This window comes from Esox lucius, chromosome 25, assembly GCF_011004845.1.
Source record: "Esox lucius isolate fEsoLuc1 chromosome 25, fEsoLuc1.pri, whole genome shotgun sequence".
NCBI lineage: Eukaryota > Metazoa > Chordata > Actinopteri > Esociformes > Esocidae > Esox > Esox lucius.
In genome coordinates this window covers 10,493,739-10,637,917 of record NC_047593.1, presented here as the reverse complement: position 1 = coordinate 10,637,917, position 144,179 = coordinate 10,493,739, and the positions used below count along the sequence as shown (strand labels likewise).

The 144,179-nt window shown below is 41.8% G+C and overlaps 6 protein-coding genes, 3 long non-coding RNA genes and 2 pseudogenes across 18 annotated transcripts; 3 read left to right on the top strand and 8 right to left on the bottom strand.

The window, feature by feature from the left end:
• Positions 1 to 26,926: 26,926 nt before the first annotated feature.
• LOC114830685 (CD209 antigen-like protein E) lies at positions 26,927 to 29,575 on the bottom strand. Its single transcript, XM_034291188.1, has 7 exons — positions 29,451 to 29,575; positions 29,189 to 29,324; positions 28,840 to 28,941; positions 27,943 to 28,104; positions 27,663 to 27,802; positions 27,479 to 27,579; positions 26,927 to 27,098 (listed from the first exon to the last, which is right to left on the bottom strand). Exons 2-7 carry the CDS (start codon positions 29,307 to 29,309, stop codon positions 26,942 to 26,944), a joined length of 783 nt encoding a protein of 260 aa, XP_034147079.1. The 5' UTR covers positions 29,310 to 29,324; positions 29,451 to 29,575; the 3' UTR covers positions 26,927 to 26,941.
• A 5,975-nt stretch (positions 29,576 to 35,550) lies between these two features.
• Positions 35,551 to 45,736, bottom strand: LOC114830634 (CD209 antigen-like). Its single transcript, XM_034291189.1, has 5 exons — positions 45,612 to 45,736; positions 44,465 to 44,620; positions 44,205 to 44,320; positions 36,182 to 36,282; positions 35,551 to 35,760 (listed from the first exon to the last, which is right to left on the bottom strand). Exons 1-5 carry the CDS (start codon positions 45,709 to 45,711, stop codon positions 35,613 to 35,615), a joined length of 621 nt encoding a protein of 206 aa, XP_034147080.1. The 5' UTR covers positions 45,712 to 45,736; the 3' UTR covers positions 35,551 to 35,612.
• Positions 45,737 to 51,220: 5,484 nt separating this feature from the next.
• LOC114830683 (NAD(P)(+)--arginine ADP-ribosyltransferase 2-like) lies at positions 51,221 to 57,973 on the top strand. Its single transcript, XM_029118434.2, has 2 exons — positions 51,221 to 51,387; positions 56,547 to 57,973. Exons 1-2 carry the CDS (start codon positions 51,316 to 51,318, stop codon positions 57,318 to 57,320), a joined length of 846 nt encoding a protein of 281 aa, XP_028974267.2. The 5' UTR covers positions 51,221 to 51,315; the 3' UTR covers positions 57,321 to 57,973.
• A 1,226-nt stretch (positions 57,974 to 59,199) lies between these two features.
• LOC105007972 lies at positions 59,200 to 60,218 on the bottom strand (annotated as a pseudogene).
• Positions 60,219 to 68,958: 8,740 nt separating this feature from the next.
• LOC109615464 lies at positions 68,959 to 69,445 on the bottom strand. The gene is made up of 3 exons (XR_002196456.3): positions 69,406 to 69,445; positions 69,142 to 69,263; positions 68,959 to 69,056 (listed from the first exon to the last, which is right to left on the bottom strand). It is a non-coding gene; the product is annotated as an uncharacterized LOC109615464 (long non-coding RNA).
• A 13,604-nt stretch (positions 69,446 to 83,049) lies between these two features.
• Positions 83,050 to 85,670, top strand: LOC105024509 (C-type lectin domain family 4 member M-like). Of its 5 annotated transcripts, none has more exons than XM_034291191.1 (5): positions 83,050 to 83,247; positions 83,425 to 83,515; positions 84,559 to 84,680; positions 84,764 to 84,864; positions 85,259 to 85,670. In XM_034291191.1, the coding sequence occupies exons 1-5, from the start codon at positions 83,215 to 83,217 to the stop codon at positions 85,404 to 85,406; spliced, it is 495 nt and encodes a 164-aa protein (XP_034147082.1). In that variant the 5' UTR covers positions 83,050 to 83,214; the 3' UTR covers positions 85,407 to 85,670. The 5 variants fall into 5 exon arrangements, 3 of the variants coding, with proteins under 3 accessions (XP_034147082.1, XP_034147081.1, XP_034147083.1); XM_034291190.1 differs by having other exon boundaries at positions 83,408 to 83,515; positions 85,259 to 85,665; XM_034291192.1 differs by lacking the exon at positions 84,764 to 84,864 and having other exon boundaries at positions 83,408 to 83,515; positions 85,259 to 85,399.
• A 7,442-nt stretch (positions 85,671 to 93,112) lies between these two features.
• Positions 93,113 to 97,111, bottom strand: LOC114834965 (chemokine-like receptor 1). Its single transcript, XM_034290903.1, is given in 5 exon segments — positions 93,113 to 93,257; positions 93,259 to 93,422; positions 95,930 to 96,383; positions 96,609 to 96,702; positions 97,094 to 97,111. Coding segments are annotated over 3 exon segments (735 nt in total). The 5' UTR covers positions 96,356 to 96,383; positions 96,609 to 96,702; positions 97,094 to 97,111.
• Positions 97,112 to 103,809: 6,698 nt separating this feature from the next.
• Positions 103,810 to 109,726, bottom strand: LOC105024510 (hepatic lectin). 5 transcript variants are annotated; one of them, XR_004575518.1, is made up of 7 exons: positions 109,628 to 109,726; positions 108,908 to 109,067; positions 108,372 to 108,479; positions 107,731 to 107,877; positions 107,479 to 107,600; positions 107,300 to 107,400; positions 103,810 to 104,050 (listed from the first exon to the last, which is right to left on the bottom strand). XR_004575518.1 is itself a non-coding variant. In XM_020043636.3 (7 exons), exons 2-7 carry the CDS (start codon positions 109,002 to 109,004, stop codon positions 103,894 to 103,896), a joined length of 756 nt encoding a protein of 251 aa, XP_019899195.2. In that variant the 5' UTR covers positions 109,005 to 109,067; positions 109,628 to 109,726; the 3' UTR covers positions 103,810 to 103,893. The 5 variants fall into 5 exon arrangements, 3 of the variants coding, with proteins under 3 accessions (XP_019899195.2, XP_019899194.2, XP_010892780.2); XM_020043636.3 differs by having other exon boundaries at positions 107,731 to 107,901; XM_020043635.3 differs by lacking the exon at positions 103,810 to 104,050 and adding an exon at positions 106,511 to 107,052 and having other exon boundaries at positions 107,731 to 107,901; positions 108,884 to 109,067.
• Positions 109,727 to 117,832: 8,106 nt separating this feature from the next.
• On the top strand, positions 117,833 to 120,660 carry LOC117594083 (annotated as a pseudogene).
• Positions 120,661 to 128,389: 7,729 nt separating this feature from the next.
• LOC114830687 lies at positions 128,390 to 129,348 on the bottom strand. The gene is made up of 3 exons (XR_004575526.1): positions 129,229 to 129,348; positions 129,045 to 129,145; positions 128,390 to 128,618 (listed from the first exon to the last, which is right to left on the bottom strand). It is a non-coding gene; the product is annotated as an uncharacterized LOC114830687 (long non-coding RNA).
• Positions 129,349 to 129,641: 293 nt separating this feature from the next.
• Positions 129,642 to 130,619, bottom strand: LOC114830689. Of its 2 annotated transcripts, none has more exons than XR_004575524.1 (3): positions 130,530 to 130,619; positions 130,152 to 130,259; positions 129,642 to 129,664 (listed from the first exon to the last, which is right to left on the bottom strand). It is a non-coding gene; the product is annotated as an uncharacterized LOC114830689 (long non-coding RNA). The 2 variants fall into 2 exon arrangements; XR_004575523.1 differs by having other exon boundaries at positions 130,506 to 130,588.
• Positions 130,620 to 144,179: the final 13,560 nt, after the last annotated feature.

Here is a 144,179-nt window from a genome sequence, read left to right as displayed (position 1 = left end):
AAACATAACATTTTTCAAATTTCTACCAACTCACTGGATTGAGTCATTACTAATGTAGTTCAGGAGCAGGCTACCCTGACCTTTAAAAACGTTGTTCAGTATCAAAATACATTAAAAAAGTGAGTGCTTGGAAGTAACATAGTTAAATCTCAACTACAGGTACTGGGAAGCAACACAGTCTGATAATGGTGGTGGTACTGTAGGAGAGGAAGACTGTGCTGAGTTTGTGCTGATAATTGGTATAGTGATCCTGTAAACAAATGGAATGACATGACATGTATCACTAAACTTAACTGGATTTGTGAAGCAGTCAGAGATTAACAATACCTAGTTATCTACAGTACAATTTGAATGCATAAAGGATGTACACAAACAATAAACAAAATAATATTTAGCAAAAGAATAAAATATCCAAATTGAGTTACAAGCGTCCCATCACTGGCACCAATATCCAAACATTGCGCAGGTTTTGCCAAAGCATCAATACAATATACGTTGTCTTAAAATAAAATGATACGCTTTTGTGAGATACTAATAAAAATATGTCAGAGAAGAAATAAGAATAATAAAAGGAAACACTGTCATATCCTCACAACTAACCACCATGGGGTTTCACTTCTTATTTATTCATGTTTTATTACTAGAGTGTACAGTGGATTTTAACACAATGGAGATGATCAAATTGGCCATATTTCTTAGCATAGAAATATTTGTATTCTTACTTTCATTATATAACATTTATGTTGAGCTCCATCAGTCTTCAAACAGAGGTCATTTATACAGACTCATAGAAATCCCTTTACCTATCGCTTGTTTTCTGAATTGTTATTCCGAAGGAAACTTTGGTGGTCATCTTGATTTAAAGGGAAAGTTCACCTACTTTTAAGAAAAACTTCTGATCTCAGTAGGTTCAGTTATCACCCAGTGTAGTTTGAAGAAACGCAAATATTTTCACCCGTCTCCCTTTACAGCATCACACATACACACATATCTCAGTACCTGTTGTCAATATAGAACTCTACATCTCTGCTCCAAATCACAGGACAAGAGAAAGCATCACACAGACATTCAGACACAGGGACTGAGTCAAAGGGCGCCCTCTGGTGGACATAGTGTTAAATACTGGTACGGCTGGAGGTTTGGAGACAGAGGTCTGTGCTGTGGAGTTCACACCCAACAGGTCCTTCATTGAGCCCACACCCACGTTGCCGGCCCGGTCCACCACCACAATCTCCACCTTCTTCAAACAGCAGGAGGCTCTGTAGGCCACCCAGGTCACATTCTCACCATTGATGCCTACCACCGAAGAAGTGTTCAGGGTGCCGTTGCCCTGGAGCAAGGTGATTCTGTCGATGCCGGTGATGTTCATGCGTCGGTCAGGTCAGCATGGAGCTGCCAGTAGGTGGCGCTGCAGTCAGATGAGCAGTTGGACCAGACTTAGCGTCCCACATTGGGGTGGAGGGAAATCTGAGACCTGGACGACAGGTGAGAGAGAAGGAAAGTTTAATTACACAACTGATGTAGCTGGTGGGAACCTGTAGCTCACAGCCAGTCTTTACCTCGCTGACAACAGAGAGACGGAGGACGGCCTAGTTTAAATGGAGTTTATTTTAACCTGGCCTGGAGCACACCCCAGGATTAATTTTGTTAGAAAGAAAGCTACCTGGAGGGCACAGAATTCCAGGATAACCCCAAGCAAAGACAGCACTGGACACTAACCACTCCTGGACAAAAAGACTAACCCAGTAAGACACAGACTGCTTTTTTTTTTTTTTACTGTTTCCCTTTTCTTTTGTTTATAGCTGGTAAACAGTTTAGCTGTTAAACAGTTTAGCTGTCCGGTCGAAGTGATTAAACGGGAGGACTGTACAGTAAAGGCTCTAGAAAGAGCTTGGCCTTTCTTTTGGTTTTATGGTTACCTGTTTTATAATTTTTTCCTAAATGTTTGTTTTTATATGCATAAGTAATGGGTAAATGCTGAATGTACAACTGCACATTAAATCCGTAAGTTAAGAAAGAGAGACGTAATTTGTGTGTGCTTCAAATTTACATGTGTTTTGAACTGGCAACAGTGCTGGACCAATCATGTCATGGGACAATAGTGCTTTTGTAACTGGACAGTGATGAGAGAATAGTGCTTTTGTAACAAATATCTTGTGAATTTTTATTGAGGAACACAATTTTTTCTCGATGGTTTCATTTAGAAAATCTCAAGTAACAATATCTCAATTCAGTCATCAAACAACGTTTGCCCACTATGGAAAATTAACAGCATTTAACTTCCTTATAAACTCAAACTGGACTCTAAACCAAAATGTAGCAAATCATGTTGTACAGAGTAGAAGCGAAGCTTCATACATCTTCTAAGGGGCGTTTTCTTTTATCTGAAACGGGTACCGAAGCTTCGATACGACCTGTCTCGCAAGAAAATCTCAAGTTGTGTACCGAAGGATCGCTTCAAGCGTCCCATCACTAGCACCTGGCTGCTGTCTCTTAAAGTTTCACTAATAAGTCCTGGGTCACTGCCTTGGAGAAAGGATCCCCCACTTTGTTCCATCTAGTTCTTCTGGTTCCATCTGGTTTGCTCCCTGTATGGGCCAGTGCATAGTTAGTTTGCTCCCTGTATGGGCCAGTGCATAGTTGGTTTGCTCCCTGTATGGGCCAGTGGAAAGATGGTTTGCTCCCTGTATTGGCCAGTGGATAGTTTGTTTGCTCCCTGAATGGGCTAGTGGATAGATGGTTTGCTCCCTGTATGAGCCAGTGGACTGTCAGTGGAGGAAGCTATGTATCATACATGAGGTTGGCCTATTTTTAACTAACGGTGGCTGTAATATTTAGAGGGGGACAGTGACTAAACCTTTCAACACAAGGGGAGGTTCAAGTGGAAATGTACAGTGTAATTAAGGGTGGTGGCCGCTCATTTCAGCCGCCTGTATCCGGGATCTTGTCCTTTCGGTCATGACCCAAAGCTCATGACCATAGGTGAGAGTAGGAATGTAGATTGACCTAGAAAAACAAATGTTAATACTTAATATTTCAGATTTGACAGACAGAGTGAGAGAGAGACAGACACAGAGAGAGAGAGACTTGTTTAATTTCTGTCTTCTCTCACACACATGTAAAATTACCACTGTCAAATTTACAAACCTAAATTAGGAATGCAACCAAGCTCAGAACCAATGTGCCTACAGGGCCATATGTGAACAGCATTAAGCTCAACACCACTGAAGGCCACAACGAAGCCAAAAGACAACTTTTTAGGGATACAGATCCATTCTATAACAACAACCTTAAGTAGTTGTATAAGCATAGACATTCTGACACTCGTCAGGATGATAAAATATCTGAGGGCTCACTTGAAGAGAAATGTGGCATGGCGGTTCTTCCTCTGGTCAAACTTGTATGGCAACAAATGATGTCTCGTCCACTTGCTTAGCTATCTCCTCCCTGTACACTTTTGTACAGTGCTAGATGTCTCTTTGAAGATGGGCTGAGTGTCATAGTGGCTCTGGAACACCTGTAGTGCATACAGGAGCACCTCTATGCACTGTCAACTTGGGCTGCGACATTTACCTTTTTCTTCAAAAACCACTCCACCCGCGGTTAGTTTTACCAGCAGTTTGAGTGGTGACAATATCCCGTGGCTGATGGGCACCAAGTCGCTTTACTTCAAGTTTCTCCTCCAAATTAAATGTTTCAATCCCGTAATCGAGTATGAAATCCACTTCATTCATTTTCTCAAGTTATCTGGCGTTTGTGAAGCTAACAAGCAAGCTAAGACAATCTACCCTTCTTGCTCTTCTTGCCAAATAATGTTGGCGCCAGACAGACAGACGAAATTACGCTGTAGTGGGCCTACCAGCTGTCAGATCCACTTGGCATAAAATTTGTGTTAACTACATTGATCACCCTAACATTCTGAGCATGCGTATTAATATTTTCACACGTACAATGTACATTGCATTGTGAGAGACAGGAAAGCCCCACATTCACGCTTAGCCCATGGCCTACTACTGAGAACTCAAATCGGCAGAATGCAGTCTGAAGCAGCAAGGCAGGGACCAATAAAAATTAAATAAAATCTTAACACAAATGATAAACAATTTAGGAAGATGCTATATTCATAAATAATAAATTATAGGAAGTAATCTTTGAGATATAAAAATAACAATTTTGTTGCAGTTCTTTCTGTTGACAACAGGTGGGGCTGTGTAATCAAAATAATGATATTTATCATCACAGCAACAGTAGACTAAAACAAAGGGGTCAATAAATTAATTCTGATATTATTCCCACATGGGAGGAATGATAGGTTAGATCTACAGAGAATCGCCCCCATAAGAAATAATTAAAATGACAAAATTAAAGAGTAATTGTACAACTATTATAATATAACCAAATTGTATCTTTCAGGCCATCTAGACTCGTTTTGCTGATGTACTGGATAGCAAAGTCACACTTATTGCAACTGCCAGTTGCCGAAATTCAAACTCTGATGGCTGAGAGATGAAGGTAGGAGAGAGCTTGTGAGGGACCTCCTGACATCAGTGTCGCACAACTGCTCCTGTAGAGGACCCTGCCTGTGATCATGATGTCAGCCAGTTGTGATGAAATGTACTTTTTTCATTTGAGACAGAGCCCAAGGACAGCTACTCAGCAGGAAGTAATGGTCTATTTGAGGTCAGTCATGAGGTTGAGACTCTGAACCAGTTCTCAAATGTCAAAAACATTTACATGAAGTACAACACTCCGACCCCAACAAGTGCACCTGTGGAAAGGCTTTTTAGTTTAGGAGGTTAGAAGGAACAGACTGAAAAAAGCTTCTGCTAATGAGATAATACTTTTTTCACTTTTGAACATTATAACCTTGTCTAATGCCAAGGCAGATATTACAAAGTTTCACACTGTGCCCCAAATAATAACAATTATTTTGCTCATAATGTCACTAAGATCAGATTTTTTCATAAGTGTGAACAGCAGAAAACAATTTTTTAATTTTTTTATATGTATTGTAGCGGACAGGTGCTGGTCATAAAATTAGAATATCATCAAAAAGTTGATTTATTTCAGTAATTCCATTCAAAAAGTGAAACTTGTATATTATATTCATTCATTACACACAGACTGATATTTTTCAAATGTTTATTTCTTTTAATTGTGATGATTATAACTGACAACTAATGAAAATCCCAAATTCAGTATCTCAGAAAATTTGAATATTACTTAAGACCAATACAAAAAAAGGATTTTTAGAGATGTTGGCCGACTGAAAAGTATGAACATAAAGTATGAGCATGTACAGCACTCAATACTTAGTTGGGGCTCCTTTTGCCTGAATTACTGCAGCAATGCAGCGTGGCATGGAGTCAATCAGTCTGGGACACTGCTCAGGTGTTACGAGAGCCCAGGTTGCTCTGATAGTGGCCTTCAGCTCTTCTGCATTGTTGGGTCTGGCGTATCGCATCTTCCTCTTCACAATCCCATAGATTTTCTATAGGGTTAAGGTCAGGCGTTTTTACTGGCCAATTAAGAACACGGATACCATGGTCATTAAACCAGGTACTGGTAGCTTTGGCACTGTGTGCAGGTGCCAATTCCTGTTGGAAAATGAAATCTGCATCTCCATAAAGTTGGTCAGCAGCAGGAAGAATGAAGTGCCCTAAAACTTCCTGGTAGACGGCTCCGTTGACCTTGGACCTCAGAAAACACAGTGGACCAACACCAGCAGATGACATGGCACCCCAAACCATCACTGACTGTGAAAACACTGGACTTCAAGTAACGTGGATTCTTCCTCCAGACTCTGGGACCTTGATTTCCAAAGGAAATGCAAAATTTACTTTCATCAGAGAACATAACTTTGGACCACTCAGCAGCAGTCCAGTCCTTTTTGTCTTTAGCCCAGGCGAGATGCTTCTGACGCTGTGTCTTGTTCAAGAGTGGCTTGACACAAGGAATGCGACAGCTGAAACCCATGTCTTGCATACGTCTGTACGTGGTGGTTCTTGAAGCACTGACTCCAGCTGCAGTCCACTCTTTGTGAATCTCAAATTTTTTGGTTTTGTTTCACAATCCTCTCCAGGGTGCTTGTACATTTTTTTTTCTACCACATCTTTTCCTTCCCTTCGCCTCTCTATTAATGTGCTTGGACACAGAGCTCTGTGAACACCCAGCCTCTTTAGCTCTGACCTTTTGTGTCTTGCCCTCCTTGTGCAAGGTGTCAATGGTCGTCTTTTGGATAGCTGTCATGACAGCAGTCTTCCCCATGATTGTGTTGCCTACAGAAATAGACTGAGAGACCATTGAAAGGCCTTTGCAGGTGTTTTGGGTTAATTAGCTGATTAGAATTTGGCACCAGGTGTCTTCAATATTGAACCTTTTCAAAATATTCAAATTTTCTGAGATACTCAATTTGGGGTTTTCATTAGTTGTCAGTTATAATCATCAAAATTAAAAGAAATAAACACTTGAAATATATCTATGTCAGTGTGGAATGAATGTATACATTATACAAGTTTCACTTTTTGAATGGAATTACTGAAATAAATCAACTTTTTGATGATATTCTAATTGTATGACCAGCACCTGTGTGTGTGTGTATATATATATATATATATATATATATATATATATATATATATATATATATATATATATATATATAATGATAAAAATTATAACAGCAACAACAGATGTTTTTTCTTTGTCATTGTTTGTGTTTTATGTTCTTCTATATGTCTTTGATCCTTCAGACATTAGACCTCTGGGAAGATTAATTTCCATATGTTCTGTAAGCAAGATAAGATGGACAGTGAGGAATAGTGTAAAGACTGTCTTAGAAGAAGGGAGATTCTCAATGTCAAACTCCTTAAATTATCTCTCCTGTCTTTTTATCTCTTTTTTAAAACTATTAGATTAGAATGTCAGAAGTCCCTCCCATCTGAATGTATCATCTGATGGGTTATGGGGACACATGAAAATAGGAGAGAAGACCATGTAGAAAATCTCAATATTTGATCTCTTCCTCCTCATTCTTACCCCTATTAGAGAAAGTACAATGTTAGAATCGTATAAACATGTTCTCCATTGTGTTTTAAGGAAAGAGATGAAGATTGTGGCTGAAGGAGGAATTAAAGAAGATTGAGGAAAAGTCCATAAGCAATTATTCATGGTTAACATTGGTTTATCCATAAAGACCATTTTGTCTTCATTTTAAATTAGCCATAAATGTAATATACAGCTGTTTCACAATGTTCATAAGAAGGATAATTAAGGAATGTATTTTGTGATTGATATTGGCCTTTACTGCTCTTTCTTTTTAAAAAAGATCTTAGAAAGAAATTTTGAATTGCCAGATAAATACATTTCAATGTATTAAAATTAAAGATAAATTATAAAAATATTTATCAAATGATAAAAGTCTTGACTTTTTTTTTGGTTTCCTATTTCATATAGTTGACGAACAGTTTCATAAAAACACATTTCAGACAACAGTCATGGCCTGTGATTAAATCCATCCTCACGATGCGAGTGAAATTCATAGACTCCATCAATTTACAATGAGAAAAAAAAAAATGTATACCCTGCTGATTTTGTATGTTTGCCCATTGACAAAGTGATGATCAGTCTATAATTTTAATGATAGGTTTATTTGAACAGTGAGAGACAGAATAACAACAAAAAGGACAACTTCACTGCATCAAAGGGGCGATGGACAGGGCCATGTACCATCAAATCTTAGGTGAGAATCTCCTTCCCACAGCCAGGGCATTTAAAATGGGTCGTGGATGCACTGTAAAAAAAATAATAATAATCATAATCATAATTCAAATAAAGGACAAACACCATACATTTACAGACATTTTGACCTTCAATAAAGGGTTTGAATGTAACAAGTTCTGCAGAGAAAAACTTTATTTTACAGATTTATTACAAACAAACACCTTGAATAAAGTGTTGACACACGTTCAAGATTGTAAAAAAAAGAAAAAAAAACTGTACAAAATAGATTAATACACTGTAAAAAATAAAACTTAAAAAAAAATGTCAAATGACTGGCAGCTATGGCTTACAAACAAATACCCTAAAATTTAAGTAAAATATCCTAATCCAAATAAAAGGTAAAAACAATACATTTCACAGACATTATCCTAAAAGGTTTTGATGAGATACTTACTTATTTTAGCAGATTTTTCCTAAATTATTACAAGCAAACACCTTCAATAAAGTGTTAACACATGCTCAAAATTGTAAAATAATTTTATGAGACAAAATGAAAATCATTTCAAACTTTAGCATTGATTTTGTTTAGATTCAATCTTTAAATATGTCAAGTAATGTTAAGTAAGTTAACTCCCTTGAAAACTCACTAGATATATCTGTTAGCTAGCACGCCTAGCTAAGATAACTAGATGAGTGAATTGGCCAGCTAGTTATTAATGGCAGAATTATTAATGGCAGAGTGACTGACTTTAGAAAAGTATGTCAGTAACTTTTCATTAGCTAGCTACATTTTTTCCAAGCTAGGCTAGCCTAGCCAGTTAGATAGTTACAAGCTAGACACAGATAGACAATCACATCAAATCGGTCAATAACATGATGACAACAGCTTTTAGAAAACTGTGTTCATGTGTATGTAATGAAGTTACACCATGAAATCTGATTCACTTACCATGACTTGTGTTGTGTAAGTCTGACCGAGTAACCCAGCAGCAACATACCCACTCGAACAGATGTATTTTCAAACTTGACCGGTGTAAGGCATGCACAGTTGTCATTAGCCTGATTCCAACTATAGGAAAAGATACTTGTTTTAAAAGAAAGAAAAGAATAGCAGCCACTGTCCAGTTTGACAATGCATGCATGATCATTCATTTCAACACTATAGTAATGTGGTACTTGAGTGGCCCATGGATTAGTGCTTGCAGTGGCATGATGGCTCAGTGGTTAGCACTGTCACCTCACAGCATGAAGGACCTGGGTTAAACTCCAACCCTGGTCCTTTCTGGGTACTGCTTGCATGTTCTCCTTGTGTTTCTTCCAGGGACTCTGATTTCCATACTATGAAGACATGCACATTTCGATGAATTAAGTGTGTTAGCTCTGTGGTGCTGCTTTTCACCCAGTGCATACTGGGATACATTCCAGTACTTTCAAAACCTTTTCTCCATGTACTGCTTTTTCTAGTTTCAAAAGTGTCACACTTGTCTCACTGTATTTTTCACTCACACACTATTCCTCAGGGCACTGATATGAACATGAGATTACTATATACATAACACATTCACATTCTAGTCAGATAACATAATTACAAATACTTCAAGCTGTATTTGAGTGCATGCCATATTAGTGCATGTGTAATGATGTGCTTTTCTCATCTCTGTTTACCATTTCTCTGTAAAGCACTTTGGATAAGCTGTGTTCTGTTCAAAGTACTACATAAAAAAAGTTGACTTAACTGCATTTAGTCAAAATATCAAATGTATCATTAATATTCTTTACTCGTTTCCCCCCACTGGCTAGACAACTATACACTGTTTGATGTAATTAAAAAACTTTTGCTAAATTTATATCTAGAATTACAGAGTTTGAACATACAGTATCTCACAAAAGTGAGTACACCCCTCACATTTTGTTGTTGTTATTCTGTCTCTCACTGTTCAAATAAACCTACCATTAAAATAATAGACTGATCATTTCTTTGTCCGTGGGCAAATGTACAAAATCAGCTGGGGTTAAAAATAAATGTACATGTTACATAGTAGCTGTAGCTTACACAATTAGGTTTAATGCATTTTTTTGCTTTTTAGTCTTTCTGCACAGTGATTCGCAGCACCATTCAATGCAATGCACAAATTATTTATAATGGCAGATTCTTAGTGTGACTGTCACTGAATAACAGGAAGTCTCCCTGAACAACTCTGACCTAGCTACTTCCATCAAAAGTAATGATGTTATCTTCATGGTTACACCTTCATTTAACCTCTATGGTGAGTTGATCACATTTCAACCACTAAATCACTCAAAAGAGAACAGTCGAGATAGAACTCCTTGTCTTTATCACACATGTGCTAATACCACACAAAGACAGCCGGAAACACAGGAACTTATATATGCGATCTAATGAGGGAATGGACACCAGGTGTGTGCAATAACAAGACAGGACAGTGCCGTGGGAGGAGGAGCGGCGTGGCTAGAAGGCCGGCGATGACGTGCGCCGAACACCACGTCGGGAGGGGTGGCGTGCGTCCTCCTCGTTACAACAGCCTTATTTTTTAAATGAAAACAGTACATAGAAATAATATACATTAAAACTAAATTTGCTTTAATTATTTTACTATTTTGACCTTTAGCAGGCTTATGACTTGTCTTATGACTTAACATTCACATACTTTCATTATCGGTATTTCAATGTTTTTTATTTTATTTGATGTTCAGATTCAGTGTCTTGTCAGTGGTGGAAAAGACCTTCTGGAGTAGCTGCAGTGTGTCTGGGACTGCTGTGTGTTCTGCTTCTGCTTAGGATCATAGGACTGTCTGTCTACTGTAAGTTTAATTCACTTACACTTAAAGTTGAACTGACAACATTTTAAGAATGTTGAAAGAATGGCACATTGCTTTTTACCAAAGTTCCTCAAATTGATGTGTCCAGATGTGGTAGAGAATTATCCAAATAGAGTCCATCCATCCATCTTCTTCCGCTTATCCGGGGCCGGGTCGCGGGGGCAGCAGTCTAAGCAGGGATGCCCAGACTTCCCTCTCCCCAGACACTTCCTCTAGCTCTTCCGGGGGGACACCGAGGCGTTCCCAGGCCAGCCGGGAGACATAGTCCATCCAGCGTGTCCTAGGTCTTCCCCGGGGTCTCCTCCCGGTGGGACGGGACCGGAACACCTTCCCAGGAAGGCGTTCCGGAGGCATCCGAAAAAGATGCCCAAGCCACCTCAGCTGACCCCTCTCGATGTGGAGGAGCAGCGGCTCTACTCTGAGCTCCTCCCGAGCTCCCAAATAGAGTCATGGCTGTAATTGCTGCTAAAGGTGCCTTTACCAAATATTGACTAAAGGGGTGAATGTAATCAATTATTTCCTGTTATATACTTGTAATTAATCAACAACAATTCATAGGGCTTATTTTTCAATTTGACATTATGGACATTTTGTTCATGAGCGGCAAAAAACTCCAATATCCATTTTGAATGCATGTTATTGCCCAATAAAATGTGGAAAAGTCCAAGCAGGTTGAACACTTTTTACAGCCACTGCTTTTTCACTTTCCCTGCAGAAACTCATAACATTTTGCTAATTTATGCCAACTCATTGGATTGAGTCATTTCTAATGCAGTTCAGGATCCGGCACCCCAGATATCTAAAAAAGTTGTTCAATTTCAACATATATAAAAAAGTGAGTGTTTGGAAGGAACATTGTTAAATCTCAACTACCCCTAAATCATAATCCCAAACTGGACATCAGGAAATTGGCAGAGGAAAAAATGTGGGTAAAATGTGTGTAGACACAAGGATAGAATCCATGGACCAGTGTGATGGTAATTCCATCGATCGACACTCTTAAAGGAGTAAGAAACAGAGACAAAATTATCTTGGCACAATTAAACAGTTTATTAATTATTATTTGCAAATAAGAGAGACGCGTCAAATGCTTACAAACATAATCATTCGAGGAGTCTCTAACTTTAACACATGAACAGTCCTTATTTATCACAGTTAAAAGGGGTGTGGTAAGTTGTTGCCCATCTATCATAGGCTTTTTCCCAAAGGGCGGCTGTCCCCCCACCTTATCCTTCTCAACTCCTGAGGAGTCATTAAAGCATCTGGACAAACTACAAATAGACACTCATGGGTTATGGTTTATACAGATTGGCAGATTTACGATTAACCCTATAATCTGCTGACACCAGTCTAGGATGCCCCCTTAGACAAATTCCAGATCCCCCCACATTCCTTTTCTAATCTGAACATGGGACTCAGTACCTTTAACTAGTAACCCATTCACACATGTATAAAGACCAAGTATACATCAGTTCAAGAATGTCCACAACACCAGCCCTTAATATTACTTTAATATTACAGATGAAGTCATTGGGCATCAATACACAGAAAGAGACAAACTACAGACCAGCTGCAATGACCTGACAAAAAACCTGTCTGAAATGTGGGGCCAACTACAAGCTAGTTACAAAACCCTGAGAGAAGAGAGAGACATGTTACATGGTAAGTGAACTGAACTGGTTTACCTTTTAATCTAATCAAGATGGCCTTTATATTGACTTGAGAAATTGAAATAGGTTAATCAAGACATCTGTATGAACACTCATTTCATTAAACATACGTACTTGGATCGGTCTGACTGACCGTAAGGCTGAGGGGACCTGGAGATGGGTGGACAACACAACTCTGACTACAGCGTAAGAGATTATTCTCTGTATGAAACTACATTTCATGTATATCATTCTTTAAGTATCTGTTTTCAGTGTGAATAAGGTTCACACTGATGTTGTTAGAGGTTGTTTTGCAAGCCAATGATTACCAGCGTTGATTCAATGACTGATAGTCAACAGTAACAGCTAGCATAAAAACTGTTAAAAGTCCAGTCATTGTGCTAAGGCTATTTCACAATTTAATCAGTGGTAGATGGCAACTTCCTTCACATTGAATGCAGTTTGGATGGTTTGCACTTGTTTGTCTGACTTTGTTGACATAGATAAACTTCTCCGCTGTCTCTTTAACCTTATAAAACATATTCTAGTGTCTGACTCTCTGGTTCTCTGTGTTGTTCCCACTATAGGTGCTGGGCAGCACAACAGCCTGATTATGCTGGTGAAGGGGAGAACTGTGCCCAGATTAATCTTTGTTTTCCTGATTCAATAAAGAAATGGAATGATAATCCATGTACTTCTCAACTTAACTGGATTTGTGAAAAACCCATTGATTAACAATACCTTGTTATCTACAGTACAATCAGAATGCATTAAAAACTGTATTAGCTTTTCCTTTAAACCCTGTTTCCTTCTAAATATATTTTCTTACTGTGTCACATACTGTACAATTGAAAGAGAAAGGGATGTGGCAATGTCCTGACCCCTGCTTGAATGCTTTGTTTAAATGCTGCTGGAGACCAGCATTATTGTTATATGATGAAAGGGTGAATACAAAGAATGTTCTATTTGATCTCTGATGTTTAAAACCAATGTGCATTGTGGAAAAACAAACATTCCTAGATAGAAGGTATTGTCCTTGTGAAATGCAATGCTGTAAGTCAATATTGGATATTCATTTTTGCTTAATGACAGATTGCTTATTGTTTTGTATCACTTTAAGAAGGTATTCTGATGTTTGACAATTTGAGAGCGCGTCTTGACACATATTCAAACACATTGTGTGTCAATGTGTGTTAGAATGATTCCATTTCAGACAGCGGCCGTTACAAGACTTAGACACAAGCTTAGACACCCCACAAAATGGACCACCTTGTGTCAGACTCAGTGGATACATTCTGATACACTTGACCCACCTGGACACACCCTGACACATTTCAGATCCTTCGACACACCCCGACACATTTCAGACACTTCGACACACCCCGACACATTTCAGATCCTTCGACACACCCCGACACAATTCAGACACTTCGACACACCCCGACACATTTCAGATCCTTCGCCCCCCCCCCCCCCCCCCCCACACACACACATTTCAGATCCTTCGACACACCCCGACACATTTCAGATCCTTGGACCTTTGACTTTAGCCTACTGTTCCACCATAGCTAAGAGTGAGCTACAGTAAAACCCAAGCTTTCAGAGTTACACACTGAGGCATGCAAATAACCTTTAAAGAAATGTTTACATTTAGAACAGTATCAATGGCTAAATTTGTTATCTGGTGCAATTATGAAATAAATTGGTACCAGTGAGACACAAATCTATAGAACAGGGCTAAAGCTGTAGTAGCTTATTAGGATGTAATGCTTTCCTTTGAGTTGGTTGTATAACGTTTTTGGAGCTATAGGGAAATGAGATGGGCAGGGTAGGGCTTATGTGGCAGTAGACGATCAACCCCTGGTGGCAGTTAGCAGCGTCTTTTCTCCAAAACATAGTCCCTTGTCTGCTCTTCTTTGTTCTGCCGTCATAAGAAGTCGTTCAAAATCATTCGAGTTCCATTTTGGGGAAGACTCAGGATCTGTTTCAACTTCTGACAACATCTCTAGTGTGGCCCCGTTCCACCTGTTCTTCTCTGGGGTCAGCTCCTATGTGGTTTGCGAGATACAGGTGAACCCCTTCAAATGTTGCTGAGTGGACAGGTAGGAAAAAAAGTGCAAAATAATGTCTATGACCGACATAAAAATATAATATCTAATAATCTGACTCCATATTGTTTGTGAACATATGCAATCATAAATAACCATAATATGCTGGACATTGTTGGAAAATGTAGATAATCTTTCGTCACAAGCCAAACATTTATAAGGTCATGTGATTCACGGCCTACATTATCCTCAATTCTCCTCATCAGTCAAGTACAGAAAACAAGGGTTCATCTAGCAACCCAGAACTCGGGGATGACCAGTCTGGTCACTTCAATCTATGTATGTGTGTGTGCCTATATCAGGTATCCTAAGCACCCATAAGGAGTAGGTCGTTTAACACAAACCATACAATGAAATGACGCAAATACACAGAATGTAACGAAACCCACGACTCAGGGATAACAAGTCTGGTCTCTTAGACCTACACCTGGGGATACAATTTTGGCAGCAATATTGATAGCTACATCTACACAAAGTGAAAATAATGACATGGGTAGCTAATCAACAAAGTCAAGCAAATAAACGTCTGGTACTTTTACCATGCATTCCTCTGGTGATGTCTCTATCTCCTTCCATCTGTAAAGGTCTACTTTCAGTTTTTTCGAATGCGGTAAGGAGGCCTGTGCATCTCATATTGCTTTCTCTCACTGATAGTTGTACACAGAGCTGAGGTTAATTTTAATGTACAGTCTTAATCGGAATTCTGCCTATTGAATAGTATTAAATGCATTGCACTGCAAAACTGTAGGAATAATTGAAATCATAGACTGTTCTGTTATAAATGTAATTTCCATATGTTATTGTTATGTTTCTGTCTCAAATCCAAAAAGTTTTAGGTGCTCACAATCTGCAAACTAGAATTAAACATGTTGTCCTGTGTGTTTAGGACAATCCAAAGCAGGTCGATAACTTACTGTTAAGTGACAGTTCCATGTTTCTGACAACCATAATGAAGAGGAAACTGTCATTTCTACACCCCATTGGGGCTTCTTATTCATTCATGTTTGTTTCCCAGAGTGCCCATTTCAAACTTAAAGGAAATGATTGAAAACTGGCGATGTAATGAATACACCCGGACGCATAGGCGCCGATTATGTTTTCCTCCGTGGGTGCTCATAGGCGCACGCCATATATATATATATATATATATATATATATATATACACACACACCTATATATACCTATATATAAATACCTATATATACCTATATATACACCTATATACATATATAAACGCACTACGCACACCTATTCATTTACTTATTAATAAAGCCGTAAAGTAGATCTTTCAAAATGTTCCACTTATCACAAATACAGGATTGGAGATGAAAAGTTTAACTGACACGTAGGCCTAACCGCGATCAGTTCGTGGGAAATTAATGTTTTGCGCTATTATCTAAATATCGATTAAAAAAAACGACACATATAGTTTCTGGGAGTTTCTCCCTAATTTCTGCTATGAGTTTTTGATAGTGGCATTTTTTGAGAAACGCTGTGATTGGTGGATAGGGAGCACCCGGAGCAGGCGACTGGTTATGTCGCTGTCACTAACATCGACATAACCAATCACAGTGTGACAGACGCTTTACATATCACCAACGGCAAGTTTAATTTTAAATGAATGTAGCCTACTGGCGGACTGGCGGTCTGGCACACGTGGGTGCTCGTGCTCGGTATTTTCGTGGGTGCTCGCTATGGGTATCGGCGCCTATGCCCGGACGGAAGATTATGGTTCAAATCGCGGAAGGGCGATGTTTATTTAATAACCTGCAAGGGATATTGAAACAAAAAGGCGGCACAGAAAAAAACAAGCAGGCTAAATTTGGCAAAGGGTGGTCAGTCAGGCTAGGTTGGGCAACCTGTGGTCCCAGAGTGCCCATTTCAAACATAAAGGAGATGATTGAATTGACAATATATTGTAGCATACAAATCTCTTTTCTCACTTTCATCATACTGTATAGCATCAATGGTGAGCTCCATCAGTCTTCTAACAGAGTTCATTATACGGCCACATAGGAATCCCTTTATTATCACTTGTTTGCGAAAGAAGAGTAAAACATTAATTTGAGCAGAGTGGGAAGATAAACAGCAGGCTGAAAAACGATACGTCAAATGGTTATCAAGATCACAGGCTTGGTAAAGTCTACTACAAATAATACCTTATAAAGAAGAAGTGGCAGTTATCGACTATCTATAGGGAGTGTAGATAAGTAACAGGTGTCTAGAATTCTGGTGATTGTGATCTGGGTTGAGTTATGATCAGTTGTAAGAGGCTGTGAGTATATTTTGTTAACAGGTAGAGGGAGTGAGGGAGCAGTTAAAGGACATGGATGGTGAGAGGACCTCATGCTCAACAGGTTAGGTTTTACAAATTGAGAGCCATTGACAAAAAAAAACGTCACTTTTCACAGAGTACTTTTTACCCATCTCCCTTTACAGCATCACACTCACACTTTTATATCTTACTATCTGTGGTCAATATGGAACTCTAGATCTCTGCTCCAAACCACAGGACAAGAGAAAGCATCACACAGACATTCAGACACAGGGACTGAGTCAAAGGGTGCCCTCTGGTGGACATAGTGTTACATTCACGTTCAGCTGTAGGTTTGCAGACAGAGGTCTGTGCTGTGGAGTTCACACCCTATAGGTCCTTCACTGAGCCCACACACACACCCACATTGCCGGCCCGGTCCACCACCACAATCTCCACCTTCTTCAAACAGCAGGAGGCTCTGTAGGACACCTGGGTCACATTCTCACCATCGATGCCCACCACCGAAGAAGTCTTCAGGGTGCCGTTGCCCTGGAGCAAGGTGACGCGGTCGATGCCGATGCTGTTCATGCTGTCGGTAAGGTCAGCATGGAGCTGCCAGTAGGTGGCGCTGCAGTCAGATGAACCGTGACGGTCAAGGTGATGTCTGTTCCTGACGGGGGGCGCAGTAAAATCCTTGGTGTTCATGGACACAGTGAACTAGTAATACCACTCTGCTGCTTTCCCCTCACAGTAACACTCACAGCAACACAGTTTCCTATTCTTATCTCAGTATGGTTACACTTGGGATCCAAGTTAATTAATGATACTTTGCTGTAAAACAGTGGCTCCCAACCTTTTTCAGTTACTGTACCCCCAAAAAGAATTTGCACTGCTTGGAGTACCCCTGAAGTACCCCTCATGTTCATTTCACTAGTAAGTCTATGGTGTCATGAGTGTTTTCCAGTACCCCCTGTGGAAAGGCCAAGTACCCCCAGGGGTCCTAGTACCCCTGGTTGGGAACCACTGCTGTAAAATGCTGGAAACTGTCTTTCTGTTTCCAAATCTGCACTACTGGCTCATTAATTAAAGATTTAGCATACAGGTTTCTCATGCAAAATACATTTTTCAAATATTCCACTATTTAATGGCTTGTACAGCTGTTCTTAGCTGTCAACTCGAACGTTCTCTCTGGCAGTACATAGCTCTGACATGCTAACTCTGAAACCAGTAAGTACATCTCTGATACTACCCCGAGTCTCTGCAGACCTGAAAAGACCTGAGTACCTTATGTTGTAAATCTTGCTTCAATTTGTTCTTTTACTCCCCACTTGAATCTGAAAATTTTAATACATATTCCCTGTCTCCTGCCGTTTTAAACTTGGGAGGACATGAGGTCTTTGCCCACACCTGAGGAGTACCAGGCTTGAAAGACCTGTTGCTGTCCCTGTCCAAAGTCCTCCTGGTTGTGTTGCAGATCAAGAAAATACCTGACGTTTTTAGCTGCCACTGTCCTGATACATTTGATTGATTGAACACATTCTAATTAACACATTTAATTAATTTCGATTTCAGGTTACTTTGCGGTTTCCTACTCTTTTACTTTGATACAATTTCAAAAACGAATGTGAAAACACAAACACCATAGCACATTGCGCATGCACGCACATGTGCATGTCTAACTTAGCAATCTAATTGGAGAAGTTAAAGTTTATTGCCCTAAACTTAAAAATGTATCTAATATCGCCCTGGCCCGTACCATAATGTGAAAAATATTACCGTAACCCTTACCCTAACTTCAACATCAATAACCAAACATCTATGCCTAACACTAACACCTAAACCCCTGATATTTATATCTAAAACTTACACCAATTGTATTGTTGGCCCTAAACCTAACCACTAAGACAGAAATAGCCTCCTTCCTTGTGGGAACAGTTTAAAACACCTAACAATGTTTTGAAGTACAAGCCACGTACAGCTTGCTTTCACTCTCACTGTCCCCCTCTCTTTGTCTTTCCACTATCCACCTCTCTTTGTCTTCCTCTATCCACCTCTCTTTGTCTATCCTCTATCCACCTCTCTTTGTCTATCCTCTATCCACCTCTCTTTGTCTATCCTCTATCCACCTCTCTTTGTTTATCCTCTATCTACCTACATACATACATCTTCTTCCACTTCATCCGGGGCCGGGTCGCAGGGGCAGCAGTCTAAGCAGAGATGCCCAGACTTCCCTCTCCCCAGACATTTCCTCCAGCTCTTCCGGGGGGACACCGAGGCGTTCCTAGGCCAGCCGGGAGACATAGTCCCTCCAGCGTGTCCTAGGTCTTCCCCGGGGTCTCCTCCTGGTGGGACGGGACCGGAACACCTTCCCAGGAAGGCGTTCCGGAGGCATCCGAAACAGATGCCCAAGCCACCTCAGCTGACCCCTCTCGATGTGAAAGAGCAGAGCTCCTCCCCGGTAACCGAGTTTATCACCCTATCTCTAAGGGATCGCCCAGCCACCCTGCGGAGAAAGCACATTTCGGCCGCCTGTATCCGGGATCTTGTCCTTTCGGTCATGACCCAAAGCTCATGACCACAGGTGAGAGTAGGAACGTAGATTGACCGGTATATCGAGATGTTCGCCTTGCGGCTCAGCTCTTTCTTCACCACGACAGACCGATACATCGACCGCATTACTGCAGAAGCTGCACCGATCCTTCTGTCAATCTCCCGTTCCATCCTTCCCTCACTCGTGAACAAGACCCCTAGATTAAATTACGAACAGAACCGGCGACAAAGGGCAGCCCTGCCGGAGTCCAATATGCACTGGGAACAAGTCTGACTTACTTCCAGCATTGCGGACCAAGCTCCTGCTTCGGTCGTACAGGGACCTGACAGCCCTTAGCAAAGGACCCAGGACCCCACAAGATGCCGCGAGGGACACAGTCGAATGCCTTCTCCAAATCCATAAAACACATGTGGACTGGTTGGGCAAACTCCCATGAACCCCTCCAGCACCCCGTAGAGGGTATAGAGCTGGTCCAGTGTTCCACGGCCCGGACGAAAACCACACTGTTCCTCCTGAATCTGAGGTTCTACTATCGGCCGTATTCTCCTCTCCAGTACCCTGGCATAGACTTTCCCGGGGAGGCTGAGAAGTGTGATCCCCCTGTAGTTGGAACACACCCTCCGGTCCCCATTCTTAAAAAGAGGGACCACCACCCCGGTCTGCCATCCCAGAGGCACTGTCCCCGACCGCCACGAGATGTTGCACAGGCGTGTCAACCAAGACAGCCCCACAACATCCAGAGACTTGAGGTAGCCTTGTCACTGACGAGTTTCTTGACTACCTCTGTGACTTCAGCCCGGGAGATGGACGAGTCCACCTCTGAGCCCTCATCCTCTGCTTCCTCAATGGAAGACGTGACAGCGGGATTGAGGAGATCCTCAAAGTACTCCTTCCACCGCCCAACGACATCCCCAGTTGAGGTCAACAGCTGCCCACATCTACTGTAAACACCGTTGGTAGGGCACTGTTTCCCTCTCCTGAGGCGCCGGACGGTTTGCCAGAATCTCTTCGAGGCCAGCCGAGTTTTTGCCTCCACAACCACCCGGGCTGCAGTCCCCTTGGCCTGCCGGTCCCCTTCAGCTGCCTCAGGAGTCCCACAAGCCAACCAGGCCTGATAGGACTCCTTCTTCTGCTTGACGGCATCCCTTACTTCCGGTGTCCACCACCGGGTTCGGGGATTGCCGCCTCGACAGGCACCGGAGACCTTAAGGCCACAGCTCCGATCGGCCGCTTCGACAATGGCGGTGGAGAACATGGTCCACTCGGACTCAATATCTCCAGCCTCCCTCGGGATCCAGTCGAAGCTCTGCCGGAGGTGGGAGTTAAAGATCTCTCTGACAGGAGACTCGGTCAGACATTCCCAGCAGACCCTTACAGTATGCTTGGGTCTGCCGAGTCTGTCCAGCTTCCTCCCCCGCCATCGGATCCAACTCACAACCAGGTGGTGATCAGTTGACAGCTCCACCCCTCTCTTCACCCGAGTGTCCAAGACATACGGCCGCAGGTCAGATGAAATGACAACAAAGTCGATCATCGACCTACGGCCTAGGGTGTCCTGGCTCCAGGGTGGGGACCGGGCTGCACCATACCGGGCGACGTCACGGTGCTCGAAATGTAACTCATCATTAAAGGGTTTTGAACCGCTCTTAGTCTGACCCGTCGCCTAGGACCTGTTTGCCTCGGGAGACCCTACCAGGGGCATATAGCCCCAGACAACATGGCTCCTAGGGTCACTTGGGTACTCAAACCCCTCCACCACGTTAAGGTGGCAGTTCATGGAAGGGCTCTATCTACCTCTCTTTGTTTATCCTCTATCCACCTCTCTTTGTCTTTCTTCTATCCACCTCTTTGTCTATCCTCTATCTACCTCTCTTTGTTTATCCTCTATCCACCTCTCTTTGTTTATCCTCAATCCACCTCTCTTTGTTTATACTCTATCCACCTCTCTTTGTTTATCCTCTATCCACCTCTTTTTTGTCTATCCTCTATCTACCTCTCTTTGTCTATCTTCTATCCACCTCTCTCTGGATTTTACTAACAAGGACAGAGACCCCTTCTTTGCTTCTGTGAATTGTTTTTTGACACTTGCGTGATGCTGACCTTACGTGATGCTGTGGTTGAACAAGGCTAACACCAGCAAGGCCACTGCTGATGATGGAAAAATGTATCACAGAAAGGCTCACAAACCTCATGTTCATCTTACCATGAGCGAAAATGGATAATTGATATTTCACACCTAGCATTTCCTTGCCAAAATTATTTTAGATTAGAAGACTAATAGTCAGGCTTCTCTCTTCTTCCCATTCAAAATCTTATCTAAATCTATCTATAATCAATCCATAACCCTTACATAACCTAACCCTAACAGTTAACCTTAACCTAAATTACCTTGTCGTAAGACCAAACCCCAACCTGCCCATAATTCCTAGCTCAAAGCCTAAGCTTAAACATAAAACTATGCCCAACTGTAACTTTATCCAGTAGAAATCAAGTTTTCCCTTGTGGTAAAAAGATACAAATGTTTGGGGTTCAAGACCGGGTGTCTCTGTAAAGCACTTTGTGTCAACTGCTGTTGTAAAAAGGGCTTTATAAATAAATTTGATTGAGGAAATTTGATTGAGAAAATAAATGGGACAATGCCAGGAATATAGGCACTGCCAAAACTGCACCTAAATAACACCCATAACAGGGAAAGCAATAACACACAAGAACCAGGGCAGAAGAGAACAGATATACACTTAGTAATGATGGGAAATGAGGATCAGGTGTGTGTAGATGGCGACAGGACAGTTCTTGGTGCTGTGCTTAGTGCTGTGTCTAGGCACTCTGCAATGTGTCGTACCTACAAACAGCTCTTAGCCCTAGTATTTGGGCAAAATACCACACCCCCTCCTGCCTTATTGATTAAGTACAATCTGATCAGAAAACAACAAATCAGTCTGGTGGCCCTATATCATGTAAATCATGGCGGCACCTGGGCCTGTGGTGGGTTGGGGGCTGCGGTGGGTGGGGGGGCCGTGCTTGGCCTCTTTAACAAATTTTACATGGCACTTTATTTTATCTTATGTTGTTTCAGTGTGGTTATCGTAGCCAGACATCAGCTGTGTGGTTAATCATTTTTCGTCCGGTGGGAGTGCATGGTGCGTGTAAGGACAGCTTGCACACCGGCCCGGCATCACCAAGCTACTCCAGTGTGGGGTTTGGTGAAGACTAATGTATGTTTAAGGATCATTTTTTAGCCAGTCTCCTAGAACATGTACAGCAACTTTCAGAAAGTAGTCAGACTTCTTCACATAGATAGATTTTTTTGCAACAACGTTTTTAGAAAGTAGTTATTTAAAATGTATGCCAATTTATTGCAAATTCAAAACTCATGCGAGTAAGTTTTCCTGTTCTATCGTTTTCATTGTTTTGTCACAGTTATTGCCTTTGTGTGGTTTGGTGAAGACTAATGTATGTTCAGTCTCCTGGCACACGTACAGTGCCTAGTGCCTATAGTCAGACCACTTGAAATGTTGTTGTGTAATAGACAGATTTTCTGCCATACTGTTTTTGAAACAAGTTATTATGAATGTATGCCAATTGTATTGTATGTATATTTGTATTCAGACCCTTTGTCATGACAATCACAAATTGAGCTCAGATGCATCCTGTGTTCTTTATTCACACTTGATATGTTGCCGGAAATACTTTAAGAGAATGAGGAAAAATATAATCTGGTTTGATGAGAAACTGTAAGAGGAACTAACCTCACTCAGGAACTGACGGAGACAGTTTTGTCAAATGTGCAGGGAATCTCAAATGAAACTGCACTGCTCAAATCTGAAATATTAAGTATTAATAGATTTGTTGGATTTTGTTTATTATTTATGCTCGTCAAGCTCTTAGAGTCAATATAAAAAGCACCACCCTTAATAACACTGTACATTTCCACTTTAACCTCCCTTTGTGTTCAAAGGTTTAATATTACAGCCACTGTTAGTTAACAATAGGCCAACCTCATGTATGATACATAGCTTCCTCCACTGACAGTCCACTGGCCCATACAGGGAGCAAACCAACTATCCACTGGCCCATACAGGGACCAATCCAACTATCCATTGGCCCATATAGGACACTAACCAACTAGCCACTGGCTCATACAGGACACTTTGCAATGAATGCAGCCTCCAGCATGTGTTGTAGTTCTCCTTCTGACCAGACATGCACAACTTAGAAAATGGAAAAACTTAAAGTTTCAAGGTTTATTTGTCAAATGCACCGAACAACACAGTGTCATCCTGCACAATGACATTCTTGTGACCTGGCACCCGACAGCTACGTAGTGAGAGTTAAGAATAATATAAGACCAAAAATATATCTAGACAACAGAAATAGTAAAAGCAAAAATATACATACCACTGTACACTTGAAGCAGTTTAAAGAAAACAGTACTATAAACTAGCAGCAATCTGGGTAGTATTATTGAACAATTAGTAATGACAAGTATGGCAGTAATACACATTACATTGTATACTAGCAGCAATTGGTAGTTATTGAATATTATAGATACGGTAGCGGTTTGTTAGCCAGGCCGGGCCTTAGGGTACAAGAACGAGATGGAACAAAAGCGGGTATCCTTTCTCCAAGGCAGTGACCCAGGACTTATTAGTGAAACTTTAAGAGACAGCAGCCAGGTGCAAGTGATGGGATGCTTGAAGCGATCCTTCGGTACGCACCTTGAGATTTCCTTGCGAGTCAGGTCGTAACGAAGCTTCGGTACCCGTTTCAGATCAAAGAAAATGCCCCTTAGAGGATGTATGAAGCTTCGCTTCTACTCTGTACAACATGATTTGCTCAATTTTGGTTTAGAGTCCGGTTTGAGTTTATAAGGAAGTTAAATGCTGTTCATTTCCGAGAGTGGGCAAATGTTGTTTAAACACTGAATTCAGATATTTTTACATGAGATTTTTGGAATAGAACCATCTAGAAAAAATTGTGTTCCTTAATAAAAATTCACAAGATATTTCCCTGTTACAAAAGCACTATTCTCTCATCACTGTACAGTTACAAAACAGTGTTCCAGCACTGTTGCCAGTTCAAAACACATGTTAATTTGAAGCACACACAAATTATGTCTCTCTTTATTTACTTACAGATTTAATGTGCACTTGTACATTCAGCATTTACCCATTACTTATGCCTATAAAAACTAAAATGTAGTAAAAAATAATAATACAGGTAACAAAAAACCCAAAAGAAAAGCCTAGCTCTTTCTTGAGCCTTACTGTACAGTCTTTCCGGTCCCTCACTTCGACCGGACAGCTAAATTGTTACTAGTTATAAACAAAGGAAAAGGGAAACAGTCATTAAAAAACAGTCCGTGTTTTACTGGGTTAGTCTTTTTGTCAAGGAGTGGTTACTGTCCAGAGCTTTCTTTGCTTGGGGTTGCCCTGGAATTCTCTGACCTCCTGGTAGCTTTCTTTCTAACAAAATTAATCCTGGGGTGTGCTCCAGGCCAGGTTAAAATAAACTCCATTTAAACTAGGCAGTCCTCCGTCTCTCTGTTGTCAGCGAGGTAAAGACTCTGTTCTGAATGACTTGGTGGCTGTGAGCTACAGGTTCCCACCAGCTACATCAGTTGTCTAACTAAACTCTCCTTGTCTTCACCTGTCGTCCATGTCACAGATTTCCCCTACTCCCCGATGTAGGCTGGTCAGAGTCTCATCCAACTGCTCATCTGACTGCAGCGCCACCTACTGGCAGCTCCATGCTGACCTGACCGACGGCGTGAACAGCACCGGCATCGACCGCATCACCTTGCTACAGGCCAACGGTTCCCTGAATACTTCTTCGGTGGTGGGCATCGATGGTGAGAATGTGACCCGGGTGGCCTACAGAGCCTCCTGCTGTTTGAAGAAGGTGGAGATTGTGGTGGTGGACCGGGCCGGCAACATGGGTGTGTGTTTGGGCTCAGTGAAGGACCTGTTGGGTGTGAACTCCACAGCACAGACCTCTGTCTCCAAACCTCCAGCCGTACCTGAATATAACACTATGTCCACCAGAGGGCCCCCTTTGACTCAGTCCCTGTGTCTGAATGTCTGTTTGATGCTTTCTCTTGTCCTGTGGTTTGGAGCAGAGTTCCATACTGACCACAGATACTGAGATATAATGTGTGTGTGATGCTGTAAAGGGAGAGGGGTGAATATCTGTATGTTTTGTCAAAGTGCTCTGGGTGAAAAGTGACCTTTTTTATTTCAATTGCTCTCAATTTGTGAAACCTAACCTATTGAGTGTGAGGTCCTTTCACCATCCATTTCCTTTGACTGCTCCTTCACTCCCTCTACCTGTAAACATGACACACTCACATCCCCTCAAAACTGAACCTAACTGTCACCCCAGATCGCAATCACCAGAAATCTAGACACCTGTTACTCACCTGCACTCCCAATATATAGTCAATCTCTGCAGCTTTCTCTTTGTGAGGTATTGTTTGTAGTTGACTTACCAAACTTTTTTATCTTCCTGCACAGCTTGACTCCCATCTGTACCTTCACTAGAGACCTTCGTTCTGACCAGCACGACTGTCCTGAGGATTTCCCTTTTCCTGCCATTTCCAGGACCTTCGCCTTGCCTGATTGACCACCTGTTACTGAAACCAGCCTGACTGACCACCCATTACTGAATCTAGCCTGATTGACCTCCCATTACTGAACCTAGCCTGACTGACCACTGGTTACTTAACCTAGCCTCCTTGTGGTTTTCTGTGCTGCCTTTTCCTTTGTCTCTTGCAGCTTAAATAAACATTGACTTTCCGTGATTGGAACCATAATCATCTGTCCAGTAGTATTCATTCCATTGAAATTGTAATTTTGTTTTAAAAAGTAGGTTAATTTTCCCTTTAAACCAACATGACCACCAGAGTATTCTTTAGAATTACTGTTTTACACTTCTGTCACAAACAAGTCATAAAAAGAAACCAGGCAAGCCTAGTTCTGCCGGCCCACAATAGAAAGAGTCGTCATCTCAAGATTTGAACACGGGTCACCAACATGAAAGGCTATGTTTTCAACCATTACACCACAGAGCTGTACAGTTACCAATTGAAAAGGACCCTAAGCACAAGGCCAAGTTGACCCTCCAGTGGTTACAGTAGAAAAGGTGAAGGTTCTGGAGTGGCCATTACAGTCTCCTGACCTTCATTTTATCGAACCACTCTAGGGAGACCTCAAAAGTGTGGTTCATGCAAGACTTTGCATGACCTGGAGGCATTTTGCCAAGACGAATGGGCAGCTATACCACCTGCAAGAATTCGGGCCTCATAGACAACTATTACAAAAGACGCTGTCATTGATGCTAAAGGGGTATTTACACAGTATTAAGAACTATGGGTATGCAGACTTTTGAACAGTGGTCAGTTCATTTTTCTCTTTGTTGCCATGTTTTCTTTTATGAATGTGCCATTCTGTTATGACCTACAGTTGAATATGAATCCCATAAGAAATAAAAGACATGTGTTTCGCCTGCTTACTCATGTTTTCTTAACAAATGGTACATATTACCAATTCTCCAAGGGTTTGCAAGCTTTTGAAAACAACTGTATGATGAAAGGGTGAATCCAAAGATTTGCATGCTAAAATATTATTGTCAGTTTTTGTCCATTATGTTTAAAACCAATGTGCACTGTGGGAAACAAACATGAATAAATAAGAGTCCTTGTGAATCAAAAGGCTGTTAGTCATAATGGATTTAAATTTGTGCTAAAAGTCATAATGTTTATTGTTTGTGTACAGCCTTAATGCATTCTGATTGTACTGTAGATAAAAAGTATTGTTATTCAATTACTTTTTCACAAATCCAATTCAGTTTAGTGGTACATGTCATGTCATTCCATTTCTTTACAGGTTCAGTATACCGATTAACAAATTCAGCACAGTCCTCCTCTCCTACAGTACCACCACCATTATCAGGCTGTGGTGCTCCCCAGTACCTGTAGTGGGAACAACACAGAGAACCAGAGAGTCAGACACTAGAATATGATTTATAAGGTTAAAGAGACAGCGGAGAAGTTTATCTATGTCAACAAAGTCAGACAAACAAGTGCAAACCATCCAAATTGCATTCAATGTGAAGTAAGTTGCCATCTTCCACTGATTAAATTGTGAAACAGCCTTAGCACAATGACTGGACTTTTAACAGTTTTTATGCTAGCTGTTACTGTTGACTATCAGTCATTGAATCAACGCTGGTAATCATTGGCTTGCAAAACAACCTCTAACAACATCAGTGTGAACCTTATTCACACTGAAAACAGATACTTAAAGAATGATATACATGAAATGTAGTTTCATACAGAGTATAATCTCTTACGCTGTAGTCAGAGGTGTGCCATCCACCCATCTCCAGGTCCCCTCAGTCTCTATGTCAGACAGACCGATCCAAGTACGTATGTTTAATGAAATGAGGAATTTCTATCAGAGAAAGATTAAGATGTTGACAATAGCATCAAAATAACCATATAAATCCCTAAATCCCTTATGGATCTCCATCTCACCTGTTCCTCTGGGTTGTTTATGATGACTAGCTGTGTCCCTTTCTTCAGACAGTCCTGGTTGGCATATTCCCAGTTATTTAGCTCCGTGGAGACGTAATAGATGCTGTTACCAAACACTTTCCATTCATTTGGAGATTTCACTGATTAAAAGAAACGCAGTGGATAAAATTACACGTATAATGTGTTTGTGCAGTTGTCTTGATGAACCCGTTTCAGTTTCTCAGGTCAATATGAAAGTCAGTTTTATGAGGATTAAGAAAAAACTGTTCACTTCACTTACCAAGTACCGTCTGAAAGAGGTCTCTCTCTCTTTGTAGTTTGTCTCTCTCTTCAGACACGTTTTTGTAAAAAGTCTGTAGCCGGTCTCTATCTTTTGTCAGGTTATTGTAGCTAGTCTGTAGTTTGTCTCTTTCTGTAAAGCATTGATGGCCAATGACCCCATCTGTAATATTCAAGTTATATTAAGAGCTGGTCCATTGATTCTATCCTTGTGTCTACAAACATATTTTACCCAACTTTTTTCCTCTGCCAATTCCTTTATGTCCAATTTGGGATTATTATTCAGGGGTAGTTGAGATTTTACTGTTTCGTCCAAGCACTTGCTTTTTGATGTATTTTGATATTGAACAATGTTTATTAAAGAAATGGGCAGTCTGATCTTGAACCACCCTAATGACTCAATCCAATGATTTTGCAAAAATAAGCAAAATGTTAAGAGTTCTTGCACCGAAAATACAGTGGCTCTCAAAAGTATTCACCACATTGATCTTTTCCGCATTTTATTGTCTTAAAACATGAATTCAAAATGGATTTCATTAGGAGTTTTTGCCACTGATCAACACAATATAGTACATAATGTCAAAGTGAAAAATAAACACAAACTCACATTTATCTCAATTAATTACTAATACAAAACAGAAAATAATTTATTGCAAATCACCCCTTTGGTCAATATTTGGTAGAGGCACCTTTGGTAGGAATTACAGCTGTAAGTCTATTTGAATATTTCTCTACCAGCTTTGTACATCTGGACACAGCATGTTTGCCCATTCGTGGGTCAAGGTCCATCAAGTTAAATGGAACCTTTGGTAAAAAGCAATGCTCCATTCCTTCAACAAGATTTAATGTTCTTTAACTTATGTCAGTTTAAATTTAGGTGTAAGTGAATTAAACTTACAGTTGACAGACAGTCCTATTATCCCAGCCAGAAGCAGAACACACAGCAGTCCCAGACCCACTGCAGCTACTCCAGAAGGTCTTTTCCACCACTGACAATGCACTAAAGCAGAAACGTCAAATAAACTTTGAAATACAGTTATTAAAAGAATGAAATTATGCAGTCAGGTGCAAAACAGATAAGTCATTAGCCTGCTAAATGTCCAAATAGTAAAGAAATTGTAAAGTAAGTATATTTTTGGCATGTTTTAATTCTATTTTCCATTTTTAATTTCAAAATAAGGGTGAGTATGCTATATGTTTCTACCTGCATGTGTTCGTTTGTGTGTATTAAGTGCATGCAATATTACCATAATGTTGAATGACGACTCCACCTGGTTTGGGCTTGTAGCCTTCTACATTGGCATATGTTGGGCAGTCAATATTTGTGCCAATTACATTCTCTTCAAATTCGTAGATTCCTTCTGACATCTTAGAACACGTTTTCTTTAATGTGAAAGATGTGAAAAGAGAATTATGAATTATGAAAGAGAATTAAAGGCCAATATCAATCAAAAAATGTAAGTCTTAATTATCCATTGTATGGATAACATACAAGTATGTTTCACTTACCACAAATGTAATAATTAGGCAAAAGTCTTTATGGTTAAACCAATGTTCAACAGGAATAATTGCTTTTGGACTTTTCCTCAATTAAAGTAATCTTTCTTTGAATCTTCCTTCAGCCACTGTCTTCAGCTCTTTCCTTAAAACAAAATAGAGAACATGTTCCTAGGATTGTAAACACTGACCTTTTCAAATAGGGTTGAGAAGGAGAGACCAAATGTGAAATTGAGGAAAGACTACAGAATACAGAAATTCCCTTTCAAAACCTTTGTAAGACATAATTCTCAACTGTGGAGTACTCCATCTGTGGCTGTTCTCAAATACATAGACAAACAGTCAAACACAAATTTCAGCAAACACATGATAGAAAACGAGTAGCAAATTTATGATGAAAAGTACTCTGTGTGAAAAGTGACCTTTTTGTTGTCAGTGGCTCTCAATTTGTGAAACCTAACCTGTTTAGCACGAGGTCCTCTCACCATCCATGTCCTTTGACTGCTCCTTCACTCCCTCTACCTGTAAACACAACAGACTCACAGCCTCTTACGACTCATCATAACTCAACCCAGATCAAAATCACCAGAATTCTAGACACCTGTTCCTCATCTAAACTCCCTATAGATAGTCGATATCTGCCACTTCCTCTTTATGAGGTATTATTCGTTGTAGACTTTACCAAGCCTGTGATCTTGATAACCATTTGACTCGCTATTTCTGTACTGTTTCTATTTTTAGTTCCTTACTGTTGTTTGTCTTCCCCGTTCTGCTCAACTCCCATCTGTACCTTCACTACAGACCAGCCTGATTGTCCTGAGGATTTCCCTTTTCCTTCCAATTCCAGGAACTTTGCATTGCCTGATTGACCACCCATTACCGAACCTAGCCTGATTTACCACCCGGTACTGAACCTAGCCTGACTGACCACCCGTTACTGAACCTACCCTGATTGACCACCCATTACTGAACCTAGACTGATAGACCACCATTAATGAACCTAACCTAATTGACCACCCGTTAAATTAACCTATCCTGATTGACCACGTATTACTGAACTTAACCTGATTGACCACCCATTAACGAACCTAGCCTGACTGACCACCCGTTACTGAACCTACCCTGACTGACCACCCGTTACTGAACCTAGCCTGATTGACCACCCGTTACTGAACCTACCCTGATTGACCACACATTACTGAACCTAGCCTGATTTACCACCCATTACTGAACCTAGACTGATTGACCACCCGTTAATGAACCTAACCTGATTGACCACCCATTACCGAACCTAGCCTGACTAACCACCCGTTACTGAACCTAGCCTGATTGACCACCCGTTACTGAACCTAACCTAATTGACCACCCGTTAAATGAACCTAGCCTGATTGACCACACGTTACTGAACCTACCCTGATTTGCCACCCGTTACTGAACCTAGCTTGATTTACCACCCGTTACTGAACCTAACCTGATTGACAACCCGTTTCTGAACCCAGCCTGATTGACCATCCCTTACTGAACATAGCCTGCTTGTGGTGTTCTGTGCTGCCTTTGCTTCTGTCCCCTTGCAGGTTAAATAAAATTTGCCCTTTCACGATTGGATTTATAATAATCTGTCCGGTCGTATTCATTACATTGAGGTTGTAATTTCTTCTTAAAATGTAGGTTGATTTTCCCTATAACGAAGATGACCACCTGTTTCCTTTGGAATTACTGTTTTGATCTTCTGTCACAAACAAGTGATAATAAAGGGATTCCTTTGTGGCTGTATAATGACCTCTGTTACAAGACTGATTGAGCTCAGCATTGATACTATGCAGTGTGAACAAAGTGAGAATACACATATTTGTATGTTAAGAATTATTGTCAATTTAATCATCTCCTTTATGTTTAAAACCAATGGGCACTCTGGGAAACAAACATTAATAAATAAGTTCCATGTGGGCTAGAAGTCACAGGCTCCTCTTCAATATGTTTGTCAGAAACATTTAACTGTTGTACATGTTCAATTATTTTGTGCAGATTGTGTCAAGCCTGATTTGTCTGTTCAATTCATCCTACAATTTTGCAATGCATTTAATATTATTGTGTTTTCCATTTTTGTCTTGCCCTCTATGTATTATATGTACTATTGTATATATTATGCATTGTTGCCTTTTATGTATAATTCCTTTAATCATGCATACAGACCCAGCAGCACGCAGGACAGGAGAATGCTTTACCCCCCAAAAATTGTTTGGGTCCCAATACCATGTATACCATGAATGTAGGCTAGCAAATGCGATTGAAGATGTGCTTTAAGAGATGTGATCACTAAGTTACAAAGAATGTGTTACTATTGTAGTTGCTAAAGCTTTTGAATTTGATTAACAGCTGAGAATATTGCTATTATACAGTATAGCCACAGCAAGCCATGCATGCAAAGATTACTTGCTTTCCATTCATTGTACTTTAGCCACTATTCTATGTTGATCAGTAGGACAAACGTGCCCACCCATGGAAATCAAAAGCTGTCCATGTTCTAGCGTCTTCACGTAAACCTGTTTTGAGGCAGATGTTAATCCATCTGCCTTGACTGTAAATCACTTTGGGTCAACTCCTGTTGTCTTTAAATGTGCTATAAAATAAAACCGAGTTGACTTTCCACCAAGTGGGATATTGGTTACATTTCTCTCACACATACAGTAAACACACACAGCTCACGCACGCGGAGGGGGCGGGTCTTCTGCTTACAGAACTGTCAAGTTGTTTATATGGGAGAACTGCACTGCTGATGTTACCATATGTCTCCGTAACCAGGGCTACGATGACGGAGTGACAGACAACTCGCCTGTTATTCTGATTTAATACTTCTCCACTATGTCTCATGAAACTTTGTTGGTTTTATTACTTCTCATGTCAATCAAAGCTTGACAAGCCCCACCCTAAGTTTTAAAGTCCAGGAGGGGCCATGATCTACTGGCCGAATGGCACCGGTCCGTGTCAATGGAAACAGAACATAGTCTGGACTTTGGAGTGTTTGGCACCAGTGGAAACCAGTCAAGGGAGTGACTTGGTCAAGATGACAGAGGTGGTCCAGGTTGAGGCCTTGGGGTCAGAGTTTAACGGAACCCTGCAGTCATTGGGCTCACACAGGGGAGACTTCCTAGTTTATTTTGTCAGAATCCTACAGGGGGAGTTTGTTGTGTGTCTGAGGGGGGAGACCAATAGTAACACTGGCATGGCATGGATTAGCCACTTCCAGAGACATGCCTCCACTCAGATAAAGACATCCAGCATCTCTGTATCAGTTGGTTGCATTGTCAACCTTTTAGATTGTTTTAGTATAGATAGTTTAATAGATTTTGAGGCTTGACAGAATATTCAGCATGTTAACATGAGGAAAACATGCTCTGGGTTATTCCACCACTCTGCACACATATAAAGCTTAGTCTTCGACTATACATGTTGTTTTTTTCATCATGCCTTAATCTTATCAAACTACCCCCTCTCCCCCAGGCCCAAGCTGACAGTATTCTAACTGTTCAGTTGTTTAACTAAACTTTCCTTGTCTCTCACCTGTAGTCCAGGTGACAGATTTCACCCCTCCCCGATGTGGGCTGGTCAGAGTCATTGGCTCCATGCCGAACTGACCGACAGCGTGAACAGCATCGGCATCGTCCGCGTCTCCTTGCTCCAGGACAACGGCTCCCTGAACACTTCTTCGGTGGTGGGCGCCGAAGGCGAGAATGTGACCGGGTGTCCTGCAGAACCTCCTTCTTTTCTAAGAAGGTGGAGATTTTGTGGTGGACCTGGCCGGCAATGTGGGTGTATGTGTGGGCTTAGTGAAGGACCTGTTGTGTGTATTCCATCAACACTGCTTAAGAAATCTGCGCTTAATTGAAAAAGCCTAGTTTGAATGAACGCCAACCTCCACTTAAGGCTTAAGCCGTTCCATAATGCTGACTAATGCTGGAAGGGAAAAAAATGAAAGAAGGAGGACCCCTTTTTGGAGGGCCCCCTTTTGAGTCAGTCCCTGTGTCTGAATGTTTGTGTGATGCTTTTTCTTGTCCTGTGGTTTGGAGCAGAGATCTACAGTTCCATATTGACCACAGATACTGGGATATTATGTGTGTGTGTGTGATGCTGTAAAGGGAGATTGGAGAAAATCTGTCGTTTGTCAAAGCACTCTATGTGAAAAGTGAGCTTTTTTCTTTCAGTGGCTCTCAATTTGTGAAACCTAACCTGTTGAGCATGAGGTCCTCTCATCATTCATGTCCTTTGACTGCTCCTTCACTCCCTCTACCTGTAAACACAGGACTCACAGCCTCTTACATCTGAACATATCTCAACCCAGATCACAATCACCAGAATTCTAGACACCTGTTCCTCATCTACACTCCCTATAGATAGTCGATATCTGCCACTTCCTCTTTGTAAAGTATTACTTGTAGTTTCCTTAACAAGCCTGTGACCTTTGAAAACCATTTGACATATCGTTTTTCAGCCTGTTGCTTATCTTCCCGCTCTGCTCAAATTAATGTTTTACTCTTCTGTAGCAAACAAGTGATAATAAAGGGATACCTATGTGGCCGCATAATGAACTCTGTTAGAAGACTGATGGAGCTCAGCATTGATGCTATACAGTATGATGAAAGTGAGAATAGAGATTTGTATGCTAAGATATACTGTCAATACAATCATCTCCTTTATGTTTGAAATGGGCACTCTGGGAAACAAACATGAATGAATAAGAAGCCCCAATGGGGTCTTAAAATGACATGGAACTGTCAATTAAGTTTCTGACCGCAAGGAACACAAATGGGCAAGGACCATGTCCTTGTAGTGGATGCAACCTTCGACTATAAGCCAGTAGAGTGAATGTAGGAGTGGGGTGACATGAGAGAATATGGGAAGGTTGAACACCAGGCAGACAGTTTTATTCTGGTTATGTTGAAGGGGTTTGGTGGCACATTCTGGAAGCCACACCAATAGGGAGTTGCTTTCCCTTTTTACTTTAAGTTATGCATGTCTGGTCAGATGGAGAACTGCAACACATACAGGAAGTTGTATGCGTTGCAAAACAGTGGATATTTGCTTTGCACCCTGTCTGGGCCAGTGGATAGTTGGCTAACATCCTGTATGGGCAGAGTTGGGGAGCTACTTCACATTTTCAGCCTGATAAATACAGGAATGTGTGTGACTTGTCCTGTTCTATCGTTTTCATTGTTTGGCAACAGTTATTGCCTTCTTCACTTTAAATGTACTCGTGTAATAGATATATTTTTTGCCACAATGTTTTTAGAAAGAAGTTATTAGAAATCTATGCCAATTCATTGCAAATGAAAAATTCACAAATTTTGTTCAGATGCATCCTGTGTTTTTAAATCCCACTTGATATGTTGCTGGAAGTTCTTTAAAAGAATGAGGAAAAAGATGATCTGGTTTGATGAGAAACTGTAAGAAGAACTAACCTAATCTAATAAATCTATTAATAGTTAATATTTTATGTTTGAACAGCGCAGTTCCATTTGAGAGTCTATGCGCATTTGACAAAACTGTCTGTGGTAGTTTCTGCACTGTCTGTTGCAGACCCATGCAGTTCCTCAGTGAGGTTACAACAGAAAAGGGTGAAGGTTCTGGAGTTGCCATCACAGTCTCCTGACCTTAATATCATCAAGCCACTCTGGGGAGATCTCGAACGTGTGGTTCATGCAAGACAACCAAGACTTTGCATGACCTTGAGGCATTTTGTCAAAACGAATGGGCAGCGATACCACCAAAAAGAATTCAGGGCCTCATAGACAACTATTACCAAAGACTGCACGCTGTCATTGATGCTATAGGGGGCAATACACAGTATTAAGAACTAAGGGTATGCAGACCTTTGAACAGGGGTCAGTTATTTTTTTTCTTTGTTGCCATGTTTTCTTTTATGATTGAGCCATTCTGTTATGACCTACAGTTGAATATGAATCCCATAAGAAATAAAAGTAATGTGTTTTACCTGCTCACTCATGGTTTCTTTACAAATGGTACATATATTATCAATTGTCAAAGGGTATGCAAGCTTTTGAGCACAAATGTAGGATTAAAGGATAATGGATACACATTTTTGCTAAATGTCATGTTGTTTATTGTTTGTGTACAGCCTTAATGCATTCTGATTGTACTGTAGATAAGAAGGTATTGTTAATCAATGGTTTGTTCACAAATCCAGTTAAGTTGAGAGGTACATGAATTGTCATTCCATTTGTTTACAGGATCAGTAATGCAATGATAAATCTCGGCACAGTCTTTCCCTCCACCAGCATTATTAGGCTCTTTTTCTCCCCAGTACCTAAAGTGGGAACAACACAGAGAACCAGGGAGTCAGACACTGGTAGAAAACAAAATCCTAAATACTGGCAGACAATGCAGATGTTTTATGAGGTTAAAGAGACAGCAGAGAAGTTTATCTATGTCAACTAAGTCAGACAAACCAGTGTAAACCATCTTCATATAACTGTAGTCAATGTAAAGGAAGTGGCCAACTAGCACTGATGAAATGGTGAAATAGCTTTAGCACTACGACTAGACGTTTAACAGTTTCTATGCTAGACGTTTAACAGTTTCTATGCTAGTTGTTACTGTTGACAATCAGTCATTGAATCAATGCTAGTAACAATTGGAAAGCAAAACAACCATTAATATCTTTCACACGTAAATCAGATACTTAAAGAATCATATAATGTAGTTTTATACAGAGTATAATCTCTTACGCTGTAGTCAGAGGTGTGCCATCCACCCATCTCCAGGTCCCCTCAGTCTCTATGTCAGACAGACCGATCCAAGTACGTATGTTTAATGAAATTAGGAATTTCTATCAGACAAAGATTAAGTTGTTGTCAATAGAATGAAAACAACCATTTGTATCCATAAATCTCTTATGAACCTCCTTCTCACCTGTTCCTCTTGGTTGTTTATGATGACTAGCATTGCCCCTCTATTCACACAGTCCTGCTTTGCATATTCCCAGTTCCTTTGTTCCATGGAGACGTAATAGTTGTTGTTGCCAAACACTTTCACTTTTTAAAAGAAAATAAGTTGTTCAAATTACACATATAATGTGTTTATGCAGCTGATGAACCATTTCAGTTATTCAAGTCTGTATGAAAGATATTTAGCGGATTAAGATTAAATGGAAAACCAGTTCAGTTCACTTACCAAGTAAAAAGCTTTCTCTCTCACTCAGTAGTTTGTCTCTCTCGCTCTGTAGTTTGTCTCTCTCTTCAGTCAGGGTTTTGTATCTAGTCTGTAGCCGGTCTCTCTCGTCAGTCTGGTTGTTATAGCTAGTCTGTATTTCATCTCCTTCTGTGAAGCATTTATGTCCAATGACTCCATCTGTAATATTCAAGTTATATTAAGGGCTGGTCCATGGATTCCTGATGACCAATGGTATTATGATGTGGGGGGTAGTTGAGATTTACTACCAGGCACTCATTTTTCTATGTATATTGATTTTGAACAATGTTTTTTAAAGGTTTGGGCAGCTCGATCTTGAACAGCCATAGTAATGACTCAAACCAATCAGCTGAAATTAGTAAAACGTAATGAGTTTTTGCATGGAAACAGTTATACATTTTACAACCATGAGTCTATTTGGATATGTCTCTACCAGCTTTTTACATCTGGATGTAGTAATTTTGCTCGATCATGTCAAATGAGGACCCTTAGTGAACAGCAATATTCCATTCTTTCAACAAGATTACATGTTCTTAAAATGTTATCAGTTCAACTTTAAGTGTAATTTTATGAAACTTACAGTAGACAGACAGTCCTATGATCCCAGCCAGTAGCAGAACACACAGCAGTCCCAGACACACTGCAGCAACTCCAGATGGTCTTTTCCACCACTGATAAGACACTGAATCAGAAACTTCAAATCCACTTAAACATTTTGAAATACAGTTATTAAAAGTATGAAAAAGTGCACTCCATTGCTGAAAAGATTATATTAGTCGTAAAGTCATTATCCTGCTAAATGTCAAATATTTTGCAATATTTTTTACTTCTATGTACTGTTTTTATGAAAAAAATAAGGCTGTGCGCATTTCTGACAATATGTCTGTGTCTGTACCTGCATGTGTGTGTGTGTGTGTTTGTGTGTAATTTGTGCATTCAATATTACCTGAATGATGACTGACAGCCCTAAATGGTTTGGGCTTGTGGTCTCCTACATTGGCATATACTGGGCAATCAATGTTTGTGCCAATTACATTCCTGTCAAGTTTGTAGATTCCCACTGACATCTTAGAACACATATGATGAAGAAACCCAGTTCTATCTCCACTGTTCTCCTTTGAGTGACTTCCAGATTGAAATCTGACAAACTCAAAATAGAGGTTAAATGATGGTGTCAAAATGAAGGCAACATTATCGCTTATGTTGGAAGTAGCTCGGTCTGTGTTGGTGAAGAAGACTTCCTGTTTTTCAGTGGCGGTCACAATATGAATCTGCCATTATTTTACAGTTCTGCATTGCATTGAAAGGTGCTGCATACTATTGTGCAGAAAGACTGTCTTCACAAAAGTTTTTATTAAACCCAGACCGTGTAAGCTAAAGCTGCTATATAGCATATTGATGGAGTCTATGATTTTCATTCGCTTTGTGAAAATGGATTTAATCACAAGCTATGACTGTCCTCCGAAATGTGTTACTCTTTTCCTCAATAACAGTAATCTTTCTTTGAATCTTCCTTCAGCCACTGTCTTCAGCTCTGTCCTTAAAACACAATAGAGAAAATGTTCCTAGGATTGTAACCATGGACCTTTTCAAATAGAGTTGAGAAGGAGAGACCAAATGAGATATTGAGGAAAGACTACAGAATACAGAAGTTCCCTTTCCAAACCTTTGAAAGACATATTTCTCAACTGTGAAAGTCTCCATCTATGGCTGTTTTCAAAATAATAGACAAACAGTCAAACACAAGTTTCAGCAAACACATGATAAAAAAACGAGTAGCAAATTTAATTGTACACTTTTCCTTTTGAATGTGAAAATAGATTGTGTTTTGATGGTCATGTTGGCATAGATTGGATAAACTGCTGGTGTCTTTAATATGGGTGCAAGGACAGGCCATCTGTAAGATCTAATTAAAATATAAACTCACAGTCCACCTCATTAGTACACCTTGCTAGTTGCGGGTTGCATCCCCTTTTGCCTTCAGAACTTCTTTAATTCTTCATGGCATGGATTCATCAAGGTGCTGGAAACATTCCTCTGAGATTTTGGTCAATACTGACATTACAGCATCACACAGTTTTTGCAGATTTGTAGGCTGCAAATTGATGATCAAAATCTCTGACATTCCAAAGCTGATCTATTGGATTGAGATCTTGTGACTGTGGAGGCCGTTTGAGTACATTGAACTCATTGTCTTGTTCACGAAACCAGTTTGAGATGATGTGATCTTTGTGACATGGCGTGTTATCCTGCTGAAAGTAGCCATTAAAGAGGGGCAGACTGTGGTCACAAAGGGATGGACAGGGTCACCAACAATACTCATGTAGGCTGTGGCCTACCCTTTAGTTGAGAAGGATAAGGTGGGGGGACAGCCCGCCCTTTGGGTAAATGTTACACAAGACAGATGGGCAACAACTTACCACACCCCTTTCGGTATGTGATATATACAGTTGAATGAGCTGTATTGAGTTAGAGACTCCTCAGACGATTATGTTTGTAAGCGGTTGAAGCGTCTCTCTTATGTGCAAATAAATAATTAATAAACTGTTAATTTTGCCGAGAGTATTTCGTCTCTGTACTTCCTTCTTAAAGAGTTCTGATCGATGAAATTACCACCATCAAAATTAAGATCATCTTGACCATGTCTACATGTCTAAATGCATTGAGTTGCTGCCACATGATTGGCTGATAAGATATTTGCATTATCAAACAGTTGAAAAGGTGTACCTAATGAAGTGGCCGGTGAGTAACCATGTTTTGAGATGATACAGTACCAGTTTAAATTACAATGATCACAAACAGTGAATTAAATAACTGTACTTCATTATTGTAAGTACTGATCGTGTATGATAACGAATATTAAGGTTGTGAGGCAATTGTAATGTATATAGTATGTCCTACATTTTCCAAAAGGAGGCGTAATAACTGCAGATGTTTGCTGTAATATAATTATGTATTTCTGTCATATCAATAAAGAAACTTCCAATCAAACAGCTGTGAAAAAAACCTCTTCATGCAGCTGATTGTCACAAACTAATCCTTTAAACATGTCTGTAGGTGTGTTTGCATTTGTATGCAGATACACAGATACACAAATCTACAGCAGGTGTTGGAAACAAATGACTGGTGGGCCAAACCCCCCACAAAAGTGACCACAGTTGACCCAAGAATAAACACACTTGATCTTGCAGACTGGGTAAATTAAAAACATGACTTGTCTGTTTGGTTGCCTATCAAAACTGTTAATCATTATTTAAACTGCAATTATAGAACCTTCAGGAAGTGGGATTTCATCACAAATTTTTATGGTATAAAGCATGTAGGTTAAACCTTTTGGATAGTCCAAATAATTTGTATGTAGTCATCAATTGGGTCATCTTTACTTCCTGTGGAGACATTCTGGAGAAAACATTAGCGTTAACTTTCTCCCGACCTGGTTTGTTCTTCAATTCAAAACTGTAGTTGGCAAATTGACCGAGTTCCTGGCTGTGGGGAGATGGACTATGGGGTTGTTGTCTGTGTAAATTGTGAACAGACAGCCCCATAAATAGTCTTTAAACTTCTTTCACTTCCCATTTCAGGGCCAATAAAGTGCTATAGTCACCATAATTGTGTTCTGTGGGGGACAAACTTCTGCTGGCATGGATCATATCCCATTCTGGTCTTGAGTGAGCAAAGCTCCGAGACCAACATTGCTGGCAAAGGGGCACTTGTTAAAGGATTAAAATGATGCCATTTATACATGTATAGGACCAAGTATACATCAGTTCAAGAGCTACCCCTAAGCTACCCCTAACAGTCACCCTAAGCTACCCCTTCTTCTTTCTAACCAGGACAATAGGCGCTGTCCAAGGACAAATTCTTTCTTTTGCAACCTGTCTTCAGCATATTACTTAACAGACCACGGACTTCCTGATACATGCTAGGAGGAATGGGCCGATAATGGGCGTGTTTGAACAATATTTCACAAAAGTATTTCACAGAGTACACCCCTCACATATTTGCAAAAATGTGGTGTTATCACTCTCTCACTCCCTCATACTGGTCACTGGAAGTTCAACATTGCACCTCATGGCAAAGAACTCTCTGAGGATATGAAATGTTTTTTTTGCTCTACATAAATATGGCCTAGGCTATAAGAAGATTGCCAAGACCCTGAAACTGAGCTGCAGCACGGTGGCCAAGACCTTACAGCGCTTTACCAGGACAGGTTCCACTCAGAACAAGCATCGCCATGGTCGACCAAAGAAGTTGAGTGCACATGCTCAGCATCATATCCAGAGGTTGTCTTTGGGAAATACACATATGAGTACTGCCAGCATTGCTGTAGAGGTTGAAGGGGTGGGGGGGTCAGCCTGTCATTGCTTAGACAATACACTGCACACTGCATCAATTGGTCCGCATGGCTGTCGTCCCAGAAGGAAGCCTCTTCTAAAGATGACGCACAAGAAAGCCCGCAAACAGTTTGTTGAAGACAAACAGACTAAGGACCATGTCCTGTGGTCTGATGAGACCAAGATAAACTGGTTCAGATGGGGTCAAGCATGTGTGGCGGCAACCAGGTGAGGAGTACAAATACAAGTGTCTCTTGCCTACAGTCAAGCATGGTGGTGGGAGTGTCATGGTCTGGGGCTGCATGAGTGCTGCTGGTACTGGGGAGCTTCAGTTCATTGAGGGAACCATGAATGCCAATATGTACTGTGACATACTGAAGCAGAGCATGATCCCCTCCCTTTGGAGACTGGGCCACAGGGCAGTATTCCAACATGATAACGACCCCAAACACACCTCCAAGATGACCACTGCCTTGCTAAAGAAGCTGAGGGTAAAGGTTATGGACTGGCCAAGCATGTCTCCAGACCTAAACCCTATTGGGCATCTGTGGGGCATCTTCAAATTGAAGGTGGAGGTGCGCATGGTCTTTAATATCCACCAGCTCTGTGATGTTGTCATGGAGGAGTGGAAGAGGAATACAGTGGAAACCTGTGAAACTCTGGTGAACTCCATGCAGGTTAAGACAGTGCTGGAAAATAATGGTGGCCACACAAAATATTGACACTTATATGGTGTACTCACTATTGTTGCCAGCAGTTTAGACGTTAATGGCAGTGTGTTGAGTTATTTTGAGGGGACAGCAAAATTTACACTGTTATACAAGCTCACTACTTTACATTGTAGCAAAGTGTCATTTCTTCAGTGTCACATGAAAAGATATAATCAAATATTTGCAAAAATGTGAGGGGTGTATTCACTTTTGTGAGATACTGTACCTGTTGGTATGGTGTGCTGTATGACTCCAGTCCGGCCAAAGACTTGCAAATGAACCTCCCATTTCGTCAGTAGGCCCTTAAATTCCTCCTGCTGGCTCACAGATAGTCCTTATTCTTCTAAGGCCAAGGTTTCTAAATGTAGGAAATTCTCAGACAGTTCTTCACTTTCATAAGGCAAAGCAGTGGACAAAGCAGCAATTGGTTGATATGGGGTAATGCCACTAGCTGAGCGTTTAAGTTTGTTATTCTGACAGGAATCCTCCCTTTTCAGACCGTCTCAAGACTTCTAGCTGTAATAATGGCACTCAAATTTTAAGATTAGAGTGTGCTGTAGCCCAAACCACTCTGTCACTATTTTGGAATGCCCACCGGGTGGCGATACACTGGCATCAACGTTCTGGTTACCATAGATGCAAGTGATGCTCTGACCTTTCAACAGTCCTCAAAGACCCTGGCTAGATGACATCTGTGGGAATGGACAGAGGCTCATATTGAACCTGTAAATCGGAAAAGAGATCATCCCAACTGTAGCAAATCATATTAATTCCCAAAGTGGGTAAACTATTTATATTTGTGGGGTAATCTTCGGCAATCACTATTCCCTTGTCTTGCAATATCAGCTCCCCTACCTGAATTTGTTAGCAGAATTTGTAAGCCATTTGCTACTCTTTGTGTCAACCAGCTTACACCATTCTTGGCTACCACCACCTGTTCAGGGAAAAAATTAGTTTCTGACATAGGTGTTACTTGTGACCCAGTGTCCATCAAAATTGTCACCTTCTATCCATCAATCAGGCTATCAACCCTTGGGTATGTACCAACCAAAATAAGTTGCTCTGCATGATTTAAACCTAGAGTAGATTGTCCAGTCACCAGGCCCGTGGTCACTGGGTCTATTAGTTTATAGCCACGTTGCTCTCTCTATGATTGCATTCCTGACCAATGGATCCACTGACTCCACACTTAGAGAAACAGGTCTGCCCAGTGGATCCCGTCGGTAAGCTAGTTGGTCCTTGTTGTCTGATGAATCAGGGGCTTGTTTATGAGTCCAACGAGATCCTTGCAGCTCTGGGTTTTGTTAGTCAATCGCAGTCCTAACTCCATGAGAGAGCATAATGAATGGAGTCCTCAGTTTGGTTTTATTCAATATCTCTAAACTTATTGTATTACTTTGATCTGGATTTAAGTGTTTTCCATTTTAGTCAATGTATCGTATGTACTATTGTATTATATTAGGTATCGTTCTTTTTATGAATTATTAATTTATTCATGTATACAGACATGTATTGCCCCCCAGCGAGAATGCTTTGCCCCCCAATAAATGTTTGGGTCAGATGCTTCTCAATACTGTACTTCATTAATTACTGTTGGGAATGTAAACTAGCTCTCTTGCCTTCATCTGCAAATGTGATCCTAGATGTGCTATAAGTGATGGCATTACTGAGCTACAAAGAATGTGTAACTACTGTAATTGCTTAAGCTTTTGAATTTGATTGACAGCTGAGTATTTTGCTAGTATACAGTATAGCCACAGCAAGCCATGCATGTAAAGATTATGTGCTATCCGTCCGTCGTGCTTTAGCTACTATTCTAAGTTGATTCTATTGTGCAGATTGTGTGCACCTAAAACTTGTTGGATGTGAGACAAACAGAAACACAATAATAACTTTTGGAAATTACATTTATATTAGAACAGTCAACCAGTTAAGCCTGATTTGTCTGTTTAATTCATCCTACAATTTTATAATGCATTTAAAAGGCAAAAATCTGATCAATACTGCACATTAAAATCAACCCTAGCTCTGTATAAATCAATCAGTGAGAGAGGGTGAGAGAGAAAATTGAACCGAGAGAAAACATAATTTCAGAATGAAGATGTTTTATAAGGTTATAGAGACAGCAGAGATGTTTATCTCCGTCAACAAAGTCAGACAAACAAGTGCAAACCATCTTCATATAACTGTAGTCAATGTACAGGAAGTGGCCAACGAGCACTGATGAAATGGTGAAATAGCCTTAGCACTACGACTAGACATTTAACAGTTTCTATGCTAGTTGTTACTGTTGACTATCAGTAACTGAATCAGCAACAATTGGAAAGCAAAACAAACCTTTTATTTCTTTTAAACTTTAATCAGATACTTAAATAATTATTTCTATAAAATCTAGTTATATACAGAGTATAATCTCTTACGCAGTAGTCAGAGGTGTGCCATCCACCCAGTTGTTGTCAATAGAATGAAAACAAATTTTTTTTTTATCCATAAATCTCTTATGAACCTCCTCTCACCTGTTCCTCTTGGTTGTTTATGATGACTAGCTGTGCCCCTCTCTTCAGACAGTACTGCTTTGCATATTCCCAGTTATTTTGTTCCATGAAGACGTAATAGTTGCTGTTGCCAAACACTTTCAATTTTAAAAGAAAATAAGTTGTTCAAATTACACATAGAATGTGTTTATGCAGTTGATGAACCAATTCAGTTATTCAAGTCTGCATGAAGGACATTTAGAGGATTAAGAATAAATGGAAAACCAGTTCGGTTCACTTACCAGGTAAAAAGCTGTCTTTCTCACTCTGTAGCTGGTCTCTCTCTTCAGTCAGGGTTTTGTATTTAATCTGTAGCTGGTCTCTCTCTTCAGTCAGGTTGTTGTAGCTAGTCTGTAGTTTGTCTTTTTCTGTGAAGTATTGATGCCCAATGACTCCATCTGTAATATTCAAGTCCATGGGGCTGGTCCATGGATTCTCTCTTCTTGTCTATACATATTTTACCTGTATTTTTACCTCTGTCAATTTCCTGATGTCCAATTTGGGATTATGATGTGGGGTGTAGTTGAGACTTAATTATGTTACTTCCAGCATTTCCTTTTATTATGTATTTTGATATTGAACAACACTTTTTAAATAATTGGGCATCCGGATCTTGAACTGCCATAATAAGGACTCAATCCAATGAGTTGGCAGAACTCAGAACAGTAGTCTACGTAATCAATGTCAATTTTTTTTCCCAATCCCACTGTACGACCTTGTGCCACCGCTACAACAGTCCCTGCAGAGACGGGGGGGTCATACATTGCCACAGGCCACCTCTGAAATTGATCCAATTAGCCAGTGTGCTTCTTTACCACCCTCCTTAACCAGGAAGTCAATGTGAGCCAACATGTCAGAGGAAACACTTGCACACATTGCCTTATGCATGGCCAGGTTAGAGGCACCCCACGTCCCCCTGAAACTTTGCTGAAACTTGGCGGGACAAGGACATCCCTAATGCCAATTACATCCCCCCGGACAACGCCAGCTGTTCACAATGTTCCAGCTGTTCACAATGTTCCAGCTGTTCACAATGCTGTTCACAGTGTTCCATTCTTTCAAGAAGAGAACATGCTCTTTAAATGTGGTCAGTTCAACCTTAAGTGTAAAAGAATTAAACCTACAGTGGAAAGCCAGTCCTATGATCCTAGCCAGAAGCAGAACACACAGCAGTCCAAGACACACTGCTGCAACTCCAGGTCTTTTCCACCATTGATTATACACCGAAGCTGTATGTAAAATAAAAAATATTTGAAATACAGTTCTTAAATGTATGAAAATGTGAACTCCTTTGCTAATAAGATAAGATTAGTCGTAAGTCATAAGCCTGCTAAATGTCAAAACCTTTTCTGAATTCAATATTACCTGAATAGTGAATGACAACCCTACCTGGTTTTGGCTTGTCGTCATCTTCATTGGCATATGTTGGGAAATCGGTCTTTGTGTTTGTTCCAATTACATTGCCCTCAAATTCGATTCCCTCTGACATCGTAGCACAGAAAACATGTTCTATGTCCACCGTTCTATTTTGAGTGACTTGCTGGTTAAAATGTGCCCAAAAGTCACCATAGAGATTAAAGACAACATCATCACTTTTGTGTGTAACTCGGTCTGTGGTGATGAGATAGACTTCCTGTTTTTCCGTTGGCATTAACATTAAGAATCTCCCATTATAAAGCCTGCAGACTAAGATTTACAACAAACGTTCAGTGTTTCAAGGTTTATTTGTCAAATGCACCGAACAACAACAGTGTCATCCTGCACAATGAAATTCTTCTGACATGGCACCCGACAGCTACATAGCGAGAATTAAGAAGAAAAATATATAAGCATAACTATAGCCAATCAAAAAATAGAGCAATTATATACGTATCACAGTACACTAGCAGTGGTTTAGAAGAGTACTGTAAACTAGTAGCAATATTGATCAATAGTAATGAATATTATAGATATGGCAAGTATGGCAATAATATACATAACAATGTAAACTAGCAGCAATTATAGAAAGAGTAGGAAGGGGATCAATCAATCAATCAACTGCATTTATAAAGACCTTTTAACATCAGCAGTTGAAGTTATTTTACAAAAGACCCAGCCTGAAACCACAAGGAGCAAGTAACAACAGTGTTGAAGAATAGTGGCTAGGAAAAACTCCCTAAGAGTTGTTTTATAGATCTCTAACTCATATGAATAGTGAACTTTTAGAAAATATTTTGTATCCTTTTATAGAAGGATATATAATCCTTTTATAGAAGGCTATATTCTTGTATATTCTCAGAAATATACAATTTCCTAAGGGGTGTCCTCTGGACAAGGAAGGTCAGTGACCATAATAGCAATGTTTTAAATATATATATATATATATATATATCATGTGGTTAAGAAGCTATTGAAGACAGTTCATGTGAATTAGGTACACACCACACTTGTTTGTAGATCTCTTGCTCATTTGGATAGTGAGGTATTAAAAACATATTTCACTGAATCACAAACTCTGGTAGAATTGTGGAAATTGAAAATGGAAAGGATAGAAAAAGGTGCAGTGGTCTCTTAATTTCTTCCAGAGCTGTATGTAGGAAGTGATTTGTTTGTTTAATAACACAAACGGTGTCTCTACATATGCTTTTCTATTTATAGGTTGAAACAAAAGAAAATATTTTTTACGTCATATTCAATCAGCTGTATTTGCACTTTTATGACGGTTCCTAAACTGCCTAACCAACATTCAACAGTATTGCAAGATTATGGGCTCTGCTAAAGGCACAAGGCAATAACCACACAAATCCACACCAAGGCAAAATGTATAAAATTGCAGAACATTGGTTTTTCTTGTTCGCCTTTTTCATGTCATTTCTCACACTCAACTTCTCAAGCACTTCACACTCGGACACAGACACAGGAAACTACTGACCCACGACCATCCCTCGCTTCTATTAAAATTGTTATTTGTTACTATTTCCAAGCCATTATTTGTATCAACTTAAAATGTACTCTGCTACTAAGTGGAAAGATGGGTTAAACATTATCATGTAGATCACAGGATCACCTAGATATGATGGTTGAAGCATCAGGTTATCTTTGTCTAAATCTTTGTAATACAAATATCTTTGTAACCCACTCTTATTAGTAATTGTGGAACACACATTTTCTGCAAGGGTGATGGAACTTATGCCACAGGTTAATAACAGATAAAATGGTTAGTATGTTGTCTTTTCACATGACTTCAATGACACCTGAAGTTCCAGAAGATGTATAAGAGATACTAATCACTAATCAGCATAATAATTCAGTAAATATAGAATGATCTCATCAAGGGGTAATCTTACTGCAGGGTTATTCATTGAAAACAGTTGCCTAGCGACTCCTTGTGGTGGCTTGGGTGCATGTGAGATAAATTGAGGTAAATCACTGGACAATGTGTTCCCTCTAGCATGCAAAGATTCAGGTTGAGCGAACAGCGTAGTACGATGAATGGCATTAAAGATACAGTACTTCCGAGGACAGATACTGTACCTCGACATTGACTGTCCTGAAATAGGAGAAAAACACCTTAGTGTCTCAGTAAGGTGTTGGTCCACCACTAGTCACCAGAACAGCTTCAATGCACCTTGGTATAGATTCTACTAGTCTCTGGAACTCTACTAGAGGAATTGAACACCATTCTTCTATAAGATATTCCCTCATTTAGTCTTTTGATGATGGTGGTGGAGAGCGCTGTCTAACACGTTGGTCCAAAATCTCCCATATGGTTTCAATTGTGTTGAAATCTGGTGACTGTGAAGGTCATAGTATATGACTCACATCATTTTCATAAACATCAAACTATTCAGTGATATATATAGAAATATATTATTAACTGGAAATTATTATTAACTAGTTTCATTAGTTTTACTATTCATAGGTAAAGTGAGGGAACATATTATTTGATCCCCTGCTGATTTTGTGCATTTGCCCACTGACAAAGATATGATCAGTCTATAATGTTAATGGTAGGTTAATTTGAACAGTAAACTCATGTCAATAATGTTATAAATTGATTTGCATTTTAATAAGTGAAACACATTACTCCATTACTAGCCTCTTTACAGTGGCTGCCTGTTAGGGTTAGAGCTGATTTTATGGTTTTATTGTTAAACTATAAATCAATACATGGGTTTGCTCCTACTTACCTCCCTGAAATGATCCAGCCATACATACCTACACGTAACCTTGGATCGTAAGATGCAGGCCTTTTAATTGTACCTAGAATTTCTAAACAAACATCCTGAGGCAGGGCCTTCTCTCATAGAGCTCCACTACTGTGGAATGATTTGCCAATTAAGGTTAGAAATGCAAACTCAGTGCAAACTTTCAAGTGTTTACTAAAGACACATCTCTACAGCATTGTCTATGATTATGTGTAGTCTGGCCCAGGGGTGTGAAGGTGACCAGAAAGGCTTGATACTGTTCACCCTTGTTGTCTTGCCAGGGGGGCTCTCATCGCCACTGGGATGCCCTCCCTCCAATGCCATTTGGGGGTGGAGTCACTGGCTGGTTGTTGTCTCACTGTTGTGCACTTGTGTAATTGGGCTGAACTCTGCTTGCCAATGTGGATGGATTGATTTCCTGCATGTTGGGCCTTGTCCGGGGCCTCACCCGGGTAGGACCACACTGTCACTGGACCCCCCTGTCTCAGCCCCAAGGTCTTACGCTGCTATATTTTTGTGCTGGGGGAGTAGGGGCACTTCTCCTTCTCCACTATAAATCCTTGTAGATCTAAGGAATAGATTTTCTAAATTCTCCCTGTCTCCTGCCCTGTTTTAAATTTAAGAGGACATGAGGTCTTGGCCCACACTTCTGGAGTGCCATGCTTGGAAGATTCGTTGCTGTCCCTGTCCAAAGTCCTCCTGGTTGTGTTGCTGAACAAGACGATACCTGACGATATCAGCTGCCACTCTGCTGACCCCCCCTGTCCTTGTGTTGTCCTTGTCCATCTTGTTATGCTTCAGCCCTGGATTAGATTTAAATAATCTCTGAACTTAGCCCGCATGCATTTATTTATTATTACAATCTGTAATCTTAATATGTTCACCCAGCACAGCCAGAAGTGGACTGGCCACCCCTCTGAGCCTGGGTCCTCTTTAGGTTTCTTCCTTAAATTCGGCCTTCTTAGGGAGCTTTTTCTAGCCACTGAAATTCAACACTACTGTTGTTTGTTCCTTGGGGTTTAAGGCCAGGTGTTTTGTAAAAGCACTTTGTGACAACTACTGATGTATAAAGGGCTTTATAAATGAATTGGGTTGATTGAAATTTGATTGGTTACGGTTAGATTTGTCTCATTATGGTTTAGGTAACGGGGATATTAGGTTTAGTTTTATGTTTAGTTTTAAGCATGTGTGTGTGTGTACAATGTTTGTGTTTTCTTGGCTACATGACTTTTCTCAGGAGGACAGGTGTTTTTGAAATTGTATATGAAGTTGGAACCACAAAATATCCTGACATATATTAATCAGCTTCTGTAGTTAATCGCAATTAATGAAACATGTTAATTAGAATGTGTTTAGATTCAAGTGGGGAGTAAAAGAACAAATTGATGAAAGATTTACAACATGAAGTGCTCAAGTCTTTTCAAGCCTGCAGAGGTTCCAAAACGGGTGGTTTCCGGGTGGTATCAGAGTTAGCATTGTATTTGGGTCTTTGAGGTCAGAGCTATGTACTGCCAAAGAGGAGCGAACGGTCTAGTTCACAGCTACCATAGGCTAAAATACCAGCCATCAACAGTGCAATATTAGCATAATATTATTTTTGCAGTAATTTAGCGTGAGACCTTTAAGCTATATCTTTATTTAATGAGCCAATATTGGTATTCCTGCAGATTTGCAAACAGAAATAGTTTGTGTTGTTTTCCAGTGAAGTATCATAAATGTACTTTGGTTTTAACAGTAGTGAGATAAGCACAGGAAACTCTATAGCTGTGAGTGTTATCTGTATGAGGGGAAAATAGCAGAGTGGTATTACGATGGATAGTTTAGTCTCCATGTTCACCAAGCATTTCACTGCTCAATACAACACGAGAGTATGGTTGTGTTCCAGGTCAACCCAACAGTCATTTGTCTTCAGAACTGTGTGGTGCAGTGTAACAATACTGTAATGTATAACCAAATACTACTATTAGATTTTGTATTGTCCCTTATCAGGGTACTTACAGGTAAAGGTCTAACTATCAGAACTTCATGAGGGGCCAATCCTGTACAAGCATTAGGCATACAGTAGCTTGGATTGATAAGAGCACTAATGGCAAGGCGCACACACATGTTAATACCTAAATCACACACCCAAACAGGAACTAAAAAGTTTATTATCAAATAAAAATAAACAGGATATAAGAAAGTTAATTATTAAACTAAAGTACACACAACGCGCACATTTTTTTAACTATGACAATCACAATTGAGAATCACCTTTACCCCCTTGTTATGGATACAGTTATCCTGTGTGTGTATTTGTTTTTCCTCTCTTTTGGTCCTCTATTAGACCTATATTAAACTGTGAGAAGACAATGAACATTCAAAACCCACTCAGAAAATCACTCTGAAGCCACAGGTTCAAATAAATATTACTAATATTATTAATTGTAATAATTTTGGTGAACTGAAAATGGGTGAATGGTCATAAAATAAAAGGTCCAACAAGGGGCATTCTTATCGTGCTCAAACAACCTTATCTGTACTCAGTATTAGATCAATAATACAGATGACCTCAGACCGGTTTCCATCACTTCAAAATAACTAGGTAGGAACAAAAAATGTAATTAATAAACTAAAATATACGCAGACACAAACAAAAGTTTATACATAAATATAATTTCTATTTTGAACCACAAATGGGTGAATGGTCATAAAAATCTTACATAAATGGCATTTTTATCATGATCAAACAACATTATGCAAAGGTCCAAGGCCTTTTCTCTCCAAGAGAGAAGGGAATGTGAAAATGAAACATAAATTTAACAACACCATTATAATAAGGCTCCTCTACATTTCAATGCTGATCCTGTATTCTGTAAGACAACAACTCTTCTTTGCAAGCCATTGCCCTTGGCTAAATTGACATCATGGCAAAAGATAAGAGCCTAACCTTTGTTGTATTATATTTAATTCATGTTTGGACGCTGGGTGTGGACTCGGTAAGAGGACATTTTGTTATGGAAAAAAATGTACTTCACGCTAGAGAGACTTATATATTCCATAATCGTTGCATAGACTATTGCTTAATAATTTCCATAGCGTTTGAATTTACACTTGCATGTTCGAGACGTACTACGCAGGATTGTGGCCGTCTATCGTGCCGAGGTAAGGTTGGTTTTGTATTCAGAGATTCAACAAACTTTCAAGAGACATTTGTGGTAAACAAATGTAAAAGTAAAAAATTACTTGCATTCTTCAGTGATCTCTATGACCATTATAAATATTGTGGTCAGTGGATGAAGGGATATGCAATTAGTATGCAATAAATGCATTATTATGAATTAACTTTTTCAGAGGTCTTCATAGAAACCTAATTCCTAGTGCAAATTATTTCTCATATCAACAGACAACTTTTACAAACTTTGATTCAATCCATAAATATCCCTAAAATGTTTTTTTCATATCCTGAAATTACAAAAACAATTGTCACAGATGAATATGAAACTTTTCAAAAAGTATCACAGGAACTTAATTCCAAATTCATAATATTCTGAACTAGGTTGGACAACTTAAATTCTTTAAGATCCTGTAAAGTTTCTAAAACGCAATTATATCACAATACAATTCACATATAAATTTAAATGGCGTAGTGGTTAGAGAAGCAACTCTGCAAACATTAGGTTCCGTGTTCAAGTCTCATCACACTCAAAACAGATTATGCATTGGGATTTGTTCTGGATAGACAAAGACTTTGCTGATTACAACCTTCAGTAGCTGTGTTATAGTAAGCCTACAATAAAACTGTTTACGGTTATATTGTGACTTTCTGGTGGATTTTCAAAGTATGCATTCGTGTATGCTTTTTAGGGTAGTATAGGCTTCATCAAAACCCCTTTTGCAGTAAAAGAGTATGGGTTTCCACAATTCTGCCTTCTAAACTCTGCCTTCTTGCCCTTAAAAATAAATTGCAATTGACAAATAAAATTGAAAGCCACATGCTTTAATAACATAAGTTAAGCATATGGGTTAAGTGAATGAACCCACATATACCTTTGTAGCGGTCCTTCACATGGTGCCATGAGGTACTGTGCTTGCTCAATCCTAAAAATAAACATAAAAGTTGGTGAATCAGTAAATATAGTGAAACCAAGTAAATATTGCAGGAATTATCAGATCCACATGTAATTCACATACCTCCAGGGCTGCAATCCACAGGGTGGTGTGGGGAAGATGTGCGTCCTTGGGGTGGTAGGGGCCCACGCTGGAACAAATATCTAGGAAATATCTAGGAAAAATTAAGGTTTTGTAAGCATTTACCCTGTACACTCCAAGTATCAAGTTGCTATTACGTTTTCCAATTTAAATGCATGCTTGATGAGTTTATAGGGGACAGTTTCCCAGGTGTCTTCAGGTGGCGAACAAGTTCTGGCAAATTTGTCTTGGCTGAAGGACTTTCTGCTGGTGATGCTGGGTGGTGGCCAGTAGCAAAGTCCCCCTTTGAGCCACAGGCGTGGAACTATTGCCACACAGTCATCCTCCTTCAAGACCAAAAGTACAGAAAACGTCATGATCTGAAAGCAATGCTTAGAAAAAAGGCCATTTGCAAGTGTTACACCAGCATAAGACACAAAGGCTAGCTGAGTAGCACTGGATACACAGATACACCCAAGAAACCTCAGTAATGGAATTGTAAAAAGTATACGTTTAGCTAATCTAACTAACAACAGACAATGTTACTGCCAAGAGTTAGCTATCACATGTGGATAACATTACACAAAGAAACATGTTACGTGCCAGTTGATATAAGTTACGAGGAATAAGCACACCATATTCTAACTTGTTAATACACTAAGAAACACAATTTAGCTAAGTTAGCAAATGTTAGCTAACACTACCGTACCTGATCAACTGTTGATATGTGAAGAAAAGATCCGAACTTGTGGACACACAAAGATACAAGGGTTATGTATTGCATCTCAGGCCAATGCGTTTTATTTTTTTTCACTGAATTCATCAAGCTATCTTTTAGTAACTTATTTTAGTGCTTTTGGTTTAGTGCTTCCAGTCAGCTACCAGTGACTTTGACTAAAAAATTCTAATTTTTTGAGACCACAGTATACAGTCATTGTTTAATACAAAACAGTCATGATGTTCTTACTCAGTAGCCTAACAAGACTTAGCATTAGTTATTTGTAATAACGCAGAACAGAACTCACCTGTAGCTATCTATGTGACTCAGCATTCAATCATTTTCAGTCAGATGTCGAAATACATTTTGATCTTCGTTTCGGGAGTAAAACAATGTCTCATGAATGTCATAAAACACATGTTGTATTGTCAAATTCAGAGCATATATGTTATACCTTACTCCCTTTGAAAAAAAGTTGTTAATTTTACTGAATGAGACTTAAAGAACCAAGTCACTAAAATTATCAGATTTTCCCATCACTACCTTGAAACATAGGTTTACTAGCTAGCTAACATTCTTGTTGTGATTACTTGAGAGGGTGTGAACATACTGGCTCTGAAAATGCTATCTAATGCAAAATAGGAAGGGATGTCTGTTTTACATTCAAGCAATTTTCTAATCCTTTACACAAGCAATAGTGCTCAAGTCAAAGTCTATTTCACTTATAAGCTACCAATGTTGACAGTACAAGAATAAAAGTACAAGAATAAAAGGGGGACAATAGCATCTCTGCTGGAAGAAAATTGCAAGACTACACAAATAGGCACAGCAGGTCATATTTGCACGCCCTCACTTCGGTGGCTAGCCGCCACAGTAAGTGGTCGGGCCACTGGTGGAAAGCCACCGGAGATGCAAATGACCTGATGCAAACTGAAAGCAGGAGAAAAGCGGTAAAAGCTGGGGGCCCTACTGGATGTAGGATATTATAGCCTCCAGTGGCCTGCAAGCAGCAAAATGCCGGCGTGCCACCATCACTGGGAATGCATGGAAAATAGATACAAAATATTAAGCATATTCCTGCATCCACTGACCACAATTTTCACTCATGAAAGATATGTCATAGCAATCAGTGAAGAAAACAAGTAATTTTTAATGTTTAAATATGTTTACATCAAATGTCTGTTGAATTTCAGTTAAATATCTGAATATAAAACCATCTTTACACAATGTAGGTATGCGATATGGCTGTGATTTGATACAGTTCTGATAGAATTCACACTTGGAATTCACACTTGCAAAACTTCAGGATCTGTCTATATCTTTAAGTTCATACAATTATTTTTATCTTAATGTTACATCTCGAAACATTTTGCTTAATGTAAACAAACCCCTTAAGTTTTTAACGCCAAACTGTGCAAAGTATAATGACAAAATGTATATATGTTGTGCTTTTGACTGTACAATGCTGGAAATGCAGGAACAATTTTCACTTTTAAACCTTTCACGTTATGTTGAATTTTTGCAGGACTTTTCCGGGCTATGCAACAGGAATGTGTCACGTCCTGGCTATGCCCCTAGTCATCTCTGCGCTGGGCTCGGGGCATAGCCAGGACAGGACAGGAGGTGGCTCATCTAGCCACCTCCAATCCTTTTTGGTTTCCCCAATTGGAGGCAGGTGTTGGTCATTGCCTCCAATTGGGGACCCTATTTAAGTTCTTTGATTTTGCCATGCTGGTGTGGTTCATTTTGGTTTTGCTTGAGTTTCAGTTAGCCCCTCATCACTGGTTGCGGCGGTTTGTTTTGTTTGAGCCTTTTTGTTTTCATTAAACATGGATTATCCCCATTATCTTGACTCTGCGCCTGTGTCCTTCCACACTCCAGCACGTGACAGAATGACAATTGACATCTAAATAATGTTACATTTTTTTGTTAAACAAGTTATTGTCGTGAAATTTTTGCTAATGAATTGTATGCGTCAATGATCAGTATGTAGGAAGATTGACCATATCACAATAGCTTGCATAATTAGCTACTGTAGGCCAGCATCTCAGCCATGTACAAACAAAGTGATTGGAGATAAACATTGCAGCACAGACAAAGATACGTACTTTACCAATGCTATCAAACTATTGTTTATAAGTTAGTAGCTGCTTGTTAACATTATGCTCAATGGCCACACAACTTCATTTGGACGTCTTATTCTGGGCAAGTTGTCAGAATGTGTTCAGACTTCGGTCGAAATTGTGTTTTATGCCTATTGGGTTGAGTTTTCACAAAACTGTTGTTGCCATGATGCCAAGGCTGTAAAAAGCATGGGATAGATGTTGACCAAAACACTGATTTCCGATAACACTTTTCTAGATTTAGGGGCAGCATCTTTATCATTTTAAGTTGTAATATATGCAGTTGTATTATGTACATCTTTATTAGCCAAATTCTTAAGATATATTACGTTACCTTAGGGTACAGACAGATGTCTAGGGGCCCAGTTGCAGTCAGAACACAGTTAGCGTTAACCCTAATCTAACCTTTTACTAATGTTTACCCTAATCTTAAACCCAGTACTGTAATGCCTAACCCTAAACATTACCTAACCTTTTTTTGCTTTCTGACCTTAAACCTAACCTAATATTGAATTTGGAACATATCCACGCACAAATCACTGCTTGACGCTTTCCTTTTCAAACTTTTAAAAAGTTTTTCCAGAGCTGTAGTGTATAGACAATTAACATCTAAATATAGATTTTTTTATCATTTCAAAACAGATTTATGATTCACATCTGAATAAAGTCATGAAACATTAATTAATTATGCACATTTTTGCAAATTGCTATGTAAACTCTGAATTTGATTGATCCTGCAACAGTTGGTCAATTGTTTACAGGCTATTCCTATTTATAAAGTAAGCAGATTACATTACTAAGTTTGAGTAATCAAAAAGTTCCGGTACTGATTACAAATGTGGACAGGTAACTTTTAACTGTAAAGGGTTACATTTAAAAAGTAACTTACCCAACCCTGCTGGTAAGTGACACTGTCTATGCAATACCTGACTATGTAATTATATAATAATCCATGACATGTGTGCCTTCTGGGCATAAGTGACCAACACGTGAATATAGAATCAAAGGACTTATCTAAAAGTAATAGCTGAATAACTTAACATCTTACTTTCTACAGCAAGTAACTAAGTAAAGAAATTTAAAAGTAATATTCCCCAACACTGATTGTAACTATCTGTTTTTACAGTTCACTCTCCCACTGGACATGGCCCCTGATTCCGTTGATGACAAATATGACAAAGAGAGTAGCTGCAGAGATCTTATGTATGAGAAGGTGAACACAGTCTATCTACCAGATGAGAAAAAGGCTAATCCTGAGTTCAACTCGTCTTGGATGAAAGCAGAGGACGAATGGGAAAAGTCAGGTGGTCATCCTGATCTAACAAAAGAACAGTTTATTGCCATCTATATGTACACAAATCAGAGTCCTTCCATCTACTCAGACTTCAACAGAAACGTTAGTAAAGGGAAATCTGTGTATGGGACAGCTTCATTCCCGTACCACTCCCTGCACTTCTATTTGACTGATGCCATTCGTGCATTGAAGAAGGGGTGTGAGAAAACCTTCCGCCGAACCAAAGTGGATTTCAATCACCAAAGTGAATTTCGTTTTGGCAGATTCGCCTCCAGCTCTCATAAAGATAACTTACTCAGTTATGGGAATGTATCCTGCTTTAGTATCAAAACATGCTATGGTGCATATCTGGAGCCCTACACTGCCACGAAAGGAGAGGAAGAGGTTTTAATCCCCCCCTATGAGGTATTCAAGGTCACCAATGTCCAGCAAAATCCACCAAAGAACGAGACATTAGGTGACTGTAAAGTAGTCTACACAGTAGAGAGCATCGGAGTTCAGAGCAACTTGAACTGCAAATTGTTTAACAAAGCTGAATCAAACAGATCATCAAACAAAGGCTATATCATGCTTTGTATTATGTTGATAATATCTGTACATTTCTGACAGTTTTACTACCTAAGTATAATAATACAATAAAATATATAGAAAGGACAGAATATAGCATATTCCTAGTAATTGGAATGTTTGGCCAGTAAAGATATAAGAAATGTAATTCCTCAACTGACATTTACATTTACATTTGCTGTTAACCACATGTCACAATGTTTGCTTAATTCAGACTTTTTTGTTGTTGTTTTAATGAACATGTTGATGTAGAAGTGAACATCCCTGACTCATAGCAATACTGTATCCAAGGATATGTTTTGTGTTCGCACAGGAACTGTCCTTCCCAGATTGTATCACCTCTGTAAAGCTGTGATGTGTGGTCAGACAACCGGTTTGAATTGAAACAGTTATCAGATGGTTATAAAAGCAAGACAAGTGTAATTTTTTGTTCACTTTAGTCCTGTGCTTGGATGTGGTGACTATACTCTCCTTCTTGGTCTTTCTCTCCCACTCTCTTTGTCTTTCCCATTTTCTCTCTCTCTACAGTTGACTTTGTGTTTAAGGCCTTTTAGGCCAGGCATATGTTCTCTGCCTCCCTCTTTTATTCATTTTTGGATAAATGCTTTGTTCTTTAAGTATTGTCCTGTAAATACCATATACCCTTGTTTAATGTTTTCATCTACAATGTTAAGTAAACCCATTTTAATTATAAGACCCTTCTCGTAGTCCTTCTTGCCATGACTCATGTTGTTTTCTTGCAGTACTCCTGTTTCAGTTGTTAAGTCAATAATGATGTAACGTTGACCAAGGAAACTGTGACGGCTGTTCCGCCTGGCGCTGCGTGCCCTCTGCCTCTCCGGCACTCCACCTCACCAGTGTACCAACCACTGGCTGGAGCAGATGGCAGCAGCGCACCCAAAACCTGATTTGACTTAGTAATTATGATGTTTATTTTAGTTCCTGATTTTCACCTACACCTCACAGGTTATTGTGTCTAGCCTTCGTGTCAATGTCATTTTGTTACTTTGTCTTTGCCTCTCCATTACAAACTCGCTACCCTCACACCTCACAGAAGCAGGGCATAGGCGCAGGGAGAACGGAGGACAATGAATTAATAAAACAGAATAGACAGGAATAAAACAGAATACTGGGTAAAAAGAACTTGGACAGGTACAAAATAAAACACAGAACAATGTTACGTTGGGGTAAACCAAAACATAGATTGACAAGAGAAATTTGGGATACAGAAACTTAAATGGGGTCCGTGATGAGGATTAACAGGTGCAGGGAATAATGAATTAATACAGGTGTCCATGATGAAGTGAGGGAGAGGTGGCGTTGGATTCCCTGGTACAGCTGGCTGCCGTGCCAGAACGTGATGAATGAAATATTGTCTTGTGAATACGTTTTGAAGGACAAGATACTAGTCAAAAAAGGCACAATATAGTTTATATGAATAGTTAATAGTAAAGTCACTAGACATCTAAATAAAGGCATTAGCTGGCATCAGATATAACATTTGAAAACTCCAGTGTCCCCCTTCCAGAGTGCAAAGAACAATGGCACAAGGATCTCCCTACATACATTAAGGCAGAGACTCGCTTCTGCAGAGTACGACCACATCTCTTACAGGAAACAACCTGTTCCAACAGCCTCCCTGCCTTTTTAGCAGGCCCCCCCACCAATAAAAATCAACTTGTCCCTAAAAGAGATGTCTAATTTAATTCCCAATTGCTTACAGGTCTATATACATAATTGAGCAATTACGAAGTCCAATGTGGGTGAGGTTATTTGAAATAATATGAAATTGTGATGAACGTTAACCAGAGGCAACGTACACAATCAAAATAAAATGAATGTTTAATAGCTTTTCTAGAAAGTTAAGCATTGCTGAACAAAACTTGGTTACACTGAGTCCTTGTCTTCCCAGTCCATTTCAGAGAAACGTGGACGTTCTGCAGCTGCTGGTGGTGCCTCCCTCCTCTCTGATCACATTCTCTATCTTAGACAGCATGGAGCTCTTGAATTTCTGCTGGAAGTCATTGCCCATGAAAACGTAGAGTGCCGGGTTAATCAAACTGTTGGCTGTGGCTACAGTGGTCCCCATAATAAGACCAGCTCTTATGACATCCTGGTTGTAGTTTTGGTGGTTCAGCTCAAGCAGTATGAAGACATGGTAGGGCAGCCAGGAGATGATGAATGCGGCTATCAGGGCAGTCATTACCCTGAGGGGCTTGGAGGACTTCCTCATCATTTGGCTGGTCCTTAATTGCACAATGATAGTGGAGTAACAGAAGAAGATTATGAGGAAGGGCATCTCGAAGCCACCAATGAACCTACTCACTGCGATCGTCTTGTGACTGAGTTGACCTGAGTAGTTATTGTAACACAAGCTCCTCCCTAAATGAGTTTTGACGTCTCTAAACACTGCAGAGGGGAGGCTCAGGGCAACAGAGGAAACCCAGGCTAAGAACACCACAACAAATGACTTGCCATTGGTGTGGTTGTTCTGAGCCCACACTGCAAACACCACCAACACACACCGGTCCACACTGATGACGGCCAGGATGAAGATGCTGCTGAACATGTTGATGAACAACACAAATGAGTTGAACTTACACAAGAACAGTCCAAATGTCAATTTTTTGTTACCGTGTTGAACGGTAGAAAGAGACACAGTATGAAGTCCGACATGGCCAGGCTGAGGTACCAGGTAGTGCTGACCGTCCTCTTCATCTTGAGACCAGCGATCCAGATGACCAGGCCATTCCCAAGTACTCCAAACAGGAAGATGAGTAAATTGACCACCAGGTAGAAGACACAGGAAACCTCAGGGAAGCATGTTGTGTGGGTCTGGAAAGCAGCTACCTCTCCATTACCAGTGACATTGTCATATGTGTAATTGTTATAATCCCCATATTCATCATAACCATAAATAGTTATAGAATCCTCCATTGTGTTTCAGGTATTTGACTTGTTATCCCTGTGAAAATAAGAAGTATCAGTAGTTAGGCTGTGTTGTGTGGTTGGGGGGTTGCAGTCTGACCAGAACCCCACCATCATTGGCTTTGTATTTGGGAGCCATTACAACATTGTATCATTTGGTGTGCTTGTGAAACCAACGGTTTCTGTAGATTTTGTTCATACTCACTTGAATAAATGGGCTGAAAAAACAACAAGTTACTTTACCATGAGTAACAATAGCCCCTACATTATTACAATAATGATTTTAAACAAAAACACTTTTTGACTTTAAATCCTCTTTACATTGATAACCCTGATACTAATCAATTTATGTATCTCTAACACATGGGGGTTAAATGGTTAAAGTTTCTTTCGCCAACATCAATTAAAAATATATAGGTCAAAGCCAATCAGCCCCTAACTTGTACATACTTCTTATGATTACTCAGGCTTGTAAAGAAAATATTTTTCTTTTTAGTAGTCAGCACTGAAAGAACATCTGATGGTTGTGACTAACAAGGGACACTAGAGGTCACCACACATTCATTTGTGATACAACAAGTCCACTACTTTGCTACAAACTGACCATCCACATCCTTGTGTGGTTTGTATGGGCCAGTGGATAGTTGCTTTGTGCCCTGTATGGGCCAGTGGATAGTTGGTCAGCTCCCTCTATGGGCCTGTGGATAGTTGGTTTGCTCCCTGTATGGGCCAGTGGATAGTTGCTTCGTGCCTTTTATGGGCCAGTGGATAGTTGGTTAACGTCCTGTATGGGCCAGTGGATAGTTGGTTTGCTCCCTGTATTGGCTAGTGGATATTTGGTTTGCTGCCTGTATGGGCCAGTGGATAGTTGGGTAACGTCCTGTATGGGCCAGTGGATAGTTGGTTTACTCCCTCTATGGGCCAATGGATGGTTGGTTTGCTCCCTGTATGGGCCAGTGCATAGTTGGTTTGCTGGGCTAGTGAACTGTCAGTGGAGGAAGCTATGTGTCATTTATTAAGTTGGTCTATTTTATAACTTTAACTGTGGCTGTAATATTTATAGGGGGAGGGTGATGAACTTTGTATTGACTCTTAGACTTTGACAAGCATTAATAACAAACATCAATCTAACAAATCTATTAATAGTTAATATGTTATGTTTGAGCAGCGCAGTTCCATTTGAGATTGTATGCGCATTTGACAAAAATGTCTGTGTCGGTTCCTGTACTGTCTGTTGCAGACCCATGCAGTTCCTCAGTGAGGTTGGTTCTTCTAACAGTTTCTCATTAAACCAGATCATAGATTTAGTATACACTCACCTAAAGGATTATTAGGAACACCTGTTAAAGTTCTCATTAATGCAATTATCTAATCAACCAATCACATGGCAGTTGCTTCAATGCATTTAGGGGTGTGGTCCTGGTCAAGACAATCTTCCGAACTCCAAACTGAATGTCAGAATGGAAAAGGTGATTTAAGCAATATTGAGCGTGGCATGGTTGTTGGTGCCAGGCGGGCTGGTCTGAGTATTTCACAATCTGCTCAGTTACTGGGATTTTCACGCACAACCATTTCTAGGGTTTACAAAGAATGGTGTGAAAAGGGAAAAACATCCAGTATGCAGCAGTCAGTCTGATGTTAGAGGTCAGAGGGGAATGGGCCGGCTGATTCAAGCTGATAGAAGAGCAACTTTGACTGAAATAACCGCTCATTACAACCGAGGTATGCAGCAAAGCATTTGTGAAGCCACAACATGCACAACCTTGAGGCGGATGGGCTACAACAGCAGAAGACCCCACCGGGTACCACTCATCTCCACTACAAAAAGGAAAAAGAGGCTACAATTTGCACGAGCTCACCCAAATTGGACAGTTGAAGACTGGAAAAAATTTGCCTGGTCTGATGAGTCTCGATTTCTGTTGAGACATTCAGATGGTAGAGTCAGAATTTGGCGTAAACAGAATGAGAACATGGATCCATCATGCCTTGTTACCACTGTGCAGGCTTGTGGTGGTGTAATGGTGTGGGGGATGTTTTCTTGGCACACTTTAGGCCCTTTAGTGCCAATTGGGCATCGTTTAAATGCCACGGCCTACCTGAGCATTGTTTCTGACCATGTCCATCCCTTTATGACCACCATGTACCCATCCTCTGATGGCTACTTCCAGCAGGATAATGCACCATGTCACAAAGCTCGAATCATTTCAAATTGATTTCTTGAACATGACAATGAGTTCACTGTACTGAAATGGCCCCCACAGTCACCAGATCTCAACCCAATAGAGCATCTTTGGGATGTGGTGGAACGGGAGCTTCGTGCCCTGGATGTGCATCCCACAAATCTCTATCAACTGCAAGATGCTATCCTATCAATATGGGCCAACATTTCTGAAGAATGCTTTCAGCACCTTGTTGAATCAATGTGAAGGCGAAAGGGGGTCAAACACAGTATTAGTATGGTTTTCCTAATAATCCTTTAGGTGACTGTATTTCCAATGTTCTCAAACAAAATTATATTACTCACCACTGTTTGTGCTATATCATCATATGAGGTTTTAAGGTTCAACTTACCAGACTCATAGACAATGTGTTTTTGCATTATGTTCTTCTCCAGGTCTACCGTTTTGCAAACTATTGGCAAATATTTATGAGTAACTGGGCATTGGAACATGTGACCGGAGCTGGTGGAAACCACAAAGAAATCAGTGTCAAAGATAGCTTGATTCAGTAGGTTGTATGATTGTAACCCACTCCCCTTTGTACACTCACTCACTCACTGACTCATTCACTCAATCACTCACTGACTGACTCACTCACTCACTGACTCACTCACTCACTCACTCACTGACTCACTCACTCACTGACTCACTCACTCACTGACTCACTCACTGACTCACTCACTCACTCACTCACTCACTCACTCACTGACTCACTCACTCACTCACTCACTCACTCAGTAAGAGACATTTGGTCTTCTTGGCCAGCTTCATCTTACAGTCTGGCAAAAAATGTTGCTTGATTAGTCCCACACAGGGTAAAAACTAATTAAAAGCATTGTACTTACACTAATAAAGACTTAAGTCTTCCAAACTGGTAATAAACCGTGTCGCTTTTTACTGTACACTACACAAAGACATTCATATTCAAAATTCAGAAGTCCCCACAAAGATAGAACATCCTATTAATTCAGTCCCCATACATTCTTTTAGCCTGCTACCACAAGGGAAAATGTGATATGCGGCAGTATTATAGTCGTTTTATGTTTAAGTTTAGAGCTAGGCATTATGGGTAGGTTGGGGTTTGGCCTAACGACTAGGTTATTGAGGTTATGGTTAGCTTTTAGGGTTTGGTTAGGTAAGGGTTATGGATTGGGATTATAGAAATAGATAATATTTTGAATGGGAAGAAGACAAGGACCTGGATATTAGCTTTCTAAGCTAAAATATTTTTTATTGTCACTCCTATAATTTGCCCAAGACAAGGAAAGGCAAGGAGTAGAATGATAATCATCCATTTTCCCTTATGGTACGATGAACATGAGGTTTGCAAGCCTTTCTGTGTTACATTTTTCCAGCTTCAGCAGTGGCCTTGCTGGTGTTAATAGCCTTGTTCAATCACAGCTCAGCATCATGTGTCAACAAACAATTCACAGAAGCCAAGAAGGGTTTCCTGCCCTGTTAGTACATCTATTTTAGCCTTTTCTGAGCGAGAGAAAAGGGTTTATGAAAATGAACATCTGAATGTAGATTCCAAGTAATGATAGACTAATGAAAATCCAAAGAGAGGTAGATAGAGGTTAAACAAAGAGAGGTGGATAGAGGATAGACAAAGAGGGAGATAGAGGAAAGAAGAATAGAGGTGGATAGAGGATAAACAAAGAAGGGGATAGAGGAAAGACAAAGAGAGGTGGATAGAGGATAGACAAAGAGAGGTGGATATAGGATAGACAAAGAGAGGTGGATAGAGGATAGACAAAGAGAGGTGGATAGAGGATAGACAAAGAGAGGGGGATAGTGGGAATGATATATGACAGTATAGAAAGCAAGTTGCATGTGGCTTACACTTCTAAACAGATTGTTAAATTAAGTCAATAACGTGCATTTTTTTTGCTAAATGTCCTTGCCCAGATTGGCCAACAGGAGTGTCACTCATCACCAGCTCATTCATACAGTAAGTGGGGCCAACTCCTGCCCTCCCTGATTGGCATCCCCTCAGGCCCAAACATTCCTGTACTCCAATTGGAATGGATGACCCCTCTTACAACAAGCCCCCACTTCAAACACAGCTAACCACCCCAGAGGAACAGCAACCTCAGACTAAGGATGGTAGGAGACAACAGGAGGTAAAAGAGGGGAATTCTTTTATGCAGCATTATTGGTATTGTTGTGTGTCACACATATATTGACATGCAAGAAGTGTAAACAAACAGTTACCAGAAGAACTTTTGTGTTTCCTGTCTGTGTCTAAGGGACCAGAAGTTCCCATGAAGACAGTAAAACCTAATAACCCATACTGGGTTTTAAACTGTTCCCACAAGGAAATAGGTTATTTCCTGTGTTAGTGGATAGGTTTTGTGTTAACAATAAACTTGGTAAAAGTTTTAGATTTAGGCATTACGGGTTAGGTTTAGTTGTTAGGCATAGATGTTTGGTTGTTGATGTTAAGGTTAACATGAATGAAGTTAGTGTTAAGGGTTACGGTTAGATTTTTCACATTAAGGTACGGGCCAAGGTGTTATAAGATTTAGTTAAAGGTTTAGTGTCAATTTTTAGGGCTGTCAAAACGGGTGGTTTCAGGGTAGTATCAGAGTTAACTTACTTGGGTCTTTGAGATCAGACCTATGTACTGCCAAAGAGGAGAAAACGATCAAGTTCACAGCTACCAAAGACTGAACACCAAGCCAATAAACAGTGCAATATATGAATAATATATTTGTTGCAGTCATTTTGCATGAGAGACCTTTATGAAAAATCTTTATTTAAAGAGCCAGTAGTGCAGATTTGCAAACAGAAATACAGCTTCCATTGTTTTACAGCGAAGTATCATAAATTGTGGCCCAAGATTACCATTTTTAGATAAGAATAGGAAACTCTATGGCTGTGAGTGTTATCTGTACGAGGGGAAAACAGCTGAGTGGTATTACGATGGATAGTTTACTGTGTCCATGATCACCAAGCATTTCACTGCTCAATATAAAATAGAGAATGATTGTGTTCCAGGTCAACCCAACAGTCATTGGCCTTCCGAGCTGAGTGGTACAGTGTAACAATAATGTACAGAATAACCCTGAAATCACTTGCTTATACATGGTTTCATACAAAATACTATGGTATGATGTTTTTCTAATACAGCATGATCTTGTGTTGTCAGTCATGGTTCTGGTGCTTTATGATGTTCTTCTGTTAAACAGGATTCTGGTTCAATACAATGTTGTGTTGTCTGACTACATTCTGTATTCTGGTACCGTATGATGTGTTGTACTGTATGATGTTTTACTGTTCAATGTGTTGGTTTTCTTTGAGACTGTGGTCCCAGCTCCCTTCAGGTCATTGACCAGGTCCTGTCATGTAGTTCTGGGCTGATCCTTCATCTTCCTCATGATCATTGATGCCCCACGAGGTGAGATCTTGCACGGAGCCCTAGACCAAGGGAGATTGACCGTCATCTTGAACTTCATCCATTTTCTAATAAATGCGCCAACAGTTGTTGCCTTCTCACCAAGCTGCTTGCCTATTGCCCTGTAGCCCATCCCAGCCTTGTGCAGGTCTACAATTATATCCCTGATGTCCTTACACAGCTCTATGGTCTTGGCCATTGTGGAGAGGTTGAAGTCTGTTTGATTGAGTGTGTGGACAGGTGTATTTTATACAGGTAACGAGTTCAAACAGGTGCAGTTAATACAGGTAATGAGTGGAGAACAGGCTGGCTTCTTAAAGAAAAACTAACAGGTCTGTGAGAGACAGGAATTCTTACTGGTTGGTAGGTGATCAAATACTTATGTCATGCAATAAAATGCACATTTATTATTTAAAATATTTTTTAAATTTAGATTCAGTCTCTCACAGTTGAAGTGTACCTATGATAAAAATTACAGACCTCTACATGCTTTGTAAGTGGGAAAACCTGCAAAATCGGCAGTGTATCAAATACTTGTTCTCCCCACTGTATATAAGTTAATGTAGAGAACATGATGTAATATAAAAATCCTATTTTGATGTTATTGGTTTTTATTTGCTTGTGCTCATTTGCTTTGGAGATTGATTGTGTAATTCATCCAACCACACTAGATGTGTTTACACTGCACCTTAGCCTAGGGCTAAGAGCATCCTAAGCCCTGGGCTAAGGGCCTCCTAAGGCCAGGGCTAAGCGTGTGTTCACACTTGCATATATTGAAGTGGAAAAGCGCCACCCTTAGCCTAGGGCTAGCTGGCCATGCTCTGCAGCAGTGTTAGCACCGACTTCTCAGGGCTAGCCCCAGAAAAATTTGTACAAAATAACCAGTGTGAAACAGGGTCAAGAACAAACCATAGAAAGTTTATTGTTGTCACGGTACAATGAGCAACAGCGCCACCGTTCCGTGCACTCTCACTTCCCATCACGTATGAACACATCCCGGACTTGTTTTGTGTCCCATGTCTTTAATCATCGTTCACACCAGGTCCCTGTTTGCTCATTAGTATGTGTTTAAATGTTTCCACTCTGCTCCCCACATCGTGGGTCATTGTTGCTGTTTTTTTAATGTGTTGTGTGTGTTGCCGTCTACAAGTAATTGTCAAGACATCTGCTGACCTTTCGTTTTGCTGCTTAAGTCAGCCCATTCTTTTGGTATTTGGTGGTGCTCGATATTTTGTTTAATTAATGAGATCAACACAGATTACCTTCTACCTGCGCCTGGTTCGTTACTCCCGCAACACCGTTTGACAATTGTCCAATCACAAAAGCTGCCCTTTCACTTAATTTACATACACTTGTGACACGCACTGTTACCAACATCTTCGTCTATTTTGGTCCTTTCACTCTGCAAAGTTTTGTTGTTTCATTATACCTGCTCTATCTTAGCAAAGTAATTATTGCAGCTTGCTTTGGATGTAAATCCATCAAATATGTTGAAATAATTAAAGTTGACTAACGTTTTTCTCTTTCCTTGCATAGTTATGACAAAGTTGTTCAAGCAAATACTGAGCTTATCATAGAATGTAAAATGGTATTGTATTGTATTTGTCCGTTAGCCCAGGGCTTAGGAACACAAGTGTGAATCCTTAGGCCAGGGTTGACAAACTATTGTGTGAACACAGACTAGGCTAACCTGGGGTTAGTCTTAGCCTGGAACATTGCAGTGTGTAAAGGCCTTATTTTCCATCGCCCCCCACTGTAATGTACATGGGATACTTTTTGCCTAAAGAATCTTCAGTACGGCTGTGAATGTGTTGTAACAAATACTCAGGAGAATTTGTAAAATTATGTGCAACATCTAGCAAAACAATATAGTTTTCCCTCTTTAACCCCCAATGCCACACACTATACTGCACATGGAATTCATATTGTCTCATTAGTTAGCAGCTAGTGGCTAGTTACTCCATGTAAAATTATTCTGATGACTTGAATATTATAACTGACTGTTTAGCTATTTTAAATGTGCATTTTACATTTGGTGTTATGAATTCCAGCCTCACTAGATAATCTATGCTCAGTAGCTAATTAATCCACTGTTTTCATTTGTACAATGACTTGCTGCTATAAGCAAATATTTAGTGGAATATTTAGTTGCCATGGTTATTTCATTAAAAAAAGACCTAGGACCTAGTTGCCTGGTTCCTTTTCTGGTTTCAAGGTCTTTTTGTTTTGTTTGGATTTCCTCTTCTTCAATTGGACATCCTCACTACTAGCAGCAATGGGCCTTTTTAAATAGCAAAACATTTCTCTAGTGATGCAGTGAGATGCCTCCTGTGCCCCGCTTGGCCCCCAGAAACGTTGCTTGCAGCTATATTTGCTAAATGTCATTGTTTACTGTTTGTGTACAGCCTTAATGCTATCTGATTGTACTGTAGATAACAAGGTATTGTTATTCAATGACATTTTCACAAATCCATTCACGTTTGCTGGTACATGAAATGTCATTCCATTTCTTTACAGGATCTTCAGTACATATTTTTATCTCAGCACAGTCCTCCTTTCCATATGTACCACCATTACTAGGCTCTGATTCTCCCCAGTACCTATAGTGGGAGGAACACAGACAACCAGAGAGTCAGACACTGGTAGAAACTACCGGATATCTCGAGACTTATGTTCCCTGGGAACTATTGCAAAAACCGCGATTACATTCTATGCCAACGTATCTAGTGCCATTACGTCGGTCAAGAACGTTATTGAGATATTGGGTACCTACGGTAGAAATCAAAATCCTAAATCCAGAATGCAGATGGTTTTGAAGATTAAAGTGACAGCGAAGAAGTATATCTACCTCACAGAAGTCAGACAAAGTAGTGGAGAACCACCTTCATATATCTGCGTTCAGTGTGAAGGAGGTTGACAACTGGCACTGATGAAATTGTGAAACAGCCTTAGCACAATGACTAGACATTTAACAGTTTTTTGGCAAGCTGTTACTGTTGACTGTCAGTCATTGAACCAATCCTAGTAATCATTGGCTTGCAAACTGATCTCTAATTTTGTTCACCCTGAAAAAAGATACTTAAAAATGATATACATAAAATGTAGTTTTATACAGAGTTTAATCTCTTACGCTGTGGTGAGAGGTGTGCCATCCACCCATCTCCAGGTCCCCTCAATCTCTCGGTCAGTCAGACCGATCCAAGTACGTATGTTTAATGCAATTAGGAATTTCTATCAGAGAAAGATTAAGATGTTGACAATAGCATCAAAATAAGTCATAATAAATCCATACATCTCTTATGAACCTCTCTCTCACCTGTTCCTCTTCACTGTTTATGATGACGAGCTTTGCCCCTTTCTTCAGACAGTCTCGGTTGGCATATTCCCAGTTATTTTTTTCAGAGGAGATATAATAGTTGCTTTTGGCAAACTCTTTCACTGTTTAAAAGAAACGCAGTAGATCAAATTACATGTAATAAGTGTTTACACATTTGTCATGACCATTTCAGTTTCTAAATTAATATGAAGACCATTTTCATGAGGATTAAGATTGAAAAGTAAACCAGTTCAATTGACTTACCAAATAACTTCTGACAGATGTCTCTCTCTCTATGTAGCTGGTCTCTCTCTTTTGCCAGGTTGTTGTAGCTAGTCTGTAGCTGGTCTCTCTCTTCAGTCAGGGTTTTGTATCTAATCTGTAGCTGGTCTCTCTCTTCCGTCAGGGTTTTGTATCTAATCTGTAGCTGGTCTCTCTCTTCAGTCAGGGTTTTGTATTTAATCTGTAGCTGGTCTCTCTCTTCAGTCAGGTTGTTGTAGTTAGTCTGTAGTTTGTCTTTTTCTGTGAAGTATTGATGCCCAATGACTCCATCTGTAATATTCAAGTCATATTAAGGGCTGGTCCATGGATTCTCTCTTCTTGTCTATACATATTTTACCTGTATTTTTACCTCTGCCAATTTCCTGATGTCCAATTTGGGATTATGATGTGTGGGGTAGTTGAGACTTAACTATGTTACTTCCAGCCTTCCCTTTTTTTTTATGTATTTTGATATTGAACAACACTTTTTAAATCTATGGGCATCCGGATCTTGAACTGCCATAATAAGGACTCAATCCAATGAGTTGGCAGAACTCAGAAGTCTACATAATCGATGTCAATTTTACCCCCTTTTTCTCCCAATCCCACTGTACGACCTTGTGCCACCGCTACAACAGTCCCTGCAGAGACAGGGGGGGTCATACATTGCCACAGGCCACCTCTGAAATTGATCCAATAAGCCAGTGTGCTTCTTTACCACCCCCCTTAACCAGGAAGTCAATGTGAGCCAACATGTCAGAGGAGGTGCTTCTTTACCACCCCTGTGATGGAAATTCCAATGTATCGACACTCGGAGTAAGGGACACAGAGACAAAGTTCACTTGGCACTTTATTAACTATTATGCACATATAAGAGATGCGTCAACCGCTTACACACACATTATCGTCTGAGGAGTCTCTAACTCAAAACATGTCCTTCAACAGTATTTATTACATAGAAAAAGGGGTGTGGTAAGATGCTGCCATCTGTCTCATGTCAATCAAACATCTTTGTTCTATCACACAAGTCAAATGCTATCTTCCCCCACCTTATCCTTCCTGCCATAATGTTTACTGTTGTGTTTACCTAAGCTTCACACAAAGGACAGCTCTCCTTCCCGCCATAAGTAACTTCTTCAATTCTAAGAGTTCCAACCGAACCCGAACAGGCAATAGATGTCCTGATGAGTTATACAGATGAGGAGATAAAGAGTAACCATTTCATCAGCTGATATCAGTCAATGATACCCCCTTGGTAAATACCAGATCCCCCACATTCCTCTACCTATCTAAACAATGGGACTCAAGTCCTTTAATCAGTAAGAATGCATCAGGCTTCAGAAACTTCCCCAACACCCCCCTTAACCAGGAAGTCAATGTGAGCCAACATGTCAGAGGAGACACTTGCACACATTGCCTTATGCATGGCCAGGTCAGAGGCACCCCACGCCCCCCAGAAACTTTGCTGAAATGTGGCGGGACAAGGACATCCCTGATGCCAATTACCTCCCTCCGGACAACGCCAGCTGTTCACAATGCTGTTCACAGTGTTCCAGCTGTTCACAATGCTGTTCACAGTGTTCCATTGTTGCAAGAAGAATGTCAAAACCTTTTCTGAATTCAATATTACCTGAATAGTGAATGACAACCCTACCTGGTTTTGGCTTGTCGTCATCTTCATTGGCATATGTTGGGAAGTCGGTCTTTGTGTTTGTTCCAATTACATTGCCTTCAAATTCGATTCCCTCTGACATCGTAGCACACATGTGATACAGATAACATGTTCTATGTCCACCGTTCTATTTTGAGTGACTTGCTGGTTAAAATGTGCCATAAAGTCACCATAGAGATTAAAGACAACATCATCACTTTTGTTATGTGTAACTTGGTCTGTGGTGATGAGATAGACTTCCTGTTTTTCCGTGGCAGTAACATTAAGAATCTCCCATTATAAAGTATGCAGACTAAGATTTACAACAAACGTTCAGTGTTTCAAGGTTTATTTACATGCCGTACCAGTTTTCCAAAATGAACTTCAAATTTTGATTCGTCTGACCCCAGAATACTTTTCCACTTTGCCACAGTCCATTTTAAATGATCCTTGGCCCAGAGAAAAGCCTGCACTTCTGGATCCTGTTTATAGCTTCTTTTGTGAACTATAGAGTTTTAGCCGGCAACGGCGAATGGCATGGTGGATTGTGTTCACCGACAATGTTTTCTGGAAGTATTCCTGAGCCCATGTTGTGATTTCCATTACAGTATGTGATGCAGTGCCGTCTGAGGACCCGAAGATCACAGGCATCCAGTATGGTTTTCTATCCTTGACCCTTACGCACAGAGATTGTTCCAGATTCTCTGAATCTTTGGATGATATTATGCACTGTAGATGATGATGACTTCAAACTCTTTGCAATTTTTCTCTGAGAAACTCCTTTCTGATATTGCTCCACTATTTTTCGCCGCAGCATTGGGGGAATTGGTGATCCTCTGCCCATCTTGACTTCTGAAAGACACTGCCACTCTGAGAGGCTCTTTTTATACCCAATCATGTTGGAAAGGGCAATAACCACACAAAATTCACCCCAAGGCAAAATGTATAGAATTGCAGAATCATGTTTTTTCTTGTTCGCCTTTTTCACGTCTTTTCTCATGCTCAACTTCTCAAACACTTCACACTCGGACACAGACACAGGAAACTACTGACACACGACTGTCCCTTGCTTCTATTTATATTGTTATTTGATACTATTTCCAAGCCATTATTTGTATCAACTTAAAATGTACTCTGCTACTAAGTGGAAAGATGGGTTAAACATTATCATGTAGATCACAGGATCACGTAGATATGATGGTTGAAGCATCAGGTTATCTTTGTCTAAATCTGTGTAATACAAATATCTTTGTAGGCCACTCTTATTATAAATTGTGGAACACACATTTTCTGCAAGGGTGATGGAATTTATGCCACAGGTTAATAACAGATAAAATGGTTAGTATGTTGTCTTTTCATGTGACTTCAACGACACCTGAAGTTCCAGAAAATGTACAAGACATACTAATCACTAATCAGCATAATAATTCAGTAAATATAGAATTATTTCATCAAGGGGGATTCTTACTGCAGGGTTATTCATTGAAAATAGTTGCCTAGCGACTCCTTTTGGTGACTTGGGTGCATGTGAGATAAATTGAGGTAAAACACTGGACAATGTGTTCCCTCTAGCATGCAATGATTCAGGTCTATATTCCCTGGTTGAGCGAGCAGCGTAGCACGATGAATGGCATTAAAGAAACAGTACCTCAGAGGACAGATACTGTACCTCGACATTGACTGTCGTGAAATAGGAGAAAAACTACTTAGTGTCTCAGTAAGGTGTTGGTCCACCACTAGCCACCAGAACAGCTTCAATGTGCCTTGGTATAGATTCTACTAGTCTCTGGAACTCTACTAGAGGAATTGAACACCATTCTTCTATAAGATATTCCCTCATTTAGTCTTTTGATAATGGTGGTGGAGAGCGCTGTCTAACATGTTGGTCCAAAATCTCCCATATGGTTTCAATTGTGAAGGCCATAGTATATGACTCACATCATTTTCATAAACATCAAACTATTCAGTTATATGTATAAAAATATATTATTAACTGGAAATAATTATTAACTAGTTTCACTATTTATAGGTACAGTGAAGGTGTAAAGACTCGTCATGGTGTAGTGTTGGAGGGAACCAGGCGCAGGCAGATATCACGTTCGTTGGTTTTATTAAAACAACAAACCAAACACGAACGGAAAACAATGCTAATGACTGAATGAAATAAAAGTGCGCAACATGCGTCTTAACAATAAACATTCAAACAGTACATTAAACAACACTCACCGATTAACCTACAAACAGCAACAATGACAGCGACAGCAACAATGATCCACAATGTGGGGAGCAGAGGGGAAACATATATACACATACAAACGAGCTAGATTGGGACCTGGTGTGGAAGATGGGAAACATGTGACAGTCCGGGATGTGTTCGTGAGATATGGGAACTTGTGATAATATGGCACGGTGGCGCTGCTGCTCACCGCACCATGACAGTACCCCCCCCCAAAGGCCCGGCCACCGGACGGGCCAAGACGAACCCCAGCCCAAGGGAGGGGGGGCGGGGCAGCACAGTACCCCCATCGGCACAAACCCGCCGAGGGGGTGGAACAGCCGCGACTAACCAGGGAGGCGGAGCCGTCGGGACAGGCCGGGGAGGCAGAACCGGCTGAAGAACAGGAGCCGGCGGAGGGTCAGGGGCCGGGAGAGCCGACGGAGGGTCGGTAGCCGGCGGAGGGTCGGTAGCCGGCGGAGGGTCAGAGGCCGGGAGAGCCGACGATGGGTCGGTAGCCGGCGGAGGGTCAGAGGCCGGGAGAGCCGACGGAGGGTCGGTAGCCGGAAGAGCCGACGGAGGGTCGGTAGCCGGAAGAGCCGACGGAGGGTCGGTAGCCGGAAGAGCCGACGGTGGGTCGGTAGCCGGAAGAGCCGACGGTGGGTCGGTAGCCGGAAGAGCCGACGGTGGGTCGGTAGCCGGAAGAGCCGACGGTGGGTCGGTAGCCGGAAGAGCCGAAGGAGGGGCCGGGGCTGCCGGGACAGGAAGGGGCGCCGGGGCGGCCGGGACAGGAAGGGGCGCCGGCAGCCAAACCCCGGCAAGCTCAGGCGGTGCAGGCCACTCCTCCTCGGCCTCAGGCGGTGCAGGCCACTCCTCCTCGGCCTCAGGCGGTGCAGGCCACTCCTCCTCGGCCTCAGGCGGTGCAGGCCACTTCTCCTCGGCCTCAGGCGGTGCAGGCCACTCCTCCTCGGCCTCAGGCGGTGCATGCCACTCCTCCTCGGCCTCAGGCGGTGCATGCCACTCCTCCTCGGCCTCAGGCGGTGCATGCCACTGCCACTGGCAGGAAGGAGGCGCTGGCTGCTGCTCCAATGCAGCAGGGGGCGCTGACTGCCGCTGCTGGCAGGTAGGAGGCGCTGGCTGCTGCTCCAATGCAGCAGGGGGCGCTGACTGCCGCTGCTGGCAGGTAGGAGGCGCTGGCTGCTGCTCCGATGCAGCAGGGGGCAATCGGCGCCGTGGCGCAGGGACAGGGGCGGCGGAAGGCCGCGGAGCAGGAAGCGGTGTGCGCCTAATTGCCAGCCTACAGCCTGGCCAGCCTGCACGGGGTCGAGGAGGCACCGGACATAGAGGGGGCGCCGTCGGGACTTCCCTCGGGCACCCTCTCAGCCCCCCCCTAAAATTTTCCTGGGGGGACCTCGGACCGGGCGTTGGGCACCTCGCCCTCTTCTTCCTCCGGCCTCGCCTACGTCCTGTCCTACCTGCCTCCTGCATGTCCTGCAGGAGACCCTTCACCAGCTCCCCTTGTTCTTTGGTGAGGGGCTTGACCACTCCACACTGGTCCATGCCCCACAGCGGCACCCCGAACCCGTCTTGGGGCAACCCCCAGCACTGCTCCCCAAGGGGATCCTCCTCCACTCTCTCATAGACCGCTTCGTCGTCATCCGAGGAGAGGGAGTCAGACCCCCAATCGCCCCTCCAGGTATATACCCTCTCTGGAGGGACTGCCTGCTGGTTCCAGGTTTGGTGGATCATTCTGTAACGACTCGTCATGGTGTAGTGTTGGAGGGAACCAGGCGCAGGCAGATATCACGTTCGTTGGTTTTATTAAAACAACAAACAAACCAAACACGAACGGAAAACAATACTAATGACTGAATGAAATAAAAGTGCGCAACATGCGTCTTAACAATAAACATTCAAACAGTACATTAAACAACACTCACCGATTAACCTAGCGACAGCGACAGCAACAATGATCCACAATGTGGGGAGCAGAGGGGAAACATATATACACATACAAACGAGCTAGATTGGGACCTGGTGTGGAAGATGGGAAACGTGACAGTCCGGGATGTGTTTGTGAGAATATCGGAACTTGTGGAAATATGGCACGGTGGCGCTGCTGCTCACCGCACCATGACAGAAGGAAAAGATTATTTGTTCCCCTGCTGATTTTGTGCGTTTGCCCACTGACAAAGAAATGATCAGTCTATAATGTTAATGGCTGGTTTATTTGAACAGTGAGAGACAGAATAAAAAGAAAAAAAATCCAGAAAACTCATGTCTATAATGGTATAAATTGATTTGCATTTTAATAAGTGAAACACATTACTCCATTACTAGCCTCTTTACAATGGTTGCCTGTTAGGGTTAGAGCTGATTTTATGGTTTTATTGTTAAACTATAAATCTGTACATGGGTTTGCTCCTACTTACCTCCCTGAAATGATCCAGCCATACATACCTACACATAACCTTGGATCGCAAGATGGAGGCCTTTTAATTGTACCTAGAATTTCTAAACAAACATCCTGAGGCAGGGCCTTCTCTCATAGAGCTCCACTACTGTGGAATGATTTGCCAATTAAGGTTAGAAATGCAAACTCAGTGCAAACTTTCAAGTGTCTAATAAAGACACATCTCTACAGCACGGTCTGTGATTAAGTCTAGTCTGACCCAGGGGTGTGAAGGTGACCAGAAAGGCTTGATACTGTTCACCCTTGTTGTCTTGCCAGGGGGGCTCTCATCGCCACTGGGATGCCCTCCCTCCAATACTATTTCGGGGGTGGAGTAACTGGCTGGTTGTTGTCTCTCTGTTGTGCACTTGTGTAATTGGGCTGAACTCTGCTTGCCAATGTGGGTGGATTGATTTCCTGCCTGTTGGGCCTTGTCCGGGGCCTCCCCCGGGTAGGACCACAGTGTCACTGGACCCCACTCTCTCAGCCCCAAGGTCTTACATTGCTATATTATTGTATTGGGGGAGTAGGGTCAGTTCTCCTTCTCCACTATAAATCCTTGTAGATCTAAGGAATATATTTTCTAAATATTCCCTGTCTCCTGCCCTGTTTTAAATTTAGGAAGACATAAGGTCTTGGCCCACACCTCCGGAGTGCCATGCTTGGATGATTCGTTGCTGTCCCTGTCCAAAGTCTTCCTGGTTGTGTTGCAGAACAAGACGATACGTGACGATTTCAGCTGCCACTCTGCTGACCCCCCCCTGTCCTTGTGTTTTCCCTGTCCTTGTCCATCTTGTCATGCTTCCGCCCTGGATTAGATTTAAATAAACTCTGAACTTAGCCCGCGTGCATTTTATTAGTATTACAATTTGTAATCTTAATATGTTCACCCGGCAAAGCCAGAATAGGAATGTTCACCCCTCTGAGCCTGGGTCCTCTCTAGGTTTCTTCCTAAATTTCATCCTTCTTAGGGAGCTTTTCCTAGCCACTGAAATTCAACACTACTTTTGTTTTGCTCCTTGGGGTTAAAGGCTGGGTGTTTTGTAAAAGCAATGTGTGACAACTACTGATGTATAAAGGGCTTGATAAATTAATTGGATTGATTGAAATTGTATTGGTTACAGTTAGATTTGTCATATTATGGTTTAGGTAACAGTGATATTACGTTTAGTTGTATGTTATTTTAGGGCAATCAGCTTTAATTTCTCAAATTAGATTGCTAGGTTAGACGTTCAAGTGGGGAGTAAAAGAACAAATTGATAAAAGATTTACAACATGAAGTGCTCAGGTCTTTTCAAGTCTGCAAAGGTTCCAAAACTGGTGGTTTCCGCGTAGTATCAGAGTAAGCATCTTATTTGGGTCTTTGAGGTCAGAGGGGATATTAGGTTTAGTTTTATGTTTAGTTTAATGCGTGCATGTGTGTGGGTGTACACGCACAGTGCTATGATGTTTGTGTTTTCATGGCTACATGACTTTTCTCAGCAGGACAGGTGTTTTTGAAATTGTTTTGAAAGTGTTCATTAAATCCAAACTGGGTGATCTACAGCAGCTACATACCATATGAACTGAGGGAGCCTTTGACTTTCACTCGCTTCCCGAGGGTGGATGAATTGGACTCCATGACTGTCCTCAGAAATGTGACTTTAAAAAACCTTTAGGGTTTATAAATTGGTCTTTACACTATTCCTCACCGTCCATCTTATCTTGCTTAGAGAAGTCGCAATGAGTATGGAAATTAAATCTTCTAGTGTCTAGAGGCCTAGTGTCTGAATGATCAGATTGAGCTATACATGAAAATGAAGTAAGCTAAAACAATTGCAAAGAGAAAACTGACGTTCATAAACATCTGCTGTTTTTAGCATTTCTATCTTTTTATATATATATATTCTAATAATTATATATATATATATATATATATATATATATATAAATATATATATATAATTATTAGAATAAATCCCTTTGATCACAAGAATAACTTAGTACTCTTGATTAAATAAAATTTGTTTTGAATTAAAGAAGTGAGCTGAACTGTACTGATATGAGGCTCACAATTGAATGGGAACATATTAATGACCACTGATGTATGCAGACATAATTTGACACCACACACATTCACTATCTGGACATCAGTGACTGGTTTATCTATCTGTCTCACACACACACACTCCCTTAAAACCAAGGATTTTTCCACAGGTTTTACAGATACAGAAGTTTACCATTTGTGTCTCTTCTCAAACACATACACAGACAAACAAAAACAGGTTCCAAAAAAACATATGACAACAAGTTGATAGCTTATCATAATGAGAATATATATATTTTTTTATATTTGAAAATGAAGATAGATATAACTGCATTTCATGGTCATGCTGCCAATTAATAATTGAATAAACAGCAGGGGTAGGGGTCTTTAATATGAGTGGATGGACAAATAATCTAAAAGATCAAATTAAAACATAACCATGTTTTAATATGATACAGTACTAAAATGCAATAATCACATACAGTGAATTCAGTTAAAGTGTAATTATTAATTTTGGGTTCTTATGGAGTATGTAAATACATTAAGGATGTGAGGCAGTGATAAATATCTCCACAAATTGAAGGGTAAAGTGTTTATCCAACATTTTCAAAGTTGTTTTTCTATGAGCCTGTTTGGTTGCCTGTCAAACCTGTCAATCATTAGTAAAATGGCAATTATAAGGCTGATTGATTATGGGCATGAAATACTGAACACGGCGCATAAATGCTTACTACCTCTGAACAAAGGACCATAGACAGGAAGTGATGCCTGTTACTGATGGGCCCCACACATCCTATCCACACATCCTGTCCATAACACAATGTGACTGTCATAGACTCTGTGAATGGGCTCATGGACCGTAGGGTGGAAGATACCATACAAGGGTATTTTGTAGGATAAACCTTTGTTATTGGAGGACAATGGACTGTGTAATGGTTGGCTATGACCAATGACCACCTCATATGTGTCCTGGCATAAAAGACTGTGTTGCCTTTATAATTATTAGAGAACATGCAAGAAATACAGTATGAAAGATCAATATCTTGGACTCATGCAAATAAAGAAAGTTCTCCCTTGACTTCCAGTTAAATACATTTTGTTCATGAATCAAAACTGGACAGAATCCAAAAGAGCCTTCAGGAACTGGGTTTTCTACATATATTTAAATTGTATAAAGCTTATAGGTAAAAAAGTTTGTATTGTCCACAATCATTTGTATGTGCTTATTGATTTTGTCATGTTTTCAAACAAATATAATTATTAAAATTGAATTAACAATGCATTCATCAATTATTTTAGGTTACAATAGTAGTGCATATGGTGTAATGGTGCATGACAGCTGAGTGTGCAAAGCTCACCACATATTCCCAAAGTATTGAAACGTATTTTTTGAAGGTATGTTACAGTTGTGCACAAAATTGTACATACCCTTGGAGAATTGATAATATATGTACCATTTGTAAAGAAAACATGAGTGAGCAGACAAAACACGTCTTTTACTTCTTATGGGATTCATATTCAACTGTAGGCCATAACAGAATGGTACAATAATAAAAGAAAACATGGCAACAAAGATAAAAATGAACTGACCCCTGTTCAAAAGTCTGTATACCCTTAGTTTTTAATACTGTGTATTGCCCCCTTTATCATCAATGACAGCGTGTAGTCTTTTGTAATAGTTGTAAAATGCCTCCAGTTCATGCAAAGACTTTGGTCTCCTTACATGAACCGCATGTTTGAGATCTCCCCAGAGTGGCTCGATGAAATTAAGGTCAGGAGACTGTGATGGCCACTCCAGAACATTCAGCTTTTTCTGCTGTAACCACTAGAGTGTCAACTTGGCCTTGTGCTTAGGGTCATTGTCTTGATGGAAAGTCCAAGAGTGTCCCATGCACAGCTTTAGTGCATAAAAATGCTGATTGTCTGCCAGTATGTTCTAAAACATCCTGCATTCATCTTGTCATACATTTTCACAAGATTCCTTGTACTGTAGAGCTCACACACCAATAACACATCAGTGAGCCACCACCATGCTTCAGAGTGGGGATGGTATTTTGTTCACTATAGGCCTTGGTGACCCCTCTCCAAACATAGTGCTTATAATTGTGACCATAAAGCTCTATTTTTGTCTCGTGTGCCTGAGGCTGTGAGGCATGTCAAGGTGTTGTCGGGGTTATTTTAGTCAGGCTATTTTGTTGGATGCAGTAAAGGCTTCTTTCTGGCAACTCAACCATGCAGCTCATTTTTGTTCAAGTATCGTCGTATTGTGCTCCTTGAAACAACCACACTGTCTGTTTCTCCTGAGGTTACCAGTGGGTTTTTCTTTGTGTCCCGAAAATTCTTCTGGCAGTTTTGGCTCAAATCTTTCTTGGTCTACCAAACCTTGGTTTTGTATCAAGAGGTCCCTGAATTTTCCCTTTATAATAAGTAATTGAACTGTACTGACTGGCGTTTGTAAGGCTGTGGATATCTTTTTACATCCTTTGCCATCTTTATGAAGTTCCATTACTTTTTAACACAGGTCTTTTGACAGTTCTTTTCTGCTCCCCATGGCTCAGAATATTGTCTGTTCATCGCATTCACGTGAGAGCTGACAAGCTCATTGACTATTTATACACAGACACTAATTGCAATTTAAAAAGAAATTCCCCTTTAATGGCCATTTTCACCTGTTTGTGTCACCTTGTGAGTCTGTAACAAGGCCATTTGGGTCATTTCTATTATCATTATTATTTAACCCTAAGTAGTCGGTGGTGATTTCGGCCGGATTTCACTACTTGGACATTTTGGGTCCTAGATTCATTTCTGTAACAGATACAACCTATTATGATGTATCCTGGTAATAACAACCCCTCTGGCTACAATAAAAACACATAAAAACAGACTTCTGGATCACTATTTATAAAACTCATCTGTTTGAAAGGCCATGGACCTCAGTCGGAAAAGGGTGGCTTGCCCACTTCAGGTTGGTGGAGAGTGCCTGCCTCAAGTGGAGGAGTTTAAGTATCTAGGGGTCTTGTTCACGAGTGAGGGAAGGATGGAACGGGAGATTGACAGACGGATCGGTGCAGCTTCTGCAGTAATGCAGTCGATGTATCGGTCTGTCGTGGTGAAGAAAGAGCTGAGCCGCAAGGCGAAGCTCTCGATTTACCAGTCAATCTACGTTCCTACTCTCACCTATGGTCATGAGCTTTGGGTCATGACCGAAAGGACAAGATCCCGGATACAGGCGGCCGAAATGAGCTTTCTCCGCAGGGTGGCTGGGCGATCCCTTAGAGATAGGGTGAGAAGCTCGGTCACCCAGGAGGAGCTCAGAGTAGAGCCGCTGCTCCTCCACATCGAGAGGGGTCAGCTGAGGTGGCTTGGGCATCTTTTTCGGATGCCTCCGGAACGCCTTCCTGGGAAGGTGTTCCGGTCCCGTCCCACCGGGAGGAGACCCCGGGGAAGACCTAGGACACGCTGGAGGGACTATGTCTCCCGGCTGGCCTGGGAACGCCTCGGTGTCCCCCCGGAAGAGCTAGAGGAAGTGTCTGGGGAGAGGGAAGTCTGGGCATCCCTGCTTAGACTGCTGCCCCCGCGACCCGGCCCCGGATAAGCGGAAGAAGATGGTATGGTATGGTACTACTGCTCAGATTGCTGCTAGTTGACAGTACTCTGTACGTATATAATTGCTTTATTTTTTGATTGGCTATAGTTATGCTTATATATTTTTCTTCTTTTTTCTCTCTACGTAGCTGTCGGGTGCCATGTCAGAAGAATTTCATTGTGCAGGATGACACTGTTGTTGTTCAGTGCATTTGACAAATAAACCTTGAAACACTGAACATTTGTTGTAAATCTTAGTCTGCAGGCTTTATAATGGGACATTCTTAACCTTTTCACGCGTGAGTTTCAAATATGCCTTAACGGCCCCCCAGCGTGAGTTCTTTTTGCGCGTGAGTTCAACTCACTCAGAGTTCCAGAATTTGATTGTGACGTCACAATACATTTAATCTGCAGCTTCCCAAAAACACCACGCTGCTTACTAGTTATGCATCTAGTTTTTTTATTTCAATGACATTAACAAACCTCTACCGGTAGTAACTGTTAAAAATTTATATTGAATCATTATGAACCAATCTTAAAAATGCAGTCCTTTTTCTAAAGATCGCAGCGAGAAAGATACTGAAACGCTTCACTTGTTTTATCAATAAAACATACGCAATCTATCAAGCAATAGGTGTGTACATTTATTTACGTAATTATTCAGAAGCTCTCAAAAATATGAATTCCGATTCTTGCATTTTTGGACAAATGCGATCAGTGAAAAATGTGATTTTTGAACATTACGTTTTTCTCAACAAAAGTTGTGCTGTAATACTCTTTTTGTTTGCGCCATCGGTTCGCTACTAGATCTGCCAATTGAGTTATTGTGCATGAACCCTACCAAAACAAACTGACTGGATTAACCCCACGTTAGCTACATGCATTGAGTGGTGTTCAGACGGTTGACATGAACAGTCACTTTGCCAGGTAAGGAAAACTACATACTGTACATTGCATTGCAAGCTTCTCTTTTTGACTCGAATTCAAAGAGCTGCAAAAGCTGGTTTATGTGTAACTGTAGCTAGCTAGAAAACCTCACCTAACCGCTAACTAACAAAGTGTGACCTGTAATGCAGTGCAGCTAAAAAGAAGATCATAGTTTTCCCAGGATGGCAAATCTGTCCGAAAGACTGGCAACTGTAAATGACCATCAGGTCTTAGAGTTACTCACCTTTGGTTGATAAAAAGCATAGCAGCACCCTCAACGGTAATGTAACTTCTAGAAAGTTTTTACACAATGATTTTGACCGGTTGTCAGCTCTTTCAGGAAATGGTTAGATGCTCTATAGTATTTGCTAATATCATTTGTTTTTGCGTATTATGTTAATGGTAGAAAATATAAAGGCTAGTGTTGGCTGCCTGTTGGTACATAAGTAATCATTTTTTATGCTTGCTACCTGGTTAATATCATAGTGTGGTCTAGAAACAAGTACAATCAGGAAATAAAGTTATAAAAGCTGTTTGAGCTAAATTAGATAACAGCGTGGTCTGGCCAGCCATTGTTACGTCACTCGTACCTAGGCGTTCTAATGGTGCGTTCTACACAATACGTTCTAATCACACCGGTGTGATAGTACGCTTCAGGGACCACTCTAGATTGATCACACCGGTGTGATCGTATGCGTCAAAGGGTTAATGTTACTGCCACGGAAAAACAGGAAGTCTATCTCATCACCACAGACCAAGTTACACATAACAAAAGTGATGATGTTGTCTTTAATCTCTATGGTGACTTCATGGCACATTTTAACCAGCAAGTCACTCAAAATAGAACGGTGGACATAGAACATGTTTTCTGTATCACACGTGAGCTACGATGTCAGAGGGAATCGAATTTGAAGGCAATGTAATTGGAACAAACACAAAGACCGATTTCCCAACATATGCCAATGAAGATGACGACAAGCCAAAACCAGGTAGGGTTGTCATTCACTATTCAGGTAATATTGAATTCAGAAAAGGTTTTGACATTTAGCAGGCTTATGACTTACCACTTATCTCATCTTATTAGCAAAGGAGTGCACATTTTCATACTTTTAAGAACTGTATTTCAAAGATTTTATATTTTACGTACAGCTTCGGTGTGTTATCAGTGGTGGAAAAGACCTTCTGGAGTTGCTGCAGTGTGTCTGGGACTGCTGTGTGTTCTGCTTCTGGCTAGGATCATAGGACTGTCTGTCCACTGTAAGTTTAATTCACTTACACTTTTTCACTTACACTTTATTTACACAATATTTAAAGAGCATGTTCTCTTCTTGAAAGAATGGAACATTGTGAACAACTGGAACATTGTGAAAAGCATTGTGAACAGCTGGAACATTTATCAAGGGCAGGTATTGCGTATTGCCTACGCCCGTTGCTACGCAAGAATGATAAATGAGGGCCATTGACTTCCTGGTTAAGGGGGGTGTTAAAGAAGCACAGTGGCTTATTGGATCAATTTAAGAGGTGGCCTGTGGCAATGTATGACCCCCCCTGTCTCTGCAGGGACTGTTGTAGCGGTGGCACAAGGTCGTACAGTGGGGGTAAAATTGACTTTGATTACACAGACTTCTGTTCTGAGTCCTTATCATGGCAGGTCAAGATCCAGATGCCCATATATTTAAAAAAAATTGTTCAATATCAAAATACATAAAAAAAGGGAATGCTGGAAGTAACATAATTAAGTCTCAAATACACCTCACATCATAATCCCAAATTGGATCCCAAATCAAGAAATTGGCAGAGGTAAAAATAGAGGTAAAATATGTATAGACAAAAAGAGAGAATCCATGGACCAGCCCTTAATATAACTTGAATATTACAGACGGAGTCATTGGGCATCAATACTTCACAGAAAGAGACAAACTACAGACTAGCTACAACAACCTGACTGAAGAGAGAGACCAGCTACAGATTAAATACAAAACCCTGACTGAAGAGAGAGACCAGCTACAGATTAGATACAAAACCCTGACTGAAGAGAGAGACCAGCTACAGACTAGATACAAAACCCTGACTGAAGAGAGAGACCAGCTACAGACTAGATACAAAACCCTGACTGAAGAGAGAGACAAACTACAGAGTGAGAGAGAGAGCTTTTTACTTGGTAAGTGACCAGAACTGGTTTTCCATTTATTCTTAATCCTCTAAATGTCCTTCATGCAGACTTGAATAACTGAAATGGTTCATCAACTGTATAAACACATTATAAGTGTCATTTGAACAACTTATTTTCTTTTAAACAGTGAAAGTGTTTGGCAACAGCAACTATTACGTCTTCATGGAACAAAGGAACTGGGAATATGCAAAGCAGGACTGTCTGAAGCGAGGGGCACAGCTAGTCATCATAAACAACCAAGAGGAACAGGTGAGAAGGAGGTTCATAAGAGATTTATGGATTAAAATTGTTGTTTTCATTCTATTGACAACATCTTAATCTCTGTCTGATAGAAATTCCTCGTTTCATTAAACATACGTTTTTGGATCGGTCTGTCTGACATAGAGAATAAGGGGACCTGGAGATGGGTGGATGGCACACCTCTGACTACAGCGTAAGAGATTATACTCTGTGTAAAACTAGATTTTATAGACATGATTCTTTAAGTATCTGATTTAAGTTTAAAACAAATAAAAGGTTGTTTTGCTTTCCAATTGTTGCTAGCATTGATTCAATGAGTGGTAGTCAACAGTAACGTCTAGCATAGAAACAGTTAAACGTCTAGTCTTAGTGCTAACTCTATTTTGCCATTTCATCAGTGCTAGTTGGCCACTTCCTTTACATTTACTACAGTTATATGAAGATGGTTTACACTGGTTTGTCTGACTTTGTTGTGGTAGATAAACTTCTCCGGTGTCTTAACCTTATAAAATATCTGCATTCTGAAATTTAGGATTTTGTTTTCTAGCAGTGTCTGACTCTGGTTCTCTGTGTTGTTCCCACTTTAGGTACTGGGGAGAAAAAGAGCCTAATAATGAGGGTGGAGGGGAGGACTGTGCCGAGATTCGTCATGTTTTTACTGATCCTGTAAAGAAATGGAATGACAATTCATGTACCTCTCAACTTAACTGGATTTGTGAAAAACCCATTGATTAACAATACCTTCTTATCTACAGTACAATCAGAATACATTAAGACTGTACACAAACAATAAACAATATGACATTTAGCAAATATGTATATCCATTCTGACTTTTACAGGCTTATGTTTCATAAGGACTACACCTCTTATTTATTCATGTTTGTTTCCCACCGTGCACATTGGTTTTAAACACAATGGACAAAAAATGACAATAATATCTTAGCATGCAAATCTTTTGATTCACCCTTTTATCATACAGTTGTTTTCATTAGCTTGCATACCCTTGGAGAATTGGTAATATGTACAATTTGTAAAGAAAACATAAGGGAGCAGGTAAAATACATGTCTTTTATTTCTCATGGGATTCATATTCAACTGTAGGTCATAACAGAATGGCACAATCATAAAAGAAAACATGGCAACGAAGAAAAAAATGAACTGACCCCTGTTCAAAAGTCTGCAAGTCTTCTTACTGGTGGTATAGCTGCCCATTCTTTTTGGCAAAATGCCTCCAGGTCATGCAAAGTCTTAATTGTCTTGCATGAACCACTCCCCAGTGTGGCTTGATGATATTAAGGTCAGGAGACTGTGATGGCAACTCCAGAACCTTCCACCTTTTCTGCTGTAACCTCATTGAGGCTCTGCATGGGTCTGCAACAGAGTGCAGGAACCGAAACAGACAGTTTTGTCAAATGCGCATGAACTGCGCTGTTCAAACATAAAATATTAACTATTAATAGATTTATTAGATTAGGTTAGTTCTTCTTACAGTTTCTCATCAAACCAGGTAATCTTTTTCCTCATTCTCTTAAAGTACTTCCAGCGACACATCAAGTGTGATTTAAGAACCCAGGATGCATCTGAACTCAATTTGTGAATTTTTCATTTGCAATGAATTGGCATAGATTTCTAATAACTTTTTTCTAAAACCATTGTGGCAAAAAAGCCATCTATTACACAATAAAATGTAAAGTCAAGAGGTCTGGCTACTTTCCTGAAAGGCGCTGTACGTGTGCCAGGAGCCCATACAGGACGTTAACCAACTATCCACTGGCCCATACAGGACACTAACCAACTATCCACTGGCCCATACAGGACACTAACCAACTATCCACTGGCCCATACAGGACACTAACCAACTATCCACTGGCCCATACAGGACACTAACCAACTATACACTGGCCCATGCAGGACGTTAACCAACTATTCACTGGCCCATACAGGACACTAACCAACTATTCACTGGCCCATACAGGACACTAACCAACTATCCACTGGCCCATACAGAACACTAACCAACTATTCACTGGCCCATACAGGACACTAACCAACTATGCACTGGCCCATACAGGACACTACCAACTACCCACTTTAAGTAGAAAGGGAAATAAATCTTGACATTAAAGTAGAAAGGAAAAGCCACTCCCACAAGGATGTGGATGATTAAGTAATGTTGGAGAAAGAAAACTTTAACCATTTAGCACCCATGGGTTAGTGATACAGAAAGAGTTTAGTATTAGTGTTATCAATGTGAATGTGAGTCAATAAAAAAAGGTTTTGGTCGTATGAATGAGGAAACTACAGAAGCGAGTCACTGCCTCCATGTTCTGCGCCATGGTTCTTTGCACTCTGGAACGGGGACACTGGTTTTTTCAACTGTTATATCTGATGCCAGCTAATGCCTTTATTTAGATGTCTAGTGACTTTACTATTTAACTATTCATATAAACTATATTGTGCTTGGTTTGACTAGTATCGTGTCCTTCAAAACGTATTCACAAGACAATATTTCATTCATCACGTTCTGGCACGGCAGCCAGCTGTACCAGGGAATCCAACGCCACCTCTCCCTCACTTCATCATGGACACCTGTATTAATTCCTTATTGCCTGCACCTGTTAATCCTCATCACGGACCCCATTTAAGTTTCTGTATCCCAAATTTCTCTTAGGAACCTGATGACATTGACACAAAGGCTCATGTTCTGGTCTTCACCCCCAAAAACGAACCGCACCACACTTTCACAAAACGATAGACACAATAACCCGTGAGGTGTAGGTGAAAATCAGGAACTATAATAAACATCATAATGACTAACTCAAATCAGGTGGGAGGGTGTTTTGGGTGCGCTGCTGCCATCTGCTCCAGCCGGTGGTTGGTACACTGGCGAGGTGGAGTGCCGGAGAGGCAGAGGGCACGCAGCGCCACGCGGAGCAGAAGAAGGACTATGAGAAGGGTCTTATAATTCAAATGTGTTTATTTAACATTCTTGTCTGACCACACATCACAGCTTTACAGAGGTGATACAATCGGGGAAAGCCAGTTCCTGTGCCAACATAAAATAAATCCATGGATACAGTAAAGAAATGAGTCAGGAGGATTCACTTCTACATCAACATGTTCATTAAAACAACACCTAAAAAAGTCTGAACCAAGCAAACATTGTAGGTGACATGTGGTTAACAGGATCTTTACAAATGTAAATGTCAGTTGAGGAATTAAAATTCCTGGTCTTTACTGGCCAAACATTCTAATACCTTGGAATATGCTATCTGCTCTCCTTCCTATATATTTCATTGTACAGATATTATCAACATAATATACAGCATGATATAGCCTTTGTTTGATGATCTGTTTGATTCAGCTTTGTTAAGCAATTTGCAGTTCAAGTTGATAATCGTCTGATTCCAATGGTATATTATTTGTAGCCACTTTCGTGAAGCGTTCCGTGTATAATTTGGGTTGTCCGTATATAATTTGGGTTGTCTGTGTATTGTTTGGGTTGCTATGGGAACTTTTCACCAGGCAACGACATTGACCATGCATCTTAGAAAGGCTAATGTGTAGACAAGAATAGAGATTACAAGGGTGTACATCACTATATATGATGTTTTGAACCATAATACAACGTTATTATTTCCATATTTTCAACCCAATTAGAGTGTAAATTGATAGTAAAGGCATGAAAGTATGAGGAAATACCATTGACACAAAACCTCATAATGCTTTAAAAAATAAATCTTGATGCTGAATGGCAGAAATGTTTTCAGAAATTTTTTTTTGCCTTTAAAACATCCATCCATCATCTTCCGCTTATCCGGGGCCGGGTCGCGGGGGCAGCAGTCTAAGCAGGGATGCCCAGACTTCCCTCTCCCCAGACACTTCCTCTAGCTCTTCCGGGGGGACACTGAGGCGTTCCCAGGCCAGCCGGGAGACATAGTCCCTCCAGCGTGTCCTAGGTCTTCCCCGGGGTCTCCTCCCGGTGGGACGGGACCGAAACACGTTCCCAGGAAGGCGTTCCAGAGGCATCCGAAACAGATGCCCAAGCCACCTCAGCTGACCCCTCTCGATGTGGAGGAGCAGCGGCTCTACTCTGAGCTCCTCCCGGGTGACCGAGCTTCTCACCCTATCTCTAAGGGATCGCCCGGCCACCCTGCGGAGAAAGCTCATTTCGGCCGCCTGTATCCGGGATCTTGTCCTTTCGGTCATGACCCAAAGCTCATGACCATAGGTGAGAGTAGGAACGTAGATTGACTGGTAAATCGAGAGCTTCGCCTTGCGGCTCAGCTCTTTCTTCACCACGACAGACCGATACATCGACTGCATTACTGCAGAAGCTGCACCGATCCGTCTGTCAATCTCCCGTTCCATCCTTCCCTCACTCGTGAACAAGACCCCTAGATACTTAAACTCCTCCACTTGAGGCAGGCACTCTCCACCAACCTGAAGTGGGCAAGCCACCCTTTTCCGACTGAGGTCCATGGCCTTTCAAACAGATGAGTTTTATAAATAGTGATCCAGAAGTCTGTTTTTATGTGTTTTTATTGTAGCCAGAGGGGTTGTTATTACCAGGATACATCATAATAGGTTGTATCTGTTACAGAAATGAATCTAGGACCCAAAATGTCCAAGTAGTGAATTCTGGCCGAAATCCCCATAGGCTACCAAGGTTAATGTGTTTCTGTTTGTCTCACATCCAGCAAGTATTAGGTGCACACAGTACTCTGCACAATACTTGTTTAAACATGCTGTCCTGTGTGTTTAGAAATATCCAATGTAGGTAGATCACCTAAACAGTTATGTGACAGTTCCATGTTTCTGACAGCCATAATAAAGAGTTACCTGTCACTTCTAGCCCCCATGGGGCTTCTTATTTATTCATGTTTGTTTTCCAGAGTGTCCATTGGTTTTAAACATAAAGGAGATGATTGAATTGACAGAATATTTTAGCATAAAAGTCATTGTATTCTCACTTTCTTCATACTGCATAGGATCAATGCGGAGCTCCATCAGTCTTCAGAGCTCATTACATGGCCACAAAGGAATCCCTTTATTATCACTTGTTTGTGACAGAAGAGTAAAACAGTAATTCCAAAGGAACCTGGTGGTCATCTTGGTTTAAAGGGAAAATAAACCAACTAATTGAGAAGAAATTACTCAATATAATGAATATAGGACAAAGTTTATTTAACCTCAAAGGGATACAGGCAAAACCAGCACAGAAAAAAAAAATAGTTTAGGTTCAGTAATGGGTGGTCAATCAGGCAAGGTGAAGGTCCTCAGGCAAAGGTCCTCCAGGTCATACAAAGTCAATCAATCAATCATATTTCTTTAAGCCCTTTTTACAACAGCAGTTGTCACAAAGTGCTTTTACAGAAACACCCGGCCTTAAACCCCAAGGAGCAAACAACACAAGTCTTTGGTCGTCTTGCATGAACCGCACGTTTGAGACCTACCCAGAGTGGCTTGATGAAATTAAGGTTAGGAAACTCTAATGGCCACCTTATCTGATGTAACCACTGGTGGGTCAACTTGGCCTTGTGCTTAGGGTAATGTTTGTGCTGGAAAGTCCAAGAGCGTCCCATGCACAGCTTTGGTGCAGAAGAATGCAAATTCTCTGCCAGTATTTTCTGATATTATCCTGCATTCATCTTGTCATCAATTTTCCCCAAGATTCCCTGGGCCTTTAGAGCTCACACACCCCTAAAACATCAGTGAGCCACCACCATGCCTCAAAGTGGGGATGGTATTCTGATCACTATAGGCCTTGTTGACCCTCTCAAAACATAGCCCTTATGGTTGTGACCACAAAGCTCTATTTTGGTCTCGTCGCTCCAAACTACAATGTGCCAGAAGCTGTGAGGCGTGTCAAGGTGTTGTCAAGCATATTGTAACCGGGCATTTTTGTGGCATTGGCGTAGTAAAGGCTTCTTTCTTTCGACCTTGCAGCAAAATTTTGTTCAAGTATCATCGTATTGTGTTCCTTGAAACAACCACACCGTCTTTTTCCAGAGCAGCCTGCATTTCTCCTGAGGTAACCTGTGGGTTTTTCTTTGTATCTGTGGGTTTATCTTTGTATATTGATTGAACAGTACTGACTGGAATTTACAAGGCTTTCAATATCTTTTTATATCCTTTTCCATCTTTATAAAGTCCCATTACCATGGTACTCAGGTCTTATGACAGTTTTTTTCTGCTCCCCATGGCTCAGTATCAAGCCTGCTCACTGTATCCACATAAGAGCTAATAAACAATTGACAATTTATACACAGATAATAATTGCAATTAAAAAAACACAGGTGTGGGAAATTAACCTTTAATTGCCAATTGCACCTCTGTGTCACCTTGTGTGTCTGTAACAAGGCCCAACGTAGAGAGCATTTAGTAATTGTTATTATTTATGGAAAACATTCTTAATAATAAATAAATATAATAACATTTCAGGAACAAGAATTTTCAGGTGAAAGTAAGTATGGAGGAAAGAGAATAATTGAGAAGAATAATTGAGAAAATAATAATAAAAGTTATGTTGATATTTGGCAAGAATAATACAAAATTCACCCCAAGGCAAAATGTATGGATTTGTAGAATCAGCATATTCTTCTTTTTTTTCACTTCTGCACTTCATACTGAGACCCAGATACAGGAAACTTCTAACCTCGAACCAAACTCTCCCAGACAGTAACACAGCAGACAGACTTTGCTTCTTCTGCAAATATTGTTACTTATGAATTGGGGAACAAACTTATTTTCTGCAAGGTTGAGGTAAGTCATGCCACAGGTTTATTACAGATAAGATGGTTTAGTATGTTGCCTCTTCCTCTTGTCTCTTGCCTCTTGTATGGAGGAATGGGTCAAAATCCCTGCTGCAGTGTGTGCAAACCTGGTCAAGAACTACAGGAAACGTATGATCTCTGTAATTGCAAACAAAGGTTTCTGTACCAAATATTAAGTTCTGGTTTTCTGATGTATCAAATACTCATGTCATTCAATAAAATGCAAATGAATTACTTAAAAATCATACAATGTGATTTTCCATCACTCACAGTTGAAGAGTACCTATGATAAAAATTACAGACTTCTACATGCTTTGAAAGTGGGAAAACCTGCAAAATCGGCAGCGTATCAAATACTTCTCCCCACTGTAGATGTATATATTTAAAATGAATACAAAGCAATCATTTGGAGAATTCTTCAATCGGCTCCGCATGAAGCTGGGTTCAAATTAAATTACAATGATGAATATGATTTTTCCTACCAATCTACAGAATGTACAGAATTTACTTATATAGTTAAAGAAAAATAGATGTGTACATCTTCATAACCCAGTTCAACTATGTAGAATTATTTGCCAGCCAATAGAGCAGAGAATAATTTTGGATGTACATTTTACTTTAGTACACTAAAATATTTTACTTGTATTTCACTAAATGTAGAAAAACAGAATTTGTGGTTTGATTTAAGCCTCCTTAGATTCTCTATTCATCTGGCAGTTCAAATGGCTTTTAAACATTTTTAAAAACAGGTCAATTTTACCCTAATATAACTTAGGGGTTGAGGGAGCCTTAGTGTACTGGTGGTTTTGTGGTCATGTTAATTTCTTCTCATTTTCACAGCACCTCCTCTTGCAGAAAAAAACATATTTCTAATGCTGATCTGTGTTTATATGTGTCAACACCCCCAAAACCGCTGAAGGAATAGAAATGTTTTGAAGATGTAATCTGCCTGTTGGGTGGAAATTAATATCTAAATTGTTGGTGCCCTGAAATAGGGAGACTACACTGCTGCTTGAAAGTTAATGAAACCTGCCGGGGTGCTCATTATTTTTGTATAAACTATAACTCATAAAATCATTATCTACACTTCAATTTGTAATAAAGACATTACAAATAATGACACAAACAAACACATAGCATATATTTATATTGTGTATGTTTGACAAGTTTTTTTTTTTTAAACGAAACTCAGATTTCAGGTGTGCAAACCACTTAATTCAATAGGTTGTGGCTCCTCTATTAGCAACAATAACTTTGAGTGAGCCTCTCCTTTAGCCACTAATCACTCTCTGGCATCTTTCTAAGGGTATTTTTGCCCACTCCTAAACAGAACACAGCCAGCAGAGTGAGGTTTTTCTGGTTTCTGGCATGCACTGTCTTCTTCCAATCCTACCACAGCATCTCGATTGGATAAAAGTCAAGGTTTTCATTTGTTCAATCCAAAACATAAATCTTCTTTCTTGAATTCTTTGGGTCGTAGTTGTTGGAAGTATAATTTCCTGCCAAGCATAAATTCCTTGACAGATGGCTTCACTTGAATAAATGGGCTGGTATACCTCAGAATTCATGGTTCCCTTAATGATGTGCATTGTTGTGTAGAATGTTATCCTGAGGCAATATAGACAATCAAAAGAAAATATGTTTAAAATTGCATTTCTACAAAGTTAAGCATTGCTGAAAATTAGGGCAGTCATCACCCTGAGGGGCTTGGAGGACTTCCTCATCATTTGGCTGGTCCTCAGTCGCTCGTTGCTAGCGGAGTAACAGAAGAAGATGACGAGGAAGGCCGTTGCGAAGCCACCAATGAACTAGCCAGTGTTGACCTGAGTAGTTATTTTAACACAAACTCCTCCCTAAATGAGTTTTGACGTCTCTAAACACTGCAGAGGGGAGGCTCAGGGCAGCAGAGGAAACCCAGGCTACAGACACCTTGCCCTTGGTGCGGTTATTCTGAGCCCACACCGCAAACGCCCACTGAATATTAAGTTACGCCCACTGATGTTTGCCATTGGTCAGTTTAAATGGGGGTTCCTGAATATTAAGTTACACCCACTGACGTTCGCCATTGGTCAGTTTGGGGACATCCTGGTTTGACACATGGTTTGACGCTACGTGGAGTGTACTAATGGGGGAAGAAGAGTTACTACTTTATCTCAGAGTCCATGTGATTTCAATCAATATCTTTTGTCAAGATATAACACTAGGTCCAATACCATTTACTTGTATTTTGTTTCAGGATTAAAAATGTTTGATAACATACAACTGAAATATATTAATTTGAAGACTAAAGTGTCTCAAAAAAAAAGTTTTAAATGTTTTGGTGACAGTCAATAATGAGACACTGGTGGTTTAGAAATCTGCTGAGTGCAGTTATAAAACAGACATATGCATACATACACATGCACAGTCATACTCACTATGCCTGCCATGGTCAGTTTTTCTTTGAGTAGCCATTGCATGGTTATATATGATATGCCTCATATCAGGCCTCCATTTTGCACAAGTTTATACAGGATTACCATTTATGCATTTTCCATAGATTCAACATATTACATAAATGTGAACATGCTGTGTAAGGTACATTGTGAGTTGGACCTGGGACCAACAACTTCAGTGTCAGTTAAACTGTTCTGAAGGTCCTTTGCCGAGACCTGTGGGTTCTGCTGTGTAGATCTGACCAGTTTTCATACAAATCATTGTAATGGTTTCTCCCTCCTTTGACTTGCACTGTTCAATTTAACAACATTGTTCTAGAAAGTTGAAAGTGGTAACTGGAAGTGTTGAATTTTCTATAGCCTGTTGCAGAAAGGAGGCAAGTTTCAATTTGCATCATGTAGAGGTCAGGTCAAAATCTATTTACAGAAATATAATTTTTTACGGGGGTGCCTGGAACAAGCACATGTTTAATTCTAGAGTAATGACATGGTTATGGACTTAGCATTGTTGGGAGGAATATAAGTGTTACATGTCTTGGAATTGATTATCTGAGGTCTATTTTAACCCTTATTCTAAAAGTTGATTCAATAGCATAAATTACAAGTAGAACAGGTCCAAAAGAGCACAACAGACGTTACTGAAAGTCAATTAATGTAGCCCAAAATCTTAAAGTTAATGGCATAACCTAAAAATACAAAATTAAATGATATGCCAGTTAGACAATTAAACATTTAATCACCCAATCAAATATTCAAAACATTACATTCCAACACAATGACAAAACTGAAGTGTTGCTTTATGTACTGTGTATTCAGCTTTGCCCAGATTCTGTAGGCTTTGGTTTCATCCTATCATGTTGTATGGCCAGGTGAACACTTCCAAAACACTGTCCAGTTTACTCTTGCTAAACAACTGATGTTTCTTGTCTCTTTGTATCATCAAACTATATTGTGTTTTCTGGATCTTGTAATTTTATTTGTGTGGAAACCAGCATTAGCTGATGGTTTAAAGACAGCTAATAGGTATCCTCATCAACAAAAATAATTAACAGAAAAGCTCAAAATGATTACTAAGTCCTCATTTGTCTATTTCATCCATGAATGTTTCAGTGTCTTCAAAATTATTAAACAAAAACATGAATGGGGAGAGAGCTTCTTGTTCTTCCTCTAGAGTTGAGGCCTCTGAGCATCTGCACAGCACCCTGTATTTCCTCATCATTCAGGGGTGAGGACTTGTACCCGGTCTCAGAAGAGGCCAATGTTGGCATTTACCCAGGCAACAGCATCCCCCAGGTCAACAACGCATCTTGGCAACTGAAATGAAAGATTACAACAATCACATAGAGAGGTGTACAAAGTACAACGTAAAAGTACTCAACTGGGTTCAGCTGTGTTCACCACCTTCACCACTTTAGGGAAGTATCTAATTAAGATCTAAGTAACCAGGTAAATGGAGTAAAAAAAAACCCAATGATCAATAAAATAAAAAGGAAGCATGTAAATGATCAATTAAGGTCATTGTTAAGTTATTAACTCTGTTTAGGTAATTTAGCTCATCCTCAGCAACTTCCCAAAACTGGTGAACACTGCCAAATACTTAAAATTTTTACACCAATGCATAAGGCCATGACAAATTATTATTTAGTTTACATTTCTAAATAATGACAACATAGTGTATATGAAGCAAATAAATGGTTAACAAGTAGCCTACCTCGTCGCGTAGCTATATCTCTAAACGTAGCTATAAGGGTTGTCGTGTTTTCTGTGTTCTGTCACTGGCAAGCTATTCAAATCTCATAATCAAATAATTTAGTAGACAGGCGATCTTAGAGAACACGTTAACTATTCCTAAATATATAGCTAGAGGTTCACATGAAAGCACTTACCGAAATCTTCGTTATTGACCTTGTAATTCTTCCTTCATAAACGCATGCACTAAATCAAAAACACCACACCAATGGAAACCGTCATTGTGCGTAACCCCCATATTAAGTTATGCCCCCAACTTGCGATCTGCAGATATACCCTCATCCAAACACCACCGACACACCGGTCCACACTGATGATGGCCAGGATGAAGATGCTGCTGAACATGTTGATAAACGTCACAAAGTAGTTGAACTTACACAAGAACAGCCCAAAGGTCCAGTCTTTTGTAACCATGTAGATGATGTTAAACGGTAAAAAGAGACACAATATGAAGTTTGACACGGCCAGCTTGAGGCACCAAGTGGTACTGACCGTCCCCTTCATCTTGAGACCAGCGATCCAGATGACCAGGCCATTCCCAAGTACTCCAAGCAGGAAGATGAGCACTTTGACCACCAGGTAGAAGACACAGGAAACCTCAGTGAAGCATGTTGTGTGGGTCTTGAAAGCAGCAACCTCTCCATTACCAGTGACATTGTCATATGTGTAGTTGTTATAATCCCCATATTCATCATAACCGTAAATAGTTATAGAATCCTCCATTGTGTTTCAGGTATTTGACTTTTAATCCCTGTGAAGATAAGAAGTTTCAGTAGTTAGGCTGTGTTGTGTGGCTGGGGGGTTGCAGTCTGACATCATTGCCAATGCATTTGGGAGCCATTACAACATTAACTAATTTGGTGTGCTTGCTGAAACCAAAGCAGATCTGTAGATTTTGTTCATACTCACTTGAATAAATGGGCAAAAAAAATAATTATTACTCAACCATGTGTAACCATAGCACGTACATAATTACCATATTGCCAGTGGATATTTCATTTGCTCCCTCTATGGGCCAGTGGATAGTCGGTTTGCTCCCTGCATGGGCCAGTGGATAGTTGGTTTGCTCCCTGTATGGGCCAGTGGATAGTTGGTTTGGTTAGTGAGAGTTTGTCCACCTTATTTTGATTCAAGCAGTGATAATTTGACATAGCTGTTTTTTTCATAGGGGTCGTTATGCAACCAGCCCTGTGTGAATCAGAGCATTCAAAACACATCCACAAAAACTGCAAGATTAAATCTGTAATGATTTCTCCCAGAAAATGATTAGAAAAACAGTTTGGACTGTATACCAATGACAATAACGTAGCCTTGTAAATTAAGCTTGGACAGACTAAAAAACATGGACCTCAAGAGGGTCATATTTGCTTTACACAGTGCTACAGCAGTCTGTAAAATAAAAACATTGTAATGATGTACAGTATTTTTTGATTAGTCCCACACGGGGTAAAAGCAAATTACCTTGTGTGTCTGCAGGTTTTTGGGTTTTGCTTTAAATTGGTTCCCAGTTCAGACCTAAACAACCAGGTGGGGGTAGAAACGAACCAATTAGTGACCTAATTAGTCAATTAAGTACAAAGTGAGAGCGAAAACCTGCAGACACTCGGCCCTCCGTGGAACCGGTTTGAGACCTCTGCTCTAACTTAATACATGAACAGTCATCAGTACTTATAGTGGGAAAAGGGGTGAGGTATGATGTACCACACCCCCGATGTACCACTCCACCACATGGGTAACCTTCTCAACTCTTGGACTCACAGCGTCTGGACAAACAACAGATAGACACTGATGGGTTATACAGATTTACAAGTAACCCTATCATCTGCTGATTCCAGTCAATGATGCCCCCTAGGCAAATAACAGATCCCCCTCTCCTTTTCTCATCCTAACATGGGGACTAAGTACCTTTAAATAGTAACCTATTTATACATGTATAGGACCATGGCATCAGTCACTCTAAGCTACCCCTTCGTCTTTCTAACCAGGACAATAGGCGCTGTCCAAGGACAAATTCTTTCTTTTGCAACCCGTCTTCAGCATATTACTTAACAGACCACGGACTTCCTGATACATGCTAGGAGGAATGGGCCGATAACGGGCGTGTTTGTACAGTATTTCACAAAAGTGAGTACACCCCTTTATCGCTCTCTACCATTCCATACCATCTTCTTCCGCTTATCCGGGGCCGGGTCGCGGGGGCAGCAGTCTAAGCAGGGATGCCCAGACTTCCCTCTCCCCAGACACTTCCTCCATCTCTTCCGGGGGGACACCGAGGCGTTCCCAGGCCAGCCGGGAGACATAGTCCCTCCAGCGTGTCCTAGGTCTTCCCCGGGGTCTCCTCCCGGTGGGATGGGACCGGAACACCTTCCCAGGAAGGCGTTCCGGAGGCATCCGAAAAAGATGCCCAAGCCACCTCAGCTGACCCCTCTCAATGTGGAGGAGCAGCGGCTCTACTCTGAGCTCCTCCCGGGTGACCGAGCATCTCACCCTATCTCTAAGGGATCGCCCGGCCACCCTGCGGAGAAAGCTCATTTCGGCCGCCTGTATCCGGGATCTTGTCCTTTCGGTCATGACCCAAAGCTCATGACCATAGGTGAGAGTAGGAACGTAGATTGACTGGTAAATCGAGAGCTTCGCCTTGCGGCTCAGCTCTTTCTTCACCACGACAGACCGATACATCGACTGCATTACTGCAGAAGCTGCACCGATCCGTCTGTCAATCTCCCGTTCCATCCTTCCCTCACTCGTGAACAAGACCCCTAGATACTTAAACTCCTCCACTTGAGGCAGGCACTCTCCACCAACCTGAAGTGGGCAAGCCACCCTTTTTTGTCGCCTGAGGACCATGGCCTCGGATTTGGAGGTACTGATTTTCATCCCCACCACTTCACACTCGGCTGCAAACCGTCCCAGCGCATGCTGAAGGTCCTGGTTAGAAGGGGCCAACACGACAACATCATCTGCAAAGAGCAGAGACGAAATTGTGTGGTCCCCAAACCTGACACCCTCCGGCCCCTGGCTTCGCCTAGAAATTCTGTCCATAAAAATTACGAACAGAACCGGTGACAAAGGGCAGCCCTGCCGGAGTCCAACATGCACTGGGAACAAGTCTGACTTACTGCCGGCAATGCGGACCAAGCTCCTGCTTCGGTTGTACAGGGACCTGACAGCCCTTAGCAAAGGACCCAGGACCCCATATTCCCCAAGCACCCTCCACAAGATGCCGCGAGGGACACAGTCGAAGGCCTTCTCCAAATCCACAAAACACATGTGGATTGGTTGGGCAAACTCCCATGAACCCTCCAACACCCTGTAGAGGGTATAGAGCTGGTCCAGTGTTCCACGGCCCGGACGAAAACCACACTGTTCCTCCTGAATCCGAGGTTCTACTATCAGCCGTATTCTCCTCTCCAGAACCCTGGCATAGACTTTCCCGGGGAGGCTGAGAAGTGTGATCCCCCTATAGTTGGAACACACCCTCCGGTCCCCCTTCTTAAAAAGAGGGACCACCACCCCGGTCTGCCATCCCAGAGGCACTGTCCCCGACCGCCACGCGATGTTGCATGGCGGTCGGGGTTTATCGCTCTCTCACTCCCTCATACTGGTCACTGGAAGTTCAACATTGCACCTCATGGCAAAGAACTCTCTGAGGATATGAAAACAATTTTTTTTGCTCTACATAAAGATGGCCTAGGCTATAAGAAGATTGCCAAGACCCTGGATCTGAGCTGCAGCACGGTGGCCAAGACCATACAGCGGTTAAAAAGGACAGGTTCCACTCAGATCAGGCTTCGCCATGGTCGACCAAAGAAAAAAAGTGCACATGCTCATTGTCATATCCAGAGGTTGTCTTTGGGAAATATACATATGAGTACTGCCAGCATTGCTGCAGAGGTTGAAGGGGTGGGGCGGTGAGCCTTTCATTGCTCAGACCATACGCCGCGCACTGCATCAATTGGTCCACATGGCTGTCGTCCTAGAAGGAATCCTCTTCTAAAGATGAAGCACAAGAAAGCCAGCAAACAGTTTGGTGAAGACAAACAGACTTGGATTACTAGATGGTGTCAAGCATGTGTGGCGGCAACCAGGTGAGGAGTACAAAGACAAGTGTGTCTTGCCTACAGTCAAGCATGGTGGTGGGAGTGTCATGGTCTGGGGCTGCATGAGTGCTGCTGGCACTGGGGAGCTTCAGTTCATTGAGGGAACCATGAATGACAACATGTATTGTGACATATTCAAGCAAAGCATGATCCCCTCCCTTCGGATAACGACCCCAAACACATCTCCAAGACAACCACTGCCTTGCTGAGAGTGAAGGTGATGGACTGGCCAAGCATGTCTCCAGACCTAAACCCTATTGAGCATCTGTGGGGCATCCTCAGATGGAAGGTGGAGGAGCGCATGGTCTCTAACATCCACCAGCTCCGTGATGTCACCATGGAGGAGTGGAAGAGGAATCCAGTGTAAACCTTTGAAGCTCTGGTGAACTCCATGCGGGTTAAGGCAGTGCTGGAAAATACTGGTGGCCACACAAAATATTGACACTTTTATGGTGTACTCACTATTGTTGCCAGCGGTTTAGACGTTAATGGCAGTGTGTTGAATTATTTTGAGCAGACAGCAAATTTACACTGTTATACAAGCTATACACGCATTACTTTACATTGTAGCAAAGTGTCATTTCTTCAGTGTTGTCACGTGAAAAGATATAATCAAATATTTGCCAAAATGTGAGGGGTGTACTCACTTTTGTGAGATACTGTACCTGTTGGAATGGTGTGCTGTACGACTCCAGTCCGGCTGAAGACTTTCTTGTGCACTGCAAATGAACCTCCCATTTAGTCGGTAGGCCCTTAAATTCCTCCTGCTGGCTCACAGATAGTCATTATTCTTCTAAGACCAAGGTTTCTAAATGTAGGAAATTCTCAGACAGTTCTTCACTTTCATAAGAAAAAGCAGTGGACAAAGCAGCAATTGGTTGATATGGGCTAATGCCACTGGGAGAGGGTTTAAGTTTGTTATTCTGACAGGGATCCTCCCTTTTCAGACCGTCTCAAGACTTCTAGCTGTAGTAATGGCACTAAAATTTTAAGATTAGAGGGTGCTCTAGCCCAAACCACCCTGTCACTATTTTGGAAAACCCACCGGGTGGCGATACACTGGCATCAACGTTCTGGTTACCATAGATGCAAGTGATGCTCTGACCTTTCAACAGTCCTCAAAGACCCTGGCTAGATGACATCTGTGGGAATGGACAGAGGCTCAAACTGAACCTGTAAATCGGAAAAGAGATCATCCCAACTGTAGCAAATCATATTAATTCCCTAAGTGGGTAAACTGTTTATATTTGTGGGGTAATCTTCTGCAATCACTATTCCCTTGTCTTGCAATATCAGCTCCCCTACCTGAATTTGTTAGCAGAATTTGTAAGCCATTTGCTACTCTTAGTGTCAACCAGCTTACACCATTCATGGCTACCACCACCTTTTCAGGGAAAAAATAATTAGAAAAAGTTTCTGACATAGGAGTTACTTGTGACACAGTGTCCATCAAAATTGTCACCTTCTATCCATCAATCAGGATAAACCTAGAGTAGATTGTCCAGTCACCAGGCCAGTGGTCGCTGGGACTAATAGTTTATAGCCACGTTGCTCTCTCTATGATTGCATTCCTGACCAATGGATCCACTGACTCTTCACTTAGAGAAACAGGTCTGCCCAGTGGATCCCGTCAGTAAGCTAGTTGGTCCTTGTTGTCTGATGAATCAGGGGCTTGTTTATGAGTCTAACGAGATCCTTGCAGCTCTGGGTTTTGTTAGTCAATCGCAGTCCTAACTCCATGAGAGAGCATAATGAATGGAGTCCTCAGTTTGGTTTTATTCAATATCTCTAAACTTCTTATTGTATTACTTTGATCTGGATTTAAGTGTTTTCCATTTTAGTCAATGTATCGTATGTACTATTGTATTATATTAGGCATCGTCCCTTTTATGAATTATTCATGTAAACAAACATGGCGGCACTGGGGGATTGCCCCCCAGCGAGAATGCTTTGCCCCCCAATAAATGTTTGGGTCAGATGCTTCTCAATACTGTACTTCATTAATTACTGTGGGAATGTAAACTAGCTCACTTGCCTTCATCTGCAAATGTGATCCTAGATGTGCTTTAAGTGATGTCATTACTGAGCTACAAAGAATGTGTAACTACTGTAGTTGCTTAAGCTTTCAAATTTGATTGCGAGCTGAGTATTTTGCTAGTAAACAGTATAGCCACAGCAAGCAATTCATGCAAAGATTATTTGCTTACCGTCCTTCGTGCTTTAGCTACTATTCTAAGTTGATAAGTAGAACAAACGTGGCCGTCCATGGAAGTCAAAAGCCTAGTCCAACACGTTTGTTCTAGCACAAGCACGTAAACCTGTTTTGAGGCAGATGTTAATCTGCCTCGACTGTAAAGCACTTTGGATCAACTCCTCTTGTTTTTAAATGTGCTATAAAATAAAACCGAGTTGACTTTCCACCAAGTAGGATATTGATTACATTTCTCTCACACATACAGGTAACACACAGCTTGCGCACACGGAGGGGGTGGGTCTTCTGCTTACAGAACTGTCAAGTTGTTTATCTGGGAGAACTGCATTGCTGATGTCACCATGAGTCTGAGTCTCCGTAACCAGGACAACGATGACTTTGAGTGACAGACAACTCGCCTGCCATTCTGATGTAATTCTTCTCCGCTTTTTGGTTTTATTACTTCTCATGTCAGTCAAAGCTTGTGGAAACATAGAGCAGTCTGTGCACGAAAATATGGGACTAATGATACACATCGCTTTTCAAATAGCACAAGATGCAGCATTTTCATATCACTTAACATGTCATCCCGCAAGCCCCGCCTTAAGTCCTAAAGTCCAGGAGGAGCCATGATCTACTGGCCGAATGGCACCGGTCCATGTCAATGGAAACAGAACATAGTCTGGACTTTGGAGTAAAACACCAGTGTTTGGCACCAGTGGAAACCAGTCAAGGGAGTGACTTGGTTGAGATTGTCAAGGTGGTCCAGGTTGAGGCCTTGGGGTCAGAGTTTAACGGAACCCTGCAGTCATTGGGCTCACACAGGGGAGACTTCCTAGTTCCTTTTGTCAGAATCCTACAGGGGGAGTTTGTTGTGTGTCTGACAGGGGAGACCAATAGTGACACCGGCATGGCATCGATTAGCCTCTTCCAGGGACAGGCCTCCACTCAGATAAAGACATCCAGTCACCCTCACGGCGCCCGGCCAATCACCCCGTCAGGAACAGACGTCACCTTGACCGTTATGGTCGAGTGCGATGGAGCCGCCGACTTAATCTAGGCACTCCTCCGTCTCTCTGTCATCAGCAAGGTAAAGACTCTGTTCTGAATGAATTGGTGGCTGTGAGCTACAGGTTTCTTTTTCACCTGTTTTTCACTCCTTCCTGATGTGGGTCGCTCAGAGTCTTGTCCAACTGCTCATCTGACTGTAGCGCCACCTTCTGGCAGCTCCATGCCGACCTGACCGACGGCGTCAACAGCACGGGCATCGACCATGTCACCTTGCTCAAGGGCAACGGTTCCCTGAACACTTCTTCGGTGGTGGGCATCGATGGTGAGAATGTGACCCGGGTGTCCTGCAGAGCCTCTTGCTGTTTGAAGAAGGTGGAGATTGTGGTGGTGGACTGGGCCGGCAACGTGGGTGTGGGCTCAGTGAAGGACCTATTGAGTTCCATATTGACAACAGATACTGAGATATAATGTGTGTGTGTGTGATGCTGTAAAGCGAGATGGGTGAAAATATGTGTTTTTTCAAATTACACTGTGTGGTAAGCGCCCTTTTTTCTCTCCATTGCTCCATTTCTCTCCATAAACATGAATAAATAAGAAAGGCAACCCCATGATGACTAGTTCTGAGGAAATGACAAGTTCCTCTTCATTATTGCTGTCAGAAACATGGAATTGTCACTTAATGTGACAAAGGGAGAAACTTATTTATTTGTATTGGTATTCAATAATTCTTATTTCTTCTCTGACACACAAATGTGTATCGGTTTATTTAAAAAAAAATAATACTTGTGTCATTTTTTTCCTGCCAATAAAGCAACTGAATTGAAGTTGAATTGAAAAGGAGAGAGAGAAAAGGAAAGACTGGAGTTTTTAGCATATTCATTTTTGATAAATGTCATACTGTTTATTATTTGTGTACAGCCTTTATACATTCTGATTGTACTGTATTTAACAAGGTATTGTTAATCAATGATTGTTTCACAAATCCAGTTAAGTTTACTGGTACATGAAAGGTTATTCCATTTCTTTACAGGATCACTATACCAACTAGCAAACTCAGCACAGTCCTCCTCTCCTACAGTACCACCACCATTATCAGGCTGTGTTGCTCCCCAGTACCTGTAGTGGGAACAACACAGAGAACCAGAGGCAGACACTGGTAGAAAAGAAAACCTACTGTAAATCCAATAGGCAGATGTTTTTGAATGTTAAAAGAGACAGCATGGAAGTTTATCTACCTCACAAAAGTAGGAAACCATCTTTATCTGCGTTCAATGTGAAGGAACTTGCCAACAAGCATTGATGAAATTTCCAAAAAGCCTTAGCACAGACAGTGAGCAGTTTTTATACTAGCTGTTACTGTTGACTATCAGTTATTGAATCATTGCTACTAAGCACTGGCTTGCAAAACGACCTGTAATTTATTTTACGCTTAAATAATTATTTATACAATGAATACAGAGTATAATCTCTTATGCTGTAGTCAGAGGTGTGACATCCACCCATCTCCAGGTCTCCTCAGTCTCTATGTCAGACAGACCGATCCAAGAACGTATGTTTAATGACATGATGAATTTCTATCAGAGGAAGATTAGCACAGAATCAGAAAATTCATGGTCTCTCAAAAGTATTAACCCCCCTCAGACTATTCCACATTTTATTATGCCAAAACATGAATTCAAAATGGATTTCTTTAGGAGTTTTGCCACTGACAAAAACGCCAAAAGTCTGTAATGTCAAATTGTTCTCAATTAATTACAAATATAACACATGAAATAAGTGAATATATTCACCACTTTAGTCAATTTTTGGTAAAAGCACATTTGGCAGCAAGTACAGAAATGTGTCTATTTGGATAATTCTCTACCAGCTTTTTACTTCTGGATGCAGCAATTCTGCTCGATCAAGTCAACATTTAGTGAACAGCAATGTTCAATTCTTCCAATAAGATAACATGTTCTTAAAATGTTGTCAGTTCAACTTTAGGTGTAAGTGAACTAAACTCACAGTGGACAGACAGTCCTATAATCCTAGCCAATAAGAGAACACACAGCAGTCCCAGACTCACTGCAACCACTCCAGAAGGTCTTTTCAACCACGGACAAGACACCGAAGCTGAACGTCAAATAAATAAAGTCTTTAAAATACAGTCAATAAAAGAATGAACATTTGCACTTCTTTGCTAATGAGATATGATTAGTTGTAGGATAACTGATAAGCCTGCTAAGTGTCAGAATTGAAAAAATTATTAAATATGTATTACTTCTATGTTGTATTTTTATTGTAAGGGTGTGTGCATTTCTGCCTATATGCCATGTTTGAACCTGTGGTTTTGGGTGTGTGCATGTGTGTTTGTGTGTACTATGTGAATTCAATATACTGTAAACTGAATGTTTAATGACAGCCCTACCTGGTTTGGGCTTGTCGTCTTCTTCATTGGGATATGTTGGGAAATCAATATTTGTGCCAATTACATTCCCTTCAGGTTCGATTCCATCTGACATCTTAGAGCACGTGTGATACAGAAAACGTGTTCTGGCTTCACTATTCTCTTTTGAATGACTTGCTGGTTGAAATGTGACATAAACTCACCATAGACGTTAAATGATGGTGTGACCATAAAGACAACATTGCTTTAGTTGCACGTTGCTTAGTCTGTGTTGATAAGGGACACTTCCTGTTTTACAGTGATAGTCACATTAAGAATCTGCCATTATTGAGCATGTGTGCATTGCAACTGAAATGTGCTGCAAATCTCTGTGCAGAAAGATGGTCTATACAAAAGCATTAATTAAACCCAAACTACAATGAACAAAATTATAAACGCAACACTTTTGTTTTTGCCCCCATTGATCATGAGCTGAACTCAAAGATCTAAGACTTTCTCTATGCACACAAAAGGCCTGTTTCTCTCAAATATTGTTCACAAATCTGTCTAAATCTGAGTTAGTGAGCACTTCTCCTTTGACGGGATAATTCATCGCCCTCACAGGTGTGGCGTATCAAGATGCTGATCAGACCGCATGACTAATGCACAGGTGTGCCTTAGGCTGGCCTCAATAAAAGGCCACTCTAAAATGTGCAGTTTCATTGTATTTGGGGGGCCCGGGGGATGTGCATCCTGTGTTCTTAAATCACACTTGATATGTCGCTGGAAGTACCTTAAGAGAATGAGGAAAAAGATGATCTGGTTTGATGAGAAACTGTAAGAAGAACTAACCTAATCTAAATAAATCTATTAATAGATAATATTTTATGTTTGAACAGCGCAGTTCCATTTGAGAGTCTTTGCGCATTTTACAGAACTGTCTGTGTAGGTTCCTGCACTATCTGTTGCAGACCCATGCAGTTCCTCAGTGAGGTTACAGCAGAAAAAGGTGAAGGTTCTGGAGCTGCCATCACAGTCTCCTGACCTTAATATCATCAAGCCACTCTGGGGAGATCTCAAACGTGTGGTTCATGCAAGACGACCAAGACTTTACATGACCTGGAGGCATTTTGTCAAGACGAACGGGCAGCTATGCCACCAGTAAGAATTCAGGGCCTCATAGACAACTATTACCAAAGACTGCACGCTGTCATTGATGCTATAGGGGGCAATAGACAGTATTAAGAACTAAGGGTATGCAGACTTTTGAACAGTGGCCAGTTGAATTTTCTCTTTGTAGGCCATGTTTTCTTTTATGATTGTGCCATTCTGTTATGACCTACAGTTGAATATGTATCCCATAAGAAATAAAAGTGTTTTACCTGCTCACTCATGTTTTCTTTACAAATGGTAGATATTACCAATTCTCCAAGGGTATGCAAGGATTTCAAAACAACTGTATGATGAAAGGGTGAATCCAAAGATTTGCATGTTAAGATATTATTGTCAGTTTTGGTATGTTTAAAATCAATGGGCACAGTGGGAAACATTGTTTGTGTAACAGACTTAATGCATTGTGATTGTATTGTAGATAACAAGGTATTGTTAATCAATGGGTTTTTCACAAATCCAGTTAAGTTGAAAGGTACATGAAATGTCATTCCATTTCTTTACAGGATCAGTATTGCACTGATAAATCTCGGCACAGTCCTCCCCTTCACCAGCATTATTAGGCTCTTTTCCTCCCCAGTACCTAAAGTGGGAACAACACAACCAGAGAATCAGACACTGGTAGAAAACAAAATCCAAAATTTCGGAATGCAGATGTTTTATGAGGTTAACAGTTTCTATGCTAGTTGTTACTGTTGACAATCAGTAACTGAATCAATGCTAGTAACAATTGGAATGCAAAACAACCATTAATATCTTTCACACGTAAATCAGATACTTAAAGAATGATATCCATATAATGTGGTTTTATACAGAGTATAATCTCTTACTCTGTAGTCAGAGGTGTGCCATCCACCCATCTCCAGGTCCCCTCAGTCTCTATGTCAGACAGACCGATCCAAGTACGTATTTTTAATGAAATTAGGAATTCCTATCAGACAAAGATTAAGATGTTGTCAATAAAATGAACTATTTGTATCCATAAATCTCTTATGAACCTCCATCTCACCTGTTCCTCTTGGTTGTTTATGATGACTAGCTGTGCCCCTCGCTTCAGACAGTCCAGTTTTGCATATTCCCAGTTCTTTTGTTCCATGGAGACGTAATAGTTGCTGTTGCCAAACACTTTCACTTTTAAAAAGAAAATAAGCTGTTCAAATTACACGTATAATGTGTTTATGCAGTTGATGAACCATTTCAGTTATTTAAGTCTGCATGAAGAGGATTAAGAATAAATGGAAAACCAGTTCTGGTCACTTACCAAGTAAAAAGCTCTCTCTCTCACTCTGTAGTTTGTCTCTCTCGCTCTGGAGATTGTCTCTCTCTTCAGTCAGGGTTTTGTATCTAGTCTGTAGCTGGTCTCTCTCTTCAGTCACGTTGTTATAGCTAGTCTGTAGTTTGTCTCGTTCTGTGAAGTATTTACAGACTCTGTCTGTAAAATTCAAGTTATTTTAAGAGCTGGTCCATGGATTCTATCCTTTTGTCTACACAAATTTTGTCCACATTTTTCCTCTGCCAAATTCCTTATGACCAATTTGGGATTATGATGTGGGGTAGTTGAGATGTACTACCAGGAACTCGCTTTTCTATGTATATTGATTTTGAACAAAGTTTTTTAAAGGTTTGGGCAGCTCGATCTTGAACAGCCATAGTAATGACTCAAACAATGAGTTGAAATTAGTAAAATGTTAAGAGTTTTTGCATGGAAACAGTTATACATTTTACAACCATGAGTCTATTTGGATAAGTCTCTACCAGCTTTTTAGAACTAGAAGCAGTAATTTTGCTCGATCATGTCAAATGTGGACCCTTAGTGAACAGCAATATTCCATTATTTCAACAAGACAACATGTTCTTAAAATGTTATCAGTTCAACTTTAAGTGTAATTTAATGAAACGTACAGTAGACAAACAGTCCTATGATCCCAGCCAGTAGCAGAAGACACAGCAGTCCCAGACACACTGCAGCAACTCCAGAAGGTCTTTTCCACCACTGACGAGACACTGATGCTAAACGTAAAATATAATAAGAAAACATTTTGAAATACAGTTATTAAAAGTATGAAAATGTGCACTCCATGCTGAAAAGATAAGATTAGTCGTAAAGTCATTATCCTGCAAAATGTCAAAATGTTAAAGTTATTAAAGTAAAATATTTTGAAATATTTTTTAACTTCTATGTACTGTTTTTATTTCAATCAATCACATTTATTTATAAAGCCCTTTTTACAACAGCAGTTGTCACAAAGTGCTTTACAGAGACACCCAGCCTTTAACCCCAAGCAAACAACAGTTGTGTTGAATTTCAACAAAATAAGGGTGTGTGCATTTCTGCCAATATGTCCGTGTCTGTACCTGCGTGTGTTTGTGGGTGTTTGTGTTCATTTGTGTGTAATTGGTGCATTCAATATTACCTGAATGTTGACTGACAACCCTACCTGGTTTGGGCTTGTTGTCTCCTACATTGGCATAAACTGGGCAATCAATGTTTTTACCAATTATATTCCTGTCAAGTTCGTAGAATTCCGCTGACATCTTAGAACACTTGTGATGAAGAAACACAGTTCTATCGCCACTGTTCTCCTTTGGAGTGACTTCCTGATTGAAATGTGACAAGCTCAAAATAGAGGTAAAATGATTGTATCACCATAAAGCAACATCATCGCTTATGCTGTAAGTAGCTCGTTCTGTGTTGGTGAGGAAGACTTCCTGTTTTTCAGTGTCGGTCACACTATGAATCTGCCATTATTTTACAGTTGTGCATTGCATTGAAAGCTGCTGCATACTATTGTGCAGAAAGACTGTCTTGACAAAAGTGTTTATTAACCCCAAATCGTGTAAGCTACAGCTGCTATACAGCATATGAACTGATGGAGTCTATGACTTTCATTCGCTTTGTGATAATGGATTTAACCACAAGCCATGACTGTCCTCTGAAATGTCTTCCTCTACTGTATGAAATGAAAAAACCTATAGGAAATACACTTTTGATAACTGTTTGGTTTGTTTTAATACATTGAAATATTCCCATCTTGCAAGTCAAAACTGCTTTCAAAAAACATCATAAAGGAAAGAGAATTAAAGGCCAATATCAATCACAAAAAAAAATCTTAATTATCCCTTGTATGAACATTAGTATAGAAGTATATTTCACTTACCACAAATGTAATAACAGTAATCGTTCTTTGAATCTTCCTTCAGCCACTGTCTTCAGCTCTTTCCTTAAAACCCAATAGAGAACATGTTCCTAGGATTGTAACCACTGACCTTTTCAAATAGGGTTGAGAAGGAGAGACCAAATGTGAAATTGAGGAAAGACTACAGATTACAGAAGTTCCCTTTCACAATCTTTGAAAGACATATTTCTCAACTGCAAAGTTGTCCATCTGTGGCTGTTATCAAACACATAGACAAACAGTCAAACACAAGTTTCAGCAAACACATGATAAAAACGAGTAGCAAATTTAATTTTACACTTTTCCTTTTGAATGTGAAAATAGATTGTGTTTTGGTGGTCATGTTGGCATTGATTGGATAAACTGCTGAGGTCTTTAATATGGGTGCAAGAACAGGCCATCTGTAAGATCAAATTAAAATATACAGTCACAGACCACCTCATTAGTACACCTTGCTAGTATCGGGTTGGATCCCCTTTTGCCTCCAGAACTGCTTTAATTCTTCATTGCAAGGATTCCTCAAGGTGCTGGAAACATTCCTCAGAGATTTTGGTCCATAAAGACATTATAGCTTTAGGCAATATTTGCAGATATGTTGGCTGCACATCAATGATCAGAATCTCTGACATCCCAAAGGTGATCTATTGGATTGAGATCTTTTGACTGTGGGGGCCATTTCAGTACAGTGAACTCACTGTCATGTTCAAGAAACCAGTTTGAGATTGTGTGATTTTTGTGACATGGCGTGTTATCCTGCTGAAAGTAGCCATTAAAGATGGACAGACTGTGGTCACAAAGGGATGGACATGGTCACCAACAATACTCAGGTAGGCCTTTAACAGGCTCCAGTGTGTCTGTCTGTATCATGAGTCAGTACTGAGTTGTTCCAGTGGAATTATATCCTGAATGTTCTGAATGATGCAAGGCTGGTTCCACAATTACTCCTATAAGAAATATTATAATGAGAAGTAAACTAAGACACAATAAAAAACACTTTAATTACATTAACACTTTGTGTGATGGATGTTTGTATGATTGAATGCTTAACCATTGTTAGTAGGTTTTGTGGGTTATATTACCTTGTACATGTTTATATATGATATATCGGAAAATGTCTAGATATGAATGTCATGACGGTGTTATGACAATATTATAACATGTTAAGTCAGTTGTTGTTACATGTTATTACATGTTTATGACAGCATCATAGTCATCATAACCATACTCATGTGTTACCGTAGTTTGCCAATCATCTACTGTGCATCTTTATTAAACAACATTATTTGTATTATTTAATTCGCATATTTAATCAAACAGCAAAGGTGTATTACTATAGGGGAAATCTCTCTGAATAGTGTTTATGTTCTAGTCACCTGTGTTTGTATCTGGGGTGGTTTAAACAAATTAGCCCTGCTCAGCCTGTGACTGTTTTTACTCTGTTCAGCAATCTTCAACCTATGAATCTGTAGTGTCGTATTTCACCCTCTTACTCTCTTTCACTTTCACACTGAACATTAAAATTGATCTTAATTTTTTATTTGACAAAAGTATAGCCTTGTATTTATATGGTCCCCTTTTATAGAGGCAATGTTTATCACATTCTTGCCTGTGTGCATTTCATATAGCTGTTGTGGTAGACAGGATTCCTGAGAGCTGGGAGGGGTTTACCAGGATGTATTCAGGGATATAACCGAGCATTGTGGAGCCATTTATAGGACCCTTAGCGCAGGCTGAAATAAACACAACAGAAATATCATTGACTTTCCTTTCTCTCTCTCTGTAATTAGTCATTGTGCTGTCCTAAGTGTATTTCTGTGTTTATAGATTATTCACCCATGAAGGCAGATACCTCCCTAACAAAACATAAAGTGTGTTAAATGTATAGAACTATGACTAACCACCATTCACACATTCATAATCTCTTTTGTCATCCCTCTTTCCTACACCCTCTTTTCTGTCAACTCGCCGTGATTAGGTTTTTCCGTTTTTCCGTTCTATGGGTTGATTGTTGAAAGACATTTCTAGGCAATTTTTTTTGTAATGAGCTGTTATTTTGAAAAAAAAAAAGATGCCTCTGGAAGTAGCCTGCATTTTAGCGCTCAGCACTTGTACTGTATCTTTGTTCACATCTGGGTTTCTCAAGGCTAACTCTTTCTCTCCAGACTCAAAACATATTTTGTCATATATTGTCCTTTTGGACTAAGTAGGATATATACTTGAAGATAATTATTATGAGGAAATCTTTTTTTGGGTCTGGCTGCCTGTTGTCTAGTTTGAATGGACAGTAGACTATTCTATAGTTAACAATATATGGTGTGAGCTACTGTGGTTGCTTGTCGGCCCTGAAATATTTTGGAACTGAAGGGCAACTCGAGAAAGAGGGATTGGCGATGATATTTTCTGTATGCTTCCTTGCCCTGGGTAATAAGATATCAATGAAGAGCCGGTGGCAGCCAATGTCTCTGCCATACAATGCATTGCAGTTAACCTCTGCGTTGGTGAAACACAGCTCTAGATCAGATCGAATGGAGGAGGATGGACTCCAAGATTGATGTGTGTAGCCAGGTCTTGATTGGATTCCTCTGTTGCCAAAAACGGTACATGCACTGGTGTGCCTTTTTGGTGATTGCTGAAATGTTGATGAAAATTATGGTTCCTAGGAATATGCGTGATTCAGGAAACTGACAACTGAGTCATCAGTCTTAAAAGCTGTGCATCTGGTGCACCTAGTCACCCCAGTGAAATTCCCAAGTCCTCAAATCACACCTTCTTTTCATCTTAACTACAGAAGCTGATTAACACATTTCAGGTTAGAAGTAAATGCAGGGTATAATGTGTCACTTTGATGATTTATGGGCGGGGCTTCCAGATTGATTTGACAGGTGGGCGGGACATCCGGTTTGCTGGGTGGGACTTTCGATGTGACGTTTGTTAGGGCTGGACTTCTGGAATGATGTATGGATTTCCAGTGACTTTGTAATTCATGATTTCACTGTTGTGTCCATGTTTGATTATTTACAACAACTGATAAGCACCCTGGACGAGTGTTATAACAGGTGCGATATGTTTAATGTTTAACAGTGGGGTCTTATGGTTCCGGAATGTTAAATTCCCAGGCAATAATATCAGCGGCAAGATGTTTGGTGTTTAACAAAAGGGTCCCAGTGTTCAGCAATTCTATAACCCCCTGGCATTTTATTTTCCGATAAGTGCTACAACAGATGTCCTACAACCTTTCATGTTTGAGCTGATTGGCATCGTCTGTGTATTTAAACAATGCAGACCCCGGTGATGGTCATTCAGTCCTGCCTGAGTAAACTTACCTACACAATATAACAGCTTAACCTTAGCTTGGCGAGTTGGCAAGAAATTACAAATGGAAAGCAGAGACGCAATCAACATGCCAGCTCTGAAGAAACAGATGCAGTATTGAACCCGAATCCATCAACTACACCAGGATATGTTGGCACGGGATAGGAAGTTGGACGACGGTCGGATTGGTGGATACATTTTCAACCTAGGGATACCGGAGGTTGCATTTTATGAATAAGCCAAAGGCCAAGAGTTTAAGGCTGGTGTGACTGATCAAATGGTTTTTAATGCTGGTTTATGGAACACCTTTCAAAAAGTGATTTATTTGGGGCCAAAACAGGGCACCCAAAATACGGTAGATGTACTATTTAAAGTTGTTGAGGTAATGAGGAAGTATGATTCTGTCAGATTGGAACAATTTCCAGGAAATGTCAGCAGGTTACATTGTGACTGCGGCCATGGACTGTTCCAATAACATTGGGTTTGATTCTGGAAAACGTTGTTGGGGCTATTCTCCACAAAGCATGCATTGGATGTGAAGTGGACCACCCGAGCCAGACGAGACATTCTTGTCTCGATCCGTCTGATAATTTTTTTGAGACTCATTATGGTGACATTGTGGAGAGAGTTTTAATATTGCGATTGAAACATGTGTTGGTCAAGGCTTTGAACGCATTGGGGTTTCATGCACCACTGACCGATGTTCACATTGCCATCTGAGAACTTTTTGCATGAGCTCAAGTTGGAGCCTAACATCACACAGAGACTGAGTGAGAACAGGGATGAATACATGGATACATCTTATGAGGAAGTCTTATGCGATGCAGTAGCGTCTTGGTGGGACGAAAGCAAAGAGTCTGCTGTCTAAGAATGTAACTTCAGTTGTCATGTTAACATGTATCTAAAAAAAATCCTGTGTGGGTTTAGCGATTAAGCAGTTGATGCACAAAGCTATCAAGAGCGGTATTGATGTTTGTAGACCTTTTAATAACTGAGATCATGTCGGTATATAATATTTTAATATTCTGAAGAAGCATATGGAAACGGTCAGGAACGCATCTGAGGATTGACCGCAACTGTTGTCAAACGGTGCTGAATCTATGGCCCTAAACAACTTCATGTACAAACTTCTAACACTTTCAAATGTTGACAACAAAGACTTTAAAATTGGACACCTGTTATGTTTGGTTACGTATGTAACAGATGTTTGTGTGGTAAAATTGTTGAGTAATGATGCTGTGGATGTAGAATGTATTTCTAAATTGCTTACAGATTTTCTAATCAGCAGTAATCTGAATGATTGTGTAACCTTTCTGAATTTCTTGGTTGACGTGTAATTTCGAAAACTCAAATAAAACAATGATAAACATCTATTACTTCTCATTATTGCCCAAATGCCGTACGATGTCTGTTAATGAACAGTTAATGAAAAGTATTTACTAAGACCCAGCAAACCCAGGTGCTTATGTAGGTTTGAAAAGAGCGTACTTGGAGAAAACCGGGGAGATCCTCAAAAATGGCGAGGCAAATGACTGGCTACTCGCCCAGGATAAATAAATAGCTATAAATAAAGTAAGAGTTATTGTTCATGATATAAATTCACAGTTTTATCTGGATTTGGTTGACATGAGTGCTTATAGTGTGGAAAACAATAACATAAAATGCATGTTAACATGCATAGATGTTGTAGATGTATTGATTGTATAAGTTAGTGAACTGTTATAAGCTGTTGTAACCAATGAAACAAAATATTAATTGTTTGTAATATGAGCTGAAACTACAGGTGCAAGTAGGAGAATAGGAAACCCTGTTCAAGCGGTTGCCGGGGAGAGAAAGATTTAGTATGTCTGTCTTTTGAGAAACAGGACACAGGTTAGAGACACACACACATAGACTGACAGACAACACAGAAACCACAAGGGGGGCAAGGGGATACTTGTAGTTAACCTATAAGGAATAAAACTGGAACTGGACCAATAGCACACTTGCTTTGTGAACTTAACAACTTTATCTTTTGGGGGTAGTGGAAGTATAAAATGATGTTTTGACTGTTGATCCTTAGACATTGTGCAGCGACACTTGTCTCCAAAAGCTTTTGTAATAAACGGAATATGCGGTACGGTAATTGACCTGACTCCTGGTGTTTTATTCTCCTTTCCAACAAACCAACTCGGGGAAGTGTTAGACTTCAACAATGTATTAAGCAAATATGCATGGATTCGTGTGATGAGACAAAAAAGCACCATTGAGGTAAAGCGAGCATTTGAAGACATATTAAAAGAAGGAAGAACACCACAAAAAGTACAAATGTAGTTTTTTTATTCACATTTTGAAATACAATTTTGCTACAGGAAATGATGTCAAAGCGAGTATCGTTCAGAGATTTCATCGCACAGCTGCCAACACTCATCGCTATGTTGAGGTTATTCAAGACTTAGTTCATGGTTACAACCATAGCTACCATCGGTCTATTAAGATGAAGCCTGCTGACGTTTGTTAAGAAAATGTTAGACTACTTCTCAAGAACCTGTATGGCACAACAATAATGAGAAATGGTAATCAAAGTTCCGGGTTGGGGATACTGTGAGACTCTCAAAGTTGAGAGGAGCGTTTACAAAAGGCTATGAAAAAGGCTACACAGATTAATATTTGACAATAACAGAATGCATTCTGTGGGTACCTCCTGTATATTGATTAAAAGATTACAATGGTGATGTGATAGTTGGGACCGTTTATGAACAGGAATTACTGAAAATAATTGTGGCTAAGGATAAAACTTTTAAAGTAGAAGCAGTTTTGGATGAGAAAGTAAAGAAAGGTAAGAAAAACAATCTTTTGAAATGGCTTGGTTGGCCTGAGAAATTCAACAGCTGGATACCATCTGAACAAGTCCGTGACCTAGAAACTGGATAAAACGTCATTTGCATTGACTGCGATCAGCATGGGTGAAGGTGGTTTCTTCATAATGCTGCCCAGTAACTCGTCGAGACATGTCTATCCAAACAATTCGAGTTTAAGCTATGCCACAAAATTTGCCAAAGGTATGGATTTGAAAGGTGATTGGGAAGTATATTTGATAGAATTCCAATACCCGCATACGTGGAAGACTTTTACATGGCGTGAAAACACATTTGAACTATATGACTCCAATAATGACAAAAGTTGGAAATATGAACTCAACACTGGTTATTACATTGGCATAGGAAAACTAGTGGCAGAGATCAACAGTTATATAAAACCACATGGTGTATGGGCAGGGTATGATGAATAAAAAAACAGAATGTTTCTAAAAGCTCAGCCCCATTTCAGTTTGAAGTTTAGTGCAAAACAGGAACAGATATTAGGCTTAAAACCAGGCCCATGGTACGGAACATTCCCCACGGATATTCTGTCAGGATTCAACACCCTATACATCTACACAGATATAATTGATTATCAACGCGTTGGTGACAGTCATGCCCCGCTGTGAAGAACTGTACATATTGCAGGGAAAAAGAACAAAGTTGTCACAGTGACGTAAGACAAGCCACACTACGTACCTCTTAGTAAGAGTCAGTTTGCCGAGATCTTTATTGAAGTAATATCTGATCAGAATCAGCTGGTTTCATTCGTAGAAAGGTGAATGCAAAATTATACTTCAGACCTGTCAAACAATCATTTGGACTATAAGATGCAGCCTCAGAAACTCCACGATGATCCTCATACAGTATCTCACAAAAGTGAGTACACCCCTCACATTTTTGTAAACATTTGAGTATATCTTTTCATGTGGCACTGAAGAAATTACACTTTGCTACAATGTAAATTAGTGAGTGTACAGCTTGTATAACAGTGTAAATTTGCTGTCCCTTCAAAATAACACAACACACAGCCAATTTCATATACCTCCCTTTGCCCTGGGGCAATTTTACTGCCCTTCCCTCACTTTTTTAAAGGGAAAATTAGAAATATGCAAGACCATCATGTTCTACCATGTGATATACATTATTCTAAGCAACTTCATTTTACATGCAACTGTCACCTTCCTCTCTCCCTCCCTCTTCACCTCCTGTTGTCTCCTACCATCCCAAGTCTTAGTCTGCTGGTTCTCTGGGGTGTGTCGCTATGTTTGAAGAGGGGTCTTGTTTGAAGAGGGGTCATCCATTCTCCTGTGCAATTCTGCTGTAACCTCTGTATATAGTACAGTAAATTGCAGTACTGTATATTACCTGCTTGGAAGACAGCTATCTTTATAACTGTAAGTATTAGACTTTACATTTTCTTTTACTCTGTTTGGGACTAATCAAGCAAAATTGTACAGTATTATGATGCTTTTTTTTTTACAGGCCCTGTAGAGCTGTGTAAAGCAAGTCTGTTCCTTTAACTTGAGGTCTTTGTATTTTAGTTTATCCAAGTTTAATTTATGAGGCCACGTTATTGGTATTGGTATACAGTCCAAACTGTTTTTCATAACATATTCCAGGTGAAAACATTACAGATTTTATCTTGCTGTTTTTATGGATGTGTTTTGAATGCTCTGACTCACACAGGGCCTGTTGTGTAAAGACCCCTATGAAAAATACCACTCTGACAAATTATCAACACTTAAATCAAAACAAGGTGGAGAAACTCTCACTACATTCAATGATGGTTAAAACGCATCACCAGGGAAAGTCACCTACTCACAACAATGTTTTTGCCGGTCTTCTGGCACACATTCAGCACCTTTCGGCAAGTAGCCAGACCTCTTCACTATACATATTATTGTGGAATAGAATGAATTTTTGCCACAACGTTAGAAATGTATGCCATTTTATTGCAAATGAAAAACTCCCATGTATATTGGTATTCTGACCCTTTGCCATGAGCACAAATTGTTCTTTAATCACACTTGATATGTCGCCGGAAGTACTTGAAGAGAATGAGGAAAAAGATTACCTGGGTTGTTGTGAAACTGTAAGAGGAACTAACCTCACTGAGGAACTGCATGGGTCTGTAACAGACAGTGCAGGGACCGACACAGACAGCTTTGTCAAATGTGCATAGACTCTCAAATGGAACTGCGCTGCTTAAATCAGAAATATTATGTATTAATGCATTTGTTGGATTCCTGTTATTTATGCTCGTCAACTCTAAGAGTCAGTATAAATAGCTTCACCCTTAATATTGCCAAATACATTTCCATGTGATCCTCCATTTGTTTTCAAAGTCTGCATCACCTGGTCATGGTGCTTGCTCATATGTATCTCTTGCTTTAAGAAACTTTATCTTCATTTTCATATCTGCACTTGTTGTTATGGAAGCAAGTGACAAATAACATTCGATCTGATGGGTAGAAACTTTCCACCACAGACACGTCAACATTTAGAGTACATTATTTTTGTCGGATGTCCTGTACGTGTTTTCTCATGCTTGAAGCACATGTGCTTTTGCATGGTTGGATGGAAGCAGCGAGGAGTCTCTAGAGAACCTGCTCCACACGGCCAAAGTGCATCAGGCCTATTGATACCAGGACAAAGAATGATGACTACAGTTATATCTGTGCAGTTGAATGAGCCTACTATAATTGTGGAAAACAGGTGCAGTTGATCCAGCTATGTTAAATTAGAATGGTTCGCATTGTGCAGTAGTTTCATACAATGCTAGCTAACAACAACAGCCAGCTGTCTGCTTACTTTATTTTGGAGTTGGTTAGGTAATCTACTGTAGCCACTTGAATTCATTATTTAGCATATTATCAAATTTAGCTTGAACAATGTAGATTTGACTTTGTAAATGAAACAACATTTGATAAAACTGCCATTTTTTTAATTAGTTGGCTATGGTCATGCTATGTGCCACTCTTTGCAACGTACTCCTTTCATTGGGAAATTGAAATTCCATCGTACCATCCCAACAGTTAAACCACGCACAAGATCGAATTATTGAACGCACGCGTTACACTAAATGCACCGCAATGCAATGTGGATGGACAGTTTGCAGCAAAGTAGTGGACTTGTTGTATCACAAATGAATGTGTGGTGACCTCTAGTGTCCCCTGTTAGTCACAACCGTCAGATGTTCTCCTGTCAGTGCTGACTACTAAAAAGAAAGATTTTTAGCTTAACAAGCCCGAGTAATCATACAAAATATGTTAAAGTTGGGGGCTAATTGGTTTTGACCTATTCATTATTTTTATTGATATTTTAAAGAATAACACTTTAGCACCCATGTGTTAAAGAGACAGAAAAGGATTAGTATTAAGGTTATCAATGTGAAGAGGATTTAAATTCAATAAAATAAAATAAAATTTTTTACAAATATTATGGTAATAATGTAGGTGCTATACACATGGTTGAGTAACTCGTTTTTTTTTTAGCCCATTTATTCAAGTGAGTATGAACAAAATCTACAGATGTGCTTTGGTTTCAGCAAGCACACCAAATTAGTTATTAATGTTGTAATGGCTCCCAAATGCAAAGCTAATGATGGTGGGGTTCTGGTCCCCCCAGCCACACAGCACAGCCTAACTACTGAAACTTCTTATCTTCACAGGGATTACATGAAACACAATTTTTGGTTATGATGAATATGGGGAGTATGACAATTACACATATGACAATGTCACTGGTAATGAAGAGGATGTTGCTTTCAATACCCACACGACATGCTTCACTGAGGTTTCCTGTGTCTTCTACCTGGTGGTTAATGTGCTTATCTTCCTGCTTGGAGTACTTGGGAATGGCCTGGTCATCTGGATCGCTGGTCTCAAGATGAAGGGGACGGTCCGAACCACCTCATATTGTGTCTCTCTCTACCGTTCAACATCGTTTACACGGTTACAAATGACTGGACCTTTGGGCTGTTCTTGTGTAAGCTCAACTTACTTCATTTGTGATGTTTATCAACATGTTCAGCAGCATCTTCATCCTGGCCGTCATCAGTGTGGACCGGTGTGTTGGTGGTGTTTGCAGTGTGGGCTCAGAACAACCGCACCAATGACAAGGCATCTTTTGTGGTGTTCTTAGCCTGGATTTCCTCTGTTGCCCTGAGCCTCCCCTCTGCAGTGTTTAGAGACATCAAGACCCATTTAGGGAGGAGTTAAAATAACTACTGAGGTCAACTCAGTCACAAGACGACTGCAGTAAGTCGGTTCATCGGTGGCTTCGCAATGGTCTTCCTCATCATCTTCTTTTGTTACTCCACTTGCATTGCGCGACTAAGGACCAGCCAAATGATGAGGAAGTCCTCCAAGCCCCTCAGGGTGATGACTGCCCTGAGTTTCAGCAATGATTAACTTAGAAATGCAATTTGAAACATATTTTCTTTTGATTGTCTAAATTGCCTAAGGTTCACATTCTACACAACAATGGACGTCATTAAGGGAACCATAAATTCTGAGATATATTTAAGTGATGCCATCTGTCAAGGAATTTATGCTTGGCAGGAAATGATTCTTCCAACAACTACGACCCAAAGAATTCAAGAAAGAAGTTTTATGTTTTGGATTGAACAAATGAAAACCTTGACTTTTATCCAATCGAGATGCTGTGGTAGGATTGGAAGAAGACAGTGCATGCCAGAAACCAGAAAAACCTCACTCTGCTGGCTGTGTTCTGTTTAGGAGTGGGCAAAAATACCCTTAGAAAGATGCCAGAGACTGATTAGTGGCTAAAGGAGACGTTCACTCAAAGTTATTGTTGCTAATGGAGGAGCCACAACCTATTGAATGAAGGGGTTCACATGTTTTTGCACACCTGAAATTTTTTGTTAAAAAAAAAACACTTGTCAAACATACAGAATATAAATATATCCTATGTGTTTGTTTGTGTAATCATTTGTAATGTCTTTATTACAAATAAAAATGTAGTCAGTAGACCATTTTTATACAAAAATAATGAGCACCCTGGGAGGTTTCATTAACTTTCAAGCAGCAATGTAGTCTCCCTATTTCAGGGCACCAAAAGTTTAGCTATTAATTTCCACCCAACAGGCAGATTACATCTTCAAAACATTTATATTCCTTCAGTGGTTTTGGGGGTGTTGGTATTGACACACATAAACACAGATCAGCATTAGAAATATGTTTTTTTCTGCAAGAGGAGGTGCTGTGAAAATGAGAAATTAACATTACCACAAAACCACCAGTACACTAAGGCTCCTTCAACCCCTAAGTTATATTAGGGTAAAATTGACCTGTTTTAAAAAAAAATGTAAAGCCATTTGAACTGCCAGATGAATAGAGAATCTAAGGAGGCTTAAATCAAACCACAAAATCTGTTTTTCTACATTTAGTGAAATACGAGTAAAATATTTTAGTGTACTAAAATAAAATGTACATCCAAAATTATTCTCTGCTCTATTGGCTGGCAAATAATTCTACATAGTTGAACTGGGGTATGAAGATGTATACATCTATTTTTCGTTAACTATATATGTACATTCTGTACGTTCTGTAGATTGGTAGGAAAAATCATATTCATCATTGTAATTTAATTTGAACCCAGCTTCATGCGGAGCCGATTGAAGAATTCTCCAAATTATTGCTTTGTATTCATTTTAAATATATACATCTACAGTGGGGAGAACAAGTATTTGATACGCTGCCGATTTTGCAGGTTTTCCCACTTTCTAAGCATGTAGAAGTCTGTAATTTTTATCATAGGTACTCTTCAACTGTGATGGAAAATCACATTGTATGATTTTTAAGTAATGAATTTGCATTTTATTGAATGACATGAGTATTTGATACATCAGAAAAGCAGAACTTAATATTTGGTACAGAAACCATACCATACCATCTTCTTCCGCTTATCCGGGGCCGGGTCGCGGGGGCAGCAGTCTAAGCAGGGATGCCCAGACTTCCCTCTCCCCAGACACTTCCTCCATCTCTTCCGGGGGGACACCGAGGCGTTCCCAGGCCAGCCGGGAGACATAGTCCCTCCAGCGTGTCCTAGGTCTTCCCCGGGGTCTCCTCCCGGTGGGACGGGACCGGAACACCTTCCCAGGAAGGCGTTCCAGAGGCATCCGAAACAGATGCCCAAGCCACCTCAGCTGACCCCTCTCGATGTGGAGGAGCAGCGGCTCTACTCTGAGCTCCTCCCGGGTGACCGAGCTTCTCACCCTATCTTTAAGGAAACGCCCAGCCACTCTGCGCCTGTGTCCTCTTCATCCCACGACCGTGACACCTTCCCTAAGGGATCGCCCAGCCACCCTGCGGAGAAAGCTCATTTCGGCCGCCTGTATCCGGGATCTTGTCCTTTCGGTCATGACCCAAAGCTCATGACCATAGGTGAGAGTAGGAACGTAGATTGACCGGTAAATCGAGAGCTTCGCCTTGCAGCTCAGCTCTTTCTTTACCACGACAGATCGATACATCGACCGCATTACTGCAGAAGCTGCACCGATCCGTCTGTCAATCTCCCGTTCCATCCTTCCCTCACTCGTGAACAGGACCCCTAGATACTTCAACTCCTCCACTTGAGGCAGGCACTCTCCACCAACCTGAAGTGGGCAAGCCACCCTTTTCCGACTGAGGACCATGGCCTCGGATATGGAGGTACTGATTTTCATCCCCACCGCTTCACACTTGGCTGCAAACCGTCCAAGTGCATGCTGAAGGTCCTGGCTTGAAGGGGCCAACACGACAACATCATCCGCAAAGAGCAGAGACGAAATTGTGTGGTCCCCAAACCTGACACCTTCCGGCCCCTGGCTGCGCCTAGAAATTCTGTCCATAAAAATTACGAACAGAACCGGCAACAAAGGGCAGCCCTGCCAGAGTCCAACATGCACAGGGAACAAGTCTGACTTACTGCCGGCAATGCGGACCAAGCTCCTGCTTCGGTCGTACAAGGACCTGACAGCCCTTAGCAAGGGACCCAGGACCCCATATTCCCGAAGCACCCTCCACAGGATGCCACGAGGGACACAGTCGAATGCCTTCTCCAAATCCACAAAACACATGTGGATTGGTTGGGCAAACTCCCATGAACCCTCCATCACCCTGTAGAGGGTATATGGCTGGTCCAGTGTTCCACGGCTTGGACGAAAACCACACTGTTCCTCCTGAATCCGAGGTTCTACTATCGGCCGTATTCTCCTCTCCAGAACCCTGGCATAGACTTTCCCGGGGAGGCTGAGAAGTGTGATCCCCCTATAGTTGGAACACACCCTCCGGTCCCCCTTCTTAAAAAGAGGGACCACCACCCCGGTCTGCCATCCCAGAGGCATTGTCCCCGACTGCCACGCGATGTTGCACAGGCGTGTCAACCAAGACAGCCCCACAACATCCATAGACTTGAGGTACTCAGGGCGGATCTCATCCACCCCCGGTGCCTTGCCACCGAGGAGTTTCTTAACCACCTCTGTGACTTCAGCCCGGGTGATGGACGAGTCCACCTCTGAGCCCTCATCCTCTGCTTCCTCAATGGAAGACGTGACGACGGGATTGAGGAGATCCTCGAAGTACTCCTTCCACCGCCCGACGACATCCCCAGTTGAGGTCAACAGCTGCCCACCTCTACTGTAAACACCGTTGGTAGGGCACTGTTTCCCTCTCCTGAGGCGCCGGATGGTTTCCCAGAATCTCTTCGAGGCCAGCCAATTGTCCTTCTCCATGGCCTCAACAAACTCCTCCCAGGCCCGAGTTTTTGCCTCCACAACCACCCGGGCTGCAGTCCGCTTGGCATGTCGGTATCCGTCAGCTGCCTCAGGAGTCCCACAAGCCAACCAGGCCTGATAGGACTCCTTCTTCAGCTTGACGGCATCCCTTACTTCCGGTGTCCACCACCGGGTTCGGGGATTTCCGCCTCGACAGGCACCGGAGACCTTACGGCCACAGCTCCGAGCGGCCGCTTCGACAATGGCGGTGGAGAACATGGTCCACTCGGACTCAATATCTCCAGCCTCCCTCGGGATCCAGTCGAAGCTCTGCCGGAGGTGGGAGTTAAAGATCTCTAAGACAGGAGACTCTGCCAGACGTTCCCAGCAGACCCTTACAGTACGCTTGGGCCTGCCGAGTCTGTCCAGCTTCCTCCCCCGCCATCGGATCCAACTCACAACCAGGTGGTGATCAGTTGACAGCTCCGCCCCTCTCTTCACCCGAGTGTCCAAGACATACGGCCGCAGGTCAGATGAAACGACAACAAAGTCGATCATCGACCTGCGGCCTAGGGTGTCCTGGTGCCACGTGTACTGATGGACACCCTTATGCTTTAACATGGTGTTCGTTATGGACAAACTGTGACTAGCACAGAAGTCCAATAATTGAACACCGCTCGGGTTCAGATCAGGGGGGCCGTTCCTCCCAATCACGCCCCTCCAGGTGTCACTGTCGTTGCCCACGTGGGCGTTGAAGTCCCCCAGTAGAACGATAGAGTCCCCAGTCGGAGCACTTTCCAGCACCCCTCCCAGAGACTCCAAGAAGGTCGGGTACTCTGCACTGCCGTTCGGCCCGTAGGCACAAACAACAGTGAGAGACCTATCCCCGACCCGTAGGCGCAGGGAAACGACCCTCTCGTTCACCGGGGTAAACTCCAACACATGGCGGCAGAGCTGGGGAGCTATAAGCAAACCCACACCAGCCCGCCGCCTCTCACCATGGGCAACTCCAGAGTGGTGAAGAGTCCATCCTCTCTCAAGGAGTGTGGTTCCAGAGCCCAAGCCGTGCGTAGAGGTGATCCCGACTACCTCAAGTCGGAAACTCTCAACCTCACGCACGATCTCAGGCTCCTTCCCCGCCAGCGAGGTAACGTTCCACGTCCCTAGAGCAAGTTTCCGTGTCCAGGGATCGGGTTGTCTAGGCCCCCGCCTTCGATTGCCGCCCGATCCTCTCTGCACCAGCCCCTTATGGTCCCTCCTGTGGGTGGTGAGCCCACGGGAGGGCGGCCCCATGTCGCTCGTTCGGGCTGGGCCCGGCCGGGCCCCATGGGGAAAGGCCCGGCCACCAGGCGCTCGCGAACGAGCCCCAACCCCGGGCCTGGCTCCAGGGTGGGGCCCTGGCTGCGCCATGCCGGGCGACGTCACAGGACACAAATTCTTTTTCATCCAACCATTTCAGTTATTCAAGTCTGTATGAAGGACATTTAGAGGATTAAGAATAAATTGAAAACCATTTCAGTTCACTTACCAAGTAAACAGCTCTCTCTCTCGCTCTGTAGTTTGTCTCTCTCACTCTGTAGTTTGTCTCTCTCGCTCTGTAGTTTGTCTCTCTCTCTCTGTAGTTTGTCTTTCTCTTTTGTCAGGTTGTTGTAATTAGACTGTAGCTGGTCTCTCTCTTCAGTCAGGTTATTCTTGCTGGTCTGTAGTTTGTGTCTTTCTGTGAAGTATTGATGCCCAATGACTCCATCTGTAAAATTCAAGTTATATTAAGGGCTGGTCCATGGATTCTATCCTTTTGTCTACACATATTTTGTCCACATTTTTTCTTCCAATTTCCTAATGTCCAGTTCGGGATTGTGATGTGTGGGGGTAGTTATGATTTAACTACGTAACTTTCAGGCAGTTGCTATTCAATGTATTTTGATATTGAACCATGTTTTTTAAAGGTTTGGGCAGCCCGAACTGCAATAGTAATGACTCAATCCAATGAGTTGGAATAAATTAGCAAAATGTTAGGAGATTTTGCATGGAAACAGTTATAGGTTTTTTACAATTACAACCATGAGTTTATTTGCATATGTCTCGACCAGCTTTGTACATCTGGACACACAATTCTGCTCAATCAAGTCAAATGAGAACCTTTGGGGAACAGCAATGTTCTATTCTTTCAACAAGATTACATGTTCTTTAAATGTTGACAGTTCAACTTTAAGTGTAATTGAATTAAACTTACAGTAGATAGACAGTCCTATGATCCCAGCCAGTAGCAGAACACGCAGCAGTCCCAGACACACTGCTGCTACTCCAGAAGGTCTTTTCCACCACTGACAAGACACTGAATCTGACCGTTAGATATAATAAGAATACATTGAATATGAAAATGTGCACTAAGATTAGTCGTAAAGTCTTTATCCTGCTAAATTTAAAAACTGTAAAAGTATTAAAGTAAAATATTGTAAATTTTTAATCCCATGTTTTGTGTGTGCCTTTCTGCCAATATGTCTGTGTCTGTACCTGCATGTGTGTGTGTTTGTGTGTAATTTGTGCTTTCAATGAATGTTGACTGACAGCCCTACCTGGTTTGGGCTTGTTGTCTCCTACATTGGCATATACTGGGCAATCAATGTTTGTGCCAATTACATTCCTGTCAAGTTTGTAGATTCCCCTGACATCTTAGATGTGATGAAGAAAACCAGTTCTATCTCCACTGTCCTCCTTTGAGTGATTTGATGGTAGAAATGTGACAAACTCAAAATAGAGGTTAAATGATTGTGTCACCATATAGGCAACATCATCGCTTATGTTGTAAGTAGCTCGGTCTGTGTTGGTGAGGAAGACTTCCTGTTTTAGTTTTGGTCATACTAAGAATCGGCCATTATTGCACAATTGTGCATTGCATTGAAAGGTGCTACAAAAGCGCTGTGCAGAAAGATAGTCTTCAAAAAAGTGTTCATTGAATCCAAACTGGGTGATCTACAGCTGCTACATACCATTTGAACTGATGGAGCCTTTGACTTTCACTCGCTTCATGAGGATGGATGAATTCGATTCCATGAATGTCCTCAGAAATGTGACTTTATAAAACCTTTAGGGTTTATAAATTGGTCTTTACCTCACTGTCCATCTTATCTTGCGTACAGAAGTCGCAAGGAAATTATATCTTCTAGTGTCTAGAGGCTCAGTGTCTGAATGATCAGATTGAGCTATACATGAAAATGAAGTAAGCTAAAACAATTACAAAGAGAAAACTGCCATTCATAAACATCTGCAGTTTTTAGCATTTTTATCTTTATATATATATATATATATATATATATATATATATATATATATATATATATATATATATACAGGTGCTGGTCTTATAATTAGAATATCATCAAAAAGTTTATTTATTTCATTAATTCCATTCAAAACTTTAAACTTGTAAAATGTATACATTCATTCCACACAGACTGATATATTTAAAGTGTTTTTTTCTTTTAATTTTGATGATTATAACTGACAACTAATGAAAACCCCAAATTCAGTATCTCAGAAAAATTGAATATTGTGAAAAGGCTCAATATTGAAGACTAAGGGTAACTACTCCAGTAGAATTCCAGAGACTAGTAGAATCTATGCCAAGGTTCATTGAAGCTGTTCTGGCGGTTAGTGGTGGCCCAACACCTTACTGAGACACTTTCAGTTGCTTTTTCCTTTTTTGCTTTAAGTATTTGACTCTCTCTCATCTCTCTCATCTTCATCCGCTTATCCGGTATCGCGTCGCGAGGGCAGGGGACCCCAAACTTCACTTTCCAGAGCCACATTTGCCAGCTCTGACTGGGGGATCCCGAGGCGTTCCCAGGCCAGTGTCGAAATATAATCTCTCTACCTCAATTATTCCTATTAATTGAATTTGATCTTTCCTCCATACTTACCCTTACCTGAAAATGTGTGAGCTCTAAAGGCCCAGGGAATCTTGGGGAAAATGGATGGCAAGATTAATGCAGTATGTTATCAGAAAATACTGGCAGAGAATTTGCATTCTTCTGCACTAAAGCTGTGCAAGGGACGCTCTTGGACTTTCCAGCACAAAAATTATCCTAAGCACAAGGCCAAGTTGACCCACCAGTGGTAACACCAGAAAAGGTGAAGGTTCTGGAGTGACCATTACAGTCTCCTGACCTTAATTTCATCGACTCACTCTGGGTAGATCTCAAATTTGCGGTTCATGCAAGACGACCAAAGTCTTGTGTTGTTTGTTCCTTGGGGTTTAAAGCCGGGTGTTTCTGTAAAAGCACTTTGTGACAACTGCTGTTGTAAAAAGGGCTTTATAAATACATTTAAATGATTGATTGATTGACTTTGCATGACCTGGAGGCATTTTGCCAAGATGAATGGGCAGCTATACCACCTGCAAGAATTCAGGGCCTCATAGACAACTATTATAAAAGACTGTACACTGTCATTGATGCTATAGGGGGCAATACACAGTATTAAGAACTAAGGGTATGCAGACTTTTGAACAGGGGTCAGTACATTTTTTTCTTTGTTGCCATGTTTTCTTTTATGATTGTGCCATTCTGTTAAGACCTACAGTTGAATATGAATCCATTAAGAAGTAAAAGTCATGTGTTTTACCTGCTCACTCATGTTTTCTTTATAAATGGTACATATATTATCAATGGTCAAAGGGTATGCAAGCTTTTGAACACAAATGTAGGATAAAAGGGTGAATCCAAAGATTTGCATGCTAAGATATTATTGTCAGTTTTTGTCCATTATGTTTAAAACCAATGTGCACGGTGGGAAACAAACATGAATAAATAAGAGGTGTAGTCCTTGGGAAAAATAAGCCTGTAAAAGTCATAATGGATATACATTTTTGCTAAATGTCATATTGTTTATTGTTTGTGTACAGCCTTAATGCATTCTGATTGTACTGTAGATTAAAAGTATTGTTTATAATTGACTTTTTTCACAAATCCAATTAAGTCGCGTGGTACATGGACTATCATTCCATTTCTTTACAGGATCTCTATACCAATTAACAAACTCAGCACAGTCCTCCTCTCCTACAGTACCACCACCATTATCAGGCTGTGTTGCTCCCCAGTACCTAAAGTTGGAACAACACAGAGAACCAGAGAGTCAGACACTGGTAGAAAACAAAATCCTAAATACTGTCAGACAATGAAGATGTTTTAGGAGGTTAAAGAGACAGCGGAGAAGTTTAACTATGTCAACAAGTCAGACAAACCAACATAAACCACCTTCATATAACAGTAGTCATTGTAAAGGAAGTGGCAAACTAGCACTGATGAAATGGTGAAATAGCCTTAGCACTAAGACTAGACGTTTAACAGTTTCTATGCTAGACGTTTAACAGTTTCTATGCTAGCTGTTACTGTTGACTATAAGTCATTGAATCAATGCTAGTAACAATTGGAAAGCAAAACAACCATTAATATCTTTCACATGTAAATCAGATACTTAAAGAATGATATCCATATAATGTGGTTTTATACAGAGTATAATCTCTTACTCTGTAGTCAGAGGTGTGCCATCCACCCATCTCCAGGTCCCCTCAGCCTCTATGTCAGACAGACCGATCCAAGTACGTATGTTTAATGAAATGAGGAATTTCTATCAGACAGAGATTAAGATGTTGTCAATAGAATGAAAACAACAATTTGTATCCATAAATCTCTTATGAACCTCCCTCTCACCTGTTCCTCTTGGTTGTTTATGATGACTAGCTGTGCCCCTCTCTTCAGACAGTCCTGCTTTGCATATTCCCAGGTCTTTGTTTCCATGGAGATGTAATAGATGCTGTTGCCAAACACTTTCAATGCTTAAAAAAAAAGGTGGATCAAATTACACATAGAATGTGTTTATGCAAATAATGAACCATTTCAGTTATTCAAGTCTGTATGAAGGACATTTAGAGGATTAAGAATAGATTGAAAACCAGTTCCGTTCACTTGCCAAGTAAACAGCTCCTTCTCTCGCTCTGTAGTTTGTCTCTCTCACTCTGTAGTTTGTCTCTCTCACTCTGTAGTTTGTCTCTCTCACTCTGTAGTTTGTCTCTCTCTTTTGTCAGGTTGTTGTTGCTGGTTTGTAGTTTGTGTCTTTCTGTGAAGTATTGATGCCCAATGACTCCATCTGTAATATTCAAGTTATATTAAGGGCTGGTCCATGGATTCTATCCTTTTGTCTACACATATTTTGTCAAAATTTTTCCTTCTAATTTCCTAATGTCCAGTTTGGGATTGTGATGTGTGGGGGTAGGTATGATTTAACTACGTAACTTTCAGGCAGTTGCTATTCAATGTATTTTGTTATTGAACCATATTTTTTAAAGGTTTGGGCAGCCCGAACTGCAATAGTAATGACGCAATCCAATGAGTTGGAATAAATTAGCAAAATGTTAGGAGATTTTGCATGGAAACAGTTATAGGTTTTTTACAATTACAACCATGAGTCTATTTGTATATGTCTCGACCAGCTTTGTACATCTGGACACAGCAGTTCTGTTCAATCAAGTCAAATGAGAACCTTTGGGGAACAGCAATGTTCTATTCTTTCAACAAGATTACATGTTCTTTAAATGTTGACAGTTCAACTTTAAGTGTAATCGAATTATACTTACAGTAGATAGACAGTCCTATGATCCCAGCCAGTAGCAGAACACTCAGCAGTCCCAGACACACTGCAGCTACTCCAGAAGGTCTTTTCCACCACTGACAAGACACTGAATCTGACCGTTAGATATAATAAGAATACATTGAAATACCGTATTAAAAAGTATGAAAATGTGCACTAAGATTAGTCATAAAGTCTTTATCCTGCTAAATTTCAAAACTGTAAACTTATTAAAGTAAATTATTGTAAATATTTTTTTAATCCCATGTTCTGTGTGTGCCTTTCTGCCAATATGTCTGTGTCTGTACCTGCATGTGTGTGTGTTTGTGTGTTTGTTTGTAATTTGTGCATTCAATATTACCTGAATGTTGACTGACAGCCCTACCTGGTTTGGGCTTGTTGTCTCCTACATTGGCATATACTGGGCAATCAATGTTTGTGCCAATTACATTCCTGTCAAGTTTGTAGATTCCCGCTGACATCTTAGATGTGATGAAGAAAACCAGTTCTATCTCCACTGTCCTCCTTTGAGTGATTTGATGGTAGAAATGTGACAAACTCAAATTAGAGGTTAAATGATTGTGTCACCATATAGGCAACATCATCGCTTATGTTGTAAGTAGCTCGGTCTGTGTTGGTGAGGAAGACTTCCTGTTTTAGTTTTGGTCACACTAAGAATCGGCCATTATTGCACAATTGTGCATTGCATTGAAAGGTGCTGCAAAAGCGCTGTGCAGAAAGATAGTCTTCACAAACGTGTTCATTGAATCCAAACTGGGTGATCTACAGCTGCTACATACCATTTGAACTGATGGAGCCTTTGACTTTCACTCACTTCATGAGGATGGATGAATTGGACTCCATGACTGTCCTCAGAAATGTGACTTTATAAAACCTTTAGGGTGAAGTAAGCTAAAACAATTACAAAGAGAAAACTGTCATTCATAAACATCTGCTGTTTTTAGCATTTTTATCTTTATATATATATATATATGTATATATATATATATATATATATATATATATATATATATATATATATATATACAGGTGCTGGTCATATAATTAGAATATCATCAAAAAGTTAAACTTGTATAATGTATACAATCATTCCAAACTGACTGATATATTTCAAGGGTTTATTTCTTTTAATTGTGATGATTAAAACTGACAACTAATGAAAACCCCAAATTCATCATCATCATCATCTTCTTCCGGGGTCTCCTCCCGGTGGCAGAGGACCAGAACACCTTCCCAGGATCGCCCAGCCACCTTCTGTCACGTCCCGGCTGTGCCCCTAGCCATCTCTGCGCTGGGCTCGGGGCATAGCCGGGACAGGACAGGAGGTGGCATTTAGCCACCTCTACTCCTTTTTTTGGTTTCCCCAATTGGAGGCAGGTGTTAGTTATTGCCTCCAATTGGGGACCCTATTTAAGTTTAGTTTGTTAGGCCCCAAGGCGTGGTTCATTTTGGTTTTGTTTATCCTGTGTAAGGAATACCCACGTCACTGGTTGCTGCTTTTTGTTTTGTTGGAGTCCTGCATTCTTTATTTTGTATTAAATGGATTACCTTACCTACCTCTACTCTGCGCCTGTGTCCTCTTCATACCACGACCGTGACAGAATGAACCACCACCAAGAGACACAGCAGAAATGGACGGTAGGGGAACTCCTCGGTTGGCCGGACAGCGACACCGAGGAGGAGGAGAACCCCTACTGTCCTCTGCGGCACACCAGGCCTCCACAGCATCCACCCCGGAGGAGACGTCGACGGAGGCGACGTAAGCAAACCTCCGTGTGTCCGCCCCAAGAATTTCTTGGAGGGGTGCTGTGGGGGCAGGCGGAATGGAAGGACGCGGCCGTGCCACCCGTGCTCACGTGTGGGGTAGTCCAGGTGCCCCAGCCCTGCCCGGTGCCAGCACCTAGGCGTCGGGCAACAACGCCGGGGGGGCCTATGAGGGCTTTCCCTGGTGTAGGGAGATGTGAGGACTGGTGGGGCTATCGGGACCCGCCGTACCGGTTCTCGCAGCCAGCGCCCCCCGCTGCCCGGGAGCCGCAGCCAGCGCCGCCAGCGCCGCCAGCGCCCCACGCTGCCCGGGAGCCGCAGCCAGCGCCCCCCGCTGCCCGGGAGCCGCAGCCAGCGCCCCCCGCTGCCCGGGAGCCGCAGCCAGCGCCCCCCGCTGCCCGGGAGCCGCAGCCAGCGCTCCTCGCTGCCTGGGAGCCGCAGCCAGCGCCGCCAGCGCCCCCCGCTGCCCGGGAGCCGCAGCCAGCGTCGCCAGCGCCCCCCGCTGCCTGGGAGCCGCAGCCAGCGCCCCCTGCTGCCTGGGAGCCGCAGCCAGCGCCCCCTGCTGCCTGGGAGCCGCAGCCAGCGCCCCCTGCTGCCTGGGAGCCGCAGCCAGCGCCCCCTGCTGCCTGGGAGCCGCAGCCAGTGCCCCCTGCTGCCTGGGAGCCACAGCCAGCGCCGCTAGCACCCCCTGCTGCTTGGGAACCGCAGCCAGCGCCCCCCGCTGCCTGGGAGCCGCCGCCAGCGCTGCAGCCAGCGCCGCCAGCGCCCCCCGCTGCCTGGGAGCCACAGCCAGCGCCCCCTGCTGCCTGGGAGCCGCAGCCAGCGCCCCCTGCTGCCTGGGAGCCGCAGCCAGTGCCCCCTGCTGCCTGGGAGCCACAGCCAGCGTCGCCAGCGCCCCCCGCTGCCTGGGAGCCGCAGCCAGCGCCCCCTGCTGCCTGGGAGCCGCAGCCAGCGCCCCCTGCTGCCTGGGAGCCGCAGCCAGCGCCCCCTGCTGCCTGGGAGCCGCAGCCAGCGCCCCCTGCTGCCTGGGAGCCGCAGCCAGTGCCCCCTGCTGCCTGGGAGCCACAGCCAGCGCCGCTAGCACCCCCTGCTGCTTGGGAACCGCAGCCAGCGCCCCCCGCTGCCTGGGAGCCGCCGCCAGCGCTGCAGCCAGCGCCGCCAGCGCCCCCCGCTGCCTGGGAGCCACAGCCAGCGCCCCCCGCTGCCTGGGAGCCGCAGCCAGCGCCGCCAGCACCCCCTGCTGCCTGGGAGCCGCAGCCAGCGCCACCAGCACCCCCTGCTGCTTGGGAGCCGCAGCCAGCGCCCCCCGCTGCCTGGGAGCCGCAGCCAGCGCCCCCTGCTGCCCGGGAGCCGCAACCAGCGCCCCCCGCTGCCCAGTGGCCGCAGCCGCCAGCGCCCCCCGCTGCCCAGTGGCCGCAGCCGCCAGCGCCCCCCGCTGCCCAGTGGCCACAGCCGCCAGCTCCTCCCGCTGCCCAGTGGCCGCAGCCGCCAGCTCCTCCCGCTGCCCAGTGGCCTCAGCCGCCAGCTCCTCCCGCTGCCCAGTGGCCTCAGCCGCCAGCTCCTCCCGCTGCCCAGTGGCCTCAGCCGCCAGCTCCTCCCGCTGCCCAGTGGCCTCAGCCGCCAGCTCCTCCCGCTGCCCAGTGGTCTCAGCCGCCAGCTCCTCCCGCTGCCCAGTGGCCTCAGCCGCCAGCTCCACCCGCTGCCCAGTGGCCTCAGCCGCCAGCTCCTCCCGCTGCCCTGTTTTCGCCGCCGCCAGGACCCACCGTGGACTGGCCGCCGCCCGGGCCCGCGGATGACTGGCCGCCGCCGCCCGGGCCCGCGGATGACTGGCCGGCGCCGCCCGGGCCCGCGGATGACTGTCCGCCGCCGCCCGGGCCCGCGGATGACTGGCCGCCGCCGCCCGGGCCCGCGGATGACTGGCCGCCGCCGCCCGAGCCAGCGGAAGACTGGCCGCCCGAGGCCGCGGATGACTGGCCGCCGCCGCCCGAGGCCGCTGTTGACTGGCCGCCACCGCCCGAGCCCGCGGTTGACTGGCCGCCTTGTCCCGCAGCGCCTTCACCTGCCCAGGAGCCCCCGCATCGTCCCACGGCGCCCTCGCCTGTCCCGGCCTCAGCGGCGCCCTCGCCTGTCCCGGTCTCAGCGGCGCCCTCGCCTGTCCCGGCTCCCCCGTCTCCTGCTCCCCCGCCGGCCGTCAACCCTCCGCCGGCTCCCCCGGCTCCTGTTCCTCCGCCGGCTGCCGACCTGCCGCCGGCTCCTATTCCCCCGCCGGCTCCCCCGTCTCCTATTCCTCTGCCGGCTCCTGTTCCTCCACCGGCTCCCCTGTCTCCTATTCCTCCGCCGGCTCCCCCGGCTCCTACTCCTCCGCCGGCTTTTCCGCCGGCTCCGGACCCTCCGCCGGCTCCCCCGGCTCCTGCTCCTTCACCGGCTCCTGCTCCTCCGCCGGCTCTCCCGCCGGCTCCGGACCCTCCGCCGGCTATTCCGCCGGCTCCGGACCCTCCGCCGGCTCCCCCGGCTCCTGCTCCTCCACCGGCTCCTATTCCCCCGCCGGCTCCCCCATCTCCTGCTCCTCCGCCGGCTCCTACTCCTCCGCCGGCTCTTCCGCCGGCTCCTGACCCTCCGCCGATTTCCCAGTCTCCTGCTCCTCCGCCGGCTCTTCCCCCGGCTCCGGACCCTCCGCCGCCTCCCCCGGCTCCTGCTCCTCCGCCGGCTCCTATTCCCCCGCCGGCTCCCCCGTCTCCTGCTCCTCCGCCGGCTCTTCCGCCGGCTCCTGACCCTCCGCCGGTTTCCCCGTCTCCTGTTCCTCCACCGGCTCCCCCGGCTCCTGCTCCTCCGCCGGCTGTCGACCCTCTGCCGGCTCCCCCGGCTCCTGCTCCTCCGCCGGCTGTCGACCCGCCGCCGGCTCTCCTGCCGGCTCCTGTCCCTCCGCCGGCTCTCCCGTCTCTTGAACCTCTGCCTCCCCGGCCTGTCCCTGCGGCTCCGCCTCCCCGGCCTGTGCCGGCGGCTCTGGGCGCTGAGCCTCCGCCGGTCCGGGTGTGGTCGTCCCGGTCTTGCGGTCGGGAGCCCGCGCCTTTGGGGGGGGGTACTGTCACGTCCCGGCTGTGCCCCTAGCCATCTCTGCGCTGGGCTCGGGGCATAGCCGGGACAGGACAGGAGGTGGCATTTAGCCACCTCTACTCCTTTTTTTGGTTTCCCCAATTGGAGGCAGGTGTTAGTTATTGCCTCCAATTGGGGACCCTATTTAAGTTTAGTTTGTTAGGCCCCAAGGCGTGGTTCATTTTGGTTTTGTTTATCCTGTGTAAGGAATACCCACGTCACTGGTTGCTGCTTTTTGTTTTGTTGGAGTCCTGCATTCTTTATTTTGTATTAAATGGATTACCTTACCTACCTCTACTCTGCGCCTGTGTCCTCTTCATCCCACGACCGTGACACCTTCCCTAAGGGATCGCCCAGCCACCCTGCGGAGAAAGCTAATTTCGGCCGCCTGTATCCGGGATCTTTTCCTTTCGGTCATGACCCAAAGCTCATGACCATAGGTGAGTGTAGGAACGTAGATTGACCGCTAAATCGAGAGCTTCGCCTTGCGTCTCAGCTCTTTCTTCACCACGACAGACCGATACATCGACCGCATTACTGCAGAAGCTGCACCAATCCGTCTGTCAATCTCCCGTTCCATCCTTCCCTCACTCGGGAACAAGACCCCTAGATACTTAAACTCCTCCACTTGAGGCAGGCACTCTCCACCAACCTTAAGTGGGCAAGCCACCCTTTTCCGACTGAGGACCATGGCCTCAGATTTGGAGGTACTGATTCTCATCCCTACCGCTTCACACTCGGCTGCAAACCGTCCCAGCGCATGCTGAAGGTCCTGGTTTGAAGGGGCCAACACGACAACATAATTCGCAAAGAGCAGAGACGAAATTGTGTGGTCCCCAAACCTGACACCTTCCGGCCCCTGGCTGCGCCTAGAAATTCTGTCCATAAAAATTACGAACAGAACCGGCAACAAAGGGCACCCCTGCCAGAGTCCAACATGCACTGGGAACAAGTCTGACTTACTGCCGGCAATGCAGACCAAGCTCCTGCTTCGGTCGTACAGGGACCTGACAGCCCTTAGCAATGGACCCAGGACCCCATATTCCCGAAGCACCCTCCACAGGATGCCGCGATGGACACAGTCGAATGCCTTCTCCAAATCCGCAAAACACATGTGGACTGGTTGGGCAAACTCCCATGAACCCTCCAGCATTGGTAGGGCACTGTTTCCCTCTCCTGAGGCGCCGGACGGTTTGCCAGAATCTCTTCGAGGCCAGCCGATAGTCCATCTCCATGGCCTCAACAAACTCCTCCCAGGCCCGAGTTTTTGCCTCCACAACCACCCGGGCTGCAGTCTGCTTGGCCTGTCGGTACCCGTCAGCTGCCTCAGGAGTCCCGCAAGCCAACCAGGCCTGATAGGACTCCTTCTTGAGCTTGACGGCATCCCTTACTTCCGGTGTCCATCACCGGGTTCGGGGATTGCCGCCTCGACAGGCACCGGAGACCTTACGGCCACAGCTCAGAGGGGCCGCTTCGACAATGGCGGTGGAGAACATGGTCCACCCGGACTCAATATCTCCAGCCTCCTTCAGGATCCAGTTGAAGCTCTGCCGGAGGTGGGAGTTAAAGATCTCTCTGACAGGAGACTCGGCCAGACGTTCCCAGCAGACCCTTATAGTACGCTTGGGTCTGCCAAGTCTGTCCAGCTTCCTCCCTCGCCATCGGATCCAACTCACCACCAGGTGGTGATCAGTTGACAGCTCCGCCCCACTCTTCACCCGAGTGTCCAAGACATACGGCAGCAGATCAGATGAAACGACAACAAAGTCGATCATCGACCTACGGCCTAGGGTGTCCTGGTGCCACGTGCACTGATGGACACCCTTATGCTTGAACATGGCGTTCGTTATGAACAAACTGTGACTAGCACAGAAGTCCAATAACTGAACACCGCTCGGGTTCAGATCAGGGGGGCCGTTCCTCCCAATCACGCCCCTCCAGGTGTCACTGTCGTTGCCCACGTGGGCGTTGAAGTCCCCCAGTAGACCGATAGAGTCCCCAGTCGGAGCACTTTCCAGCACCCCTCCCAGAGACTCCAAGAAGGTTGGATACTCTGCACTGCTGTTCGGCCCGTAGGCACAAACAACAGTGAGAGACCTATCCCCGACCCGTAGGCGCAGGGAAACGACCCTCTCGTTCACCGGGGTAAACTCCAACACATGGCGGCAGAGCTGGGGAGCTATAAGCAAACCCACACCAGCCCGCTGCCTCTCACCATTGGCAACTCCAGAGTGGTGAAGAGTCCATCCTCTCTCAAGGAGTGTGGTTCCAGAGCCCAAGCCGTGCGTAGAGGTGATCCCGACTATCTCTAGTCGGAACCTCTCAACCTCACGCACAATCTCAGGCTCCTTCCCCGTCAGTGAGGTGACATTCCACGTCCCTAGAGCTAGTTTCCGTGTCCAGGGATCGGGTTGTTGAGGCCCCCGCCTTCGACTGCTGCCCGATCCTCACCTCACATACCCTTTATGGTCCCTCCTGTAGGTGGTGAGCTCACGGGAAGGAGGCCCCACGTCGCTCGTTCGGGCTGAGCCCGGCCGGGCCCCATGGGGAAAGGCCCGGCCACCAGGCGCTCGCATACGAGCCCCAACCCCGGGCCTGGCTCCAGGGTGGGGCCCCGGCTGCGCCATACCGGGCGACGTCACGGTGCTCGAAATTGGTAGGGCCCAAATTCAGTATCTCAGAAAATTTTAATATTGTGAAAAGGTTCATTATTGAAGACACCTGGTGCCACACTCTAATCAGCTAATTAACTCAAAACACCTGCAAAGGCCTTTAAATGGTCTCTCAGTCTAGTTCTGTAGGCTACACAATCATGGGGAAGACTGCTGACTTGACAGTTGTCCAAAAGACGACCATTGACACCTCGCACAAGGAGGGCAAGACACAAAAGGTCATTGCGAAAGAGGCTGGCTGTTCACAGAGCTCTGTGTCCAAGCACATTAATAGAGAGGCGAAGGGAAGGAAAAGATGTGGTAGAAAAAAGTGTACAAGCTATAGGCATAACCGCACCCTGGAGAGGATTGTGAAACAAAACCCATTCAAAAATGTGGGGGAGATTCACAAACAGTGGACTGCAGCTGGAGTCAGTGCTTCAAGAACCACCACGCACAGACGTATGCAAGACATGGGTTTCAGCTCTCGGATTCCTTGTGTCAAGAAACTTTTGAACAAGACACAGCGTCAGAAGCGTCTCGCCTGGGCTAAAGAGAAAAAGGAGTGGACTGCTCCTGAGTGGTCCAAAGTTATGTTCTCTGATGAAAGTAAATTTTGCATTTCCTTTGGAAATCAAGGTCCCAGAGTCTGGAGGAAGAGAGGAGAGGCACAAAATCCACATTGCTTGAAGTCCAGTGTTAAGTTTCCACAGTCAGTGATGGTTTGGGGTGCCATGTCATCTGCTGGTGTTGGTCCACTGTGTTTTCTGAGGTCCAAGGTCAACGCAGCCGTCAACCAGGAAGTTTTAGAGCATTTCATGCTTCTTGCTGCTGACCAACTTTATGGAGATGCAGATTTCATTTTCCAACAGGACTTGGCACCTGCACACAGTGCCAAAGCTACCAGTACCTGGTTTAAGGACCATGGTATCCTTGTTCTTATTTGGCCAGCGAACTCGCCTGACCTTAACCCTATAGAAAATCTATGGGGTATTGTGACGAGGAAGATGCGATACGCCAGACCCAACAATGCAGAAGAGCTGAAGGCCACTATCAGAGCAACCTGGGCTCTCATAACACCTGAGCAGTTCCACAGACTGATCGACTCCATGCCACGCCGCATTGCTGCAGTAATTCAGGAAAAAGGAGCCCCAACTAAGTATTGAGTGCTGTAAATGCTCATACTTTTCATGTTCATACTTTTCTGTTAGCCAACATTTCTAAAAATCCTTTTTTGTATTGGTCTTAAGTAATATTCAAATATTCTGAGATACTGAATTTGGGATTTTCATTAGTTGTCAGGTTAAAATCATCACAATTAACATAGATGAACTTTTGAAATATATCAGTCTGTGTGTAATGAATGAAGGTAATATACACGTTTCACTTTTTGAATGGAATTACTGAAATAAATAAACTTTTTGATGATATTCTAATTATATGACCAGCACCTGTATATGTATTTAATTATAAGAATTAATCCCTTTGATCAAAAGAAGAACTAAGTACTCTCAATTAAATTACATTTGTTTTGAATGAAAGCAGTGAGCTCAACTGTACTGTTATCAGGCACACAATTGAATGGGAACATATTAATAACCACTGATGTATGCAAATATAATTTTACACCACACACACACACACACACACACACACACACAATATGTGGCCATCAGTGGCTGGTTTATCTGTCTGTCTCACACACATACACACACACACCCACTCCCTTAAAACCTAGGATTTTTCCACAGGTTTTACAGATACAGAAGTTTCCCATTTGTGGCTGTTCTCAAACACATAGACAGACAAACAAACACAGGTTTCAACAAACATATGACAACAAGTTGATAGCTTATCATAATGAGAAAAATGTAAATACATTTATTTCCTCTTTGAAAACGCAGATAGATATTACTGCATTTGATGGTCATGCTGCCAATGAACAATTGAATAAACAGCAGGGGTAGGGGTCTTTAATATGAGTGGATGGACAAATAATCTAAAAGATAAAATTAAAACATAACCATGTTTTAATATGATACAGTACTACAATGCAGTAATCCCATACAGTGAATTCAGTTAAAGTGTATTTATTAAGTTTGGGTTCTAATGGTGTATGTGAACAAAACTAAGAATGTGAAGCAATGATAAATATCTTCACAAATTGAAGGGTAACATGTTTGTCCAACATTTTCAAAGTTGTGTTTCTACGTGCCTGTTTGGTTGCCTGTCAAACCTGTCAATCATTAGTAAAATATATAATAAGGCTGATAGATTATGGGCATGAGATACTTAACACAGCGCATAAATGCTTACTACCTCTGAACAAAGGACAATAGACAGGACGTGATGCCTGTTACTGATGGGTCCCACGCATCCTATCCACACATCCTGTCCATAACACAATGTGACTGTCATAGACTCTGTGAATGGGTTCATGGACCATAGGTTGGAACATACCATACAAGGGTATTTTGTAGGATAAACCTTTGTTATTGCAGGACAATGGACTGTGTAATGGTTGGCTATGACCAATGACCACCTCATATGTGTCCTGGCATTAAAGACTGTGTTACCCTTATAATTTTTAGAGAATATGCAAGAAATACAGTTTGAAAGATCAATATCTTGGACTCATGCAAATAAAGAAAGTTCTCCCTTGACTTCCAGTTCAATACATTTTGTTCATGAATCAGAAGTGGACAGAATCCAAAAGATCCTTCAGGAACTGGGTTTTCTACATACATTTTAATAGTATAAAGCTTATAGGTAAAAAGTTTTGTATTGTCCACAATAATTTTTATTTACTTATTGATTTTGTCATGTTTTCAAACAAATTGAATTATTAAAATGTATTAACAATTTATTCATAAATTATTTAAGGTTACAATAGTAGTGCATATGGTGTAATGGTGCATGACAGCTGAGTGTGCAAAGCTCACCACATATTCCCAAAGTATTGAAACATATTTTTTGAAGGTTGTGCAGTTGTGCACAAAATTGTACATACCCTTGGAGAATTGATAATATATGTACCATTTGTAAAGAAAACATGAGTGAGCAGACAAAACACGTCTTTTATTTCTTATGGGATTCACATTCAACTGTATGTCATAACAGAATGGCACAATAATAAAAGAAAACATGGCAACAAAGAAAAAAAGGAACTGACCCCTGTTCAAAAGTCTGTATACCCTTAGTTTTTAATACTGTGTATTGCCCCCTTTAGCATCAATGACAGCGTGCAGTCTTTTGTAATAGTTGTAAAATGCCTCCAGTTCATGCAAAGTCTTTGGTCTCCTTACATGAACCGCATGTTTGAGATCTCCTCAGAGTGGCTCAATGATATTGAGGTCAGGAGACTGTGATGGCCACTCCAGAACCTTCACCTTTTTCTGCTGTAACCACTAGAGTGTCAACTTGGCCTTGTGCTTAGGGTCATTGTCTTGATGGAAAGTCCAAGCGAATCCCATGCACAGCTTTAGTGCATAAAAATGCTGATTGTCTGCCAGTGTGTTCTGATAACATGTTGCATTCATCTTGTCATACATTTTCACAAGATTCCTTGTATTTTAGAGCTCACACACCAATAAAACATCAGTGAGCCACCACCATGCTTCAGAGTGGGGATGGTATTCTGTTCACTATAGGCCTTGGTGACCCCTCTCCAAACATAGTGCTTATAATTGTGACCATAAAGCTCTATTTTTGTCTCGTGTGCCTGAGGCTGTGAGGCATGTCAAGGGGTTGTCGGGGATATTTTAGTCAGGCTATTTTGTTGGATGCAGTAAAGGCTTCTTTCTGGCAGCTCAACCATGCAGCAAATTTTTGTTCATGTACCGTCATATTGTGCTCCTTGAAACAACCACATTGTCTGTTTCTCCTGAGGTTACCAGTGGGTTTTTCTTTGTATCCCGAAAATTCTTCTGGCAGTTTTGGCTCAAATCTTTCTTGGTCTACCAAACCTTGGTTTGGTATCAAGAGGTCCCTGAATTTTCCCTTTTTAATAAGTAATTGAACTGTACTGCTGGCATTTGTAAGGCTGTGGATATCTTTTTATATCCTTTCCCATCCTTTCCCAAGTTCCACTACTTTTTAACACAGGTCTTTTGACAGTTATTTTCTGCTCCCCATGGCTCAGAATATTGCCTGTTCATCGCATTCACGTGAGAGCTGACAAGCTCATTGACTATTTATACACCGACACTAATTGCAATTTAAAAAGAAATTCACCTTTAATTGCCATTTTCACCTGTTTGTGTCACCTTGTGAGTCTGTAACAAGGCCATTTGGGTGATTTCTATTATCATTATTATTTAAAAAGGAGCCAAACAACTACAGCATGTGAAAATGGCTTCACATGATCACTATACTTGTAGAAGGACAGTTCGTTTTTTTGCATCTGTCATATTTCCAAAATTTCATAATTTCTGCCAACGGATGCAAACCTATGAGCGCAACAGTATAACATTACTGCTGGGCTCCAGCAGCATTCAAACATAAGCATTCAATCAGGGGTCAGAGTATTGCCACATAGGAATCCCTCTTTCACTTGTACATTATGTGACATAGTGAGTGAGAACATCTATTCAGAAGGAAACACTTAGGGGTCATCTTGGTTTCATTCAGAGCATTCAGGACATGATTCCACTGGAACAACTCAGTACTGACTCATGATACAGACAGACACACTGGAGCCAGTTAACCATGGTCTCTCTTGTCTAAGATGTACACAAATAGGTACATAAGTACCAGATACAAGAACAGAGTTGAGAATCCAGACACATCATAGAGTACAACACATCATACAGTTAAACACATCGTAAAGCATCAATCAATCAATCAAATTTATTTATAAAGCTCTTTTTACAACAGCAGTTGTAACAAAGTGCTTTTACAGAAACACCCGGCCTTAAACCCCAAGGAGCAAACAACAGTAGTATTGAATTTCAGTGGCTAAGAATAACTCCCTAAGATGGCCGAAATTTAGGAAGAAACCTAGAAAGGACCCAGGCTCAGAGGGGTGACCAGTCCTGGTGACAGTACAACACATCAACAACACAATACCACTCAGCTGTTTTCCACAACATAACAGCTGTTTTCCATAACACTCATAGCTATAGAGTTTCCTGTGCTTATCTCACTACTGTTAAAACCAAAGTACATATATGATACTTCACTGCAAAACAACAGAAACTATTTCTGTTTGCAAATCTGCAGGAATACCAATACTGGCTCATTAAATAAAGATATAGCTTAAAGGTCTCATGCAAAATTACTGCAAAAAAAAGATTATGCTAAAATTGCACTGTTGATGGCTGGTGTTTTAGCCAATGGTACCTGTGAACCAGACCGTTCACTCCTCTTTGGCAGTACATAGTTCTGACCTCAAAGACCCAAATAAGATGCTTACTCTGAAACTACCCGGAAACCACCCGCACTTCATGTTGTAAATCTTTCATCAATTTGTTCTTTTACTCCCCACTTGAACGTCTAACTTAGCAATCTAATTTGAGAAATTAAAGCTGATTGCCCTAAAAAAACATACAACTAAACGTAATATCACTGTTACCTAAACCATAATGTGACAAATCTAACTGTAACCAATCAAATTTTAATCAATCCAATTCATTTATAAAGCCCTTTATACATCAGTCGTTGTCACAAATTGCTTTAAACCCCAAGGAGCAAACAACAGTAGTGTTGAATATCAGTAGCTAGGAAAAGCTCCCTAAGACGGATGAAATTTAAGAAGAAATGTACAGAGGAACCTCAGAGGGGTGACCAGTCTTCTTCTGGCTGTGCCGGGTGAACATATTAAGATTACAAATTGTAATAATAAATAAATGCATGCGGGCTAAGTTCAGAGTTTATTTAAATCTAATCCAGGGCGGAAGCATGACAAGATGGACAAGGACAGGGAAAACACAAGGACAGGGGAGTCAGCAGAGTGGCAGCTGAAATCGTCAGGTATCGTCTTGTTCTGCAACACAACCAGGAGGACTTTGGACAGGGACAGCAACGAATCTTCCAAGTATAGCACTCCGGAGGTGTGGGCCAAGACCTCATGTCCTCCTAAGTTTAAAACAGGGCAGGAGACAGAGAACATTTTTAAAATGCATTCCTTAGATCTACAAGGATTTATAGTGGAGAAGGAGAACTGACCCTATTCCCCCAGCACAATAATATAGCAGCGTAAGACCTTGAGACAGGGGGGTCCAGTGACACTGTGGTCGTACCCGGGGGAGGCCACAGACAGGGCCCAACAGGCAGGTAATCAATCCACCCACATTGCACAACAGAGAGACAACAACCAGCCAGTGACTCCACACCCGAATGGCATTGAAGGGAGGGCATCCCAGTGGTGATAAGAGCCCCTCTGGCAAGACAGCAAGGGTGGACAGTATCAAGCCTTTCTGGTCACCTTCACACCCCTGGGTCAGACTAGACTTAATCATAGACCATGCTGTAGAGATGTGTCTTTAGTAGACACTTGAAAGTTTGCA

Excerpts from the sequence above, each read along its gene's own strand:
- LOC114830685 (XM_034291188.1), bottom strand. The coding sequence starts at position 29,309 with ATGTCAGAAGGAATCTACGAATTTGAAGAGAATGTAATTGGCACAAAT. Across the intron at positions 28,105-28,839 it reads AATAGGACTGTCTGTCAACT|ATGGGGTCATTGGCCATCAA; the intron begins GTAAGTTTAATT and ends TGAATATTACAG. Across the intron at positions 27,099-27,478 it reads GGCACACCTCTGACTACAGC|GTACTGGGGAGCACCACAGC; the intron begins GTAAGAGATTAT and ends TTCCCACTACAG.
- LOC114830634 (XM_034291189.1), bottom strand. The coding sequence starts at position 45,711 with ATGTCAGAGGGAATCGAATTTGAGGGCAATGTAATTGGAACAAACACA. Across the intron at positions 36,283-44,204 it reads TAAACAACCAAGAGGAACAG|AAATTCCTAATTTCATTAAA; the intron begins GTGAGAGGAGGT and ends TTTGTCTGATAG. Across the intron at positions 35,761-36,181 it reads GGCACACCTCTGACTACAGC|GTACTGGGGAGAAAAAGAGC; the intron begins GTAAGAGATTAT and ends TTCCCACTTTAG.
- LOC114830683 (XM_029118434.2), top strand. The coding sequence starts at position 51,316 with ATGGCAAAAGATAAGAGCCTAACCTTTGTTGTATTATATTTAATTCAT. Across the intron at positions 51,388-56,546 it reads GGACGCTGGGTGTGGACTCG|TTCACTCTCCCACTGGACAT; the intron begins GTAAGAGGACAT and ends CTGTTTTTACAG.
- LOC105024509 (XM_034291190.1), top strand. The coding sequence starts at position 83,148 with ATGTCAGAGGGAATCGAATTTGAAGGCAATGTAATTGGAACAAACACA. Across the intron at positions 84,681-84,763 it reads TAAACAACCAAGAGGAACAG|AAATTCCTCGTTTCATTAAA; the intron begins GTGAGAAGGAGG and ends TCTGTCTGATAG. Across the intron at positions 84,865-85,258 it reads GGCACACCTCTGACTACAGC|GTACTGGGGAGAAAAAGAGC; the intron begins GTAAGAGATTAT and ends TTCCCACTTTAG.
- LOC105024510 (XM_020043635.3), bottom strand. The coding sequence starts at position 109,004 with ATGTCAGCGGAATTCTACGAACTTGACAGGAATATAATTGGTAAAAAC. Across the intron at positions 107,902-108,371 it reads CATAGGACTGTTTGTCTACT|ACAGAGTCTGTAAATACTTC; the intron begins GTACGTTTCATT and ends TGAATTTTACAG. Across the intron at positions 107,401-107,478 it reads TAAACAACCAAGAGGAACAG|GAATTCCTAATTTCATTAAA; the intron begins GTGAGATGGAGG and ends TTTGTCTGATAG.